Source organism: Chiroxiphia lanceolata, chromosome 8 (genome assembly GCF_009829145.1).
Source record: "Chiroxiphia lanceolata isolate bChiLan1 chromosome 8, bChiLan1.pri, whole genome shotgun sequence".
Taxonomy (NCBI): domain Eukaryota; kingdom Metazoa; phylum Chordata; class Aves; order Passeriformes; family Pipridae; genus Chiroxiphia; species Chiroxiphia lanceolata.
In genome coordinates this window covers 13,684,125-13,820,045 of record NC_045644.1, presented here as the reverse complement: position 1 = coordinate 13,820,045, position 135,921 = coordinate 13,684,125, and the positions used below count along the sequence as shown (strand labels likewise).

The following is a 135,921-nucleotide window of genomic DNA, read 5'->3' as shown; positions in this document are numbered from 1 at the left end:
CCTTCATCCCCAAACTTGACACTGCCTTAGATTTCGTTCTGAGGTGTGAAGGGAGAGGGAGGTGAGGGGGCGGTGGGGGGTGTTGTCTGTTTGGAAATGCCACCCTTTAGTGTTTGGGTGGGGAGGGGGTACGCTTTTTCTTTTTCCTGAGAGGGGTGGGGAAGATCCATATTTGATCTTGTTCACTTCACACAGGGCTCCCAGACGGAGAATAAAGCCCCCTCCTGAATTATCCAACAGGGCTGAAGCAGGTTGAGTCAGTGAAATTCAGTTCCTTATTTTATGAGGTGTCAGGGCTGATGTCGAATATGGCAACGATAACTAATACTACAGTCTGAGGGACCAGAACGTGGTAATTAATCCCAAAGACTTAAGTGTATTTTAGATCAGGAGAAAAAAAATCACTAATTCAATCGTCCGGAAAATTGAAGTTTGATGCATGAGTCTCTGCTGAAAGGAAAGGCTTTTTCTTCCCGATTCTGGGGTTGGGGCAGGAATCGCAGCCTCTCTCCTCCGCTCCCCAGAAAGGCCCCGGTACAGGGCCGCTGCCAGCCCGCCCCCGGCCCGCGGCACACCGGGGACGGGCACGCCGAGGGACGGGGGAGGCAGAGGGCTCTCCCTGCTTTCCTCTGCACCCTACATGGTCCATCCCGCTTGCCCCCCGCAGCAAACATTACACATTCGCTAGCATATCGTCACCGTTCCCTTGTGTCGCGACATGTGGAAAGACTGCCGTGCAGAGCAGCGCGTCCCAGCCACTTCTGGCCTCCCACTGTCCCCGTTTCTCCGGCAGCGGGTCCGGGGGGGCTTCAACATTTTGCCTGCCGCCACGCCCCCCTCCAGCTCCCGGCTCCGGGGCAGGGTCCGTATTTGTTCTCTCGGCTCTCCGGCTGTTCTCTCTCTGGGGAGATCGGGCCCCGTTCTGTGCCCGAGCGAGGGGACGGGCACACTGGGGCAGCCCGGGCAGGGCCGGGGGTACCGGGAAAGGGGAGGGTCCCGGTGCCGAGATATCGGTGGGGTCCCTCTCGCTGCATTCAGCCCCACGGCCCTGAGCATCCGTCTCCGCGCCCCTCGGCCCTGAGCGTCCGTCTCCGCGCCCCTCGGCCCCGGACACCCTTCAGTCTTCTTAAGCTGCGGTCGCTCCTCCGAGCCAAAGCGGGGACGCCCCGTCGGATCGCTCCTGACCTCGCGTCCTGCCGGCCTCGCCGCCGCCCCGGGGGCCTGGAGCGTTCATCCCGCCCCCACAGGCCGGGCTGGCACCTCTAGGGTGGCCCTGGGATCAAGGTATCTCTTCTGCAATGAGGGGTGGCACCTTCTCCGTGAGCACCGACGGCCAGGCCCTGCGCCTTCCCCGTCCAGGTGAGACCACGGTGGGTGGCGAGCAAAGGGCAAAGAGAGCCCGAGATCTTCACCCCGATCTGTTTGTCAGGGTTGAGCCTGTCCCAGTGGGGCCTGTCCCTTCATCTGCCCCCATCCCGGGCCCGGTTTCCCTACGGGAACGTCCCCATTGCTGTGGGAAGGGGCCCAGGCACCCAGGGGAATTGCTCGTAGCCCTGTTGTATGTGTCATACGCAGAGACGGCAGCGGGAGGTATGACGTCATCAGTGCTCACAGTGACTTCATCATCCCTCCCACTAAAGGCAAGTGGCTGTCGAAGCGGAAGCCTCGAGGGGGCTGCCGTCAGCGCCGAGACAAGCGGACCGGGGGGCGTGAGGGGGGGTCCTATCCCTCCCAGCACTGGACGCTCAAGGTGATGCCTTAACTGTGGGGAAGCAAGAGATGCCCGAGGTCTGCCCGCTGCACGGCAGCGCTCCGGTCCCTGCCCTCGGGCCCTTCCTCCGGCCTCTGCCCGCCTTTGCCCATCGCCCCGCGGCCCCTCCGCAACTCTGCTCGCGGCGCGCATCGCTGCGCGGGGCCGGACCTGGGACGGGGCGGGGTGCGCGGGGGTGTAAACACGTGTAGGGGCCATACTGGTAACACGTGTGAGGCTGTATCCGTACTCCCACCCTCACAGCTACAGACTGCACATCTTCCCCTCACTTTTACTCTTTTTCCCCCCATGCTAGCCCAGCGTATCTCGGGGAGGAAGAGCCGGCTGCGCTGCCCGCTCGGCACAGTGAGAGCAGCCGCACCCGAGGCGGAACAGCATCTCTGCACCGCTCGGAGGGGACCTCGAGGAGTCGCACGCCGGCGGGCCCGGCCGGTGTTAAATCAGCCCGTTTGGGCTGAGGAAGGGAGAAGCAAACAGGAAGAGGAGAGAAAAATAATTGCATATTTAATGAGCAGCTCGGCGAAAGGTGGTTTTCCCGGGATGGCACGGGCGGCAGGCTGGGTCGTGGGGCCACCGTGGGGCCGTACATCCACCCGCGTCCGCTGGCTCACACGCAGGAACCACCGTGTGCTGGAGTCGTTATCATTTTTGTTAACTTTTTATCGACTGTTTGCTAGATGGCATGTCACTAAAGTGTATGATTTGAGATGAAAAATTAGACAGATTAACCCGAGGGGAGAGCCTGATTGATTACTAAATAGGATCAATTTGAAAGTTTTAGTCATAACGTTTCTGTAGAGCCCCTTAATACTTCAAACTTCAATTTTACGGGCTATTGAACTAAGCATGTTCCTGACAAAATTGATATATGTATTAATTTGCTTTAACTGTTGATTAATTACTCTCCACTGAAAGAATTATATGGAGCTGTTTGCCTCAGATTTGCATATTAATCAAATTCTAGTTGATAATTCAGTTGGTGCGATGGATTTGGAGATGGGAGGGGGCCGAGGGCAGGGCTTGCAGGAGACAGAGAGAGAGAAAAAAAAATATATATATCGCTAACCTCTGCTTCCTCCCCAGGTTTTCCATCTCGAGTCCCCTCTCTCCCCACCCCTTTGCTCCCCTCACTGCTTAGCTGCCAGTTAGTGCATTAAAATCAAAGATGCAGAACGCGTTACCCTGGCTATTTGGTGAAAACAGAAATTGCCTGTCCGGTTTTTATGATGTTCTCAGCCTGAGAAGGCTGCACTTTAATGTGTCCTGTCAACATGTCTGGGATTTAAAGGGAAAACGGCACAATTTAGCGCTGGGTAATTAATGACAAAGCGCCCCAGCCGTTAGGATGGTACCGACTCCCCCAGCCCCTCCGAGTGATGCCCGGTCCGGAAGGAGCATCCCCGGCTGCGGGCGCCCAGCCTCGGCGGGGTGAGAGGCGCTGTATTTCTTGCTCGGTGTAAGGCAGCGGGCTATAGGACCGCTGTTCTTAAATGGCGAGCAAATTAACAAGAAAATAAAATTAATTGGAGAGGCTCCGGCTCGCTATGCGCTGAGGAAGGATAACGATGTGGGAAGTGGGGAGGTGTCCGGGCGGTTACTTCTCACGGATGGGGCTGCGCCCTGAGCCTGCCCGACCCAGCTCTCCTGCTCCCTCCCTGGGCATCCCGCCCGGTACCGGCCCGGCTCGGGCTGCGACCGGCAGCCGAGAGGGGGCTGCGGACGGACACGGGGACATAAATATTTCCTGGTGTGCGCCCAGCTATACACGCCCGGAGATTCCGCTTCCTCCCACCTCTGCTTCCTCCCCACCCCTGCGTCCATCCGTCCATCCTTCCAGCCGGAGCATCCCTGCAACTCTCGCACTCCCTGTCCGAAACTCTGCCTCTTCAGAAGCCTTAAACATCGACACACCCTCGCTGCGGATCGTGATGGTCTGGCTATAGAAACTTTTCCGCCCCCCCAAATATACGGATTCAAAGGGTAACAGTGTAATTAAAACCAGATAATTAATGACACAATATTCCTACGGCTTACATCTTTAATGAACAAAACCCTTCAGGGCCAACGTGCTCTTCCAGGCTCATTAAAGAGAATAAAGTTGTGGAGCTTATGTACTTCCCAGTGTGTTAATAATAAACCAGCAGTGTACGCTTTTTAAAAGCATAAGAGCTGATGCTTTCCACACCTTCAAAGAGCCTCGCAGAGCCTTCTGCGGCGCTTTAAATATTTTTAATGCAAAGTAAGGTACGACGGATGCTACGAATCTCCTTTCCCGTTGTATTTGACGGTCTACACAGTAAAGCACTCTGCTGATTCCGCGCCTTTAAAACACACCCAAAATACAGAGAAAGAAGGAAAAAAACCAGCAACTGTTCCTTGCAACTGCATCTTGCAAACTTTCTGGAACTCTTATTCGTTTTCTCTCTCTTTCCCTACCTCTCTCCCTCCTCTCCTCGGTGTTGTTTGGCTTCGGGAACACGCAGCCACCCAGGCACGTACGAAACCCCTTTGTTTATTTCCAAATATATTTAAGAAAATAACAGCCCTGGGTTTAATGCTGAGAATATACAGCCTGTATTTGCTGCGCGCTTCTATACATTTAAGCTTCTTGTTTCCTCCCAGATCCTTCCTGTGGAAGCTCCCGAGGTAATATTTCCATTTTAGTACTTTGCAAGCTTCTAACTCAAATTGTTATTGCTTCACATTTTTAAAGTTTACTTAGCAAAAGGCCCGGATAACGTGAGCTGCTTGCAAGCTCGGAGAGAGACGAAAGGGCCTCGCCTTCAGCTACACTCCGCAAATGTGAAGGGATAGGGGCTTTTAGGGATGAGTTATACAGCAATCAGCTTAGTAAATCTGCATGCAGAAAGGATGCTAATTAGTCTTAATAGTCTACCAATATGCCCCAAGACTGGAGACACAACAACGTAAATCTGCTACCGATAAATATTTTTAATTGTTAAATTTACTGGAAAGAAAAGAGTATTTTTCCGTAGCGAAAGCGGAGGACGCGGCGGGGCCGGGCTGCAGCACGACACGCTTCGCTCCTCGGCGAGGCCGAGGCGGAGGCAGAGCCACCCCGCTCCCCCTGGCAGGGGCCCCGGGCCGCCCCGACCCCCAACGCCTCCCCTGCCACCCCCCCGTAGCCTTGCCCCCCGGGAGGGAGGGGGAGCGCCTACTTAGATTGTGCTTGGTGAAATTAGTGATGTATCACGTTAATTACCACTGTGATCTTAAAATGGTTGCAGGCCCAAGGAAAATTAATGGAAATCCAAATTCTAATTATGTGGCTGGTGTTAAAGAGTTGAACTAAATACCCAGGAAGGGAAATTGGATGATAATGTGGAAATATGCTACATTTTCTGGCTGCTTGTGGTTATTGCATCATGAAGCCTAATAAACGCATTATCAGAGATACTGCTGGAGGATGATCTTGGGGATATAAATGGGGAGGGGGGTATGGTGGTGCCTGGGATAACTGCAAAAACCAATGAAGAAATTCAGAGATCCGCTAATTTTGCTCCATCCTTGACCGACGAGTGCGGGCCCAGCCCTGTGTGCCGGGGTTTGCAAGGAGAGAGACGGGAGCCCCGAGAGGGGTGGGTATGGGGGGCGTCCCCGGAGCGGGTTTGCAGCAACATCGCCCGGGCCGGCTCCCCCCGTCACGCCTCACTTGCAGGTGGGGAAACTGAGGGATGGGCGCACATCCCTCCAGGTTGCACCTCCCCGGTCCCTCTGCATCTGCCCCGGAGTCACCCAGCAATCGCATATGGAAAACTAATTAATTAACACAATTAAGCTTTGGGAACCCGGGGCTGAAACCCGGGGGGTTGCAGAGAAAAGCCGGGGGGGACACGACACTGAGTGCGGAAATGTGTGTTGCGTTCGACCCACGCGTGTCCGCGGGGAAGGGGGGAAAAAACACCTTCCCACAGGCTTAACCCTTCCCTCGCCGGCGGTCTCGGGGTCCTGGGTTTCAGCGCTAAGATCTCAGCCTCATCCATCACCGAGTTAAAAAAAAAAAAATCAAGAGGGAAACCAATACAGACAAACACATCAAGACTCAGGAGTGGCGACCCTTGGAAAAGGCAGGGTCCAACCAGATATGAATCATTTTTCTTTGCATAGTTTAAAGGAATTACTAGTGATATGCACGGCTGTCACTGCAAACTACATTTATGGATTTGCAAGTCATTTCCATAAATCAGCTGCATTGGATCCATCAGAAGAGCAGAGCCCGGCGTCGGTGCGAAGATGATGGAGCTCTCTTTGAACGTATAATGAAGTGTTCCAAGGGCTGCAGTTATTTTTCTGCTTGTTAAGGATTTTTTTTTGAAGGGGGAGGGGGCCCTTTTCGAATTTGATTTTAAATTAAAACGTCGCCAAGAGATGTTTTATTGGTGATCACCCTTATGATAAATTTATGCTTCAATAATTACTTTTCACGGGATATCGATTTCCTCTGGCAAAAGCCTTTCTCCCTCTTCCCCAACCCCTGTCTCCCATTTCCCGAACAAGACAGTGCTCCCCCACCGACCGCCCTGGGGACGGCTCCGCAGGCAGAAACACGGATGGGGCAGAGGGAACCGAGTGGCCATGGCAAGGAAGGGGACGATGAGGTGACCAGAGTCATGAGCAGCTTGATGGACAGAGAAGCTCCCGGGGCCCCCCAGGCCCTCCCCAGGTTCAGTGGGCCCATAGACGGTGGGAGAGGTTCCTCCTGACTTGGTGGGGGTCCCTCAGAGGGATGCAGGTAATCTCTGAGGCTGTAGCCAAGCCCCCCACACTCTGAGTTGTTCTGACTGCTGGGGAGATGGGCTGCTGCTCTACAGCACCCCTTGCTTCCACCTCCATCTAAATCCAGGGTAAACCTCGTGGTTAGAGAGTGCAGTCAGTCTGCATACAGCCTGCAAAACAGGTGAGTCCCTGTGCCCCCTTCCTCTGACACAGGAGAGAGTGACTGTCCTGTCCTCCTGTGCCCCACAGGGTTCACACTTGCCTCAGCTGCCTGGGAGCCCCCACGTACCCTCCTGGTACCTGGCCTGGGAAGGAGCACAGAGGGCAGCACATGGCAAAGAGAAGATCTCGCTTCACTGGGGCCATAAAGCCCAGCATTAGAAGTGCTCTGAACGGCGTCCCAACCTGCAAAAACATCCCCTGCCAGGCACCCAGCTGCCCCCTCCACACTATTCACAGCAAGCCCACCCTCAGCAACAGCCCTATTGCTCTTTTCTTGCAGACCCACTAAGCCACTGTTGGGAACATGTTTAGGGTATTCAAGCATGGGCATTCAGGGTGTTCAGTGCATTCAAGGCAGAGGGCCCATGATGGGTTCATAGCCCAAAGTAGTTTCAAGGCCACACCAAGCCATGACAAGTTTATTGCACAAATGCTCCTCACCTTCAAAAACACTAATATTACAACCAAACTGGAGTTTTCCAAGATGTTGAAATTATCACAATATATCACTCCCAATCTGTCCTTTTCTGACAAAGCCAATATTCCTCTCAGCTCTCCCCTACTCCATTTCACTCCATTTATTATGGAAATAACTTTTCCCTTGGAAGGGACTCACACCTTGCTCAGACAACAGAGCAGCAAGAACAGAAGAGCATAGGGCCAGTCACCACAGAAAATCTGAGCCTGTGCCAACTCCCCCCGAGGACCCAATCACAGGTTTTCTTCCCTTTACACTATCAACTGGCTGCTATTCTCCTTTCCATTTCAAAAAACAAAAACAAAATAAAAATCAAAAGATCCTTTCCTTAGGAGCAAGAACATGATATTTGGTGGAAAAGTGATGTGACTGTGAACATGAGACTTGCTGGCTGCAGGGAGGGCATTTGTCCCTAAAAGATGATCTGTACCCAGGAGTTTTTGCATGTTGGCAGCTCATGTCCTATCCCCCACAGCAAAAATTGCAGGTACTGGCATGTGGGTGGATGGATTATCTTGTCTCCTATTTGTTGGGGGGGGTGGTTATTGTAAAGCAGGGGATAAGAAGGCTGTGCAGCACTGTCCCCACCCCCAAACCCCAGACATCAAACCAAAGCACTCCAGCAGCCGCTCAGGGCAGGGTTACCACTGCCCATGCACCGAGGGCAAGGGGAGCATTAACAGAAAAGCTGTGGTGGGGACCCAGGGCAGCCTGCACACCCTTGACTTGGCTGGACTGGCTTTGCAGTGAGGCCAGAGGTTAGCAGCATGTACCCTGCAGGGGTACAGCCTTGGCCAGGCATGGAGGTCCCTTCCAGCTGCTTGTAGTACTACTGCTTTTGCTGCCACTGAGCAAAGGAATGCTTTGTTTCCTCCAGTGTGTCTCCGATAGGTACTACTTTTTCACGCAGCTGGGGCCACTCATTGCTCCCCAAAATCCTATACACTGCCAAAGATGGAGCAGTACTGCTCCAGTACTGACATGGGCACAAACTGGAGAGCTCCAAATCCACCACAGAGCAAAAGCTGGATCCATTAACAGTTGGAGAGGAGAGATGGGCTGCCCGGTCCCACTGCCTCTCTCCTCAGCTCTGCCAAGGGTTGGCCTCTGCTCTCGGTAAGATCCAAAGAGCCGTTGTCCTGCTCCAGGTGCCTCCTCGGCAGGGCAAACCGAACTGCAAGACCCCTAGTTCCGGCTGCCCGCAATTACGGTGTATTAGCCCAGGCTGCTAATTGTCCTGCCTTCCCGGGGTCCCACTTCGAGGCCACCGCTTCTCCGAGCTCACCTCACCCACACACCCGTGGGCATCCCACCCCTTCTTTGCCCTGGACGGCGGATGAGGGAACCAGGACGAAGGGTGCGAGAGGGGTCACTGTCCTGCCGGAGACTCCGGAGCCACCTCCTAGCCCGGCGCTGCCGCCCGGCGCTCAAAGCTTAGGCGAGGGGGACCTCTGCAGGCAGCACCGCCGCCCGGCCCCCCAAACGCAAGTGGGACTCAGCAGGGCGTGCTGCCTCCTGACAAGCATTTTTAGTAAGGGGAAAACTCCTTGCAAAGGTTAAAAGCTGAAAAGAAGAAGGGTTTCATGAGTAAAACCTCCCGTGGCATTCCTTCCCCTGTAATGTGAGCAGCTACTTTGCACCTCGCAGAGAAATCAAGTCATATTTTCCCAGGGCTTGTGAAACTACTAATATCAGACTCCATGTGAAGAAGCTCCGTACCAAGAGCTGAGGAAGCAGGATGCTACCACAGTAGTGCAGTCAGAAAGGTGAAACTCATCCCCTGCTTCAGAGTGATTTCAGAGAGGATTGCCACTAAAAAACAAAGTGATGCTGATGCCACGGATCTCAGGGAGAGGAGGGGAGGTCAAAACCAGGCACAGGATTAGACATGACCTCACCCATCTCAGAAATAGTGGGGTGGCAGGGAAGCAACACGCAGCTCTTCCTAGTTGATCCTATGAGCACATCATGCATGACTCTCACTCTCTGTCCTCCCCAATTTAAATGCCTTGTTGCATTTCAGCCAGTATGTGACAAGAGACACAACAAGTAAATTCAGTCCTTGGATGTTTCAAATCCTGCTGCCCTTAGGAGCTGATCTTTGGAGCACTCCCTGCTGCATTCATACAGCTCCGTTGCAGCCAGGGTCACCTCCATCAGAAACTCTCCTGCCTCCTGCTTCATCCCCAGAACCAGCCACTGAGAGGGTTGCAGAGTCCCTGTGTCACTGCCTGTTAACTGACAGGACTTCACAGCCAGAACGAGCCCTCCCTTGTATATGGCCTGTCCCAAAACCTGCCAGCTGCTTGAGCCAGTGTCATGGGATCCTCTGTGCCCTGTTCTGAGGGTAGTGGAGCTGCCAGCATGAAGTGCTACACCTGTGCTGATGGACAGTCCCCAGGTTATTTTTTGCTCTCACTTCCGTGGGCAACAATCACTCCCTAGGTATGAGCTCTGCCTCTGGATCACACAAATGAGCATTATGGCCTCTTTACTTCCCATGAAGAGCTTCAGAAAAATAATAACTTGAAGGAAAATATCACAATTCACGGCGGGGTTGCTTTGTTTTGTTTTTTTTTCCTGTGGAAGTATTTAACTCTCTACTCTTTTAGAGTAGAGAGTATCACAAGCCACATTCCTTTATGCTCATGCTGACAGCTCCCCCCACTGTCTTGTGCTTGCACATCGTTTTCACAAACACCCTCATCCATGCCAGGGGTGCTTGGTGGGGTGTTAGAGAAGGTGGACCCAGACTCTGCTTGGAGTACAGGGAAAGACTAAGGGGCAATGGACACAAAGAACAACAAACACAAATTGAATCAAGGAAAACTACAACTAGTTATAAGAAAAAAGAAACTTTCCACATGAAGGGTAGTCAAATACTGGACCAAAGATCTGACTTTGGGGTCACCAATTGTAGAAACATTCAAAGGGTTACTGAACTAAGCAACCTGACCTAGCAGCACTGAGCCTTATGCAGAGAGAGGGCTGGATCAGAGACTTCCTGAGGTCACTGCCAACCTGAATTATGCTATGATTCAATGAAGAAGCAAAAAAATCCCCAGCTGCTGCTCCTGTATCCCCTTCATCCATCAGTGCTTTCCAGCACAGCAAAATGAACTAGAGCAGCCAGGCAACTTCCATCAGCACAAACAACAGTATAAAGCTGGTGTCACACAACCTGTAATCAGATGCTATTTCTCATTTCTTAAAAAGATATTATTTTATTATCCACTAATGTTTTTCCCAAATAGTCTCTAATTCAACCATAGCCCTTAATTGTTTGATACTAATAGCTTTCATTTCTCTCACTTCCTTCTCTCTTTTTTTGCCCTGCAGGGGGAATCAGCTATGACACTCATGAGCAAGGTTGCAAAACAGCTTCTACCCTCATTCCTTGTGCTCTGCCCAGCCCAGGCTACAGACACCATGGCCAAGGGCAGAGGGAATCTGCCCTATTTGATCTATGAACTTTTCAAGGGAAAGCAAAAGGATAATTAGCACTGCCAGATGTAAAGACACAGACAGAAACACCACAACGTGAGAAGAAATAATAATCAACTGATAACTTGGGGCTGCCACCAGGACCACTTTTTTTATGTAAATGATGTCTGGAGTGAGACAGTCAGGGCTTGGCTCTGAAGCACCTCACTTTGGATTGGTGACAAGTCTCCTCCTCAAAACTCTTTTGCAATGGGCTTGGTGGTTAGAAAATTGAAGAAGTGGTGACGGACTCCCTGCGGACTTTCCAGCCCTCCTGCCCTCTTTCTGCTGTGCTGCAGCCCTTGATTTTGGTACCTTCTCTAAGCTCACATCTACAGCAGGAAGGATGATAATTATGTTCCAGAGACACATCTGGAAAGAAAGGGGTTGGACAGGAAAACTTTGGGGAGGAAAAGGAAGCAGGTATTCCACTACCTGCAAGCATGATTGGAGCCTGTGTGCACAGTATGGGCTAAGCCTTGCTCCTCTCTTAGCTGGCATCCCCAAAGCAAGGCATGAGAGCTCAGGCAAATGACTACCTAGGGCTTTGGTTTTTTTACAAGTCTTGACCCTTATCCAAGTTAGGAATCTCCCTTCAAAGGAATAATTCCCCCCCAAAATAATTTCTTAGCCAGCAATGCAGAAGGCAAATAGCTCACGGCAGCCCCAGAGATCATGCAGCTCACTCCCTATATCTCATATTTTTCTTCATCTGCAATGCTTTAAAAAAAAGCAAAACTCTGATGATCTGATTTTGATGAAGTACTCCCTATGATTGCTAATTGTTTTCCCATTAATCTTTGTTTTTGAAAGTAGAGCTGGATTTTAGATGAAATAGCTCTGAAAGTCTATCAGGGTCAAGAGGTGTGGCTCACCAGGAGCAGGAAGGTGCAGAGGAATAGATGACAGGTATATGCTAACTTTTTGTGCTATTGGAAAATGTCCCAGCGAAGTTACTTCTCACCTGCCTCTTGTCCCTGCTGCAGACACAGGCTCTGAATATTGTTTGTCCCTGCCTGGCAGCAAGAGAGAGCAGCAGCAGCATCTGTTGGCAGTAGAGGGGATGCAACTGGGAAAGATGTGTGCTTACTGTCTCATGGACCTTCTCATTCAGTTTTGTTAGTATAAGCCTAAAATTATCCAGTTAGAACTGGAAATTGATGGGAAGAGCAGAGAGTTTTGAAAAGCTGTGTCTTAATAAGAAAGTTTATTCTCATTTTCTTAAAGTTGAGGAGCTTCTTGCCCTAGCCAGGGCAGGTGAAGAAAGGTTTCTATGAGAAGAGAAACAAAAGGGTCTGTCAGAAGAGGATTAGCTGGAGCAGAGCCTGCCTCCGAGCAAGACAGAGGGCGAGGCAACCTTGCAAATCCTGTCTGGGCTATTTTCTAGGGCTCTGGAAAGAAGACTGTAAAGCCAGTAGTGACAGAGGAGAGCTGCATTCAGAGAGGAAATTAATTTTGCTGTAATGCCTGCTGTTCCCTCTGCTTATGCAGCGATGAACAAGGGCTGCCTCTAGCCCTAAAATTCCCAGCTGTCCCCATCCCCACGGAGCATGAGCAAGTCAAATGGAGACTTTTCCGTACCAGGAGGGTCCTTACCCTTGCTCTGTGGCCTACTGGGAAGTGTAGTTCAGTGCCTGCATGGCCATTTTGGAACAGCCTCTGCTCCCTCTGCTTTGCAGAGCCTGAGGTTTGAGAGCAAGGAATTCTGTGGGGCAAGGTTGGGATGGCTCCTTGGGTCCCTTTGTTCCTTGCATCAGTTGACCATCCCTCTCTGGAGCGTGGGACCATGATATGTTTGCTCTTTGCTGGGGCATCTGAGGGGAAGAGCTGCAGGATGCCCTTTCTGGGATGCTGGTCTGCATCCTTGGCAGAGAAACACAGTCTTGGTAGTGTTTGCTAAATCCCATCTCCCAAGCAAACAGGAGACATGGATGGAAATTAGGCATGTAGACAAAGGTTGTCCTGAATAGGGATGAGTGTCCAGGGCTGCTATGGTGTAGGGTCACCCTGAGCTTGTGTTTGAATGTCCCACTGAGTCAGGGCCAGTGTCAGGGAGCTAACTCAGCCTTCCCCAGGGAAGGGCTCACATCATCCATGGAAACAAAGTGAGCACAGTACTTCAAACCCTTCATACTGGGCTGGTGAGGGGCAGAGCAAACAGAGGGTATTTGGGGTTCAAACGACACAGAGAAGCTCAAAAAGCTGCAAGAGAATAGATGGGAAGGAAGGGTTTGGCATCCACAGATGCTGGATGTGACCAGGTATGTAATCCTGGCAAACCCAGCAAACCCCGGGCACCTGGCCAAAAAAGAGGTGGTTTTGCACACTCTAGAGTCTGGGGCACATCTTGAAGAATGTGAGACTGGGTGGATTTCAGGGTAATTCACACAAAATGGAAAATCTGAACTGTTTGTATTTTTTCCCATATTTTTTTTATTTCCTAAAACTAAAGTTTTCTTTCTTTCAGTAAGTAGATATGAGTTGCATCCAGACTGTGCCTCTCCATTTTCCTCCTCAAAATAATAACAGCCTCATTTGCTAAAGGCACTGTAAGGGTATTAAGTGAAAATGAATTAAGTTTAATTCAATTGTTATTTTAGGAGCTTTGCCTCGTCAGGGTTTTGCAAAGCTTCATTCTTCCACTCGCTGGAGACCGGCTTTAACACGCCCCTGCTGAGATGTTGCTGCAAGCCACAAAATCATCACACTGCAAGTTTTACTTAATGCTAAGGGTTGGATTTTATTTTGCTTAAATGTCAGAGTCTGTCTGCCACGCTGCTGGGGGAAAGGGGAGAAGCAGAGACTGGTTAGATAAAGTCCATCATACTCAGCTTAGAAATTATGCTGACTGTCTGGCTGATGATTTCTCAGGCAAACTCCCAGTGCTTATTTGTCCAGAAAGCACCACAACACTGCTCCCCTGCTTCAGAGAAACTTTACCTGCTCATTGCATTGGGTCTCATCTGGATCTTCTCCATCTATTGTGGTACACTTTGGACCACCAGCACATGAAGGTGGATGCTGCCAGTGCTGGGAAAAGCTGGTGAAGGATTAGTCTTCACCTGCAGAGCCCTCATCTTACCTGTGCTTTGTTCTTTGGATTGACTTCAAATGCAATAGAATAGCCCCAGTGAACAACAGGGCCTGCCCTGGTCAGAAACCATTCCCCATTCCTAGGGAGGCATCACCTCTACCCAAGCCATGGAGAAACTTCAAAAAGGAGAAAAGAGGAGAGAAGGAGAGAAAGCAGTGAGCGAGGGACCTGGACTGCCTCGAGACTGATGACTGTGCCTTTGCTTTGTGGGCAGGCAGGTTACTGAGTGCCCTTAACCACAAATTTTCTCCAGATGTCCATGTCCCTGCACAGGGCAGGGTGAGGTGGGAGAACGTGACCCAGAGGGGTAAGAAGAGGGGTTCAGAACTGTAAGATCCAGCACACCTCCTTTCCCTTCCCCCTCTGGTTCCTATAGCAGAGGGGGAGAAGGCAGGACAAGACTGCAAAGATAAATGCCCACACACAGTGCTGGGACAGCTGGGTGTCAGCGACAGCAAGCAGGAGGAAGGAGCACTCGGACCAGGGCTCTCCCAGCCCCTAACCTTGCTGAGAGCCAGCTCCCGGGATTTATGGAAGAAAAGCTTGGCAGTGACCTCTGATCCACTCCAGCACCAAGCGCGGACTCGGATGGCGTTACAGCGTGATGTACGGCCAGCGGGTCTGGCGGGCAGTCTCTTGTGAGCGATGGCTTGCGATATTTCTGGAGTTTATACCTAGCTCTCCAGCTCAACGGGCTTTCTGGGTATGATTTGTGCCGTGTGTAGCTCTATAAATATTGAGCTCAGAGAATTATATATGGCGACAGCCCTACAGCACTCCCGGTGATATATCCCTGCATTTGTGGTTGTAGGCGAATAATTTTAGTTTGAGTGGTGTGGCAATGAGAACAAGGAGGAAGTAAAATAAAAGGGTAATTTGAGCCCAAGTGAACAGCAGGGAGCATGCGTGAGGCTTGGCTGATCATTCAAAGCCTCTCCCACCAATCGCTCAGGGAATCGACAACCAGGATAATTTCCCAAATTAGTTACCTTATCCCTGAGTGATGCTGTCTGTAAGATTAAGATAAGTTACCATTTTTCTGAGACAATGTGTTATAGCAGGGCAGGGAAGGAGCAGAGGACAAGGCTGGCACTCCAAGGACAGGGTCAGACCCTCCCTGCCAGGACATTCCTCAGGTTGGAACATGGGGAGAACCTAGGCTTTTATCACCAGCCTCTCGCTACCTGGAAAGCTGCAGCAGAAATGTCCTGGGAAATCATCATGACAAGCAGCTTGCAGGCCAACATGTAGGTGTAGGGAAGGGACCAGGGCTTTTCCCTGATGTAAACATGGATATTGCTTAACCAATTAGGGATTGCTGCAGTCCAAGTGTTGCTTCCTTACCTGTATAGCCCACAGCATTCCCTCCCTCTAGCCAGGAGATGGGCAAAGGGGGCTCAGATCTGGGCAGCCACTTATGCCATTTAGGCAGACATCATCAGGGCCTCAGAACAAACTCCTTAGAGGGATGCAGAAATGACCAGATGCCCAACTCCAGGGGGAAATAGAAGCCAGGTTTCATGTGCCTCGTCCCACTCACTATGATGTGCTTCAAGATGTTCAGGTGCTCATATCCATGTCAGGCTGGTCACACAGGTGAGTTCTCCGAACCAGACTGACAGGTTCAGAAAACCCACTTCAGCCCACTAAAATGAATAATTCTAACCAAAGTCAGTGCCCTCATACAGATAAAAAGACCAGGCTTTCTTGATTGCATCCCTGAACACTTCTTTGCAATGCTGGTGCCTGCTTTGATGGAGCAACTTCATCCTGCTGCAGGGGTAGTGTTCCCTGGACTCCTATTGCAGGCACATGAGGAGTCTCCCATGAGCAACAGCCAGCAGAGCACCAGAGAGCCAGTGGCTTTGCACCAGCATCCCACAGAGGAGATTGTCCTGCTGCTGCTGTTGGAGCCAGCTCAGCTCCATGATCCCATGGCTGATGGGGGACGCAGCCAGACAAAGGCACCCTGTAGCACCATCTCACTCATCCTCCTGGTTCCCTACTTGTTAGTACGCATCTCTTCCCTTCTATCAGCAGGAAGGGTTGGAGACATCATGCTGAGACCGTCTCTTTAGCCCATTAACACAAGTTTTATGCCACAAACAGCCTGATTCTTTAACTACTGAGCCTCTCTCTTGCACCTCTTGTTGTTTGTGCTGATGATATTTCTCTCCAAGAAATACAGATTGGTTACTGCTGAGCTGCCACTGTCCCCCTTGGTCCTCAGACTGCTCTAATAATTCATGTGTGAGACTTCATTTTACCCTCACCTGAAGCAGCCAAGTACACCTGTGAGAAGAAATTAGCTGCTTCAGTGACAGAGCTCAGTTGCTTAGGAGATTCCCAGTGCCTCCAGCACAATGGGTAAATGAAGTAGCTCACTCAGCAAGTGTCTTCCCAGAGGAGCATGGCTCAGTGCTCTGCCTCTCCAGCCTTCCTACCAGAACTGAGGACTGTGTCAAGCGGGGCTCACCAGGGCTTTATCTCACAGTGTTAATGCTTTCTCCTCACTGCAGGGAACGGTGCACTACAGCAGGTTTGCTGTGCATTCCCCTTGCCTCCTTCCTACCAAACTCAAACTGTTTCTGACTCTTCCCAGCTTTTTTTTTCCATTTTGTACATTAGTGAGCAGTCTCAGCATCAGCCCAACATCCGGTGAGACCACTCCTTGCCTGCCCCAGCTATGGTTGGAGTGTGGGGTGGAAATGGAGCCTGGCTCCTGCTGTGCTCCTGTATGCTTACCTAGCCCCCAAAACAGTCCTTTTCTCCACAGCACTGAGAGGTCTTTGTGGGACTAGGAGAGCAGGGTCACCTCTGAGGATCCACTCAGGGTATCTGCCACTCAGGTGTTGTCAGGTGTGAAACTCACCTTTAGATCCCCATCCCAGTCTGGCAGGGACTGCTGTCAGCTCTCTTCTAACCCAGGAAATCCCATGTGGGGCAGGGCCATGAGGAGAACACAGGCAGGGAGGAGAGAGCTCCACCTGACCTTGAGGAGGGCCAAGAGAGTGGCCAAAACTGCACCAGAGAGGACAGAACTTATTAGGCAAAGAAGGGAAAGTTCACAGCTGGCAGACCATCCAGAGGATGTTTATCACAAATTTCAACATATCACTTTAGATCACATTTTGGCCTCTGCCCTCTGGGCACCATTTCACTATTAAATGCTCCACAGAATAAATGCCAAGTGATGGTGGAACACAAATAATCCCTTCTTGAAGAGAATTATTTTTTTGGTAAATACTGGGGAATAAATGCAGCTTTAAAAAGCAGTAACTTAAACCAACACACACAGACACACAGAAGCAGATCCCATTAAAGTCATTTGATGCGAGCCAGGGAGAAGTGCCTCTAAATCACATAATTATTTTAAGAGACAAAGACACATTTGCTTAAACTGGTTCAAATCACCTTTGGGGAGGAAGGAGAGAGGGTTTGTGTCTGCACCATTAAGTGCTTTGATTTCCTGCAGCTCACCCCAGACTCTTGTTTTAATAGCATTAAACATATGAATATGTGATAATAAAATACAGGTGGTTTCCTTGAGCTTTATTGACTTTGTATGCCATGAAGAGAAAAATCATTGCTTCCTTATTTATCTCCTTTAGCATTTCATGGGTTTATATTTTTTCTCTTTTGATTAATGCAAGCAGTCTCTTGGCTGTCCTCGAGAGCTGCTGCAGCTGCATGCTTTGATCAAAGCTCATCCCTCAGTGCTTAAAAATCCCAGCTGCTTGCCCCTACTTACTGCATCCCATGAGCCAGGGGGTAGGGGTGCATAGCCAGGAGAGGGATGGAGCCAGATCCCTTTCTCCATGCCTTGCTGGAGTCATGGAGTCTGGGGCCTCACCTTTGTCTTCTTGGTGTGGCTGCAGCCCCCCAGGCAGTGGCCTGGCACAATTCACACACACCATCCCGACACTGTCCAGTGCACCCAGACATTGTGTAACTTATCCATCACATGAAGCATCAGCAGATGGGATATCCCATGGAAAGTCTTACTTTCTAATCCCAGTGGGAAATACTGAATTCAGGGGAATCCATCCCTTGAATTTCTCAGGGCTGGCTTTAACCAATAAAAAAGCATGTAGATGTGGTTCTTATGGACAAGGTTTAGTGGTGGAGCTGGCAGTGTTATGTTAATGGTTTGACTATATGACCTTTGAGGTCTTTTCCAACCTTAATTATTCTATGAGCCCCTTCATGGACAGGCTGGGTCCCGAAGGACGAGCTCGGGACTGGGCTTCGCTACCTCTCATCCTGAGTGCTCCCGGTCTGAGGCACTCTCCAGTTAGCTTGGAGCTTGGCGGCCCGTGGGCATCCCCACCCGTGGCGGTGGGCGGGAGGACCGGCGTGTGGCCGGTGCCGGTGGGGACATGTGGAGTGGGCGCCAGGCGCTCCCTGGCCCCTAGATGGAGCTCGGTGCCCACCGATCGCTCCCGGTCGGCCCAAGGGCTGTAGCTGCGCGGTGGGCAGGGATGATCCCCTCCAGCGCAGCACACGGGCGAGCAGAAGGGCAGGATGTCCATCTCGGTCCCGCCTATCTAATTCGCCCATGGATACTGATCCCTGGCCGGAGAGGTGGCCACCGGCACAGTGTTTCACATTTGCAGCTCTGGCCAGCTCTATGGGTCACAATGCACCAGGGTCACCCGTGAAGGGGCAGTGCCATGCATTTTGGGGGGAACACCCATAGCTTTGACCTCTGTTTGCCTCAAGGCACTTGTGCTAGGGGTTATCTTGCCCTAGACTCCATCCTGTGGGGGAAACCAGATAGCCAAGAGTTCCTCTCCATCTGCTGCAGAGAGGCCTGAGGTCCCCTAGCTCCCACCCAGAAAACACCCATAGGCCCTTAAAATAATAGCAAATTAGGGGAGGTTGCTGGGGCTGAAAGGGGAGTGAAGCACAAGGAAGGAAAGAAGGACCATGGGGCCAGTGCCACACAAGGCAGCATCTCTAGCAGTGCTAGGCAATATTCACCCAGTTCCCCTCACCCCATCTCTCGTGTGCGGGGCTCTCCATTCCCCGTATCAAACTAGAGTCACTTTGGGTCAAGCTGTCAGCCACAGTCGGGGGCTCCTCCAGGAAGGTGACCGAGGCTGGAGTTAGGACTTGCCTTCTGCAATCCCACTTGTTGGCAGGCATGGAGGAGAAAACAGCTCCTGAGACACAGATGTTCAGCAACAGGACACCACTCCTCACTCCTCACCTCTTTTGGCAGCGTCTGTGGCCACAAGGGCTCTCAGGAAATCCTTTCCGCTGTATAACATTACAGGTGTGTCTCTGCCTGTCTGCTCGGTTTCTCTGCCACAGCCGTGGTGTGTTTCCCCAGGGGCTGGCACACACACATGCACCCTGGGATCCCAGCATAGGATCTGCATTTCCTCACTTGACTGCTACAAGTCTAGCTTCTGCCTGTGGTGTGTGAGTTGAGTCTGCTCAGATCCTCGGATCCTGAAAGACTCTCAGATCCTCAAAGGACCAGGTCTGGAGGGAAACTGCATGGGAGCAGTGGTGGGTCCACCAAAAAATGTCTGATGCCTTGCTCCATGGAGAGCACACTCCACTCTGTGTCCCACCTCCCACCTCTGGATGTGGTGGTATGAGCCATAGCCAAGGTTGGTTTCAGACCTGTCATAACAACTGATAAGGTTTAAATGTTTGTTTTCACTCCATCCCACAATGAAAGCCAGATCTTTTCAAGCATTTCTGTGCGAATGGGGGGGTGGTGGGAAATAACCCCGCCACAGCTCTCTCATTTGCCTCTGCGAATGTCTGTGTCAGTGGGCAGGGTGCCTGGGACACATCCCTCTGCCGTTGCAGGTGTTCCTCCAGTGGCAGGGGAGCACAGCCTGGCAGTGGCAGAAACCCAACAGTGCTGTAAAATGCATAAAAAACTTTCTGGAGCTTAATCCTGGAAAGAGGGAAGTGCCCTGGATACAGCTCAGCAACTACTGTGTGACTGTGCCACTACGGGATGCTGTAGATAGGACCTACATTTCAGCAGCAGTCCCATGATGTGACATCTCCAGATCTGGCATGCCACTGGCACAGGGCCAGGTAGGCTGGGTATAGTCCTGGCTGGGGAACAACCCTCCTCTGCCCAACCCGGGTTTCCACCAGACCAGGACCCCAAGACCCAGGTGCCTCTCACTGCTCACCCTCAAACCCCACTGGCCTGCCGAGAGTTGGTGCCTTTTTTATACAACTCTCAAAAGAGCATCCTACCGGTACTTCATGGTTCCCCAGGACCTGCTAGCCTTTATCCACTTCTCCCCCAGCCTGACTGTGGAGGACATTCCCTTCTCCCCAGGCTCTCAGGGCTCTCCTGCGAAAATAACTGGGAAAGCTCTTACCTCTGAGAGAGGGAGAGCTGTGCAGAGGCCTGGCCACAACTCAGTGCACTTGTGATTGCTTCCTCACCACAACCCTGAGCAAATCTCATTTACACCTATACCTTTTTTTTCCCCTTTGCCACCTTACATAGGTCAAGCCCTGACTCCCAGCACATTTACATCCAACATACCTGGTAGCCAAGGCTCAGTCTAACTCCTGCTGAGCATCACAAACGAGATGCATTCTAGATGAAAACCCAGAGAGGAAGAGCCTGGTAAGCCCTGGCACATGTCTAAAAGCTGAGTATTGACAACAGCAGGTACCAATCACCAAACATTCCAAAAATTTCCGCTTGCTGAGACAGGAAGGACCCTGGGAAACGAAGCTTTTCTTCATGTTTTCATCTATCTCCGCCTTTGTACCGCTTCCCAACTGTAGTTAAAAAAAGTATATATTGATTGATACTTTTTAATCACTGCTTTGTTATTTTTAGGCAGTTGCAGTCTAGGAAAGACAGACACTTAACCGCAGCTCTCAGACCAGCGGGTTCACATTCTTTTCAGGCAATGAGAAAACGGGTTTTCTCAAGCTTTGCTTGTTCCTACTCAAAAATCAGAGCAGAGACTCCCCATTTCTGCTCATTCTATTTTTGCCTCAGAAGTAGAAAGGAAAAGGGCGGCTGAGCTGAGGGCGAGTACTGAACTTCCAGCCCCGAGGAAATGCAGGGCAGGGGTTTGCAGCTCTCTGCAATAGGGGATCACACACCTTCAGTGTGCAGGGTTTTGGCTGCAGGCTGGTGTGTGACCTGGAGTTTGAGAGCTGCCAGACCTGGCCCCACGCTTACCACAACTAGCTGTAACAACAAAAAAAAAAAACAAAACCCAACCCAAACAAACAAACAAAAACCCAAACCAAAAACAAAACAAAACCACAAACAAACAAAACAAACAAACAAACAAACAAAAAACATGCCAGAGGGAAGCCAAAAATTAATTTCTAGACTTGGAAAAATCAAGATTTTTCCAGTGCTTTCAGAAAAGAAACCTAACACAACTCTTTGAATACAGTTTTAGTTTTTACTTGTATAAATTTATAGAATTAATTTAAAACTACCAATAAAAAAGATTTTCTGACTAATGGAAAGGAATAGGGGCAAAAAACCTTTGTCCTAATTGTGGGCAAGCACTGACACATCAAATAAATTTCCTACTGTAATGGAGACAATGATAATAACAATAATTAAAAAAAAAAAATCAAAGTCCCAGCTAGCTGCACAAACAAAAGATCTGAAAAAAACAGACAATCTGGTTTGACTCCAGCAGAGATTTGTTGTGATAATCTAAAGCTTGGTGTGCTTTTTTTCTTCCTTTAATACTTATTTTTTAAAAAAATAAATCTAACCTTTTTCACAAATTAAGACCTTTTCATTTAGAAAATTTCCACCTGGGATAATTTGATAATTCCAAATGTTATTTCACAAATGTTTTTCAAACAAGTGGCCATCAAAGCTGACTGTTGCACAAAAAAATCAGTGTCACTCAGCCAGTCTGCTTCTGGCAGGGGAGAAAAAAAAGATTAATTCAAAAAATTCCAGCTGTCCCAGAACCCCAGAGAGGGATGGGTTTTTACTGTAACCCAAACAGTTTTCAGCAAAGCCATTTTCAGTTTTGTCAGTAAATTGGTTTGGGTTTTCTACCCCATTTAGCCCCCGAGTGTGTGTAAGCTGGCCTTGGCTGCCTCCCACAGGGATGGGCTCCCACTGCTGCCGTGCTGAGGCATCAGCCCCAGTTTTAAGCTTTCTTTTGGTGTGTTGGTTAATCAGGAGCACATTCAAAAATACTGATCAACAGTCCCAGTGAGATAATTAAAATGATCCTATATATGGTGTTTCTGGGGTCAGAGCCTCCTTTCATTACCATTTATAGAAACCATGTTAGAGGACACATAGGCTCGCCTGGGTCTTCCTCCAGCAAATGCCACAAAGAGGTGACTCTCACTGATGCTGCTGCAGGAAAAATAACTTTAAATATATAAAAAATGCCCCATAGATGGGATAATGCAGCCCAAGAAAAGCTATATGTGGTCTTTACAAGTATTCATGTAGAAACTGGGGCAGGGACCAAACACGCTGGCCTCCACCCAGGAAAAAGCACAACTACAGGCTCTGCTCAAGGCACAAGGCTCCAGAAAAGACCCTTCAGCCTTTCCCTGGGCCATCCCTCAGCAGAGATAAACCAACTGATCCTCGTTTGGATGACTCATGTGCTCAACTAATTGACTAAATGGGGGCCATACCTCTGGTTCCCTCCTGCCTACATAGTTTGCTGAGCTGGGACCAAACCCAGACAACCGCAGCCCATACAGCTGGGCTTCGTCTCTTCCAGCTCCACACAGATGTTTAATGCTCTGCTTGTTCTTGCAAAGACTGCTTTTTCTCCCCCTGGATTTTGCCTTCAAAAGCTCGGCACATCCATAGCCAACCCCACATGAATGACAGCTCCTAATCCCTGGCAGTGTTGCGGGTGACAGAGGCGTGGATGACCACAGTGCACTTCCCTACGATGCCCACAGCTCTCAGCTGCAGGCATCACACAGGCTTTTCCCCTCCAGACCAAGGTCACTCTATCTTGATCCATATTTCCTAGATACAGACAAACAGTGGAAAAACATTTCTCCCTGACTGCCATTTCACGTTTGGGATTTGCTTTATTTTGAGAGCAAGAGAAGGGGGAAATGACTTTCAAGGCATCTTAATGCAATTTTATTCCTGTTCCCAAACAAGTATAATACAAAAAATTAAATCAGCCTTCAGTGTGGTATGGATGGCCCCAGGATATGGCTGAGGTGATGTCAGTCTACAAAACATAACATTACGTGTCAGTGTTTCATGTCATTACTTATTGATTTAATTCCATCATATTTCAGGCAACTTTTATTGTCTAGGTACAGATCATCATACTAATAACTGGAAGCACGTATGCAAATATCAAAAACACCTCCTGCCACTAAACCGATTTTAAAAATGAATCCAACAGAAATATTTTAAGAGAAACCTCCTCCAGAAAAAATTGTTCCAGGGACAAGAAAGACCAGGCAACTATTTTTCTGGTTCCAATGTTACATCTAATGTCATTTCATACCAAGATTTCTTTTTTCTTTTGGTCTTGTTTTTTTAATCGGGAAAGATTGATAAGAAAAGGAGGAAGTCAACAGTTTTAAGAACAAGGTGTAGCTAAATAGTCTACCTAAAAACATGCCCTTGAATGTGCATTATCATACATTTGACTTTGCTGGGGAACATTTTGGATTATGAGCTGAATAATGTGGATATTATAAAATGGCTGTCTTGGAATTAAATTTTACAATATTGATGTGTCATAATAATAAAATAGAAAACACTTTTAATATCAACAGTGAGTTTTATCATCCTTTTTTATTATTATTTTGTGGTTAGTATTTTTTCCTCTGCAGAAAGCCTGAAAACAAAAGTGCACACTGCAATGAACAGTAAACCATTAAAATTTGTACACAGTAATGCCTCCTGAAGGAGTAAGCCCTAACCCCAGCATTATCTTTGTAGACGAAGTTAGGCATATGTTAAATAATCAGCTTAATCAGCATCTAAAAATCTGTCTGTAGCATAAAACAAAATTCAAACAAAAGACTTCTCTGGAATTTATGTTGGGAAAAAATACAAATTATTTTACTTTAGTAGTTTTCTGGGGGTAATCAATATCTTTTAAAGATACCTCCAAAAATGCCTGTTCTCTGTAGTTACTTATTTTACTGTGTTTTATCTTTTTTTATAGTTTTTTTCTTTTTTGGCTTCTTGTCTCTCCATTGCTGCAAATGCTTCTCTGTGTTTGCTAGCACATAGGACTGCAGAGTGTGAAAATTGTGCAGCATGATAAATTCTTAGCCCACTACAATAGTAGATTTTGGATAAAGCAGACTATTCATACGCCCCCTTAACGAATTCTGAGAAACGCTGTGCTGCACCTAGAGGACTCAGCTTCCAGGAGCACTATCAACCACCAGGTATCAAAGGCTTGAGGTATTTCGTCACAGATGTCTCACGGGCAGCCTGGACCCCAGGACCACATCAGGGAGTCCCTGCCACTCGTGGCTTGTTGCCCTTTTCAGTCCTATCCGGCAACATCCTTTACTCAGTAATTCCCAGTGCTGGAAGGAAACACCAGGCTGAAGTCAGTCCAGCTTTCCTGGCCATTGGGCTTGCAGTCTCCCCCAAGGAAGCTGATGAGAGTTTTCCCACCAGTTTGATTTTCCTCTGAGAAAGGCTTGCCAAGCTGGGAACGATGTCCTGCAGCAAGGCTGAGCATGAATGGAAAACAGTGTCCCTAGAATAATTCCCTGCAAGATTGTCTCTAAAATGTACTCTTGCACATTTCTTTGTACTGAAATCCCCCTTTCCATATACATATCCATATTTCAGACATGAATATCTCTAGACCCCCCCTCAGCCCAGGTGAGACCTCACTCCAAGGTCTTATTCAAGATATTATTCCACATGAGTTTAAGGCCAAGAACCCTGCGCAGTCTCTGCCACCCCCAGCAAGCCTCCCAGAAGGGCTTCAATTAAAGCACATGCTAAATGCACTGCTGGGTTGAAGCTTGAAAATGTTTACAGGATCAGGGTTTAAAACACAGCATACTACATCTGGAGCCTCCAAAGCCAAGTAGACCTGAGCAAAGTCAAATGGAAACACTAACTCTATTTTCATTAAAAAAAAAAAAAAAACCAACAACTGCACAGGCTTCAGCAGTAGTTGTGATATGCTGTCTCCTCTTGCAGAACTAATAGACAGGGAACAGCAAGGCTTTAAATGATTTATTCAGTACCCTGGAAATTTTTTATTTTCTTTTTCGTTTCCACATAAATTACACAAGCACTTTATAAAGTGAATACACGTAAAACACCTTGTAAGTGCATAACTTAAAAAAAAACTAAAACGAAACAAAACAAAAAAAAACCAACGGAAAAAAACAACGCCCAAACCAAACAAACCAATGCCTTTAAAAATTTCACTGAAAATAGGTTTTCTGGTTGCTTGTTTGTACTAACTGCTTAAACTGGCAGTGCTGTTTTAGATTATAAGTAACTGGAAAATATATACTGTATATATATATACCTATATATTCCTGGCATTTGCTAGAAGTGCTTTGTTTAATTGTGTCTCATTCTCTTGGTACAATTAAAAGAACAACTAAGTTAAACAGCTGAGAGTGAAATCGATTTTTTGCTATCAGAAACTGCCTTCTAAAGGAAAACAGGTAAAATAAAACACTGGACAACATTTTGGAAATTATATGGAAATAATCCATGGAAAGAAACTGCATTACCCCCGCAAAATGCCACCCAGGTCTTCTCATTATTAAAATACACTGATGGGCACAGAGTCCGTGGCAGCCAGCGACAATTTGGGCTCTTCATACAATTGAGATATCACATTTACCATCCTCAGGAGTCTGTCAGATCCTTCTCTTGTTCCCCCCTTGCAAGAAAAAATTAATGAAAACGGGGAGGAGAGACAGCGAGGTGAGATCCGAAGGGTTCCCATCTGGCACAAGCAGAAATTGCTGCTGTTTCCTCCATTTGTTGCATCCCCGAACGTCTCCACTGTAGACAACCCGAGAAGGCTCAGAGCAGAGGAGTGCTTTCCAGGGAGCCTCCTCCTTTTGTTTTAAGCCATCAGCCCAATGTGTGTATATATATGTGTGTGTATATATATATATATATGTACTTTTTTTATATATATACACACACACATACACACACATATAAGGGTGACCCCAGGCTTTGTACTGCCGCCAGTAGAATCCAAAGGAAGTTTTCCTCTCCCCTAGCTGGGTGAATGCCGGCGGCGGCTGTGTCTGTCAGGGCTGGGCTTTTGTCTGGCAGCACGTCAGCAAGTTCAGGGTCGACACTGGAGACTTTCAAGAGAACAAAAGGGTTGCAGGGAGGTGAGATAGTACTGCTGCTCCAGCAACCCCACGACCGGGAAGAGATTTTGTGGTGGCTTCCCTTCCTTTCAGTCCTTCTGGTGGGTTTCCCCAGCTGGAAAAGTGGGTTGCACATGTGGCTGGATGACGGGGGGTGCCAGCCTTCCCCAGGGAGAAACAGAGTGACTACATGTCCCATTAAGGATGCCATGTGTCCCTGTGGAGACAGCCCTGCTAGCAGAAGGTGTATGTGCCACTGGTGGCCGCCAGGCTTATTCACAAGCGGAGGCGACAGTGGTGACACTGGTGATCTTGGTGGAGTCATCAGACCAAGGCTGGAGGTTCTGGAGGGCGAAGAGAGAGGAGTTGTGGACACAGATAGGGTCTGCTTGGATGGGCTGGTTGATGGTTTTTTGGAAGGCCTCCTGCTGCAACTGCATGAGGATGCGGTTTGCTTGCTGCCGCTCAGCCTCCCGCTCCTCCGCTGTCTGCCTCCTAGGAGAGAGGGAGCGTTAGAGGGGCCGGGGAAGAAAAGGAGGGGTATTTTCCAAGAGAATAACTTGTGCTGGGTGCTCAGGACTCGGGGGTGGGGGTAAGGAAAAGAAGATCCCTAGCCATGGCGTGGTCCCACATCCCCTGCACGAACTGCGAGTAAATCCCATAATCTGGGGACTGGGTCTATCTTACTGGCCTCAAAAAAAATTGCTCTGATGAAAGAGAGCTGGGAGCTCTCTCTGGATTATTCTCTGTCCACGGCAAAAAAAAACAAGCAGAGACAAAACATGGAAAGGGTCACACAACAGCATTGCAAAAGGTGCAATCCCCTGCAAACATGCTCTGGGACCAACAGCAAGAGCCAAGCATACAGTGTCCCAGTGAGGAGCACGGAGCAGGATGAGGTAGAAGAGTGATTGGCAGCGCCACACATCTGGGAGATGGGCAGCATCTCCTTGGGCATCTCCTTCCAGCACCCAGGTCTGCCACCTCGTCTGCTGAGCTGTAGTGACCAGCTATTGAAAGTCTGGATGAAGGCAAAAACACGCCCATGGCAGGCACGACAAAAATCAGCAAGATGTCAGCTAAACACTAGAAACACATTTTTTAGCAGTGAGAAAAATCAAAACACAGAATATACTACATGGGCAGGGTGAAGGACAATATTTTTAAGAACAATTTGGACGTGTGTCTGCCTGGAATGACACCAGCAGAGTTGATCCTGCTGAGGAAGGGGGGGTTAGGGGGCCAGCAGGGGTTCTTTCCAGTGTTGATAGGGTCCTGGCTCTGGGCTACCTGGGAGGCGAAAACAGGATAGGTAGAAATGGCCTGAATGCACTTATAGCCACAACAAAAATCCCACTCCCACTTGTTTGGATGGCAGAGCAGTCTGGAGTCTGCAGCCTGCAACCACCTTTGAATGTCACCTGGCACCTCCACTGATGCTGCTGGGAAAACCTGGGAGCAACTCACAGTGCTGGTCTCGGGATGATTCCCAAATCATGCCCTCCCCCCCTCACACCCCCAGGCCCAGCTGACACTCTCCCAGCAGCTTCAGTGGACTTGTGACACAGGAAATGGCAGTTTTTAATTTAGCAACTCAGGGGGGATGTGAGATGTCTCATTCTCTTTGGCTGTGAGAATTGGAAGTGGCAGCTCTGATCTCCACAGTGACATCTCAGAGCACAGGGCAGGGGGCCCCTGGCTCCCAGTGGGGAAGGAGGCCAGGGCTGGATGCCAGCGATGGGCCTCTGGGCACCCAAGCCTCCAGGTGTGTGGCCACTGCTCCCACCTGGGAGCAGGTAGTTCGGGGCTCAGTCTCTATTTTAATCACTGTGTCAACATCTCATGTGAGACATCCCGGGGAGAGGGGGCTCAAAGCAGCACCAGCCATCCCCATGCAACCCCACAGCAGTTCTATCTCTGCCTCAATGAATATTTAATGACTCCCTGCACAATGAAGAGATTCTCAGGGAGGAGGGAGGGAGCCCCACATCCAGGGTGGTCAGGAGAACTGTGGCTGTAAGCACCTGGCTCCCAAGCATCTCCCTGCTGCAAGCAGCTGGCCTAGTCATGCATTCATTTTAGGCTGGGATTTACAGGTTCAAATCTGCCTGGAAGTAACTGTGTATAAAACAAGAGCCCAAATCTGAGGAGGGGATCACACAGCCACCTTGCTCCAGCAGAGACATCCAGGCAAGAGGCAAGGGCAAGACTCTTCCCCCTCAGTCTGCAGTTAAGCAGTTAAATCCATCAGAGGGTTTAAACCAACTCTCTTTTCTCAGTTACTTCCTGCTGTCGAGTTCAGGCTGAGTCCATAGTGGCTCCTTTCAGCACCCAGTGCTCCAGGCACTGCTCAGAGCCCACTACCCAGCACAGGGGCCTGAGGCAGTGAGCTGGGTGTGCTATCACCCAGGGGCACCCACACCTCCATTGAAGCACCCAACACACACAGATGCATACAAACAAAGTTTACGTGCCTGTGTCTCTCTGGCTCAGGCCAGTGGGGACTCTCCCATGTCCAATACTGTAGCTGAGGTCTGGCTACAGCCTTCCCCTTAGGCAGAACCAGGATTTTGTTTTTCTTTACTCAGCTATTTTTCGTAAAACATGTGAACAGGTTTATATCCTCTGCTCCTCTGCCAAAGGAGGCTGAATTTAGCCAACAGATGCAAAGAGTATTGACAGATGGATTTGCCTCACTTCCTTAGGAAACCTGGTTAGAAGACATAGCTGACCCTGTTTTGAAGGCCACGGCAGGACTATTCCTCCTCCAGTGTACTGCTCCTGGCCAACAGAGATCACTCCAGTCAGACTTCCTAACACCTGGGAAACTACTCTTCCATGGCCTCTCTAAGGAAGGACTCACTGGGGTTGGGGATTCACACACATACTTGGTTTCAAATTCCCTGTTCCCCGTTTCTTACCCAATCCCAGAATCCTCACTGTCCTATAAAGTCTCAGGGAGACGCCAAGAAAGCCCTTTTCCCCCATTTTGAAGAAGCTGCTGCCTGTCTGCACTCCAGCACCCCGTGTGCAGTACCCAGCAACACCCCCTTTCTCTGTTCGATCTTGCCCTCGCCCAGTACCCCGCCGTGGGCTGCCTGCGCCCAGGGCAGGGTATGTTCTCAGGGCTGGAGTGCCTCCCCGGGGGACATCCCGAGAAGGTGCAACTTGGGAGGGGCAGGGTTACGGCGACTGAGCCCAGCCTCCTCTTCCTCTCCGGCTTTACCGGCACACCCGGCAGCAGAACAAAAAGAAAGCGTTTGGGCAAAGAGGCGCCACGAAGGATGAAATTTTCATCCCCCGGGGATAAAAATCTCCACGCTACACAGAGCCTGGTACTCCAGCAGCCCCGGGCTGGGGACTCCCACATGCCGCTGCCAGGGAAAGAGGCACGGAACACACTGCACCCACTGGTGAAAACTGGTGCAACTGAGTGCACCCACTGCACGGCACAGTGCAAACACCTCCATGCACGTGTGTGTGCACACACACAATCACGCACGCTGCATACGCGCACACCTCGCTCGCAGATCCGGTGTGCTCATACCCGCACACTGCACACGCACAGCCTGCCATGGAGCGCACTCACACCCCCGTGCACGTTCACACACACACACACACACACACACACACACTGTACATGGGCACACCTGGGCGCACGTGGCCCTCACGCAAAAGCATTTACACTCACTGTGCAGTTACACACACGTGCCCTGCTCGCACACACACCCGCTGGTGTGTGCACACACACTACGCGTACACACCACCCACACGTTCATAGCCACAGACGCTGCACACACCCGGCTGTGCACGCACATGCACGTGTACACGCACTTTCACATCCACACACACAGGGCTTGCAAGCCCATGTGAAGCCACCACTGCCCCTCCAGAGCTGGTGGCAGCCAGGCCTGCTCACCCCGGGCTGCCCCAGCACCCCCGTCCACCAAGACCCCCAGTCCCTCACCTCCACTTGGTGCGCCGGTTCTGGAACCAGGTCTTCACTTGGGCGTCTGTCATCTTGAGGGCCTTGGCAAGGGCAGCGCGCTCGGCCGAGGCCAGGTATTTCTGCCGATGGAAGCGCTTCTCCAGCTCGCAAATCTGCAGGCGGGTGAAGGAGGTGCGCGGCTTCTTCTTCTTGGGGGGTGTGCGGTTCTGGTAGGGGTGACCTATACGGCGTGTTACAGTGAAGGGTGAGAGGGCCACTGGGGGGGACACGGGAGGAGGGGGGATGAGAGGCAAAGAAGCAAGCAGCGACACATCAGCAGAGGGGCTCCGGCTCCCGGGTGCTGGGCTGGGGACACCCACCCCCCGCTGCGAAGCCGCCGCTTCCCCGCCGACAAACACGCACGGGCTGCAAAAATTCGGCGGCGGCCCCGGCGCCTTCCCTGGGTGCTGCGGGCACCCGCCGGGCACCGCTCGGCTCCGGCGGCGAGGAATGCGGCCGCTTGCCCAGCGAAGCGCCTGGCGGAGAGCGGGGGGTCAGCAGCGACAGGCGGTCCTGGCGCCGGGACGGGGCTCCGCGCTCCGTGCCAACCGGGCTCGGGCTAATTTCGTTTGGGTGCGGCGGTAACCCGCCGGCCCCGGCGCCTCGTACGCGGAAAGTAACGTCCCGGGAGTTCCTGTTCGTTGTTTTGTTTGGTTTTTTGTTGTTGTTGTTTTAAATAAATGTATACGGTTTGGGTTTTTTCCCCCTAACCCTATGAAAAATAATTAGTGAAAAGTTGCGTTGTGTCTCAGCCAGGAAGAGGCTGCGTGAAATCCAGCCCGGTGCCTGCCAGGGGAACGGCCCGTTCGTCCGCCCGCGGCCGCGCCTGAACCCAGCGCCATCGGGTCGAAATTAAACGGGAATTTCCAAAAATCGGGCCTCGGTTTCCGCCCTCGGGAAGAGGGGCCGATTGGGGCGCTGATTTTTCCCCGCTGCAATTTCGTTGGGGTTTTTTTTTCTGCGTCTTTATTTATTTTCGTTGTTCGAGTGTTTTGCTTTGTTAGCGCCGAAAGACAAGTCCGACTACACCTGGAAAAGGCGGCGAGTCCGGGAAGCGGCTCTAGCCCGAACCCAGCTTTGCTCGGGACTGCAGAGAGTCCCTTTTGGTAGGGGAAAAGGCTGAGCCGAAACCCGCAGCGGGGGAAAACCAGACGGGTTACGGTACGCACCGGGCCGGCCTTCCCGAGCGGGCGAGGGCCGGGGCCGCCGGCCGCAACGTGCCTCCCAAATAACTCCTGGTTTTAAAGGAAAGTTTCCCTGGCTGTTAGCTCGGTGGCAGGGAGCCGGCAGCCGTGGCCGGGACTCACGGGAGGTGGTGTGCCGAGTTTGCCATCCCTTTTCCTTTGCCCGCCTTTTCCCAGCCGCATCACGAAAGAAACAACAAAAAAACTCAAAACAAAACACAAAAAACTCAATTTAAAAATAATTTAAAAAAATTACACCAAACCAATAGAAAAATACACAAGCCAAAAAACCAAACAAACAAATAAAACAAACGCCCAACCACACACACAAACAATCAAACCAACCAAAAAATCGAGGCAAACAAACAAAAAGAAACACAACGCATTTACTGGGGACTGAATGCGCCTGATTTCCCACACCGTCTTGCTTCTGGCCTCCTCCGGGACCGACTTCCCAGGACCATCCAGGCCGCTTTCTCCACCCGGCCAGAGAGATCCCCGGCCGGATCCTGCGTGCCCCGGTGAGCACCGGCTGCCGCGCCGAGGCCGGGCGGCGGGGAACGGAGCGGAACGGTGGGCGCAGGGAGGGAAGGGGGTGTCCCGGTGGCCCGACTCACCTGTGAACCTGTCTTTTGTGTACCGCCTGTTGCTCTCCATCCAGGGAAAGGTGAGACCCGTGAGACTGTTCATGCCGTTCACCGCCGGCACGGCGGCGGAGAGAGGCTGGTGGACGCCGCCGGCCACAGGGCGATGGGCCGGGACGCGGATCACCCCCCCGGCCGAGCTCAAGGTGTTGCCGTTCATGCTCACCGCCATGTTCACGTTGTAGGAGCCGGGCAGGCCGCCCATGCTGCAGGAGGTGCCGCTGTAGGCGCCGGCCGCGCCGCCGCTCGCCCCGTAGCCACCCGTGACCGTGTTATAGGCGCTGCCCACGATGCAGCCCAGCCCGTAGTCCGCCGAGTCCTGCAGCCGCGGGTGCGACACCATGCAGCTGCCCGGCTCCGACGTGTTGAGAATCTGGTCGATGCCGAAGCTGATGGGCTCGGCTTGGCCTTGGTGCAGGTGGTGAGCGCCGAGGTGCTCCATGCCTCCGCCCCGGGCACGGCAGCACAGCCCCGCAGCGCCCCGAAACCGGCAACGGGGCCGCGCACAGCCGGGACACGCCGGCTACGAGCTCAGTCCCATAGCACGACCGTCGCACACCTCAGGAAACCCCAGCAGAGCCACGCACGGCCGGGACACGGCAGCCACACGCTCAGCACGAAGACCCACCAGCAGAGCCATGCGCAACCCAGGCACAAGAGCGAAACAACCCCGCAGCCCAGGACACGGCAGCCGTGCCCAGCGAGGCACAGGACCCACACACTGGAGACACAACCACGCCACACACACCCACTACCCAACAGCTTCCAGGAGCGGAGACGCGATATCCCCACCCACGCACACTGGTCCCGTTCCGATAAGACCCAGCGCCGCCAGGAACTAAGACACAACCACCTCACTCCAGGAGCCACTCACCCAAGACACACACACACGAGGGTGCCCCGGGGACCCCTCGCCGCGGCGAGCGGTGGGGAGCCGGGAGCCCCGCGGAGCGGAGCAGAGCGCGGCGGAGCGCGAGTGCGATCGTCCACCGCCCCGCTTGCCCATCAATCACCCTACCCAGGGCCTACTGCTGCAGGCCCTCACTCTCCATTGGCTGGATGCTGAAAGCAGCCCAGTGAATGACAGCAGAGAAGAGCACACAAGAAAAGGAGTTTCTTCTTCCCCAGCTTAGCCCCCCCCCCGTACCCCCACCCCCAGCAAAAAAAAAAAAAATCACCGTCCGGCCTGGCCTTATAAAGTGAGCACTGGGTGCGCGCAGGGCACTGGGGGGTGAATGAGTGGCAAATACCGGGTGACAGAGTGGGAGCGTCTGGTCCCAGAGTTTGTGGCTGTAGGCTGCTGGGAAGAGGGGTCTTGGCGGCTAGGCCCCGCCAGGGAATCAGGCGTGGGCCGTGATCCCCGTGGGCTGCAGCTTATCCCGAGCAAGGGCTGAAGCTGGGGGATCTTATCCTGGTGGGGTCCCAGACTCACTGTGCCCCTTTGTTCCGAAAGGTTGTTCTCAATTTCAGAAGTCAGCACCTCTCAAAAAGGCGCGGAGGAGGAGGGGTCTCTCCCATCCCCAGATCCCGGAGCGGAAGCGTTCAGAAGGGCACCCCACGGGTGCCCAGACCCGTGGAAGGGCTATGATGGGAGAAGACGATGGGCTGGTGCACACCTCCCCCCAGAGAGCCGGGGCGGGGCTCATTCCCCCGGGACGATGGCCGGCCCCAGCTGTTCCCCACGGGGCAGCGTCGCACACCGCGGCGGGGCGAGGGCTGATGGGGCACCCGCTGCTGCCGGGCCCACCGTCTGCCACCGCCGTTCTTTCCCGCGCCTGCCCACGGGAGATGAGTGTTTTCGTAAAAAAAATCCCAACCAAAACAAACCAAAATGAAAAAAAAAACCACCAAACCAAACAAAAAAAAAAAGAAGGTCGGTATCGCAATTTGCTGCAAAACTTGTTGTGGCCCTTGTCCGTCAGTGAGTGCTGCGCGCAGCCGGGCAGAGGGCAGAGCCGCCGGTGGGGCAGAGGCACGGCCGCCGCCTTCCTCCCGTCCCCCCGCCGCTGCCGACCGGCGCTGCCCAGCGCAACCCAGCGGCCCCGACCGCGGCGCCGAGGTTTTGCCGCTGGTTTGTGCTCTGCCCACCCCGTCCTCCCCGCTCCTGGATGGGACGGGCCCTCCAGGCCCCCTCCTCTCCGACTGGGCCAAAGGCTGCCCTTTATGTCTTAAACGTGCCTGTGATTTAATGCCCACGGGAGGCCGTGGAGATCCCAGAAGACAGCCAGTTTTGGGCTATCCCCCATGCAAACCCAGTGTGCTGGCATAGAAAGTTGTGCCCATGCACACAGGTACACCTCCTCACCCCCCGCCAGACATATCCCATCCAACTCCTCACACACACCCCCACTCACACAGTCCACACTCTCAAAGATGCACAAGTTCACACACACCCTCATGAGCCCACAGGCACCCATGCTCACAGTCCCATATATTTGCACTTACACACACCTACATTTGTGCACACTTATTCAGACATCCCCCCATACCCACAGTTAAAACCCTCCCTGCACCCACGCAAATTCAGACGTGTTCTCGCCCACACCTTCAGAACTGTGTGTTTTCACACACTCACATTCACTCCCACAACACACAATAATACACCCTGGTACCTGTGCATTCAGATGCCCCCAGACACACACACACACTGACACACCAGTGCCTGTGGTTTCCTACCATCCTTATGCCAGCCACAACCCTGCTGTGACGCCCCAAGTCCCATCACTATCACTGCACCACCACCACAGCCCCATATCAGGAAGACTGTGCAGACAGTAGGCAGTAGCAGCAGCAACCCACAGCCGCCCTCCTGCTCCATGCCAGGCCAGTGCCCAGCCAGCCTGCCCCCCATCCGTCCCCCCCTGCACCGCCTAGCCCTGCCTGCCCACGGGGGTCGGGTTTCCCCCCCTCCCCATACCTGCCTCAGTTCTTGACTTCTGAACTCTTCAGGGAACTCACTGGCGCCAGCTCCATCAACCAAAGTCCTTGTGGTTAGGAGGAGCTGGGAGAGGAGGGAGGGAGCAAGGGCTGGGGCCAGCCAGGGCCAGGAGGCTGCCCTCGGGCAGGAGGCCGCCTCGTCCCCCAGGGCTGCAGCTGCCTTTGCCCTTCTCCAGTACCTGCCTAGGCTTCTTCTCCAACCCCTTCCCAGAGGGGAGATGTGGGGCAGAGCCTGCTCACCAGCCCTATGTCAGGTTGTCTCCACAGGGAAGCAATAAAGCATGCCACACCAGTCCTGCACAGTGCCACAGAGTCCCCTGACAGTGAGCTCTGACATCTAGAGGGATCCAGATCTGCTGCCAAGACTAGAGATCGGGGAGGGGCCCTCTCTCTAGTAAATAACACAGCTCTCCAGTGCTACTTGCACATCCCAAAGGCCCCACTCGGCGCTGGGCAAAGCCTTCGGCCTCCCCTGTGCCAGAGATCCCCCAGGCTGAGCAGATGTGGAGGGTCCCAGAGGGACTGGCCCTGAGAAATTACAAGGTTATCACCAGGGAGCCAGGCTGGATAGTGAGGGTCACAGCCTCCAGCTGCTGAGCCCAAGGTAGGTGCTTTTGGGCAATAAAACCTGCCAGGAGACAGACTACAGGCAAGTCAGAACTTCCTCTGCACAGCACCCAGTGAGGACAAAAGAGAAGGGCAGGCAGGGCTGGGTCCTGACTGGGATTCAAAACTTCTGTAAATCAATAGGAATTATGAATGGGTTTAGAATGATGCACAGTCCCAGGATTTAATCCACACACAAGCCACAGACCTCACCTGCATCCTTGGGAAAGCCACACAGCTCCTGGCATGGGAAGTTTGGGCACTGCATGTCTAAACTCCAGGACAACACCCAGTTCAGATGTTCCAGTTCAAATTGCTCCTGGCCTCGGTTTCCCCTTGGGCTCTCTGGGGCTGTGGCCTGAGCAGTACTGTAAAGCACAAGGCTCTGGAAATGTCCTGCCTCATTAGGGCTGGCAATTAATATATAGCTTTTCACAGAATATTCTGAATTGGAGGGGACCCACAGGGATCATCAATCCCCACTCATAAGTGAATGGCCCATACAGGGAGCAAGCCTACAACCTTGGCTTTATTTGCAACATGCTTTAACTAACTGAGCTAATCTCAGGGTCAACTCCCTAATTCTGGGGCTAAAGAGGCAGTGTTGCAAGCTCACACACTAAAACCCATCAGGGCCAGTCTTGGTGCTTTCAGGTTCGCATCCCAACAGGAGAATTTACGAGGGTCAGCACCCACTGTGAGGTGCACCCAATGATCCTACAAATGGATCTCTCGAGTGGGGGGCAGAGGCATTCCAGCCCAGCTGGCTCTTTCTGGATCCCCAGCCAGTATGCTCCCACCTGCTGAGGGCTGGGTTTGTCTGTCTTTGGTAGGACTTTAAATGTCAGGCCCTGCAAAAAATAATTCAGATATCATACTCTAGGCAGAGCTTGGGGAGATAGACATTCACAAGTGTTTGCCCAAAAAGCTGTTTAGGGCAGTAGAGTTTCTTTGGACAGAGAAATCCTTTTTTTTTACAGGAAACACCAACAAGCTGCATCAGACCTCTTTGGACTTGGACAAAAGCCTCCAGTGCAGGAGCTGACACGTGCACTAAGTTGTTGCAAAATCAGTACACCGAGGACGCCCAGTGCTCTTGGTCTCTACTTCTCCAGAGCATCTCACCTCCTTCAAGTATCCATGGCCACTTATATATTCCAGCCAGACATGAAATTTTTGTCCCCTTTCACCTGCCCTGAGCTGCTGCTGGAACAAGCTCATTTCCGAAACAGTGGTTCAGTCCTGCCCAGCGGAGGGTTGGGGGCCCAGTATATCCATGCTAGGAAGTGGTAATTGAGACAGGGGCTCCTCCTGATGCATAAGGCTCCCCTCTCTCTCCCCAGGAAGGCCCAGGGATCTTTTCTCGGGTTCTCTCATTGATCGGGTGCATCTGCCTCCTGCTAGCAGACAGGAGCAGCCCAGCCAGGGCCTGACCTCCACCCTCCACTCCCCTTTTCTTCTGCCTTACTGGTTTGCCACAGTTCCCCTTGGCCCCTGAGCTCCTTTACAGCTCGGGGCTCCCAGGAGCTCGGCATCGCAAGCTGCCTCCCTGCCTCGCAGCTGCTGGCCGGGACACTGCTGCGAAATACAAGCCCTCCTGAGGGGACCCGGGGACAAAAGTGGTGTGCCTGGGACCTTGGCAAGATCCCAGCAAAGCGCATCGGGCTCGCTCCGAAAACTGCACTTCGAGCGGTGCTTTTCGGAACGTGTAAAATCCTCCCACACTGCTGAGAGTGAACGAGTCTGCCGCGGGCAGGTGCGCGGTGAGAAACACCCCCTCAGCAGATGGGTGCACCCCGACTCCTTCCTTCCCTCTCTTCTTAGTTCGTTGGGCTCGTGGCTCCCCCAGCTCGGGTATTACCCACCCTTCCACACGTCCACCGCCTCCCGCAGCTCTCCCGTCCCGGCTCGGCCCCTGTGAAATCAATTACAGCAAAGGCGCCGGTGCCCACGGGCCTGGGGTGCTCACGGAGCTGGCCGGAGAGCTCCGTGGCCAAGCCCACCCTGTCGGGCGTCCCTCGACTCTCCCTTGACCGGGGGAGGGGGTCGCGGTCTCCGCTGCCGTCGGGGTTCTGCCTCTCAGCGCTGCCGCACCACTAATTTATGCCACAAGTGTCGCGACAGACGCCGACAGCGAAGCAGGGCGACCCCCGCACCAACCAGCCTGGCTCCCGCGGGGGTGCGAGCTTCCCAACGGGAAATCTCGTTTCCCGTAGTTCCCACCGAGCCCGAGCCCGCACGGACAGCGGCGGCTTTTCCCCGGCTCGGGGTCCGCGGGAAAGGTGGCCCGCGCTTCCTGCGCGTTAAAAGCAATTAACACAATTTGGGAATTTTTAATTGCTCTATAAAGCACGCTGTAAATAATTACTCCCAGCTCTGTTGATCCCTCGAATACGCACTGACAGTTGTAATTTATGGCTTTGGAAACGTGGCCCCGTGCATTCAGCATAACTCCTTATTACAGTAATGACTTAGCGCCGCTGCACTTAATGAGTATAAAGTGCCCAGCGCAGCGGGAGCCGCAGCATCGCACGAACTTCGCCCGCAACAATATTTCTCCCCTTTATGGTTACAAACGACCGAAGGGCTATGAGTTAATGCGGCGGGGAAGGAGCGGCGGGGCCGGGGAGCAGGGCCGGCTCCGCGCTCTGTCAACGACATCTCCCGGGGCAGTAGTTATCTACTAAAAATAAGTATTTAGAACAGTCTGCAAACTACCCCCTCGTCTCCCTGTAGCCGCTGGCTTCCTGGAGAAAAGAGCTTCAGGAGAGGGAAGAACACGGTCATCGCACCTGCGGGCGCACGCAACGCGGGTGCCATGGAATCCCAAAGTGATCTGCACCCGCCGATTGCCTCCCACCTCCCGTTGCCCCGGGACTGACCAGCTCCATGCAACAGGCCGGAGGTCTCTCGTCCTTACCGGCCCTCCCCAGCCGGAGGTACCCGCGGGAGGGGAGGGAAGGGGGTTGGTGGTCGATGGGGCCTGCGGTGCCCGGCGGCCCCCCATGAATATTCAATGTCGCCGGTTGCCGGAGGAGCATCTGCCAATAAATTATTGGTCCTGCGGCACCAGCCCCTCTCTCCACCGTGTAGAAATGCGTGTAATCCCATTAGCCCCGTCCTCTTGGCCACCCGCCCCGCACCAGCGCCGCTAATGAACGGCGTCTGGCCGCCACCCCCGAGGGCATCGACGGCAGTGGGGGACACCGGGGGCTCTGCCCCGTTATTAACTCACAGTTTAATTACACTTTCCGTGACAGCAAGGAGCAGACGTGGGCTGGTCACCCGCGTCCCTTCATCATCTACCCCTGGTCTCCCCCGCTCTGATAAACGTTGGCACCTGCGACAGCCAGGCCTGTCGCGACACAGAGGGTGGCAGTCGTGACATAGCCCCGATCCTGCGACTCCCCCGTGCCCATGGGGTCTGCTCGCCGCCCTCGGCCGCGGCTGCCGGCAGCTGCCTTGTTTGTTCGCTCGCCAGGGGAGCGAGGACCGCTTTGTCTCCCGCCCGCCCCGAGCCCTAGGCCTTTTCCGCATCACACAAAGTCCTGCTTTGTCAACAGATTTTGTCTCTCCCTTCCCCGACTCCCCCATTCCTAAAAGCCGCCCTCGGGGGCAGGAGCGCAAGCAGCTTCCAACGCCGGGCGGGCGGAGAGCAGCCCACCCTGCTGTTAGCTCTGCTAACAGAGTAGCTTTCACTAATGAACGCGAAGATCCAATAAGAATGGTCTTAATTATTGCAAACATTGATACGGGCTTATCTGTGGAAACCTCAAAACCCTTCTCTGTAAATCCTCCCGTTTGTTTGTTTATTCCCCCCCCTCCCCTCCCAGAGCTCAATTAGCACGCAAAAAGCAAATACAAATTATGGCAGAACCGATGGGTAAACTTAAGTCTAATTTGCTGCTGTTTGCATTAGCCTTTGGAGAGGAGGGTCGGGCAGGGGGGCAGCCCCCTCCCACCCCAAGGCAGCTGCCGTACAGGTGGGCGGTTGCGTGGACGAGCCTTTGCCGTGCCCACGGGTCCCTTCGGTCCCCGAAGTCAGGGGACTCCGGCGGGTTCAGGCGCTTTTCCTTATTTACACCTGTCTTTTTACAAGTTATTCATATATGGGCTGAAATATCTGTAAATAAATATAAAAGAAAAATATTTTTGTACCTACAAAAGACACTGACAAATTCCAGAGCTATAGATTATGACTTATAGTCATTATTGACGTAAGGATTTTTCCCTGACATGTACATACTGTATATAAGCGAAATTAACTGTTATGAAGTTTTGTACCATTTATTTTATGACATTTTGAAACGTAACTTTTGGACCTAACACTTGGTAGGAGAAAGTTTTCTAGCAAACGACCACCCTGTTCATCATTTAACTAATTTTTCTCCTTAACTCATTGTTAACGTTTAAGAATACATCCAAATTCTGTCAGGGCACTAACAAAACTCGCTACATGTCGTTTGCAGTACAGGAGATGCGGGGGAACAGGATATTTGGTATTAACCGTGACATAAAACTGGGGAAGTGATCTAGAAATAGCAAATCGTCAGGATTTCCAAATCCTCCCCTCGTGGCACAGTTCGGTCCCCACGGACTAAAACACCGAGCGAGCTCCGCCCGGGGACCGATGCGCCGGGGATGGGCACCTCAGGGGATTATCTGGATTTCAATACGATTGGTCATTGTTGCAAAGAGCAGTCTCCACACTTGTAAATTTAGTCAATTTATTGCATTTCCCACTATTGTGTTAATTGTATTTTCCACCCGTAATTCGTTGTAATAGCCAATGCTGCAGCCTCGCGATTCGCCAAGCGAGGACGGGGAGAAGGCAGAGCCAGCTCCATCCCAAAGGTTTTGCGGATGACGTTTCTAACCACCCATGTGGAATCCCGAAAACAGTTTAGGGAAGCACGACAGAAAACAAACAGATTAAACACGTTGTGTAAACATAATCCGGGGAGAAAAGTAGGTGACACCAGTTCCGTGCACATCACCAGCGGCTTTGAATTGCCAGTGCCGACAGGGTCGGGATTTGGCGAAAGGTGCTATTTCCTATCACTGCTCTCTCCACGACTTTCCGGAGCGGGAGCTTGTGGGACCCCAAGAGAGGCCACAGTGCCTCGCCGGAAAGTCAGGAACACGGACACTGGGGGTACGGAGGAACGTGGGTGGTGGTAGGTGGGGAAATGAGCTTTGAATTCTGGGGACAAATATTTCAACGCTCCGAGAGAATGGAGCTATCCGAGGCTTTACAGAATCTTCCAAGACAGCTCTCTCCTTTCCCTACAGCATGCCCTGAGAAACAGGGGCATCTTCCAGCAGCTCATCCCGTGCCGCAAATTTCCCCCAAAACTGGAAGTGTCAGGAGCTGAGGCTTCAGAGGTGGGGGAAAGGTGCACACACAGACCTGATCTCCTAGGGTCGGGATGCTGTACGCAGGGCAAAACTCTGCTCCTCGGCTCCTGATCTCGTGCTGTGAGGTCCGACACAGAAATGCAGGCTGGTTGGGGGGATTTCAGTCCTAGGAGAAATCCTGATCCACCTTCCTGTTTAGCAGGCAGCATGCTTGGAGCCGAGCCCCGAGTACAGCATCACCGGAGAGCCTCGCAGGTGCAACTAAGAGTAAGAGATAACGCAAGGCAGCGAGCGAGCTCGCAGCAGGATTTGCAGAGAGATGCCAGGAGAGCGCTGGGGTCCGACACAGCTCAATGCAAAACCCGGATTCATTCCCCAGCCTCGCTCAGTTCCAGGAGCAGCTCAGTGGCAGAGCTGAAGTTTAGACAGAGCACTGAACCCGTTGGAAAGGAAACAGCAGTTCTGACATCCCCTTCATCCCCCCCAGGGTATTTCCCCCACTTTTTCCCAGGACTTTTACTGCTCGGAGGAGATGAGTCAAGACACTTCCTTCTCCCCTTTCATAAATATTGCATCTCCCAAATGCAATTATCAAGGGTGAAGCGACACAAGTGTTTGCTAAATAAGATTATGTGCTAATGTATTTTATGCCTGTGCTGTGACACCAGACAATCCCCCTATTAATAACAGCTCAATGAGATGTGGAAGTTCTTAACAGGGTGCTTTGGGGGATTGGGTTTGTTTAGTTTTTTCGTTTTGGTTTTTGGGGGATTTTTGGGGTTTTTTTGCACCAAGGGGAAAGCAAGCACAGTACCATGGCATCAGTTGCAGGAGAGAAAGAACAATTTTTGGGATAACTGAAATAGCAAGTGGAGCTGTGAGGAGTCCAGAGGGCTGTGCTTGTGCTGTAGGTAGCACACAGACCAGTTGACTGCTAACAGGGTGTAAATCACTCACAGCCCTTCATAATGCGACAGGCCTAGGGAGGTTTGTGCACATGACCAGGATCCTGTGAATGAATGACTATCAGTATTTGGGGATCCTGTGGGCTCATCAGAAGTGCTCTGCGCCAGCCCACATCTCGAGCTGTTAATAACGGGCAGACCCTCACCTCTCTCCCTGGCCAAGACAAGACCAAAACAAGAAAAGCAACAACAAAACCCATCCCTTGGTTCCACTTCCTTCAGTTGGAATACCTCAGTCAAAATATTCCCATCAAAGCTCTCTGCTGATCTCCAGCTCTCATCTTTATCTGCTTGTCTTTTCCTCTCTCCTGTGGCCATGTCCATCTGCCAGGTCCTATTGACCCATCCATCCGTTGTAGTCTTCTGCCTCTATCATATAACTCTCAGCCATGTGTCCATTTGCATACGGTGAAAAGTAACTGGGAATGTTGGCTGCCCAGCTTCAGACATTTAGATGTGACCCCTTTTTAGGAAGTCCTTTGAAAACTCTGTACTGCACAGCCCAAGCTTTTCCAGCAGTCCCCACTCCCAGCACTCCATGGGTTAACATAAAAGCACCAGTTCCCAGGTGGATCCACCTGCAGGGCACAGCAGCCCCACAATATCTTTGCAGGACACTGGGATACATAGCAAATTGCTTGAGCTGAGCTGCCCACAGGGCATCACGAAAGTGTGAGCAGCCCCAAGCATCAAAGTCAGGGATTTCTCTCTAGGCTTTTCCTGCTTCAGCCCTTGAACCGACACAGCATCCCTCTCAGAGCTACTGGCCAGAGCTTGGTCCTCTGGGTGGCAGGGTCATCATCCCCGTGTTGATACAGACAGGGTGATACAAGAGTCCTCTGCCTTCTTTGATGCTTCCAGGGCAAATTCCTCCAGAGTCTGAAAAGTTTGGTTCTCTATTTCACATTAGCACTAGTTTGCAGCTGCCCTCTGGCCTCTGGGGTTGAAGGTCAATCCTTTATTTACTTAGTCTCTCACTTAGTTCATCTGCAACCCTTTCAGTGCTTTGGATAACAGACACAAAGTGGGCTCCTAACCTGCTCCCTGGGCAGTAGCCTGCACTCCCCGACTCCTATCCCATGGAGAAGTGTGTTGCCTTCTCTGGGCAATACCAGTACTGCAAAGCAGGCTGGGCAGGCAGCAGCTCTTTCCTACACAGGGGCAAGATCCGATTCAGCATGGAATGAAATGAGGGGCATGCACGCTTCCAAGTACTGGCACACCCAGGTTAAAAATCATGAATGGCATGGGAAAATTATACCCCTGACATTATTTCTGGCCTGGCAGTTCCTGCTTGCTGGTGCCTCTAGAGCTGGTCACACAAGTCCTTTGCTGCCCTGTAGAACAGCATTGTCGTTGGACATTTCAGTATATTGGTGCCATTGCCCTCTCGGAGCGACTCAGGTCCTGTCCTGAGCCCATCAGATGCTGCTGCACCTGCGAGAGCTTTGACAGTCAAAGCCAGAGCCCTGTGCTGAGCTGGGGAATGTGCCAGCTCCAGGCTCCATGCCCAGCACAAACAGCCAGCTTCCCCATGCAAGTGCCCTTTCTGCTATTAGAACATGCCCAGGATAAGAGAGCCTGGTAGATCCCAGCCAAGCCCCTGGACCCCCTTAGGTGGCTAATGGGTGGACTCAGAGACAGAAAATTTCCCCAAAGCAGAGAGGTACAACTCTGTAGGTCAGCCACAGCTCCCTAGATGCAGCTGGCCACAAAACCAGCAAGTTTCAAACCTTGTCCATTAGCATGAGTCCAGAGAGTGGCATTTTCCCCATCCTGTCCCACCTGGGGACAGCCATCACTGAGTATCTCTCTCCTCATTCAGAGTGCTGCAGCTCACTGTCAGGCAGCTGAGCCTTCCCTCAGCTCCCTGTTGTCTGCAAGTAACATCAAACCAAACCAGTCAATAGTAGCAAAAAAGCTGTATGAATAACTAAATAGCTATCAATTCATTTCTATTGAATATTATTCGTATTAAAAGGGTAAATTAAAGTGCTTCTCAAGCACACCCACACATGTGCTGAGTTTAGGCTCTGAAGAAGCAGATGAGGGATCTTGACTCTCTCAGAGGAGACCATGCACCAGATGTCTGCACAGGAGCTGGAGTACAGTCCTGTCCCATCCTCTCCAAGAGCAAGGGACTGGTGGTGCGGCTGCAGGCACTGCTGACTGCAAGGAGTGGAGTTAGTTTCCAAGGGTCAGCCAAAAGCAGACACAAAAGGGATTTCCTTGAAGGCTCCAGGCACTGGGAGGGAAATGTGCCCTTTGCCTGGGTGCCCCAGGCTGGGTGTTTATTCAGGTTCTACAGAACAATGCTGCAGCCGGAAAAACAAGTCTCCCACCCGAGGCCCAGCGGGAGGGGCTGTGTATGTCCCCCCCAAGTTTGTCCCCAGGGTAGATGAGCGGTGCCTTGGCTCACAGCCATGCTGCTCCTGTTTGTCACCACAGGGGCTTTTTTCTTTTTTTAAATCTTTAGGTTTCTGTGCTCTCCCAGTCCTTTAGAGGACGGGAAGTAGCAGCTTCTTTGAGAGGAGGCTGGGGATTTGGGGAGTTTCAGGCTGGGAGGGAGCACAGGCTCATCCGTCCTGACCTCCCGCTGCAGTCCTGTCCCACAGCGTCCTCCGGCTGCAGCAGTGCTGGCTGTAACCCGTCACACGCTCCTGGGAGCCCAGCTGCACACAGTGTACCTCTGGACCAGGGAGATCACCCCTGCAGAACACCTAAACCCCCACTCTAGGGACCCTAGCAAGCCCCAAAGTTTGCTGTGGCGAGATGAAGAGAAGGAAGAGTGACCGTAGCCTATGCTGTGGTCTGTGGTCCAGCCCATCTAGACTTCCAGAGGACAGAGGCTTCCCAGGACACCTGCAACCCAGGGATGGTGGGGTTTCAAGAGAGCACTAAGCTAAGCTTTAGCATCCCCTGCACAGCCAGCTTTTGCTGGGCAGCTGCAAGAAATCAGCCAAATGGGAGCAGTGCCCCTGCTGAGGGTTATAGAGCCAAGGCTGAGCCGTGCCCAGCATTTAGCAGGACTAAACTCTCACAGTGCAGTTGGGGATGTTGCAAGGAAGTGCTCTGAGTGCTCCTTGTATTCCCTGAGTGAGATGTGTACCCACTTCAATTGCATTACAGGACGTGACAAGCCAATCCCTGCCAGGAAATTAATGAGCCCCAAACACCTTGCCCATCCATCACCATCCCAATCAGCTACTTAATGCACTACCCATTCTGGCCACACACTCAGCACTGCTGGTCACTGAGAACCTGGAAACTTCACTTTCCAGGGACCTAATGCTGCTGCCAGGCTGGCAAGGGACCCAGACCATCATTGAGCCAGCATATCCACACTGCGGCAATGGCTGTGGGCTGATACCTCTCTCCAGGCTGCTGTGTCTGACCAGTGCCTGTTTTACCTGCCTGTTGCCCATAGGAACCCCTGAGGCCATCATGGTCCTGAGACCTGGGCCCTGGGGAGATGCCCTGACTACCAGCAAACCCAAACCTTGTCTTCAGTGATGATTGGGACAGGTTAACACAGAGCTAAAAATGAGCACTGAGAACCTGGAAGGCTAGAGGACTGTCTCCTCGCTGAATCAGATCAGGGATTTGGTGAAAAAATTTGAAGGAATATGAATAAAAGTGGTTCCTCATATGTCCCAGGGTTGCATTTCCAAGACCAAAGGCACAAAAGGGCACTTGCAAAATGCTGGTGAGTGGTAAGTTTTCAAATTCCATGATAAAAGGAGCTGGAAAGTCAAATGGATGAAGGCATTTCCAGCTCCTGAGGGCTGGATGTGTTCTCCAGGGTCTGGTCCTGGTGTGCTGCTGTACAAAAACTGGTATTTAACATGCTCACAGCCTTGCAGAAGTTTTTATGAGACACCGGTGCACCACAATGCATTTGCTCATGCTTGAAGCTTGTGGGATGGATCCTCTGAAGCTGCTGATGGGTTTTGGGGCAGTGATGCTGAATGCCTGATGCTTAGCAGCACAGCAGTGGTGAGACGACAGCTCCCTGGGCTTGTGCCAGGTGAGCAGCCATCCTGCTTGGCACTGCATAATCCCGCTCACATACCCTGCTACCTGCACCTCTGGTGCTGGAGAGGGGCAGAGGGGTGCTGGAAGAGGGGAGAGATGAGGGTATCCACCTCCCCAGGAGGAGATGCCCTGGAGGAGAGATCTCCACGAGGTACCTGGATGGGGCCCTGGAGAAGAGGATCAGGCTGGTAGCCGTTTCTCTCCTGCAGCAATGGAACTGGGGGAGCAGCACAGCTCTGAGACCCCAAAACTTCCCCAGCAAGGTCTGGTGACAGCAGACACAGGGAATGAAGCAGTTTGCATGGCAGGCAAGGGCAAGCAAAGCCGCTGCATGTCTTCAAAGGATAAGGGCATCCACAATGTCCTTTTGTGCTTCCCCAGCATGTGGAGAGTCCAAGCAGGAGGCAGGGGGTTGGGTCCTGAGGATAGGGATGTCTGTAAATGCTTTCTAACGAGCTGCTTCTGTCCCTGAAAAATAGAATTTCATTAAATTAGCTTTCAAGGAGTGCGCGAAATTCCCACGTTGTGCTTGTGGTTCACTTTGTCTCCATTGGATAATTATGAAAAATACAGCTTTCCAAGAGTTGTCACTTGCTTTTCTTCAGCTTAAAAATTTCTTTTCTGCCTTGCTCTCCAGGCAGTATTTTTTACTTCATCTCAATTGTGGAAAAAAAAAAAAAAGTTAAAATTTCTGGTAAGAAAAGAAAACAGAGATAGGAACTTTCCAACTTCAGACTTCCTCACCAACAAAATAAGGACCAAGTGCAACATTTTTTTCTTGGCTATCTTTGTCCCTCTTGAAAAATTTCAAATGTAAAAGAGCCACCAAAACACAAAAATTCAGTAGTTTCCTCTCTGAGCTGATGGAGATCTCTCTGGAGGAAATGTGTCTGATAAGGCAAAGTGAACCCGCCTCCCCTGCTTTATCTCAAGCAGTGTCAGACGGGTATTTCTAGCAGGATCTCTTCTGGACACTCAGAGCATCAAATTACTCTCTCATCCTGTACTCCTCCACTGAACTGAACTGAACTGAACTCCACTCCTCTGAACTGTTTCAGAGCTCTCAGGCTGGCTCTCACTGGAGACACCAGGCAGCGATAATGCAGCGGGATGTGGTCAGTGGCCAAAGGGATGGGCTCTCGCCACTGGCAGACAAATGTGCATCTCCATCCTTCAACCCTCTTCGCTGGAGAGAGCTGGGGGTGTCCCAGGAGCTGTTGCCTGTGCCACATAGGATGGCTACAACTGTGTTGTTTTATCAGGGGGGTTTCAGTCTTAGGAAAGCCGCTTTTGTGCCTCAGTTTCCCTGCTAAGTGTTGCAAGCAGCCACCTCACTGCAGCCTTTCCTAAAGAAAGCATGGACCAGAAGCATCTGCATTTCCTGGGATTAGAGGCATCTCCATTCACCCTTAAATCCAAAGCCAGCAGCCCTTACTTCTGACCCCACACAGGGCCACGCAGAGAACTGAACCTCTGAAAGTATCCAGGTCCCAAAACATCCCATGGCTCAGACCGGACATGTGCCGCCAGCCTGGTTGGGGCACAGCTGGCAGTGGTGAGAGAAGGGCCAGTCACATCCTCACCCCAGCTGGGTCTGTATTCTGCATGCCAGGGTTTGCTGTTAATGTTCCCACTTGCCCCTTGGCTGCCACCACTGGTGGATCAACCCACACCTCCGTCCACCTTGTCTCTCGGGGCTTTGCGTCCAGGTGCCACAATAGGAATGCCCATCCTTGTTGTGGAGAGAGGGCCAAAAGGAGTCCAGCCTGGAAACCCTGACCTAAAATCAGGCCAATTACCCATTAATTGATGCTGCTCACTCCCCAGTGATTAATTGTCAAGAAAAACCACGTCACGTTTTTCAAGCCCAGACTCCAGCGCAGTGACACCACGGGTCCTTTATCAGCCCTGGGGCAGCCGCGGCACCAGCCTGTCTGAGCCAGCCAGGTACCTCCACATCCCAGGGCTTGTTTGTTTTGGTGTAAGCCTGAGTGTAATTGGGGCTAAAGAAAAATACCCACAGCAAAACAAATGCGGCGCCAATGATGGACACAGCCCTGCAGCCAGCACAAAGACAGATGGGAGGAGAGCCTGTCCCGAGAAGCCCAGGTGGAGAAGCCCAAAGAGTTCAGCACACGGCTGTCAACTGTGCAATTAATTTCCAGTGGCCCCTGTGAGAGTGAAGACCCCAGCCAAGCACCTCCCCAACCTGGATGTGCCCAGGACCAGAGGGAGAACCCCACTGAATCCCGCTCTACCCTCCCAGCTGGGTGAGTGGGGCCACCCACACCAGCCATGGGACTTTCTCATGGCTTTCCTTGACCCAGTTTCTCCCAGCATCATCCTGAATAATTCGTGTACGAGACAGAGAAAAGGATAAATCACAAACAGTGATTAACACGAGTTCTTTTACATGCTGGGAAGATCTATCGGCCTGGCTCCATCAGGTTGCAGTGATTAACGCAGCACTGCTCCTGTGGACAGAAGCCCTCACATTCGATTACAGATGTTGGGGGGCTCCTGGGCAGCAAGAAATCAGAGACAAGACTGACTGGGGAGACCCCAAGCCACTGTAAGACATTTTAAGTGGATCCAACCCATATTAGCCTTTATCAGGTTTAATGGGGTTCAGACAGGTTAAGAAACCAAACACACACAAAAATCAGGCATCATCTGACATCCCCGTGCATTTATGTTTTAGTGCAAAGCCTTCAAAGCTGGTTCTTAGGTCACGTCCATCACACAAATCTGCAGGTTTGTCAGACCAGCCCTCTGATGCCCTGGGAGCAGACTAGCTTGGGCTGCAGAAATCATTTTAAAAATAAATTAAAAAAAATGCAACATCTGGCTTGATTACCATTAGATAACTAACAATTCATTAACATAAATTAATGAACTGAATGTTATTTCACTTCCTTGATAACACCTGACTCTGAATGCCCTTTTTTCACCCTGTCCAGCACTGCTGCTTGTGACACACTTACTTCCAGGCTGGCCTGGGAGCTTTGCCCTTTTGGGGCAGGCTTCCCCCTGTGCTCTGTGAGTACCACCTGGTTTGTTTCCAACAACCAACAACTTAACATTTGCTGGAGGGTCCAAAGAGTAGCCAAGCCCTTACTAAGCTCACAGGTATCAGATGTGACGTGGTTTGAATCCAGTTCCTGGGCTGACTCTGCACAGAGACTATTTTTCACTGTTTGATATTCCTGTTGTAGTCATACTGGACTCCTTCCTCTTGTGTTATGGACCTCAATAACAAAATGCCTGTTTTTTCAGTTCTAGATCTTATTAATCAATGCAACAACAAAATTAGGACCAGGAAAGCCACCACTAAGCCGTATCCACGTGGCTGTAACTACATATTTTAGAGCCTTGATCACATCAGACCCGCAGCACCCATTGAAAAGAAGGGGACAGTCCATAGTCACTGACTGCTTGGCAGCAAAAACCCTGCCCTGTTCACTGGCATGTCCAACTCCAGTTCTCCCTGCAGCCTGGCTGGGCCCTTGTTTCCTACAGCACAGCACACTGATCTTCCAGGGAGGAGTTATATTAGCCCAAACCATTAACACAGAAAGTTATTAGTAGGCTCTTGGGCAGAGTCTATTTCCATATTCATTTGGCTAATTAAATGTAAATCACTGCTCAAGATTACCCTCACAAAGGATCCCAAGCCCCATTAGTTAGCCTGTATTCACAAGGGAGAAAAGGTATCATCTCTGTGCAGAGGTGATTCACAATTGCACAGGACATGCCCAGTCTGCCATGGCAAGGGGTGGCTCTGTCACCCATGGGTGACACAAGGGGCTGATCTGAGTTATTTAAGCTCCAAGGAACAGGTACCACTTCTTCCTACACACGGAGGTGTTTAAAGCAGTGACATCTGGCCATGGCTCTCCCCAGTGGCAGGGCTTGAAAGATGTTCTGTGAACATCCTGGCCATGATCAATATTTGGAGCCTGCTGGCCCTGGCTGCCCTCCCCAGGGCTTGGTAGAGCATATGGGTGTTTCAAAGCCACCGGCTAGTGTTGCAGCAGCTTTTAAGATGTCACTGATCTCCTCATGGGGACTCTCTGCCAGTCACGTAGGCTGAAGTGGCAGGGGCATCCAGGAACCTCTGCAGGGTCACACGACCAGCCTGGACCTCATGTGTTGGTATCCAGCACATCACATGGCAGTGCTTCAAAATCGCAAAAAAAAGGGATTTTCTGCTCCAGACTGAGTGGCTGCAGGTGGGGGTAGGAGGGACAGAGATGGACGCCCTGAGAAGTGGCTTGGAGATGTTTCCCTGTGGCCAAGGCACTCACAGAAGGGACATGGTCTCTCCATGAGCACTGGAATCCTGCCTCTGTTTACCATGTCCTCTGTGTTTGGATCAGAGCATCACCACAAACAGCAGCATGGCTGGATCTGGTTTCACTCCTTTTCTCAAAGCAAACAAACACAGAGTCACCTGCTGTGTCAGCCTGGGGAGCACCAGGGCAGGCAGGCAGGCTTCATCCTCCCATGGACGCTGCATGCAGCCAGTCCTGAGCTGGGTTGGGTGCACCTGCCATGTCCCCATACTCAGCCTGGGCACCAGCTCCTCCTTACACCTCACTGGCAGGAGAATTCAGCCCATTTCTTCCTGTGACCAGGGGTCTCAGGGCTGCCATGCTGCTCACATGAGGATGAAGCCACCCTTTATGTAGTACAGGCAGGACAGAAGTCAATGTCATGCATGGGTTTGGCAGGGCTGCCCAGAAACCCACATGTACAGCACTGCATCCACAGAGTGATCAAGGGATGGGCAGAGAGGGACAGAGCTGAGCTGAAAAGCCAAGAGCAGGGGCAAGCGTAGGCATCTGGGCTGGGGGTCAGTGCTGGGGAGAGCTGCCATGCAGTGGTGGGAGGGGAGCCAGTCCAGCCCCACTACCTGGTATCTGCTTTTCAGCACCTGCAGCAAAATCCACCTGCCACTCAAAATAACCACACATCCGCCTGCCCTGCAGGCCTACTCTGGCTGCATGTTCCAGCTGGTTGCAGATGGATGGACTGGGAGCAGGCCAGGAGCAGACTGAGTTGCTGGGTGCTGGGGGGACTTTGTCCTTCTTTGGGGCAGCTCACAGGCAGAGCAAACCTGGGGTACTGATGTACTGCTGCGGGACAGGGCCACAAAGGAAGGTAGGTCCTTACTTGCTGCCTCCAGCCCCATCTCACATGTGGCAGCAGCTGGGGCCAGCACGGCCGAGGGTCCCCGGATATTCTCACTGCTCAGCACCTGGCGATAGCTGTTTGCTGTAGACAGAGCTGCAGCATCACATTCATCCTCTGAATTTCTTGTTTATTTGGCACATGCTGCCCAGCTCCCTGGAATCCAGCTAAGTGCTGGTAGCTGGCAGCATCAGCCAAGCCAAGCACACACTTACAGGGAGCCCTGCAAGGTGGGGAAAGCAGGGAATGGTGTCTCCAGGAGTTCAGGGAGGGCATGCCATGGGCAGCCTACGCCACACTGCCTGCAGTCACATGAGCAGAGAAGGAACAGGAGGTTTACTCTCCGTTGCCTCCAGGTACCGTACAGCCCCTTACCCCACAGCCAGACTGATCCTGCCTCTGCCAACTCACAGCCCCACCTGTCCCTGCTGCCTTCTCTTATCAGCCACTGAAATCCCACCTGTTTTCCCTGCCGTTTGTAGCAGCAGCCCTGTCTGTATTAACCCCTGACCCCACCGAGCTGCTCTTTTCTTCTTTCGGCAATTGTGTTTACAAAGGGCTTGGAGGCTGTCTTTTTTTCTCTATGCCAGAGCTCAGCCATCCTGTCTCCAGCCCAGGATGCCTCATAGCCTTTCCCAGCTTGGAGAGTCCGTAATGACCATAGCCTGGCACAGGGATGCTGCTCCTGCCAAGCCAGCCTCTGAGCCAGGGCAGTCCTGGCGTCCCTGAAAAGTATGGCAAAAACTGGTGCTTACATTCTTCTGGGAGATCTTTGGAAGAAGTTTACCCTCTTTCTGGTCACCGTCCCCACCAAGTTCATATTGGACCACCACCTTATTTGGTACTGACAGGGAAGGTCCCAACCTCACACCTCCCAGGTCTGAGTGACTTGTGCTCTCAGCTGTCCCAGTTCCAGCTAGAGAAGTCAGACCTGCCTGGGACCTTGGGAGCAGGGACAGAAGAGTGGTTGGGGGTGAAGGCCAAGGGCAAAAAGGTGTGGGGTGGAGGAGCTTCTCTAAATCCTCACCAAGCGAGCCCACCCCAGACTTGGTGGATTTCCCTTCACTCTCCTCCCCTAACTCACCCTTCCTTAATTATTCTTAATGGGTAAGCTCATAAGAGCTTCTATTAACTTTATTACCAGATCAATTAGTGCTTTGTTTCCCCCCCCCCTTCTCCTTTCCCCGTGTTAATAATACCATCAAATATGAAGACAGCATCCGCACTGGTACCCACCAACCTGGAGAAGGTGCTAGGAAACACAGTCTAATCTGAGCTCCAGATGCTTTGTTGGGCACTTCTGAGATCGATGGATCCTCCCCAAGATGTGGCCCAGTGAGGAGAGGAGGGAGCCAGGGAGGAAGAAGATTAATTGGAGAAGACGTTGGCACCGAACAGCTCCAAAATCTGCTGGCATGAGCTGAGCAGGAGCGGTTTGGCACCAGGACGAAGCCCTCTTGCCTGCAGCCCTGTGAGCTGGCAGGGTCAGCACAGCTGGTAGAGGATACAGGTGTTTGCTGGTGGATCTGGTGGAGGGAGCCATGGCATCAATCAGGGTGCCACAGGATGGCAGGAATGGGGCCATGGGGACAGGAAATGGAATGGCTGCAACTACTTGCTCTGAGCAGGGGGAAGAGGACACCTGCCCAGCACCTCTGTTTTGCTTTATGGGGGACATGAAGTAGGATGTGGACACCCCTGGGGCACACAGCATCCACCCCCACATCTCCTTCAGAGAGGGAGAGACACAGAGGATTGAGTGCTGGTGCTGAGCACATCACCCAGCAATCCTTACTCAAACTCTGTCCCCTTTTTGGGACCTACCCCAAGCACCTTGGAGCTGAGTGCCCCCATCAGCCCTTGACACAGCCCTTGCACAAACACATGTGCTGGATGCAGAGATGAAGGAGCTGGCTGCAAACTGCAGCTATGCTGGGTGCCCTGTCTCCCAGCGGGGCCGTCACAGCCTGACTGACAGCCCCTGAAGGGAATATGCAGGAAAACTGTGGGAGTGAAAGGATTTTGAAATGTTTGACCAGGGTATCTTGCATGGAAAGCAACTCCTCTTGCAGAGACACCAGCTCCCACCAAAGAGCATTTCTCAGAGACCCCTCAGCTGCCCACGCAATTTGTTCCAGCCTGAAAGGACCACTTGAACATCCCGGAAAGGCCACAGCGTTCCCAGCAGCTCGAGCCTTGTGTCACACTGACAGCTTGCAGCTTTGGCCCTTGGAAAGTACTGTAGGACCACTGCAAAATTCCAGCCTGTCTGGACGTGGGGCAGTATGGCTCTGAGCCAAAGGGCTACCAACTTGGGGGCTCAGCAAGGGCTCTCTCATCCCTCAGCCAGACGAGACAACCAGAAGGGCTGCAGTATAGGGATGGCTCTTACCTGAGCCCTTTCAGTAAACAAGCACTCACACTCGGTTGGGGTCCGCACGGCCACCAGCCACTAGGAGTAGGGTTCTGCAGAGCCAGCTCCCAGTCCCCATGCATTTGGGCTATGCTGAGCATTCAGCACCAATGCAAACTAGTTCACCTGTCCAGGTCCCCTTCCAGCTCCTGGAGGATGCCAGTTGGGGCACTGTGTGCTTGGCCTGGCAAAGAAATATCAACAGCTTTTGGTAGCTGCCAGCAGTGACTTCTGTGTGGAGACATTACTTGTTGACTACATCCCCTGAGAAGATGTCCCCAGCCTGAGAGGATTTAGCAGGGGATGGCATCCTGCTCTCCTCATATAAGGAGCTCTGTCCCACTGCCTCCTAATGTCGTGGTGGTTTGCTATGAACTGCCAGCAACTGGGTGCCTATAATGATTCCCATGGGACGGGCACTGGTAGTCTCCCAGAGACACTGCAGTGCTGTCTGCTGGCTGAGTCCCCCAAATTCTTGCTTCTTCTGTCATCCTTCCAATTGTCCCAAGTTTAGCTCCCTCTGGAAACAACCCATTCCTGGTTCCCTCGCTAGTCTTGTCCCTGCTCTCACCTGCAAGGCTCCTTCTCTCTGTGAAGCTGATTTAACGCTCTTTAGACTCCCACCTTTGAGCCTGTAGGATCTGCCCAGTCCACCTGTGAGTCTGGACCAGATGAGGTCTCTCCCAGCACCTGGCCAGCACAGGGGTCTCCAACTCATACAGGTAGAACTCTCCTCCGTTGCCAGTGGGGTTGTCACTCCCCAGACTCAGAGCAAGCAGGGAGCTACCCAGCTTCCACCTCTGCTAATCTGCTTGCAACTCATTCCCAAGGAAGACCTCCAAAGAGAGCTCTTGGCATTCATCTGCTATGGCCTCTGTAGACTCAGCTCCAAAAAGCTCCAGTCTGCAGCTGATCCAGGGTGGAACAGTGGCTCTATGAAACTACAGGGACACATGGGGACTGTGCATGCCTGGGGCTGAGCATCACAAGCCTGGGGCCCATCCCAGCCAGGCAGCTGGTGGGGAAGAATAACACCACCACCACTGGAAAGTGGAGGAAACCCAGCCTGAGTCTTCTCAGTATCCAGCAAGAAACCCAGTTGAAAAAGTGGTGGTAAAGCCTTCTAACTTCATGTCCAAGGGCTTCCCCTTTGCATGTCAAGGTGGCGGGTGCACGAGGGGGAGAACGATGCTCCACTTGAATGGGGCTATTGCTGCAGGTGATGGAGGAGGAGAGAGCAAAGAGCCACTACCCCCCACTGTCCCCCCCTCAGCCCTTCCAAAATAAACAGGCCTGGGAAATAACAGTCAATGTGATAGGAATTAAAAAGGCTTCTGCGTGTGTGCGTGTGTATGTGTGTGCGAGTCCTGCCAGGTTAATACTGCTGCCTATTCGCCTGACAGCTCCAAGATTGATTACCCGCCTCAGCACTCTTTATAACTTGATCAGTCGAATTAATCTCTGGCTGCGGGCCCATCTGATGCCAGGCATCACAAATTTAATTTGGAGGTGTACGGGATCTTTTATTCCTCCCTCCCTCCCTCCTTCCCCCACCCTAATCCCTGTCCCTGTCCCTTTTTTCTCGGCTCATCAACACACATGATACTTCTGCTGCTGTAAGGATGACCTGGGCTGTCAAAGCTTCCTCGGGGCTGCAGGGAATAACATCAGCAGGTAAACCCATGTTCCCCACAGGAAAAAAATTTAAAAAAAACCCTAAAACCAAAACCTAAAAACCCAAATCCAACCATCAGACCAGAGGCCAAAGCCGACACTAAGTAAGACATATTAATGTACTAAAGACTTAATGAAGTTGAGGGGGGGGTGGAGGGGAAAGTGCTTACTTTATTAGTTTATGGCCGATTAATGGGAACGGTCATTACAATGATGGAGATGGATTGCTCCCATCAAACACAATCACCAGCCCCTTTCAGAAGGTAGAGGGGTGCTGGTGTTAGTGCCTTGCTGCTCATCTGGGGTTTGGGAAGTGGGGTGCTGCAGAAGGAGGGGAGATGGGCTTAGGTAGGGCAGGGGCCTGCAGGGACAACAGGGAGATTTTGGAAGAAGCCATGAGCTGGAAACTAAATGAATGAGGTGTTCAGGTTTCCTCCTCTTTGGAGGAAAGATCCTTCAGAGGAAAGGAAAGGGCTGAGTGAAGAGGCAAGGAGATCCCGTGCCACCAAGCAGCCTGTAGGTAATTTCAGGGCCCCGAACGTATGTTGACCTTCTATGCTGAGGGGGACACAGCATCTCAGATGCGTTAATACCCAGCTCCCAGCAAAGGAGGGCACAGGATAGACAGATGGACCAGAAGCTTGGGAGCTCAGCTCCATGTGTGGTAAGCAGCTCTCACCTCCTGCCCCTCCTGGGCTCTGTGCAGAGACCCCCATGTGGACTCTGCAGGACCAGACTCTGTCCAGGATGTAAAAACCAGTTTGGTTCACTCCAGAACACAGTTAAATAGTTGCTCAGAGCCCAGGTGCCCTGTGGCGATGACCTGGAGGTCCCCAGACACTTCATGATAATCAGAATTATCCAATATCTCTGCAGCTGCTAATTGGTGGTTACCCTTTAGCTCCCTGGGGCAGGGCAGTAATTCTCATCCCTGTGAGCCATGCTACAAGGGCCATTTACTAGCACCAGGGAATAAATGCAGCAGGAAAACACTCACAACTTGCATCCATTTGAGACAGCCTTTGATTCTTCCTGTACAGTGTTTGCAGACCCTTTCATTCACATCACACCAACCATGGAGGGTGATTTACTTTTTTACCTTTAGTGGCCGGAATATTCAGAGGGATTACAGGAATTGGGAATCAAGAGAGAACATCTTAGACATTTGTGCAAACTTTGCTATTTGTCTGGAAAGCAAAGGTCTGTTGAGCTTCACATATGGGGGAAAGGAACAGAGAGAAACATCTCTTGTCTTTTCCTTGGATGCCAGGGTCCCAGAGCACAGCCATGACATGGTCTGGCAGCCTCCTGACCTGTCTGCCCAGACACCATGTGACAGAGGTTGAAATGCATCCGCCAAACCCTTGGAAGAAGCAAACATGCATGCAAGGCAGTTGCCTTCCCCGTGCAGCCTCAGCAGTGGCTGTTCTAGCTGATGTTATACCTGAGCTCTGACCAGCCTGGAGGGATGTCTGTTCCTTCACCCACTCCCCATAGCTCTACTCTCACTGGATGAGGCTTTTCTCTGTTGGTTGGGACCAGCTTGATGAACACACTGTTTTGTGGGCTCACCAAGATCTTGGAGATGGGCTTTGCCCTGCAAGCTTACTGTTCAATCAACCACCAGGAGCAATGCAAGGGTCTGGTGGAGCACAGCAGGACTACAGGTTTCCATTGCTTCAGATCCTCTTCTAACCCAGCAGCTCCTTGTCTGCATGTGTTACCTGGTGCTTCAGCCAGTTTCCCATATGATTGCTGGACAAAATCTAAGATGGCTTGATCCCCAGAGCTTTGTGCAGCAAGTCTGGCTTGCAGTTTGATGTTGTGAAGGGACTGGGCTCATCCAGCAGCTCACTTGCCATCCCCACTGGCAGTCGGGTGCAGCAGCAAGGGAAGAGTCGCACGCCGGCATTGAGCAGTGCTGCAACTCTCCAGCATCCACGTGGACTCTCAGCCTTTCATCATTCCCAAGTGATGAATAACCACCCTAATGAATGGAGGGAAATTGGATTAGTGCTGAACACCCATGTGCTTAAACTGTGCCTGATTAAACCCCCATCTGTGCAGGCAAAGGCCGAGTCTTCCTGCTTCTCAAAAGGCAGGGAGCTGGCAGCACTTGTGCGTGGTCTCATCTGCAGTCTGTTTGGACATTTCAGGTGCTCAGGAGCATTTTCCCCCTTTACCCCTGGCAAACTACCCCCTGAAGGTTGAGATGGAAAGTTTGGGGCTGGTTTTCTTCAATGCTCCCAGTGGATGCTTTTACAGCTAGAAAGAGGAATATTTATGAGACTTCTGAGTTATCTCTGGGCTTGCTACCAGGTTCCTGCCTCAGCTGGGAAAAATCAGTCTCATCCTCCTTGCCTCAGTTTCCACATTTCCAACTGATATGAACAGCATTTTCTTACATCCAAAGACTTTCTTTAAAGCAGAGACTGTCTTCCACTAGGAATGTGCCCCAAATGGCAGAAGCTACCTCTGTCTTTCTTGATGGCTTTTCATAGACCTCTTAGAAACAGCCTGGGGACACCTATGGGGCTGACAGTTCTTAAAGCATGTGTGCCAGTGCTTGGAGTGAGAAATCTGCCAGGACCAAGGCTGCAAATAGAGAACTCCGGGCTAGGAGAGATGCCAGGATCCTCTGCAGTTGCCTCAGAAATTACTCAGACCAGATCATAGCAACCTGCCTACAAACACTGACAGCTCTAACTTGTCTTCGTTTAAAGAAACCCTATGACAAATGCAGATGGAAAAGGATACCACTTTGCTCTGCAGACCCCAAGAGCAAGCTAAGCCACCTCTGATCTTGGTGGATGGGCTTATTTCAGCCCCTCTCACTGCTAAAAAAACTGAAAAACAGAATGGATCTTAATTTTACATGTTTTTATCTTAGTTGGAACTGGGATACAGATTTGTGTTTTCCCTTACTCAGTTTCATGATCCAGTCCTTCAGCACTTGGTGATTCCCCCTCACAAAGGGACCAAGGGCCCTCACATTCATTTTGACAAATTCAATCCACCAGACCCTACAAGGCTCAGAATCCTGTGGTAGCTCTTCCCTGTACCAGTTCCAGTGACACCTCCATCCTCCCATCTAGGAGATGGCACTGACTCATGGACCCTCCAGTCCAGGAGGCTCACAGCCCTTAGATGGCTGCCCCTTGCTGCAAACCAGGGGGGCATCAGTGGGACCTGATGCCAGGTTCCCACCTGCTCACAGTCCTGGTTGCTTAAGACTGTTTTTGGGGAGGAACAGCTGCTGCAACTCATGTCATGGGCAAACAGGACATGCCAATGCTATCCCAAAGACACATCCCAAGGAGTCCTTTCTGCTCACCTCCCCTCACAGAGGACCTTTCATGTCCAGAACACTGCAAGACACTGCACAACAGCACATCCCATATCAGGATCTGGACCTACACCTGGTCCCCAGCTCTGACTAGTGCTGCCCCATCCTTCCCCAGCCTCTGCGTGCCCACATGGAGGACCAGGAATTTGATACATCACCAGCCTGACCATGTGCCACTTTGGATCAGGACAACCCAGGGTTTGACTGCCAAGTGCTTTTGGCACTGATTTTCTCTAGCTCTCCTATGAGGTGAGGTTGCAACATCTGCTGAACAGGAATCAGCATGTAATGAAACGTGGTCGCTGCTCCGATTGACAGCCCAGCAATCCTGCAGAAGAACCAAGACAGACACCAACTCCTAGCTGGCTTTTCCTGATTTCCATGCAGGGTCAGGCTGTGTTTGTCCCTGGACTCCACTGGGTTTACAAGAATAACTGTTGTCTTTGCATCTCGTGCTTCTTGGCCACTGATGCTGCTTTAATTGCTGGGCTCCTTTGCTACCAGGCCCTAATCAGGCAGGTGCATAGCTGACATTTGTCAGCTGTGCAGTGTCACTGCTGTCCCAGCATTGCTGAGAGGTGGCTGTGGAGCCACCCAACCCCAAGAGTGCCAGCACAGGGACCCACAGGCACCCAGGGCAGGAGGCTGCAGGGACCCAGGGGGATGTTCAGTACTGTCCCTTGCCAAGATGGCATTAAAGCCCAGCACAGCACCACAAGGGAGCCCAAAAGATCCCAGCCCCTATTCTCACTTCATAGCCCCATGAAGGAAACTTTCCAGTCCAGGACAAGGTTGCCACCAAGGATCTGTCACAGGTAGTGGAAGCTCAGGCTCTGTAACACCTGGGATCCTGCCCTAGATCTCAGGCACATCATGGCAGCTCCTCCTGGGACTGGGACTACCTATCCTGGATGACACACTAGCTCTTCTTCTGCACCCACATGAAAAACTTGTATATTCCACCCACACAAAAAACAACTTCAACCCCTAAATCCAACTCACACCTTGTACCCTCCACCCACCCCAAGGACTGCACCATGAAAACCCCAGCTCAGTCTGCCTGCCAACACCCCAAAATGAGTTTTCCCCTCAGCTTCACCGGCAAGGGTGGTGGGGAGACCCCGCTAACGCACCCAGCGGAGAAAGGCTGCGGGTGCCAGCAGCTCTTCAACTGTAATGAAAGTCTCTGGTATCCCAGCCCGGCCAAATCACCTCCTACAGACACAGCACGGTGCTGGAGTAGCAATAAAAGTGTCAGGGATGTCTCCTAGTGCATCAGCAGACCGCAGCATTTCGGGAGCGGCCTGCACAGAGGTTAATTATTGCTTCCCTCTCTTCCCCTCTCGCTCCCAGTTTAAGATAGATCTGACTGTCAGGAGGGGTGACAGATGAAGACAAAGCACAGGTACGGCTCCCATGAACTCTGCGCCTGCCTGTATCATCCTAGAGCAGCTGGGAGCACGTGGAGTGGAGCTAGGGGGAGGCAGAGGAGGGAGCTAGGAGGAGGAGGGAGAGTTAAGAAAGCAGCAACCATACCAGGGCTGGAATGGATCTGCTGCGGGGGACGTGGGGTTGCTGGACTGGGAGAAGAGAAATTACAGCTTCTTTCACTCCAGTCTTATGGAAGAAGGATTTTATTTTTCCCTCCTTGCCTCTTCATACAGCTTCAAAACTCCATTTGAGATTGGCAGAGATCTTTCCCTAAATGTCACGGGGAGCATGAGAAAGAGCACACGGTCAGCTCCCATCACTGCAAGCACAAACACGTATTTGAGCATCTCCCCCTTGAGATTTAATATAAGAAAGTCTGGGATCAGGGTCCCAGCTCTGCCACCATCACAGATCTCTGAAGTCCCATTCCTTAAAGCAGCCTCTGGCTGGAACAACACTCAGGTCTTTTGGGTGGAAGAAGATTTGCAGACAGGGTTAGGAGCAGTCCCCAGCAGATAGACATCTCTGAGCATCCCTTTTCCACGTGCAGCAAGTGATGACTTGTCCTTCCCTTTCCTTCCAGGCCAGTGGCTTTAGTGCTAACAGTCATTGCCATTAAAATCTTGTTTAGGCCACTGGAGGTTACAGAGATGACCATGACCTTTCTGTTTCCCAGGACATGTCCTTCTCCCTCTCTCCAGAGCAGCTGGCCTACTTTGACCACCTTTGTCCTCCCAGTGACCAGAGCCACTGCCCAGGAAGTACCCAGCCTTGCTGCCCCCAGCAGGGACAGGACACAGCTGCCTTCAAAGTATCTCTCTCCATTTTCAAGCCAGATGGGGAAAATCAGTTTCTATGCAGCAGACAGGAGAACATCAGACTCTCCCAGGAAAAGCCAGCTGCTTTGCCTCCCAGGCAGTTTTTTTAATAGTTCAGGGATGCTGTAACAGGGCAGCACATGCCCCGCTGTTGCTGGTTTTCCCCACTGCCCCCCCATACAAATTCCCTAGGCATTGGGAGCAGTGGCCATCCTCTTCTGCTCCAAGAAGATTTGAAGGGATTCCTCAGGACAATGGATTCATGACCCTTCCCCTGATGCCCCCTGCAATCTGGTTTAGCTCTCAGCCATGTGCTGGGGTGAGATGCCAAGACATCTTCAGGGAGGCTGCAGGCTGGAAACCACAAGCCTGGGAGATGCACAGAGCAGCACCGAGGTCTCCATCTCCTGCCTTCCCCTTGCTCCTGAGTGCAGACCCTGCAGCCACTTCAGAGAGGTAGAGCAATCCCCAGCACCCAGGGGTGAGAAAAGGCACCCAGAATGAGAAACTACCCTGTTCCCATTCACAAAAAGGGTTTGGATTTTATCCATGCCATTAACTGATGGATGAGAAACACAAGCACTGGAAATTTTCATCCCTATGGAAAGGTCTTCAAGCCTGACCCTAAGGGGAAGGTCTGCCTTGAGCCGTTCCTGAACAGTACCTTTCCTTTCCAGGCTTTCCGGCTGTTTTAGCCTTGCTTGATACCATTTAGCTGCAGTTACTGAAGGAAACATCACTTCAAATTAAACCAACAGGGAGCACTTCAGCTGGACAGCTTTGAAGTAGGAGGTTTTGATAAAAATCTGTATTTCCTCTCCTCTCCTCTCCTCTCCTCTCCTCTCCTCTCCTCTCCTCTCCTCTCCTCTCCTCTCCTCTCCTCTCCTCTCCTCTCCTCTCCTCTCCTCTCCTCTCCTCTCCTCTCCTCTCCTCTCCGAATGCTGAGCTTTGGTGCAGCTGCTCCCGCACAGCCACTGGAAAGGCTGCAACTCCCCTTCCAGGGACTCATCCCCTCACTCAGCCAAACAGCCTCTCCCACAGGATGATGGGCTCGGGTACCAGCAGCTGAACCCAAGTTCAGTCTCTCCATGCCACCCAGTGGATTTAAAGCAAAACCACCCAGAGGTCCTTTCTCCCTCCAAGTGCGCTCTGAACAGGCCAGCTCCCTGCTGCTGGCATAGTGCAGAGCCCAGAAGATATTTTCAAGCACTTCCGTTCCTAGAGGAAAGGAGCAGCACAACTATCCCAACCCACTGCCAGCCTGCCCTGTGGTTTATACACTAAGGTTGTCACATTGAAACCAGAGTAGGACAGCCTCTTCAGAGACAGTCGTCTTCTGCCTCATTTATACCATGGGAATAAATAAGATACTTTTAAGGTGCCATTTAGTTACCCTGTGTCTTCCAGACAGCTCCCATCTCCCTAGGATGCTCCCATCTCCCCAATTGCTTTCCCAAGCCCTTTTGAGCCCCGGTGCTCAGCCCTGAGCAGGCTGGACCATCAGTGCACCAAGCAAGCCCACAGTGCTGACCTTGGATGAAGTCTCATCTCCCACCTACTCCTTGGCAGCCCTCCTGCAGGGCAGCAGGAGCACCCAGGATGCAGGCAGCATGTGTGCCTGCTGGGGAGGATGTATAGTGAAGGCTGAAGAGCTCAGAGCACATCCCTCCCCATGTGACAGCTAAACGAGCCGAGACAATTAAATGTGCCATTTGATGGCTGCCTGGCGGAGCCAGAGTCTCTCTCTCTTTTAATAAAAGGTCTCTTTTCCAAGTCGCTCAGGCTGCAGCGAGGACTGCAGCTTGTGAAGTGTGAGAGCCCTTCACATTTAATTAAACAGCCCATCCACGCCTGCCTCTTGTTGGCAGAGCTCACGCGCTGCCAGAGATGCCCTGGCACCTTGCTCCCACTGCAGCCCTCACTGGGTGAAACACCTCTGCCCCCTTCCATCTTCACTCCCAGCATGGACAGAGCTGTGTCCCAGCTTGCCTGGCCTGCATGATTCCACCCTAAACTGGGCTAAAATATCAGTGCCCAGAAGTACTTAGCCCTTGTAGAGCTGATAACCTCCTTGATGAGAGCCGGGCTCTCCAGAGGGGCTGAGACTCAGCATCTCACTGCATGCTTACTACAGAAATGAGGTGCCACTGGAGTACTCCAGGGTGTGAGACAGCCAGGGATAGGGAAGCCCTCGGTGGATCCAGCCCCATGGTGGACCATACCACTGCTCCACATCTCTGACCTGCAGCTACAGAGGCCACCCCGCAGCTGGGATGCCACGGCCACGGCCTCCCTGAGCCCCGCACGCAGTTAGCGCAGGCTTCCGCCTGTCACCAGCTCTGGTCCTCATCAGCAGAGGAGGGGAAATGCCCTGCCCTTGCCCAGGGCAGATAAGAGAGATGGATAATGGTGGGGGTAGAGGGGAGGCCAGCATTTGGGTAGTTTGGCTGACTTTTCAGAGAGCACTTGTTTTGCTGAGACCTGTAGTTTAACCCTTCCTTCCCCAAGGCCAGGGCATGCTGGCAGTGGGAGAGAGCTGGAGTTGGGACAACTCCTGAGGACACCATCCTAATGTGCTCAGTGCTTTTGGATCTCTCCCCATGTTTAAAGTGAACCCTGTTGAGCTGGAATCACTTGTCTCTAGCTCCTCCATCCTTGGGCAGGGAAGGCAGCATCCTCCCTCCCAGAATGCTTGCAGAGGAATTGCCTCTCCCATCCTAGAACCACAGCATCCTGGTGGCTGATGGTTTGTTGTCTGCAGACATGAAGGACTTCAATCTACTGGCTGCAGCTGTACTTGCAGGACACGCCAGACCAGGGTTCCCTGGGCCTTCTCGGTCCCACTGACACCACCCAAGGTGCAAAACCAGACTTTTTTTCTGTTTTATCCTCCCTACCTGAGCTCTTCTCCAGCAAATGTCCTGGAGAGATGCAGAACAGCCACTCCAGCCCTTCACCACATATAGCAACATATGGCTGCAAAGTGGGAAAGGTGGATGGGAATGGGAGATGTGAATTGCTTCTTCTCCCTCTCCTCCCAGCCATAGCTGGGAGAGGGAGGTTATTAAAGAGGAGGGTTCAGGCTATGCTTTTGGACATTCAACCAGGTGAGTATTTGGGGTTCTCACTAGTAGCCCAAAGTTGTTCTCCCATGCTCCCCTCCCACGTTCTCAAGTTGGCCGAGCTCAGGCAGCTGGGGAAGCTGCAGATGGGTATGAGCACTCCCCAACCCTCCAGGGCTCAGGGGCTGCTCTGCAGAGACCCCATCACTCACACATTCAGGCCTGCCAAGCCAAAGGCACAGTAATTGCAAACCAGATACCCCCACACTTCCGAAGCAGTGCGCTCCGGCAGGGACCAGGCACAGGGGCTCCCATTTCCGCCTGCCTCTGGCTGTTACAGAGCAGAGAAGTGACAGAGAGCAGCCCCGGGGCAGAAAGGGCTGCGAGGAGAGACAGCAACCAGCGCTCTGATAAGGCAAGTCCCTGCTGAGCACCTCCTTGCCTCTGAGATAACATGCCCCAGGCGCTCTCTGATGGATACCTGTGCTCTCTGCAGGTTGTGCCCTCACACAGTCTATTGCCTGTTCCAGCTCATCCCACTGCCCCTCCAGTGGGGAGCACTGGGGAACTCCAGCCTCATGCAGAGGGGAAAGCCCAGCCCAAGGGGAGCAGGCTCAGATGAGCAGACAGATAACCAGATAACCAGACAGATAACCAGGATCATCTCCACACCATCCCCACAGACCACCAAGGGTGGGTCTTTCCCCCAGCTGACCATAGGTGAAGGTCAAAAAGTAACCTGCAACACAAGGAGATTCCATTGTGAGGGCCCTCCAGCCCTCCTTGAGCTGGTGCCGCTCCTGGTGGATCTGCACAGGGATCATCACCTCAAGGGGACAGGCAAGACACCGTGTCCTTCCACTGGATCCAGGTTCCCACTCACAGTCTCAGACCTTCATCTCTTACAAGGGACAACAAAAAAAAAAAAATCATAATTTCTGATGCTTTTAATGGAAACAAAGTTATGCAAGACTGATACTGTTCACACTGATAGCAGTGGTCATGGATAGAGTCATGTCAGCAAGTCTTGGGCTTTTAAAGCCAGAAGCAATGGAGCTTTCAGCAAACATAGCTGAGAAAAACAAAACAGTCTCAAATTAAAGTCTTTTACAGGCTCCAGCAGGCACCAGGGCTGGCAGAACTGGAGGGTGTTACCCTGCATCAATCCCACCGTAAACTCTCTGCTGTCAACACCAGCTAAAGAGCCCACAAAAGCTGCCCCACGCATAGCCCTGCCAGCACTTCAGCCAAACTGGAGGACACAGGCTGCCTGCATGGCCTTATCTGGCTGGAAAGCCCTCCTTAAGATAGGAGACTGCTTGCTCTGCTGCAAGGAGCTGCAGGTGCCCTGGAGCCCCTGGCTGTCATTTAACTGGAATGGGATAAAGGTCCCCATCTCCCACAGCCTTGGCAGAGAAGGGACTATCTGTTGTCTAATATAACACAAGCAGAGCTTTCATCCAGGAAACTGCTCCTCCTTGAGGTCATTCCCCCAAAACAGAGCATGGGGCAATCATACAAACCCCATTTTCATGCAGAAACAGTACGGGCAGTCCCTGCACCACTTCTCACATCTCTTCCAGCTGCTGTGTTGATCTCTGCAGGAATGGGTACTGGAGTTTGCCAGGATCCTTCCCAAACAGACAGGGCACTGCCAGGTTGCAAGATCAAGGAGAGGAGGTAAAAAAAGCCACATCCCTAGGGGAAGTGTCAACATTCAAGTGTCCAGGGAAGCCTACAGCAGGCTCAGTGAGAAAGCAGCATTCTGCTCCTGCTAGGTGATGAATATGGAATGCTGCAACCTCCTTCACCCCTCACCCATACACAGAGGTGCCTCCAGACGTAGCTGGACCACTTTCATCCCTCAGCAAAGCCACCTCCCTCTTGAGTTCCCACTTTCCACCAGCCCTTGAGCAAATCCATGTCTTGAAAGGCCAGCCATGCAGCCCAGCAGGCAGCACACACACTGCAGGGCCAGCTACCAGCTGCTCCCCATGCCTTGCAGCACCTCACATTACACAGCCTCACTATCCCCAGGAGGGTCAGCTGTCCCCTCTGCCTGCCTTTAAAGGCAGCCCAGGGGTGGTAAGGGCAGAGCAGGATGGGGCTACCCAGGTGGAGCTGAGATAGGAAGGGTTGTGGGTGCGAAAGTTTTGAGGAGAGGGACTAAACCTGAGGCTTTAATCTGCCATTGCAAACACGCTGCGATGCCAGGGCAGAGCTCTTCCCTGGATGGCTGGGAAACTGTATGGGATGCAGCATTTCACACCTTACCCTTGTCCATGTAATGATCCTCATTTCCCCCCAGTGTGGCTCACATCTCCATGCGCTGCCTGGGGTTCCTGCAGTCCCAGCTTGAGGGGCGTGTGGAAAAGCAAACACAGCTCTGCATGCCCCTGCAGCAAGCTTGGCCAACCTCCCCCCACAGCTAGCACCCCGCCACTTACTGTGACTGATACAGGGAACCTGGTGCTTTTATTAAACTCTTTCCTTCCTGTTTTAAGCTTAATAATAAATTGCATGTCACATTATGGCTGTGTTTATTAAAACCCATTGGCGTGGGCTCTGCTCTGCTCTGCAACAGCATTTGAATTATTGAAAGCAACCCCCCATGGAGACCTATTTGCTGCAAATGCAGGAGGATTTATTTCCATTTTGTTTATCAGGTGGCATAAGTGCTGGGTGGAGGCAGGGAAGCTGTCTTGCTGTTTTTATTTTCTCCCTGAGCCACTACAGCAGGGTGAAGAGGTGCTGTGCAGAGAGCACAAAGGAAAATACCACCCTCCCACAGGGATGGGGACAGGCTGGGGACAGGTTGGGGACAGAAGTCCTGTGGGTAGCTGCCGCTCTGCCCTGAAGGTCTCTGGCTCTGGTTGAGCTCCTCACACTTGGTTGCTCCTTTGCAGAGCAAGATTGCAGTGCTGCCAGTTTCCATCCAGGCACGACCAGTGATCAGCTCAGGCTGGACAAGCCTCTACCAGAAGCCACTGATCTCCCATGAGAGATGCCCATGGCACAGAGGGACTGTCAGGGTGGCCACAAGGGGTGTTGACCCTTCTGCAAGCCTAGTTCAAAGCAGACACCCAAGGACTGCAGCTGAACTTCTCCAGGCTCTGCCCCATCCCAGCTGTGCCTGCTGAAGTTACCCAAAGCCAGTGTCAAGAGGATGCTCTGGCTCTGGTGATCATCCCAAGAGAGAGTTTCATACTGCAGTGGCATCACCCCTCCCAGCAATGCAGAGATGCTGCTGGGGCAGGGCAGGGCATGGATCAGGCAGGGCTGGATTTGGGTGGTTGGGGTGCTCCAGGGATGCCCAAGGCCCCACATACCTTTGCTGGCTGCCCAGCACGGTGACAGGGCTCGGTGTGGCCGGTGGCTTTGCCAGGAGATGGCACTGTTTAACGGCTAATCACAGTCGTGGCCCAAATCTGGACTCCGGGATGGAGGCTTGGATGCACCACAGGAAGTGTGACCAGCAGGTCGAGGGAGTTGATTCTACCCCTCTACTCTGCTCTTACGAGATCCCAGCTGGAGTGCTGCGTCCAGCTCTGCAGCTCTCAACACAAGAAGGACGTGGACCTTTTGGAGTGAGTCCAGAGGAGGGCCATGAAGATGCTCAGAGGACTGGAAACATGCTGAGAGAGTTGGGCCTGCCCAGCCTGGAGAAGTCTCCAGGAAGACCTTGGAGCACTTTCCAGTACCTAAAGGGGCTACAAGAAATCTGGAGAGGGACTTTTTGACACAGGCATGTAGTGACAGGACAAGGGGGAATGGTTTTAAGCTGAAAGAGAGTAGGTTTAGATTAGGTATTGAGAAGAATCACAGAATCACACAATATTCTGAGTTGTAAGGTACCCATGAGGAACATCAGGTCCAAGTTTGGCCCTGCACAGCACATGCCCAAAAATCACACCATGTGCCTGGAAATTCTTTCCTGTGAGGGTTGTGAGGCACTAGCAACAGGTTGCCTGGAGAATCTGTGGACTCCCCATTCCTGGAAGTGTTCAAGACCAATCTGGATGGGGCCCTGAGCAACCTGGTCTAGTGGAAGGTGTCCCTGCCCATGGCAGGGGGGTTGGAACTAGATGATAAGGTCCCTTACAACCCAAACCATTCTATTATTCTGTGTGCCTCCTGCCAGGCCCAGACAGGGGCAGGTCTTAGCACCCCCAAGGAAAGGGAAGGACAAGACAGCCTGTGTTTGCTACTGGAGTATATTTACCTGCCAAACTTGGTGGAGTTTCCCTGCAGACCACAAAACCCTGTGACTGCTCAGTTCCTTCTTCCAGGTGAGTGCTGGGCAGCACTGAGGGGGTGTAAAGATGAGGAAGGCACCAGGTGTGTCAGGTCATCCATCTCTGGGTCAGCCACCAACCATCTTCTGGCCCATGGTGGTTTCTGGAGTGATCTGGGGTCCTGGATGGCACCCCTGCACTGAAGGCTGGAGTGGTGGGAAGTGCTGAAGCTCCACCAGCCTGGAGCAGGGGCTGGGTGCAACCCAACTGCAGCTTTGGGGCAGAAAGCAGCTGTTTTGGAGGCTGGGGGGGCTGTTTTACCTGAATTTCCCGCAAGCACCCAGAGCTGTGAATCCACAATGGGGGTGGCCAAAATGCTTGATGGTGGCAGGGCAGTTTTTAACCACACGGATTTGGCTCCATTAATGTGTGTCTTCAGGGTCTTTCAGGTGCTGGCAGGATAAGACCCTCTTTCTTTGTACACAGGCTCACAGTGACCTGTGGTGCCCTGGGAGGTACCCACAACCTGCTTATCCCAGGAGGTGCCTGTGCAGGTGTGTACTCTGATCCTGTGGCCATGGTAGCACTTCCCAGTCCACCTGACCTTGTCCCTGGGCTGAGTGCAGGCACTGGGCTGGCAGGAGCCACTCAGCCCCCTCTGTCCCCAGAAAGCAACCACCCCAAAAATTGGCCTGCAAAGGAATTTGGTGCTGCATCCTGTTGGGGCACACTCTGTCCCCACATGGACACTAGGTTTGGTCAGGTCCACAGGACCTTCCACATTCCTGGAGCGGAGGACAGCATCTGCAGAGCCAGGGCAGACACCCTTGCTGGGGCAGGGGCTGCAGGAAACATTCAAGCAGACAGCAGCAGAGGTGACCAAACATTCTAGAGCCAACAAATAACCTCAATTAAGCTCTGTGGCAGTGACCGATTCCAGCCATGCAGCAATATTGGCTCCTTTAATTTTTAAGTGGCTGGAAATGGCAAGACTGGGAGCTGGGATGAGGGGACACCAGCCCCCTCTCTGCCCCTGGAGCCACTTTGCTGCCCCTCATCCTGGGGGGAGCAGAGCCCAGATACTGGCTGAGCTCCAGCCTGCCAGTCAGACAGCCCTTTCCCAGACTGGGATCTGAGGAAACAGGGAGACACAGCCCCTGTTTTGGTCAATTTTGGCCAAGGGCTCTTGCTCAAGTTTCCCCCTCTCTCAGTCACCACATCCCTCTTGCCCTTCCTGCAGGAGCCAACAGCATTCCCTGCCAGGGTACCACAGGGACAAGGTGTGAAGCTGAGAATGGCAAGGACTGAGAACAAAATGCAGATGCCCATGCATGGAATCATCATGCAGAGCATATGGAGAGCCGGGATGGAGGCACGGCCCATATGACACTCCCCAGCCAGCCCACTGCTGCATCCACACCCTGCTCGACCTGGATTTGTGCCGACACGGACAGGGTGAGCCTGGCCCTGAGGAGGGTTGGCATGGCAGCCTTGGCCAGGGGCCAGCCCCAGGCACCAGCGGGGAGCCCAGTGAGCAGCTCCTGCCTGCTGAAGCTCTGGGACACTCTCAGATTTCCCCATGGCAGCCTCAGCCTGAGCATGGCCCACTTCTACCAGCTGATTTGTGTGCGAAACAGGGAGGAGATCAGGATAGGTAAAACTGGCCCAGCTTCTCCAAAAGCAGATTTTACACCCAAAAAAAGCAAAATAAAAATAAATGGCACATTAGTGTCCCTGGTCCTTCCTAAACACCCTCCAGCTCTGACATAGCAGCCCCAGGAGGATGCTGTTACACTGTTAGAGGGAAGGTGAAACTCGGACATGGGCGGCTTTTGCATTTCCCCAGCTGAAAAAGGATTTGCTACCAGAGAGGGCAGGCACTCCAGCAGGCAGGGCAGCAATGCTGACGGCTGTGCCCTGTCAAGCTGTGGTGCAGGGGCCAGGGCTGGCCCAGCCTCACTATCTGCAGGAATTTTTGCTCTGCTGCCAACTCCAGACAAATCCCTTTTATTTGCTTGTTCAGGTTTCAGTGCTGTAATTGAGTCGTCTGAGCCAGCTCTCAAGAGAAAGAGGAAGAAAAGAAAAGAAAAAACAAGTGAAGGAGAGTAGTGCAGTGCCCTAGCCACCAGCCTCATTGCATCCTGCCTGCTCCTGCCTGGGGACTGGCCAACTCCTTCCTCATGGGATCTGGCTTCCTGCCTCAGCCCACAGCTCTGGACCTCCCTGGAGTGGGGACTGAGTAACTGGGAGTGGTTTGGTCCATATGGAGGTTTTGAGCCCCAGAAGTCCTGTATATGCTGCTGGTTTGGGGGGAAAAGCATCCCTTGAGTGTGAGCTCAGCCCCAGAATGCCCATGGAAGGGGTCCTGACAGCCCTTTCTGGGCACAGAGCAGCACAGTGCAGCTCTGAGCTTCCTTCCCATGCTTCCCACAAATGAAAGTTTGCTCTAAATCACCAGCTCTGGGAGGTAGGTGGGATATTTTTTTTTTAAAGATAGCATTTCCAGTAGAAACTGGTGCCTCCCTGTCCTTCCCCACCTAGGCACAGAGCTGCTCCATACTGACAGGGCTGTGGTCACCTTGATGGAGGCCCCAGTGTCACAGAGCCTAGGACCCCAAGATGAAAGCAGTGGAATAGGATCCAAACTGATGGGGGTACAATTACATGGCTTGATGCATCCCCACTGCACAGGAGATGGCACCCCCATCCCCATGTGGGGTGAGAAGGGCAGGACCCACACCAGGACCAGCTGTGAGCACCAGAATGGGCAGGAGGGCTCCTTGCCTCGAGCACCCCCGCAATGGACAAAGTAGCATCCACAGTGTTTGCACCTTCCCTCACCCCCATAATCATCCCTGTGGATGTAGGACAGCCAACTGGCCTCTTGGCTTTGACCTACATGTATATTTTAAATAACATTAACTGAAACAGCAAAGAAAAGAGCTTCATGGAAGGGAAAGCATGAAGTCAGTCAAAAAAGGCCAAAGTGTTTCTGACCACAAGGCTAGTTGGGCTGGAGAAAAGACAGCACTGAAATCCACAAGTGTCTGGTTTCCTCAAATCACTACTTTTCTGGTTAAAAACAAAACAGAAGAGAAGGATGTTTTGGCAGCAGGTTCCTTAAATCCTGGGGAGAAGCTGGGCTGTCTCTGTGCTCAAGGAATACAGAACAGACGTGGGGGTGACACACTGGAAACCACAGCCAGGTCCTAACCCTCTGCTCCAGCTTCCCCAAAAATGCTTTTTACAGGGCAGTGATGCCCCTGCCTTGTCCTCACTCTCCCAAAGGGAGCTGTCTCCACCCCCGGCACCAAGTCCTCATCACACACGGCACAGCTGTCCCCACAGTGTCCCAACTGCCACCGTGTCTCCACTCAGTGCCAAAGGTCAGACCCACCCTGCTCCAGGCAGAGCTGCCCCTGGTCCCAGCCCTGTGCTACCAACCAGCCAGTATCCCCTCCCCAAGCACCCTGAAACGATGTGTCACCCTATCCCCCACCCTAAAAAACAGGCTGGTGTGCCAGGATTGTTTGAGAAGAAGTTTTGGGCTAGAGGGTGCTTGCTCCAGAGATGTCCCCAATACACAGGAACCGTGATTGTGGGCAAGGTGATCCCTGCAGCCAGACATCCTGTCTCTGGGTTAGTAGTAGTCCTCCTCACTGTCCCCGTAGTCCTCGGGTGTCACATGGGCCTTCGGCAGGGAAAAGCTTGTCAGGTTGAGCTGGTCTGAAACAGCAGCATGGGGACAATGTGACATTGCTGCCCTACAGTACCTGTCCCCTTCCCGACAAGGACCAGAGCCAAACCATGCATAGCAGCTTGCTGGGGCAGCCCCAGCACAGCCCTGTGCTCCAACAGCTCCCGCTGTACTGCTGCACTTGGCCCAGACATCCCTTCCCTCGTCCCCATAAGAGCATGGGGACAAGGACACGGTGCTCACCCGGCGTGAAGACAGTCAGGCTGGCAACTGCCACCACCTCCCCGACGCTGTTCCTGGCGAAGCAGCGGTATGTGCCCTCGTCCGTCACCCGCACACCCTGAATCTGGAGCCAGCCTGTCACTTCATACTTCTGAGGGCCACCTCTGAACTGCAAGAAGGAGGGATTTCGGTGAGCTCTTGTGGCAGAAACAAGGGGGCATCTGTGCCACAGAGTCCCGAGTCCCCTGTTTCGGCAGGCAGTGAGGTCCCAGGATTGCTCTGGCAGCAACCATGCTATTTTCTGTTTATCCACAGGAATAAATAGGCTTTTCCTGACCCAGCTGGGCTGCAGCTGTGTTTGCAGGCTGCTATTATGGTGCAGTGGCCAGGAGTGGAGGATAGTAGAGTCTCCTCCAACCAGACAGGGTAGCCCTGCTTGGGGTGGAGATCCTTGGTCAGACCCTATAACAGGCTGTGGGGAGGCTTGAAGGGCAGAAAGATGGAAGGGGACCAGCACGTCACACCACAATGGTGCCAGCTTCCACCAGCTCTCCTGGCTTCCCGCATCCATCCCACCATAGTTTCCTCCCCATTGGTGCCTGGCTGAGGTGGACAGCCCCTATGTCTCTGCCCACACCCTCTAATAGCTAGGTGTGCCCAGCTGGGCACTATATTTGGGACTGGCCACAGGCAGGATGCTGACCCCTGGCCTGTCAGCTCTGGGAGGGGAGTACTGCTGATGTGGGAAAAAAGGGCAGGGACTGCCTGGATGTGCTTGTAGGACTAGAGGATAACCCAGGCTGGAAGGCACTCAGGAGGGCCTCTCCTCTAGCCCTTCCAGTAGGGTTGCAAATGCAGCCAGCAAGCAGAGCAAACTAAAGGCAGGGAGGTGGGAAACTCCCTGCTGCAGGACTCTGCAGGTCCTAAAAAATATGAACAAGTTCAAAAACTATTAGAGGAAATTGCAGAAGAGAGTTATGCTGATGGCTCTTATCACCAAGACAGCAGCCCTGGCTTAGCCAGTCCTCATTGTATGCAGCCTCCAGTCACCCCTTCCCATTCCCAGGCAGCCAGGCTTGGCCATCCCCTGAGTATGACCAACCACTGTCAGGTCTGGTTGTCCATGAGCTCTGAGAAGCACTGGGTCACCCCTGGCCCGTGTTCAATGCCCTAGGCACACCACTCACCTGGACAGAGATGTGGGGGTCATCTCCAGGCAGCAGCATGTCTGTGCCATCCTTCCTCCACTCAATGGATGCCATGGGGTAGGCGAAGACCTCACAGCCAAAGATGACATCCTGCCCGGTGATGTTCCACGTGTCATAGGGAGGAGAGGTGATCTGGGGCTCTGGGGAGGGGGGTACAGGAGAGCAGGGTGGGCTCAGAAGAGGTTCCACCCTTGGCAGGTTGCATGGGCTCTCCTGGGCTGCTCTCGAGCAGCAGCATTTGGTTCACATAGAGATGCTGGGACCCTTCCCATGCCCCTCCTCTCCCACCCATGGCAGACTCTCACCTTTCCCCAGAACATGGTCGCTCCTCACAGCTGGAACTGGGGACTCCCTTCCCAGCCCATTGGGGTGCTCATCCAGCCCAAGGCTGCTGGGGATGGATGAGGTAGATGAGCTTCCAGCCAAATAAGGCCTCTGCTCTGACACAGGGCTAATGCCAGCAATGAAGGGAGTCAGCAGGTCCCCAGCTGCTGGACAAAGCCAACATCTCCAGGTTCCACATCCCTTCCCTGGAGAGGAAGAGTGAGGACTACCCTTCCAACCCACATCTGTTCCACAGTCTGGCCCATAGCATGAACTAAAGGTCAAGGGAAGTCTTCCCCTCCAAATACACCTGGGAAAAAACTCAAGAATATGATGATCTACAGAAAATAAAGTCAACCTTAACACCCCTCAGGCTGTGGTGACAGCACTGGGTGACTTGTGCCAGACTGGGCAGGCTGGGACACAGCCTCCCTACCAATCTGTCCCCTCTCAGCCCCCAGCTAAGTCTTAAATGGGAGATGGAAATCACACAGCCAAGTCAAACAGACCCAGGTTTCCATTTGCAGGAGACAGGAACATTTCTCGGGAGCAACGGGCCAGTGTGAACCCAGCACTGCCGCCAAGAATTCGCTAACAATTCCCTGGAACTTCCCCATCTGCTCCAGCAGGATTCATTGCTTCCCATAAACCCCACTCCCTCCTGGCAAAGCTGCTCCCAGACCTCTCCAAGAGCTTGATCCACATGGGCTGCCCTGGAGCAGCAGGATGGGAGGACTAGGGGAGCCCTGACACTGTATGGAGCAGCCTCCAGTGCTGCCATATGCCTGTGGACACTGTGGGTTTGCTGTCAGGAGAAACAGTTAAGCCAGACCCCCTGCTCGTCTATTCCCTAGAGGTACAAGCCTCCATCCATCCTGCAGCTCCAGGGGCACTACCTGACTCGCAGGGACCCTCGTGGGCCACGGTGAGGTTGGCATCAGGGTGGGCATGGGCAACCTCCAGGAACCTGCAGATCTGGGCATAGGTTTTTCCGTCGGAGCCGCAGAGGGCCAGGTGGGAGAGGCAGGCACATTGGGGCTCAGGCACCTCTCCATGATGCAAGTCCCCAGCATCCAGCTGGCACTCCATGTGCTCCCCACACTTGCCGTAGAAGTGGTTGGTGTTGTCCAGGTCGCAGATCTGTCCCTCCAGGTTGGCACATTCCCAGCAGCAGTCACAGGCATCCCGCACCGTGCCAGCCAGGCACCCGCGCGGTGTCGGGCACTCCTCCGGCCGGCACTCGGCGCAGCCCTCCCCTTCCTCCAGCAGCCGCTGCCAGCCCCGCTGGAGGTAGTCAGAGGTGCTGGGAAAAGCCTGGCCCAGCTGGAGCAAAGCCCAGTGCAAGGAGAGCAAGGAAAGCACGAGGCAAGAGGAGCTGAGGGGCTTGGCTTCAGACATCCTCATGATAGCTCCGCTATCCCAGTCCCACTGTCACTTGGATGGGTATCTCTGGCACTTTTCTGGCCTCCCTGTCTAGATCTGAGGAGCCATTCTGGCCTGTGAGGAGGGAGGAGGTGTGTTACTGGTGCAGGAAGAGTCTCCCACCCCTTTGGCTCCTGGCTGTCTTGCCCTGAGTGGCAGTGATGCTTGATGTGCAGGGGAGGGTTGGTCCCACCTCTCTCACCCCCAGCACCGCAGCCACATCCTTCACACCCTGGAGCTCCCCAACCAGCTCCTGCCCTGAGATGCTGTACAACTTCTGATCAGATGAGGTTGCTGACCCCAGCCCCACCAGGTTTCATTCTTCTTCCCTGGCAGACCAGCATGCAAAGTCCAGCCTGCTCTGACCCCAGCATGGCCTGAGGAGCCACAGGGCTGGCAGGGCACTGAACAGGCTGTTCTACGTCATTATGGCTCAGCTGGTTTGTATCCTTCTCCTCACCTGCTCACTGCTCTCAGGAAGCTGCTCTCACACCCCTTTTCTTTACCCATCAGTTTTCAAGAGTCACGAGCCCTTTTTCTGTCCCTTGCCATCCATACAAGCACAACGGAGTGGGTGATCCTGCAGACAAGGTGGTCTTTCTGTGCTGGAGGCAGCCAAGCCAGGAGTATCCTCCCAGTCATGCCTGGTTTTTGTTCTCCTTCCCTCCCTGCACTGTAACCCCTCTTTATAGGCATCACCCACTTGAGCAGGGGAAAAAACATCCCCCGAGGAAGGCTTTGTGACCCTGTCAGTCATCACACAGGCAACTGAGGCTGAGCATGGAGGAGCTCAGTGCACAGATAGGCAGCCAGTGGACTGACAGCAGACCCAGTGCCCAGTGTGGTCAGCCTGAACTAGCACAGCGGGGTCCCTGTCCCCAAACCCCAAGCCTGCATTACCCAACCAGGGTAAGCAGGGGCTGATCTACCCCAGGCTTCTCATGTCTGCTGGGGGGGACATGTGGAGTCTCAGAGCCCGTCCCCAGAGAGGGTGACAATGAACCAAACCCCTTTGTGAACATCCTTCCCCTGCTCTCAGTTACACCCTGGCTGCCTTCCCTGAGACGAGGTGAAATTATAGTTCCCCTGCCCCAGGGTGACCCACCATAAGCGAGCGGGGCTGGGGAGGGGACCCAGGAGGACGGGCTAGCCCCTCCCCTCCTGCTAGGAACAGCACCGAGGAGCAGGCTGCAGCCCTCCCAGCTGCACCACCCCCCACTAACGCAGCCCAGAGCAGGGGTGGGGTGGGGAGGATGGCCCGGACAGTGGCTTACATACATGCACCCCCTGGATAACAAACCGTGAAGATCTGACCCGTTTACCTGAGACCACCGAGCCCCCCAGGGGTGGAAAGGGGCAGGGAGTCCCTATGCTGGAGGCCCCCCCGTCCCACTCTACCCCAGCCTGTACGAAGCAAGGCTGCATCCCCCGACGGATGTGGGGGGCCAGAGAAAGGGTGGTGAGTAGCTGCAGAGTTGGTCTCTGGATCCCCACGTTGGGAGTGCAGACACTGGCGGTCCTGGATAAGTACTGGGAAGGGGCACGGCGTCCCCTGGGGTCCCCCGGGAGCCACCCCGCCATCAGCCGCCACTTACCGGAGGCGCCGGTGCCTGTGCCGCGGGTGCGCAGTGGCCGTGGCGGCGGGGCTGCTGGCCCCCGGGGCTGCTGGCCCCCGGCCGCTCCAGCACCGCCGTGATGTCAGCGAAACGTGAATCCCCCCGCCCCTCTCCGGGCCCGCAGCCCGTCCCTGGACCGGGACACGGGCTGGCCGGCACCCCTTCCCTGCCGGGGTCCCGACACGCACCGCACCCTGACCCCGGGGCTCTGCTGCTTCAGCCCCCCCGGCACCTCCCCGCGGACCCCCACGCTGGAATCACCCCTGGCCGTGTGCGGGAGCTGGGCTAATGCTCAGCTCCATCCAAGGGGCAGTAGGGGACTGGGATGTGGGGCAGAAACCAACTTTGCAGGGGTCCTTGAGGACAAGTGAATTGGAGGGGTGAGCATGGCTAAGGAAGTGGTCAAAAGTATCTCTCAACCTGTAATTTGGTTGGGAAAGACAGGCTGAGCAGCTGCTGTAAGTAAATGGGGGGATAATTCCTGGGGGTATCTGCGCTTGCCCCCTTTCAGGAACCAAGTATGAAGGGGCTATAGGGGAGCAAACAATGGCATTACCTTGGCTGGAGCAGAGCTATTGGAAGCAACGGTGGGGATGTTGCACACCACAGCAGTGCAAAACCCTCATGCACAGGGCTGGGGCTCCAGACCTCCCTGGCAAGCTGCTTTGCTGCTCCCTGCCTCAGTTTCCCTGGCTCTGAGGAATGGGGGAGCCAGTGTGTGACTTTACAGCTCAAACAAGCTGTACATTTGCATATTGCCCCGCATGCCATGCCGGGGGGGGGAGGATATCACATAGCCAGCTCTTCTCCAGGCAAGGAATTTGTAGGATTTACTTCCCCAGTGAAGCTCAAGCAAAGAAGGACCCCTCTAAGGATCTGGTTTCCTTCACCATGCTGCAAAAATCTGCTTTTGCTTTCCAACACCCTCCTGCAAATTCATTCCAAGTTCCAGGGCTTTCGCTCAGTCATGTTGTGAATCCAGCCGTGTCTAACGATGGAAAATGCACCAGGCTTCAGCCCCCCTAAATCTGCCTTTGCCAGCCAAACCCCCCCCTCCAGGCCCCTACTGCAGAGGGGGGTTTCCTGGCAGCTCTGCCTTCAGTCTCACATCCCACTCCCCCTCTGTGGCCCCCAGCCCCTTGGCTCAGGGCTGCCTCTCTGTCTGGCTCCCCTTGCCCAGCCTATGGAGTTCGGTCTCCACATGCCACAGGTTTTCAGGTCCGGCATCCATGAGTTGCTGAGCAGCTGGGGCTGCAGCTATTTTGGGAGCAGGAAAGAAGTCAGAAAGAGCTGAGGTTTTCCTACATGCACCCCCAGAGCTGGGTCAGAGCCTGAGCAGAGAGGAGACAGACTGGAGGTGACCCAGACAGGGGTGCTGAGCCTCCAGGGCTATCCCTACCATGCCACCTTTCCCACCTTGGGGTGAAGCACTGCCTGCACATTCAGGCATCCCTGCACCAAACACATACTCACCTGTCCCTGCTCCATCCAGGGGGCAAAGCAGTGGGGCAAGCCTGGCCCCAGATGCCACCTTCTGCCCACAAAGCTCGTGGTTGGCACAGAAATAGAGCCAGTGCTTAAATCCCAGGCACCATTGAAAAGAAGGCCATCAATGGTCCCTGGTTATTTGTGTCTCTTGCCCTTGGCAGGAGGGCAAGGGGAGCAGGCCCTGATGTTGCTGTCCTTCTCCACACATGTGGGGAAGGACCTTCTGCCATGTGCCGTGGCTCGAGCACCTGGTATGTCCCTGTCTTCATGGGGTCACCATGAAGACCTCTGGGTGGCTGGATTTATCTGAGCATCACTGCAGCATCAGCTGCTCACAAGGTGGGGAGAGGCCAAGTCTCCAGATGTAGATTCCCTGGCCAGAGGTGAAATCCAAACACAGATCTGAGCAGGAACATCTCCAGCCATGGAGCAACACAACGCACTGCCTGAAAGCCATGGGCAGCTCAGCTCACCTCAACTCAACAAGATGGAGCTCAAACCTGGCAGGTAATTAAACCTGCTGCTTGATGAGACTATTGAATGTGCTAATGAACAGTAGCAGGTATGAATGAGGGGTGGAAGATCTAAACCTGTACTTCTTCTCAATCACACCTTGAGTCAATCAACGCGACCCCTGGCTGCAAATGGGGTTTGGGGCTTGTGTTGCTTGGCACAGCTTTCTGGGGAAAAGTGTGGTCACAGCCCTGTACGGCCAGGCACCAGGATAAATTGCATTCCTGGCTCCCTACATGTGCTAGCTACCTATTTCTCCTTTCTCCTCTCTTTTCCTGAGCCCAGTGAAGCTCCTGAAACTGGGCTTTGAAGATTAAGCCTCAAGCACCAAAGCCTCCTCCTTCTCCCTGTTGGGTTACTCCATACCACTGTTTTCCCATCTTGTGATGGTTCCATTGAAGCCAGGAGTCTGTGGATGCTCCTGGCAGACCCACATCCATGGCATCCTTTCAGACCTCTGTCATCAGATTGAAACACTGATGACAGAGCCATCACGGCCAATCAGGGGTACCACACTGCTCATGGCTCTCCCCCAGCTTTGGGCTGATCTCCCAGACCACCCCACAGGGATCTGGGGCTTACGGCAGATGAAGGCAAGGAAAAAAAATCCACTGTGGAAAAAAAGCTCTGGGCCAAGTGACTCAATGCACGTCATGTCAGGCAGGGCTGGTGAGCAGCATCAGAGCTGGGCTGGTGGGGATGAGAATGTGGCCTGTGTCATGCCAGAAGCAAATGTCACCAGGGATACTGGGACAGAATGCTGCCAGCACACTGCCTGGGGCCAAGGGGGTCTCCTTCTGATAAGACACCAAATCTCTCTCATTTTGCGTCAAACGCTGCGGCTCCTCTCTGTTTCCTGCCATCTGGAGCAGCCTGACACAGCCGGGTTCTGGCCAGCCCACACCAAGGCTGCGCAGCTCTTGAGGGGTCCCAAGTCACATTCTGGGGCTCCACGGCAGGGACAAGGGATGGGCAGCAGGCAGGTCCCCCCCCCATCTGCACGCCAGGCCAAACCCACGCTGGGAAGCAGCCAGGCTCAGGTTTCTCTAGGCTTTTCCAGAGCGAATTCCTCTGAAGAACTAATCCGTCAGCAAATTCTTGGGGAAGCAGTTGCAGCTGTGTGCAGGGGCCGGGGGCTCTCAGGCGGCCCCGAGGCGCGATGGCGAAGTGGTAAGGGACACTCCGGTCCCCAGTCTGCCCAGCGTCCCCGGCCAGCTCTATCAGCTCTATCCCCGGAGGAATCCCGCCGCTTTCGTGGGGCTTTCCCATAAGCCCCATCCAAGCGCAGGTCATATAACTCGGGGCCTGGAACCGAAGAGGCGGCGGGGGCTGCATTCCCGGGGGATATCTCCGTGCTGGCACGGTGCCACGTAAGAGCGGGTCTCACCGCCCCGTGACCTATCTGGCTCTCCCCGCACTCCGACCCCGCAGCACTCCCCGCAGTCCCTGCCTCCCCCCGGTCCTGCCCGCGGGGCCACCCCGCACAGGGGTGCGGGCAGGCGGTGCGGGCAAGAGGCTGAGGGGTCTCTGCTGCCACCTCCAGGGCACTGCCGGCCTCGGCCTCGTCCCCTTGCGGTGACACTGACCCTGTAGCTGGAGGCTGCAGATCCTGGGGCAATGCATGGACACCTCAGCTCCACCACCCCATCCCCCTGAACGCTAAAAGCCCCGCCAGGAGCAGAGCCTGGAAGCCCCCACCGCAATGTAGTGTCCTGAGGGGTTTGGGTACCCTCCTGGGATGTGGGGATCCTCTGTTCAGGCTGCCCTGTGTGCTCAGGGCTCCATGGACTCCCCAGACAGGGTGCTTCACAGGGTGCTGCCAGCTCAGTGGCACCGTGCCCACTGTTCCCTTTGCCACCTTCCCTTTCCCCAGCCTCCAGCAGTGCCAGCAGGGCTGGGATGCAGCCAGGGAAGGTGACCCACCACCAGTGCCCCAGCACTCCCTGCCACTGGGGATGGGCACCGGGGAGGGGGAGCCTGCCCGCTCCCCCCCTACAAGAGGCTGCCCATTTCCAGGCGTCATTAAAGAGCAATTAGCTGGAAATTAAGCTGAGAACAAGTATTGATTAGCTCATTAAGGCTGGGGGAGCCGGCTGAGGCGGTAGGAATTGCTGCTGCTCGCCCTCATTATGGGCAAGGTTAAAGCTTGTGGTCGGGCAGCTCATTAAAGATGCCAGGGACCAATCGATGTCCCTAGCCCAGCGCCACCCAACACCCCCAGCACCCCTGGTGACATCCAGCTGCTGCCTTTCTGGGACTGGCCCTTGACCTCTGTGATAAGCCATCTTGGGAAAGGACTGAGCATCCTTGCTCCCCTGCATCCACTGCTGCATCCTGGGCTCCCCTGCAGAGGCAGTGCTGTCACCTTTGGGCTTGTCAGCCCCCCAGAACTCACTGGCCAAGTGAGTTTTCTCTGCCCCCAGCCAGGACACCCACGGAAACAGGTCCCTCCTGGCACAGTGAAGTGACTGAGTCTGTGGGCGCTCACTGCAGTGCTGCCAGTTCTAGGAGAAGACAGACACCACGGCTGGTTTGCAGGGCAGCGTGCCAGACCTGCAGCCCACCAGACGTAAATTTGTCATGTCTCAGCCTAGCAACGCCAGCTTATGCAGGTGGGGTACAGACCAAGGGGATCTCAGGGATGGGGTAAAAGCAGCTGGGAGTATGGGGACTGGTGAAAGACATGCAGTGGCTCTGTGTGGCCAAGTACTGCCATGCCACCCTGCCATGTATCCCATCCCCACAGCTCTGGGGGCTCTTGCGCTGAGCCCAGCCCCTGCCTGGCCATTCACTCAGACCCGGCCACCCCAAGCCCATCCACCTCTGGTCCCATGTCCCTCCCATCCCCATCTCTGCCTCTTGTGGCCACAAGCAGCTCAGGGCCAGCTCCCAGCCAGCGCACACATGGAGGGTGTCCCCACGCAGCCTAGTGGTGTGTGTGGGACGAGGCAGGTGTCATCATTATTTTTGTTTTCTTTGCACTGCTCTGGAAATATATTGTGTTCTCAGATAATCCCGTTCAATTACACCACAATAAAACACATAATAAAAACGTAATTCATTTTTCCTGTGCGCTCCATCTCCCTGTGTCTTGGCAAGCTATTAAAAATTTGTCTTCATTTTTCTGGCAAGAGCCTTGTACCTTTTCATTTTTAATTTATGAGAGCAGAATAGCTACTGACAAGCCCTTATTGCACGGCGAGGGGCTGCATTATTTATAAGCCGCCAATGGCTGGCTCAGGGGAGATATTTGCAATATTCTGGAGCTGGGAGAAGGAGGGGGACAGACCCCTGACGTGCCTTTCCCAATCCACTCCTCCACCTTGGGTGGGTGCTTTGTGCAGATGTTCTCCTGGCTGCTCCTTGAGGGGAGCACCCACAGCCTGGCCTCTCCCAGTCCCTGCCCGCTGGGAAAGCTGTGGCACAGGGTGGCTCTGGGCTGCCTGGCCCTTGTCTCTCCACTGCTGCATCTGCCCATCTTGGCCTTAGCAGTGGCTCTCACTCCTCCATCCTTCAGCACAGGGCACTGCAGAGCATGGTTGCCTCCATCCCTCCTCTCCCTGCATGGACATCCATCACTCCTTCTGACTGCCCAGGTCAGACAGAAAGCTGAGGGGGGAGGCAGCTGCTGCCCGCCGCCTTGCCAGGGTCCTGCGACAGCAGCGATGTGCTCTCCAATGTGCTCTCTGATAGCCGTGCATAGGAAGTGGGATAAAAATAGCCCCACAGGAGAGGCAATCACAGGACCAGGGCCAGCATTGAAGGAGAGCGCTCTATGAGTGGGCTGGAAGAGGGGATGTGAGTGTGGGCAGAGCCAGGGTGACGCTCTGGCCTCTTCAAACCAGCGACATCCAGGGCAGCAGCTTAGCAAAGCTCTCTACACAGCACCGAAGTCCAAAGCCGACTGTACTAAAAAAAGCCCTCCTGACAGCTGGATAAGCTTAAACACATGCCGGGCCAGCCATAGCCACTGCAAATGCAGTGGACTAGAAAACAGGGAGCAGAGTACAGCCCTGGGGGGTACAGGGGCACCCAATAAGCCAACCTGCCCCTCCCTCCTGCTCCCATCCTCGCCCCAGTGGCAGTTCCTTTCCACCACATAGAAACTGGCAGCAACATGCTTCTCTTTGCTGTTGGTGTTTTGTATAAACAAACTGCCTTTATTGTTTGGTGTATATATAGGTACATTGTATGTATATCAAAAAACCTAGAGGAAACCACAGTGCATTTAAAGCTATTTGAGAAGGTCCACCTGAAAGCAAGCAGTCCAGGAGAGGGTAGAGTAACCCCTTGGGGGGAGCCCAGCCCTGAACAGAGATGGCATTAAAATGAGAATAAAAATGGAGACTCTGCTGGGATTAAAATGTGCCATTTGCTCCGGGGATGGAAGGAGCAGAAAGCCAGATTAAATCCCCAGAGCAGCTTGGAGGAGAGCAGAAGGTGAGCTGGGAGCGCACGCCAGGGCTGGGAGAGCTGCCCCCGCCCCAAGTTCAAGCCACTATGTGCACTTCATCACTCACCCACAGCTATTTTGGGTGTGGGGAGTTTTCCTCTCTGAAAGCTGCTCTGCCATGCCCAAGCACCAGCTGCTAAACCACTGGGGACCACGGGGTGCTTACATAGGGGTTCTACCCTCAATTGCTGTGATTGTCTACTGCATCCTAAAGCTGGGGAGCACCATTTTCTTCCTTACTCCACAATTTTTCCTCTACCACAGCTCACAAGGTCCCTGGTGCTGCTGCCCACGTTCCCCTGTGCACTGCACACAGCTACAGGCACACGCGGGGTAAGCACAGGAGGAATGCACAGGGGTGCCAGCCGGGAGGTCCCCAGAGCAGGGCTGACCCAGGCATGGGGACAGGGTTTGGTGTGGTGCTGCATGGCTGCCGGCACCCTGGGAAGCAGGGCTGAGCACCTGGAACCTATGGAAACGCAACAGCCAAGGGAAAGCGGCGGCAACCCCAAAGGGATCCGAAGGGCGAAGCTCGGCAATTCGCTGGCCCGGCAGCTCCGTGGTACACATCTCGGCCGCCCCAGGAACCCCATTCAGAGCCCTTTGTTGAAGTAGACCGTCTCCAACCATGGGTCTTTCTTCCGTATCTGATCTTGGACATCAGGCTCCAACCTGCTCACGGCCATGGAGCTGCCAAGGGGACACAGATACAGAGGATGGAGGGGATACTGGTGGCCTCAGCTTGGAAAACCACCTGCTGTACCTCTTGGGGATGCTGTTCCCACGGCACAGCACAGACCCTTGGGTCTGCACTGCTGTGTGTGCGCAGAGACACGTGTGCACGGGTTCAAGCCTCTGACCACTCAGAGAAGCAAAACAATCTCTTGGGACTCAGAAAGCACAAGGAGCTCACACACCCCCTGCCTACACCCCAGCCCTGCCCCATGGGAGCCACACGTGCAGGCGAGGTGTTCGTCTGTACCTTTTCTGCGGGAAGAGTGCGCAGCACAGCGGGGTGGCGAACACCAAACTGGAAGGGAAAGACAATAAAAGGAGAAGCTGGGCTGCATAAATCTCCCACACCTACCCATGTCCTGGCCCCAAAGCAGCAGGAAGGCAGCCCAGAACTGTGCCAGGTGCTCAGCCAGGAAATGGATACGGAGATGCCCTCTCCAAGCTCCAGACCCTGCATTTGGCTCCCAAAGTGGGACAAGTCTGTCTCACCAGTGTGGGAGAACAGCAATGCTGAGCCTGAGCCCATGGCAAGCTTGAGAGACATTAAGATGGAGCAAAACAGCTCCCGGCCCCCAGGACCTCATATCCCATCGCATCTGCTGGGGAGCTACCAGCCTGACCGAGCTCTGGCATTCCCCCAAGAAACTCTGGGGCTGTTCTCACCCAGCCTGCCAAGCAGAGACCTCAGCAGTACTGTCCACTATACCTGGGCTCAGTCTGTGCCCATGCAGTGCCACCCATGGGTGGAGAGTGACTTACCATAATCCCACCAGGCTGACCTGCAGGGGAGCGTTCAGGTACGGGTACCGCTGCCAGGGAGAGGCTTTGTGTCAGTGAGGCCAACAGGGCAGGAAGGTGCCTATTTTCTGATGGTGTGCCAGCTCCAAGGGGTGCCAGCGATGTGACAAGCTTGAGGGGTGCTCCTATGCTCACCCTCCCATCCCAGGACCCCTAGTACCTTCAGGAAAGCTCTCTTCTCCAGCATGTTCATGATCACTGGCGGGATGGCTGAGGCAAAGGGGAAATAGATGAGCCCTCAGTGTTCACAGGCCCCCAGCAGCAGTGGGACCCCATCCCATGCTGCCAGGGACCAGCTGTTGTCCCCCAGCACAGATGGAGGAGGGGACACTCACCCATGGCTGGGGCTGCCATGCCAATTCGGGACACCACCACCTGGAAAATGGCCTTCTGGGCTGCAGCTGTGGATTCTCCTAGGCGGTTCCCATTCTCATCTGTGACTGGGATCCCCAGCTTGAGCTCTCTGCAGGGAGAGAGGCAGTGAAGGGGCCCCAGGGCACAAGGGTGGGGGGATCAGGAGACAGGGCAGGTGCATGTCTCCAAGGGAAGCTGGCATCCTCCTGTATCCCCACCCACTGCCTGCGTAATAAACCGCGGGGGATCTCAGCTGGACCCACATTCACACTTGGGAGTGGTCCTCAAGAGGGCTGTATGGGGATGCAACCAGGTGCTTGTACCCTCAAGCCAACCCCCCAGGCTAAGGGATGAGAGCAGGGCCAACAAGGGAAGTCCCTGAGTTCCCTGCCAGTGCCTGGTGACCCCTGACATGACCCCAAGCACCCCAGCCCAGCCCAGGGGCTCACCTCTGCCTCATTAGTGGGATGTTGATGCAGTTGGCAGCTGCCACAGCCGCAAAAGGCACGTACCGGCCGATGATGGCTGGCAAGTGCTGGGGGGAAAAGCAGGAGGACGTAATGCAGAGGGTCTGGGGGCAGAGCTGACTGTTCCCAGGTCTGCAACCATCCTCCTGCAAGACCCTGTGGTGTCCCAGCCCCACTGGAGAAAAACAGTCCCTCCTCCCCTGGAACTCCCAGCCAGTAAAAGCTGCACAGCCCAAAGGGTCTGGGGAGGTCCCACATCCCACTCCAGGCCTGGACAGAGGCTGACTGGTGAAATAAGCCTGGAGAGATGCAACTGGAACAAGGCTAGAGGGACAGGCCATCTCCACAACCTTCACTCAGGAGAGCAGTTGTCTTGTGTGGGTGACCCCATCAAGGCCCTTTTCTCCATCTTCTTCCCCGCCCCAGGTGATGGGGTGAACCTGCTGATCAGCTCAGACCTCAGGGAGATCCCATGGGAAGGGTCCAGGTGCCCCACCCATAATGGCCAAGGGTCACCTTACCTTGGTGAGAGATTTGAGCCCCAGTGCTGTGACAACTGCCCCCGTGGTTGCACTCACATAGGCTGTCCCCAGCTGGCTGCAAGAGCAGGAAGTGACACCCATAAGCCAGGATCCCCTCATCCCAGTTCCCCCTCCAAAGGGGACACCATGCCCTTCAAGAGCACCAGGAAACCTGAGTTCCTTTCCCAGCTCTACCACGAACTCTGACAGCCCCACTGGTGTCCAACTCTGGCTGTGCCAGGTCCCCATCATCCTCTCTCACAGCTCCCTACTACTCAAAGAACTGCTCAAGGCACATTCCTGGCATTTTGGGGTATCCCAAGAACCTGGTCAGAGGGATGCTTACCTGGGGGTAATGGGCGCATCCCCACTGCGGTTGGTGTAGTTGACAACGGCATTGAAGGACTGGTTGATCCACTGCCAGAACAGCACAGCCGGTGTGGTCCTGCCAGAGAGAGGAGGGTGCTGGTGGCATTGGGGGATGCCACCTGTGCTCCTACAGCACTAGTGCACCGTGGGGTATGGGACATGTGTCCCCTCCTCACCCCAGGGCCTGGGAGGGGCATCCTCCTGGCCCTGGGGTGAGGAAGGGACAGGTACCTGTAGAAGGTCAACATGCAACCGGTGATGGTCATGTTCATGGGGACCTGAGCAGACATGCGTCCCACAAGGAGCATCTTCTCACCCGTGTCAGGGTGGAAAGCTGAATCATAGATGTACTTCGCCCGCCACAGCTGATCCTCTGTCAGCCCTGGGGGTACTGTGCCCGCCCTGCCAGGTAAGGGTAGTACCTGTTGAAAGACCCTCTGCCAGCATACGTGCCCTACTTGGTCCCCCACAACCTTAGGGACCAGCCAGGCAGTTTGGGGGGCTGGCTTTGGCTGGGGGGGCGGTCATTATAGCTTTCATTCCCACCTCTGGGGATGGCCCCAAGGTTGTATCCCGCCCAGGAGCAGTGCTGAGGGTACACCCACCCCCTCCCCGGGTACCTGTAGTCCTCCACCACCTGTCGGGCTTCCTCCAGCGTGGCCCCCGAGAGCAGCAGGTTTCGGGGGTCTGTCACCATGAAAAAGTGCTTGGCCCGGCCCTGAAAGGTGCTCTGGTCCCATCGGGGCTCACGGATGTTGATGGTGGCAGGCAAGGATGGTGGCATCTTCTGGCAGGGTGGGGCTGAAAGGATTATGTGGGATGTGGTGCCTGTGAATCCCCCAAAAGCCCTGTTGGGGCAGCTCTGGAGCTCCCCCAGCCTGGGGGGACAAAGGGGTGAACAGGGAGCCTCTTTGTAATGGAGCTCAGCAGGGACCCCCGAGGCCACCCACCAGATGGGGCAGCTGGTGGGTGGTGTGACCCCACCACTGCACACTGCGATCTGTCAGTGGGAACCCCCCGAACAGCCACCAGAAGTCACGGACACCGCCCCACCCAGGCAGGGCACCCCGGTCACAGGTGGGGGACGGGGACCCACCACTTCGGGGCTAGAGCTGCTGCCAGCAGCGGGAGAGCACGGAAGGGCACGGGACGGAGGAATATCCCCCGGGGAATGCACCGCCACACCCCGCACGGCGCTATTTCCGCGGCCGCCCCTCCCCGCGCGAAGCGCCGCTCAGCAACCTCCCACCTCACGCCGAGCATCCCTCCCGCCACGCGTGACATCCCCCGCGTAAGGACCCGGGGCACCCCCCGCACTCACGGCTCCCGGGGCAGCGCTCGCCGTGCCCGCGCTGCCGCCACCGCCCTGCTCCCGCCCGGCGCGCGGTGACGTTCGGTCTCGTCACGGGGGGGCGGCCCCGCGGCGGGCGAGGCGGGGCGGGGCGGGCGCGGGGGGCGGCGGGGACCACGCGTGACCGGGGCCGGCGGCGGGGGGAGCGGTACGTGCCGAGCCGCACGCGGCGCCCACGCGCGGGAGCGCTCGCGCGTGGGCGTGTCCGTGGGCGCTCACGTGCATGCCCGTGGCCGCGCGCGCGTGTGCGCGCTCACGTCGGCGCCTCCGCGCTCGCTCGGGTGCTCGCGTGTGCGCGTCTTCGCACGTGGGTGTTCACGTGCGGTCTCCGCGCGTCCTCGTTTCAGCAGCCGCGCGCGCGCGTGTCCGCGGGCTCGCGCGGGTTTCGATGCCCGCGCCCCGCGCGTGCCCGTAGCGCCGCGCTCGCACCCGCCGCGTTGGCGTCCACGCGTGGCGCGGCGGCTGCGCGGAAGCGCGCGCGGGGCCGCGCCTCCGCAGGAGTGGGCGCCGGCCCGAGCGCTGGGCGGTGCGTGCGGGCACACGCGTGTGTGTGAGCGGGGCCGTGTCCACGCGCGGGCGGCGCTCCGCGGGGTCTGTGAGTGCGCGGCAGGGCACGAACACGCATGCCGTGGAGGTGCGAGTGCATGGGGTGCGTGTGCCTGTGGGTGCGTGTCCCCACGCCGGCCGTGCCCCCCCAGCCCCTCACCCCGGCGTTGTCGGGGGGCGCTGCCCCGGGGCGGCCCCCCCGCGCCGGCCCCCGCACCCGCCGCCCCCCCGCCGCCCTCCCGCAGCCCCCCCGGCCGCCGCGTATCACCTGAAACCGCCGCGGTGTCGGGTTCGCGCTGGAGGGGCCGGGCCCCTCCGGGAGGTCCGGGGGGTCACGGCCGACCGGGGGTGGAAGCGTTCCCCCCCGGGGAGGGGGACACGGGGGGACACCGGCTCGCATCACCGGAGTTAGCGGAGCGGGGGGACACTACACCTCTCCTCCCCTGGCCGTGCCTCAGTTTCCCCTGTGTGGCCCTGGCATGCTCCGCGCAAAGGGAGGAGGTGAGGGGGAACACCACATTCCTTGCCCCACGCAGCCTCGTGGGGGGACGCGCCCCCGGGGCACCCCCACGCCCTGCCCGTGGCGGGGGATACGCACGGGGCTGCCCCACCCCGCCAGCTGCAAGGCCAGCCCCGGCCGCTCTCGATTGACAGCTCCCGCACCCGATGGCCGCGCCGGTCCCGCTGGGAAAGCCAATCCCCGCGGGCGGGGGGGCCGGAGGCGGTGCTGCCCCCCGGCCTCGCCATCCCCCCCGCGCTGCTGCCAGGTGTCTCTTTCGCAGGTGGCACCATGGGGACAGGTGAGGAGGGCACGGGGCGAGGGGGAGGGAGCGACGGCGGTAGGGGGGTCCCCTGCACCCCTTCGAGGAGGGGGGACCGGCGGCTGATGCTCGAGAGGGGCAGCGGGTGGGTGCCGTGGGGGGCTGTCAGCAGTGGGGACACCGGAGTGTCCCCTGAGCCGGGGCTATCACTTATTTATTGAGGTCAGGCTGGGGCGAGCGGGGGACGAAGCGGGGGGGGGCACCACGATGGCGTTTCACCCACGCCTGGAAAATCCCCGCGGGAACTGCCATAGGGAGCGGTGCACCCATCTCCTGCCCTACGGCACTGGGAATCTAGAGGAGCCCTAGGGAGGGTGGGGAGTGGCCGGAGGGGTCAGGTCCCACTTTCTGGTGTAAAGCTGATGTCCCCGTGTCCCCTCTCCAGAGCCTTTCCGGATTTATACTGCCACATAAAGCCCCTTTGCACCCCCTATTCTGGATTTGCATTGCTAGGTAGAGACCCTTTGCACCCCAGCATCCTTGCTCCAGGGCAGGGCAGCCTGTTCCCACACCCCCATGTTGGTATCCAGGAGTCATGCAACAGTTTGACCCCGAGGACACTATAGGACGGGAGGGGATTGGGCTGGGGAGGAGGTCACGAAGTTCCTTCTCCTTCCAGGCTGTGCTGCTGGACCTGGGACCTGTCCTGCCAGCACCAAGCACCCACGCCAGCTGTCCCCAGCATCACGCTGCTAAAAGAAAGTGGTGCCCAAGCCTGGGCATGTGCTGCTGGACTATGCCATGTCCCCCGCTGGCTGACGGGCAGCCCTGGCCCCGTGAGGACCCCGCCAGCCCTGAGCCAGACGCCGAGACGCCGGAGTGCCCAGCACCACCATGGCCCAGGACTGGGAGGCGGTGCTGTCGGGGATGACGGCGGGCAGCCGGTCGCGGAGCTCCAGCAGCGAGGCCAGCCTGGCTCCCCGCTTTCTCCTCAGCAAGCAGAGCCGCCTGCTCAATGGGACCACCCGGAGCACCCGCGCCACCTCCCCCATGGGCCGTGTCATCCTCATCAATGCCCCCATCGAAGGTGCGTGGCGTGTCCCAGCCCTCTGCCCACCCCTATGGCCAGGAGGGCTGGGACGGCAGGGTTCCATGGGTCTGGGGGCAGGGAGGGCTGTCCAGGGACTGGGGATATCCCCAGTAAGAAAGACACCCCCTACCATTGCTCACACTGAGCCTGGGTGACTCATCCATTCCCCTGTCCCCACAGCCAGCAGCAACGAGAGTGACATCATCAATGCCATCACGGTGGAGAAGAGTGCGGATGGCAAACTGGGCTTCAGTGTCCGTGGTGGCTCCGAGCATGGGTTGGGCATCTTTGTCAGCAAAGTGGAGGAGGGCAGTGCTGCCGGTAAGAGGGACAGGGCGAGAGGCACCAGTGGGGATAGGTATGTGCCAGCAAGACCCTCTCAGGAAGGTCACATTGACATGGTGTTGCAGCGACAATGCCACCCTTCACGGTGGAAAGCCACCATCTGCTCCCTGCTGCCTTTTGGCCATGGGGTTTTCAGGCTGCCCACTGAGAAGAGCAGGAAACAGGAGCAGGCAGCTGTGTGCCAATTGCTCTGAGCTCCATCCCCAAGCCACAGTGAGGTGGCAAGCCACCCACGCCTGCCATTGTCTCAGTGTGATTGTCAGGCATCCTCACCTCTGTTCCCACGGGGTTCAAATGAGGTCGAGGACGCATTTAGGGAGGGGTTGCCAAACAAGGACATCAGTGCCAGTCAGGTGCCCACCTGAGCTGTGTGCCCCTCGCAGAGCAGGCTGGGCTGTGTGTTGGTGACAAGATCACAGAGGTGAACAGCGTGAGCCTGGAGAACATCACCATGAGCAGTGCTGTCAAGGTCCTCACCGGCAACAACCGCCTCCGCATGGTGGTCCGGCGGATGGGCCGTGTGCCAGGAATCAAGTTCTCCAAGGAGAAGACAGCATGGTGAGCGAGGCCAGCACCCCAAAACCCAACCCTCTGGAGGGCATGGCAGAGAGGCCTGGTGGGGGATGCTGCATGACAGAAGGATCCAGAGCTGGGGGAACCCCAGGATGGGGGGCATCAGAACTCTCTAGCAAAGGTGGGGAGAGACCAGGGTAAGGTGCAGGATGAGATAGGAAGGTCTGGAGCAGGCAGGGTGGGTGCAAGCCCCATCGTAAACATCCCCCATCCCCATCACTCTCTTCCACTGGGTAACACCAATGGCCCCATCCTGCTAGAAGCTGAGAGCCAGATCCCCAAGCCCCCCTACGCTGTGCCCGTTCTCCAGGGTGGATGTGGTGAACAGACGCCTGGTGGTGGAGAAAAGCGGCTCAACACCATCGGAGAGTGGCTCCGAGGATGGGCTGCGGCGCATTGTCCACCTCTACACCACCTCTGATGACTACTGCCTGGGCTTCAACATCCGTGGTGGCAGGGAGTTTGGCCTCGGCATCTATGTCTCCAAGTACGGCTGAGCCAGGGGGCATGAGGGGGACACAGCGCCCCAATCTGTGCTGTGCAGCACCGCCTCCCTGGCTGAGCTCCCCACCCTCAAAAGACTGTGGGCACCACCACCAAGGGTGCTGGGGCATGGGGCCTCCCACGTGGAGGTGTGGGGCAGGAGCAGAACTCCGACAAGGGTTTGATCCCATGCTGTTCCCTCTGTGCCATAGGGTGGACCCTGGGGGGCTGGCGGAGCAGAACGGCATTCGGGTGGGAGACCAAGTCCTTGCAGCCAATGGAGTCAAGTTTGAAGACATAAGCCATAGCAAGGCAGTGGAGGTGCTCAAGGGGCAGACCCACATCATGCTCACCATCAAGGTACCTGCACCCAGGCCTATGGGATCCTCGGGTGAGGCAAGGGTTGGTGTGTCCCCATACTGGCGCTGCCCCAGCTCGGCCCGGTGCCCGTGGGGCTGGTGCAGCTGCCGGCTGGTTGGGTTTCAGGTGGGTGGGAAGGGGCGATGCATTATTCATGGCTGGCACCAGATCGGGTTCGCTGGGACAGCCGGCATTCACTGACCCCCTTGTCCTCTTCCCCTGTGCGCAGGAGACAGGCCGGTTCCCTGCCTACAAGGAGTTGGTGGCCGAGTACTGCTGGCTCAGTCGCTGTAAGGGCAGTGCCTTGCGGGTACTGGCAGGGACGCGGGGCTGGAGCGTGGGGCTGTGGTTGGGATCCCCATGCAACTGGTGTCTTGCCGCTCTGAGGAGGGAGAATATCTACATGCCATGGGATCCCATGGCCTTGGAGAGGGCATAAGGCCCCCTATGCCACAGCCAGCAGCCCTGCAATCCCACAGGGTCCTACATGTCCCCATCTTTGGAGAGGACATGATGATCCCTACGCAGTGGCCAGCAGCCCACTGGTCCCCATTACTCTGTGGGACTCCACATGTCCCTTTTCAAGAACCCAGAACCCCCATGTGCCTGCTAGCAGCCCTGCAATCCCCACGGCCTTATGAGTCCCCACGCGTCCCCTGTTTTGGGGGGGATGTGGAACCCTTGGTGGCCCACAGTGTGTCACACTGTGTTCACGCTGTGCCTTTGCAGTGACCAATGGGCAGCTGCAGCAGTTGTCTCAAACCTCAGAAACCAGCTCCTCCATCTCCTCCTACTCCTCGGGGCCAGCACCAGGGACAGTAAACGGGCTGGGGATGGCTGCCCCAGGGCCCCCAGCCCGCACCGTGGATGTGGCCATCTCCACGGAGGATGGGCCGCGGCGGAGCTGGGTGCGGGAGCGCGCCGAGCGGGCCATGCAGACTGAGCCAGCCACTGAGGGGCTGCCGGAGACGCGGCGCACGGTGCGGCCCCCTGAGCTGCTGCGGGACACGGCCATCCGGGGCCAGGGCACCCGCGAGACCCCCAGCACTCACCCACGCCGGACCTTCACCCACTCACCCAAGACAGCGCTGCTGCTGGCGCTCAGCCGGCCACGGCAGCCCATTACACGCTCCCAGAGTGACCTCACCGTCGCCGGTAGGCACTGGGGCATGGCCCCACACAATGGGACTCACCCCTGGCTGGTGTCCCACTCCAACCCTTCACCCCCAGCCCTGCGAGTCTCACAGCTCAACCCCTGCCCCACTTGGAGTGAGTCTCCTGCTTGAGCATCCCGTAGTCCCTGACCCCCATGGATACCCGGACCCTACTCCTGGACTTCCTACAGTCAAACTCTCTGGTCCCTACTCTAGCACCCTATAGCCCATATGGACCCCTGATTGCTAACCCTGGGTATTCTATAGCCCCACATAGCTGCAACCCTGTCCATGGGGCTTGCCAGGCACCCCAAAGCCCAGCCCCAAGTCCCCTGGAGACCCACTGCACCCGACAGCAGGACTCTTTCCCAGTCAGTGTCTCCCAGTAGCCCCCCCAATCCCCCAAAGTTCCCTGCCTCCAAACAAGGTTTGGGGTGGCTTCCCCTGGCCTCTCCAAAGACCCCCTCTCTCTGTCCACAGAGGAGAAGCGGAAGAAGGAGAAGCCAGATGGACAAGGGGTACGGGGGGCCCCCCCAGGGCTGCACCGGTCCAAGACCCTTGTCAACCTCTTTTTCAAGGGGGGCCGTGCCACCAGCCAGAGCTGGGCCCTCCCGAGCCAGGAGGCCCCTGCCTCTGACCGCCGGGCACGCACTAAGTCCCCAGGGCGCTCCGATGGGGACAGAGGTACTGGACTGGGTGACAGGGCAGAGAGGGACTCAACCTGGGACTGGTCCCCCCTTGTATGGGCCTGTTGTGGCATCCCTGGCATGGAGGGTGCATAGGGAGGGGTTCCTCAGGCATGCAGTTTTGACAGTGGGCAGCGATGTTGCCGACTCCCCTGGGTGCTCACCCCTCTCCATCTCCCTTGCAGTAGGTGCTGTGCAGAAGTTTGTCATCCGGAGCCTGAAGCGGGGTAACGGGGGTGCCCGTGTGCCCAGGGGGGTGTGGGGCAGGCTCTGCATGTGCCTGGCCCTGTGCTGTGTGTGTCTGTCCCACTCTGGTGTGGAGCGAGCTGTTGGGGTGGGGGGCATGGGGAGCTTTCTGGGCTGCCTGGGGCAGTCCTTGCCCCGCTGGCCACCCCTCCTTGATGTGCCTCCCCAGAGAAAAGCCAGCGTGCCAGCATCCTGGGCCCCACGGGCATCACCACCCTGCAGCCCAATGGCAGCGATCCTGAGGCCCGGCTCCCGCACATCCAGGAAACCGCCACACGCCTCCTCAGCCCCGACGAGGTGACAGCCGTGCTCCGCCACTGCTCCCGGGTACGCACCAAAGGCAGAACACAGGCAGGGAAGTGCTGCCACCCTGGGCTCATCCCTGGGAAGCTCCTGCATCCCAGGGGCATGGCGAGCACTATGTGCCCACATTGAGCTCTGGGAGGTAAACTGAGGCACGGGGGGCAGGGCATCCATCCACTGACATCCCTCCTGTGCCCGCAGTACCTGCACGAGGGCAGTGTGGAGGATTTGGTGCGGCCACTGCTGGCCATCCTGGACCGGCCTGAGAAGGTCCTGCTGCTGCGGGATGTGAGGTGAGTGCTGCTGGGGGGTATTTCAGTGTACCCCAATACTGCCCAGCCTGATGTGTGATCAACTCAGACTCTCAGACACACTCCTCAGCCCTGATCACGCTCCATCCCAGAGGCTGCCACAACCTGTCCTCCCTCTTTGCCTTGGCAGGAGTGTGGTGGCCCCCACAGACCTGGGCCGGTTTGACAGCATGGTGATGCCCTTGGAGTTGGAAGCCTTCGACGCCCTAAAGAGCCGCTCAGGTGGAGCCCAGCCCCCCCAGGGACCTTGAGTGGAGGGAGGCAGTAGGCAGGGGTGAGTGCGGCTTGGGGGGTGACTGGGAGCTCTTCCTGACCACAGTGCGCTCACCTGCCCTCCGGCCAGCCCACCATGATGTCCCCCCCAAGAGACACCTCATCACACCAGTGCCTGGTGAGTGCCACCCACAGACAGCCAGGACACCAGGCTGCCTGTGGAGCCCCTACTGGATGGAAAGGATATAGGGGCAGTTTAAGGGAGGAGAAAGGGAGTTGGGATGCCTGGGTGCAGGGGGTCCCAGGGAAGAGGGCACCTAGTGTCCCTGGGTGTTGGGAAGACCTGGAGCAGCATTATCTGTAGATCCTAGGTGCCAAGGGGTCTTGGGGAGGAGGATTTGGAGTACCTGGAGAGAGCTGGGGTCTGGGGATCCCTGGATGTCAGATGCCCTAGGGAGGGGAGCTGGGGTGTCTGACTATCTGAGGAAGATTTGGGGTACCCAGGGGATGCCTGTGTGGCAGGGGTCATGGGGAGTAGGGCTGCAGGGGTCCAGGGGGATCCTTGGGTGACAGGGGTCCCAGGGAGCAAGGCTGTGCGGTCCTGGAGAGATCCCTGAGCCCCTCTCGTTTCAGACTATCGGGGCGGATTCCTGCTGAAGCCGGCAGGGACCCCAGAGCTAGAGGAAGCTGGGGAGCAGCAGTCAAGCCCAGCCCGTCCAAGAGCATCCCCCAGCCCCCGCCGGCTTCACACCCGCACCTACACCCCGCTCCCTGATGTGCCAGTGGATGCCTATGCCTGCACCAGCCATCCCCTGCCCACCCTTGGCCCCGGGTCCCCCAACTGGCTGCTGGCTGAGCCTCCCCCAGGCAAGAGGCACGGGCGCTCACGCAGCCCCCAGGCCACCTGGCGCAAGGAGTCCCCCGGGACGGCACCTGACAGAGGGGCCGAGGTGCTGGGGAAGCCCCGGCGGGCACGGGCTTCTCTTTCCCCTCTCTTTGGGAGGACAGGGGGTGAGGCAGAGGCTGGAGCAGCCATCAATGGCCCCGAGGATGCCAGCAGGGAAGAAGAGGAGGAGGAGGAGTATCGTCTGCTCACTGTCACCCTCTCCAAGCTGAAGCACTCACTGGGTGGGTGGCACACCAGGGGACCCCAGGGGTGGGACAAGGACCCTTTTTCTGGCACCAGCATCACTGGTATGGGTGGCACCCTCTTGACAAGGGTCAAAACCCCGAGCACTCCTCCAAAACTAGAAGGGGGGGAAAAGCTGCCCCTGCCCCAGCCCCTCATCCATGTAGGACCTACCAAAACAGGGTAGGATGGAGGTGCAGCTGCCCAGGGGAAGGCAGTGCCATGCCTGTGAGTGGGTGGGGGTCCCAGCCTACCCAGGTGCGAGGATCTCGCGGCTCCCTTGCAGGGATCAGCATCTCCGGTGGCATCGAGTCAAGGGCACAGCCAGTGGTGAAGATTGAGAAGATCTTCCCTGGTGGAGCCGCCTTCCTCAGTGGCATCCTCAAGGTACGGGGGAACCTTGGGGGACCCAGCACATGCCATGGGGTGGAAAGACATCCAGACACCCCCATCCCTTGGTACCGCTGGGTTGGTGGCAGTCCCCAGGCACCCCAAAAGGAGCTGCACTTCACCCTGCTGTCTTCCCTTGCGGGAACCAGGCCGGACAGGAGCTGGTGTCGGTGGACGGGGAGAGCCTGCAGAACGTCACGCACCAGAAGGCTGTGGACATCATCCGCCAGGCCTACCGCAACAAAGCCAAGGAGCCCATGGAGCTGGTGGTGCGGGTGCCTGGAGCATCCTCAGACTGATGCTGTATCTTCCCTTCAAGGAGCCATCCCATGTTCCAGAGGAGCCAGATGGCTTATTTCTACACTGAGCTGCGGCTGGTCTCAGCACAGCCAGAGGATGGGAGAGCCAGACCCGCCTCAAGGGCACAGAGCAGCTGCCCACTGCAGGACCCAAAGGAAAGCACCACTGGCAACACAGGAGATGGACAGGTGGCCCCTGACCCCTCTCTGGACACACAGACACAGTCCTGAAAAAAACACAGCCAGGGGCTTCTTTTTTAATTGCCGTTTCTGGGTGGTACATGGGTGAGCCAGCGAGACACGACTGGAATAAAGTACAAAAATCCCCCCCTGGAGCCAGGGGTGACCAAGCCACAGCGGGGCACAGACAGACTTTTCCTTTGGTTTGATCCCCGCTCGGTGCCCAGCTGGGCTCCCCCCCTCTGCCCACTCCGGGGGTGTCCCCAGAGTGTCCCCAGCTGGCACACGCAGCACTGCACCCCTCTCCCCTGGCAGGCTGGGCATCACAGGGGCATGGGCTCTTTTGGGGGGGCAGGAAACAGAGGGCTTCTGGGGGCAAGGGCATGGGAAAGGCACTGAGGGCAAACTGCCCTGTGGCAGGGGTGAGGGGGCACAGACTGGTGGAGTGTGAGCTGGGAGAGGGTGATATGTTTTGGTAGGTCCTATAAAAATAGAGTTATTTAAAATGGCACAGAAACGAATTCCCTGACAAACACACAGAGGGGCATGAAGGAGGCTGGCATGGGCAGGGACAGGGCACATGCCAAGTGACTGGGTGACAGTGCCAGCAGGGACGAGAGGGAGGGGACAAGCCAGCCCTCCCCCCCTACCCAAGGTGACCCTGGCTGAAGCCAGCGCCACTAATCCCCAGGCACTAAGAGGATCAGCAGGAACCAGTTCCGGGCGGCCCCAAGGCCGGGACTCAGCACCCACCTGACCTCACATCTCATGGGCACCCCTCACTGCAGTGAGCACTGATGCACCCTCACCCCAAAACCTCCATGCTGGGGAGGGGACAGCACCTGCAGTCCCCTCTGCCTCTTCACAGTGCCAGCAGTCTACAGAGCTGAGGGGAGAGCAGGGGCCCTCCACAGCCCAACAGCTCCCAAAATCACAGGGGCTGGAGGCCCCTCTTGCCCTCCAAACATGGGGTGAAGGCAGGCAGCATCTCAGATCTCAGTGGCCGTGATCTCCTCAAAGGGTGGGTCAGGGGGATCACAGGGTTCGGGCAGAGGGTCCTCGCCCTGAAGCCGGAGATGCTGGAGCCGCTGCTCCAGCCGCCGGTTGCGCCGGTACATCTGGATGTAGCTGTATTGCAGCTGCTTCTGGTAGCGGATGACCCGCTCCTTCTCACCCTGCCACGTGCCACGTTCCTGCTCGAAGGCATCCCGCTGCTCCTGTCCACGCCGCCGCTCCAGGGCCACCTCCGCACGCAGCCGCTCCAGCTGCCGCCGCAGCCCCGCACTGCCCCGAGGCTCCTCGCCGGGTGGGGGGCATCCCTCGCCAGGTGGGGGACACCCTTCGCCAGGTGGTGGGCATCGCCCACGGGCGGCTTCCCGCAGCCCCACCACCTCCTGCTCCAGCCGGCCGGCTTTGGCACGGAAGAGGTCGGCCTCGCTCTTGCGGCGTTGCAGTTCGTTGGCGCAGACCTCCAGCTCCAGCGCCTTGAGGCGGGCGGCCTCCTGCAGCCCCTGTGCCCGCCGCTCGCCTGCCTGCAGCTGCGCCCGTGCCTCCCGCAGCTGAGCCCGCAGCCCCAGCAGCTCCGCGCCCCGCTGTGCCAGCTCTGCCTGCGCCTCCTTCAGCTGCTGCTTCAGCAGAGAGATCTCCCCCGACTTCTGGCACACCTGTGGGGACAATGGGCCTCAGACGCTGGCCAGGAACCCCTGACCACAGCCTGCACCCCCTGACGTGTCTGGTGCTGCCAGATGACTCACCTCCCACTTGGTCTCCTCCAGACGGGGTGCCAGCTCAGTGCGCTCCCGCTGGAAGGAGGCGCAGCGCCGCTCCAGCAGCTCCCGCTCCTGCAGAAGCTGGGCCAAGTCCTCCTGCAGCTGCTTCTTCTCCTGCTGCAGCTGCAGCACCTGGAGCTGCAGGACCTGTTGCCCCCGCTGCGCCGCGTGGGCCGCCTGCCGTGCCTGGGCCACACAGCGCTGCCGCAGCCCTTCCAGCTCCTGCTCACACCGACGCTGCTTCTCCTCATACACCTGGGCCATAGGATGCACAGGTGCTGGAGAGGCAGCACAGCATGCCCCCACTTCTGTTGTCCTCTCCAAGATCGGCATCACATAGAGGGGGCAGTGCATCTCCCCCAGATGGAGGAAGGGTCCAGGAAGTGTGGTACACACCTCCTTGTGCCCCTCTATCCCTCTGCATGATGGGCCCCCCGTGTCAGCACTCCCAGAGCCTACAGGGCTCCCTCAGCCCCATCACCAGCAGGGAGAGAAGCCACAAGTCTCAGGCTCATTCAAAAAAGGGCACCCCAAGATAAAGCACCCCAGTCTATACAACTGGCCCCATGGGCCATACAAGACCCTCCCAGGGACTATATAGGACCACTCAGCTGGTGAGAAAAACCCACATACCCAGACCCACAGGAAAAAGCACCCCCTACAAGTGTCTGTAAAGGGTCCCTATTCCCAGCCAAGGGAACTCCCATGCCCCAGTGAAGGAGACAGGAACAGGACAGGGGGACATCAGAGACATACCTGGCAAATGGCCACCTCATTCTCGTCCAGGCTGTCACGCAGGAGCCGCAGCTCAGCCTCCCTCTCCCGCAGCTTTTCCTCCAGCTCCCGCACCAGCATGACCTCCTCACCAGGCAGAGGCGAGCGCCCACAGGAGCCACTCTCTGAGGAGGGCCGGCCCCGGCCGCTCAGCGAGCCCGTGCTCTTGCTGGAGGACGAGCGCCCGCTGTCCGAGTTGGAGGGGCGGCAGCCCACCGGAGGATCAAGGGGGCCATGGGGGGTGGTCGGCAGGGCACCCACCTCTGGGTGCTGGCTGCAGCCCGTGCTGTAGGTGGGCAGGCTGGAGAGGGAGTTGCGCCCAGAGTCGGAGAGGGTGCTGGCACGGCAGCTCAGAGAGCCAGGCTTCTCGACACCCAGCAAGTGGGTGAGGCTCACCTGGCTCTCTGAGAGCCCCAGGCGTGTGCCTGGCTGGGCACTCCGAAGCTTGGATACCACTGGCTTGAAGGCCATGGGGCGGATCAGGGTTTTCTCCACATTCTGTTGGGAAAACAGGGGAGATTGAGGGATTGGGGAGGACCCACCACCCTCAAGAAAGGCTGCCTTGGACTGTGATGAGGGGTGCCCCCAGCCCAGATGCCTTCACACTCCAAAGAAGACAAAGGCCAGTCACCACTCACTCCATCCCTTTTCCATGGGGTGCCCGAGTGGGCTCCCCAAACCCCCTGGCACAGAGAGGACATTAAGAGCATGGGGATCACCACTTCCCAAAGGACACCATAAGTGTGGCCATGTGACCCCAGTTCATACATCTGAGCCAACAGTCCCAGCATGGCATGGGGAGTAAAGTCAAGACCCCAGCACCCACCCACTCTGCTGCTGCCCCCCCCCACCTCTTCCAGCTTGCCAGAGACAGGGATGAGCTTGGGGGGTGGCCCTCGAAGGTGATCACTTGGTGCTTGGTCATCACGGAGCTCATCTGAGTCACTGCACGGGCTGGCAGGAGAGGAGGCATCAAGCCAGTCACCACAGAAGCCACCGTTGGCATAGGAGTGGGTGACGATGGGCCCAGACACACGGGGCTCCTCAGAAGTGGCCTGGAGCAGCCCCTCCTGCTTGCAGAAGGTGGTGGAGGGGTCCCCATCACAGGGCTGGCTGGTGTGGTCATGGCGAGGTCGGACAGGCAGGAGGCTGCCCACACTGCCCATGGTGGCAGGGGGCGAGCAGGCAGCAGCACGGAGCTGTGTGGCTCCCTCGGCAGCGGCCTCAAGGGGCACTGGCAGCGTCTGCACGATGGCCATGGCGGGGGGGCCCCCGGCAGGCAGGGGCACACGGGCAGCCTGCAGGCAAGGGAGACAGGGTATTAGAGCCATGGGCACCACTGGCCGTGCCCCACCAGATGCCAGCATCCCCAGCTGGGCACAAGGGCACTCCCAGGTTCCCAACCACCATCCCCTAACTTGTGGGCATGGGCTGGCCCAAGGGGAAGCAGTCAGAAGGAGATGCCAAATGAGCCAGAACAAAATCAGGATTAGTTGGAGGAGCGGCACCAGTACACCCCAAGTTGTGTTCAGCACCCCACTGGAGCAGCGTGGGGCTGCCAGGGGCTGTGGGGTGCTGCTAGCACTGTAGGGCAGCAGTGATGCGGTCCTGCCTCCTGCCATGCCCTGGCGTGACCCTGCCATGGGAAGCGTGCCAAGACTGGAGGCGAATCCCGAGAGGCCTGCAGAGAGCCGGCTCATGTGCAGCCTGCCGCCTGCCTGCCCCATGGCACCCACCAGTGCAGCCCTGCAGAGAGTGAGGGACAGACTCACACTCCAGTGTCAGCCACCTCCTCGGCCCCACAACCCTCACCTCTCTGCAGTGACCCCATAGAGGGTGCCCCCCACCCCCAACCATCCAGAGTGGGGCACAGGGTCCCCTGGAGAGGGCAACCAAGGGGGAAGTTGTCTGGTGGGCACCAGGCTCTTTCCCAGACCTAACACATGGGGGCTTGTTCCCACCTCCTCCAGCTGGGGGGCTCTGCCAGTGCTCTGCTGTGACCTCCGTGCCCCCCCTGCTCCAACCCATGCCATACGCCCGCGTGACGGGAGCCGGCCGACGGGCCAGATCCATCCCCCGCTGCCTCATTGCGTCTCGCACAGGGCTGCGGCTGGCACAGGGCGCGGGCGGGGGGGGCCGCTGCCCGCACGGTCTCTCCCGCCGAGCTGTCACCTGAAATCAATCTGCCTGCCAGCGCCCGGGGAGGGGCGAGCAGCAGAGAGATGCCAGCAAGCCAGCCCCCCCCCGCCACCGTCACCCCCACCGGCACGTGCCATCCCCAGGCACCGTGACCTCACACCATGCTCCTGACACCCTTGGGTGGGAAGGTGGGTGACCCCCACCACTGGCTCCACTCACCTCGCCAGCCGCTGCCCATCCGTACGGTCCACTCAGGCCTCCACACCGTAAACACAGCTCCGCCGGCCCCTGAAGCAGGAAGGAGGAAGAGGAGGGGGTCAGGGCACAGAACGGCAGCAGGGGTTCCTGTGTCCCCGCTGCCTCCCCATCCAAGCCCCCCCGGCTGGCGGGACCAGGGCAGATGGTGCCAGCGTGTCACTGAGGGTGGCAGGGGAGCCCAGCGTCGGGTGCGCTGTTCCAGGGTGGAACCCCGGGTGGGCTGCGGTTACCCTGGGAGGGGGGTGGGGACAATAGCCCGCCATGGGGACCTGCTGCTGCCGGAAGAGCAGGAATAAGGGATCAGGACCCTCAAAGGGACATCTCATGGCCCGCCAGCGGCAGCCAGCCAAGGCTTAGTACCCCACCCCAGCGAAACGCCCCTGGGACATGCGGGTCAGGGGGACGGACGCCCCCGGGGACAGTGGGGCCCCACACAGCCCGGAGGGGGCACTGCCTCTGACGGGGCCCTGCCAAGCAGGTGGTGGGAACAGACTCCATCTTCTCCCTCCCGCCAGCCCCCCGGTCCGCCGAGAGGGTCCCACCACTGTCCGGGGAGGGAGGGGCTGCCCAGCCGCCCAGTAAAACCAGTCAGCAACTGGGGTGGTGTCACCACCAGCCACTCCGGCTGGAGCACAGCGTTGCCGGATCCCACCGTTCCAACCCCGAAATGTCAAGGGAAGGCTCGGCCCCTGCTCAGCCAGATCCCCACTCTGAGCAGCTGGGGGTTCCGGGCCCCCAGGGACCCCCATGACTCGATGGCTCCAAAGGACCACTCCAGAGCAGGGGGAATCAGCCCCTCGTCACTCCCCACACACCTGGCACATGTGGGATGGACACCCTCCATGCCCAGCTGTGCCCCTCTCTGGTTCCCCCAGCATCCTGAGGTTCCCTCGATGGTACTGCTCCCCTTGTCCGCTCGGAGCCATCCCGCCCCAATGAGCCCCACAGCACCCAGCCTGCCCCACGGTGCTTCCATCCACCCCAACCCCACAAGCATCCTGAACCGCCCCATGGCGCCCGTGAGCCCCGCTGCCCCACAGCTCCCCCAGAGTGCCCTAAACCGTCCCCAAAGTTTCACGACACCCCTAAAACGCTCCACCGCACTCCCGGGCCTCTGCTGCCCCACACCTCCCCGAAGTGCTCCTAAACCACCCCGAAAGTGCTGCAAAAGACCCCCAAAGTGCCCCACAGCGCACCTGGGCCTTCACTGCCCCACAGCTCGCCCCTAAAGCACCCCCAAAGTGCCCCGGGAATCCCTCAACTGCCCCAAAAAGCCTCTGGGCCTCTGTACTCGCAGGGCCTCCCCACGTGCCCCTGAAACAGCCCCAAAGCACCTCACGGCGCCTCAGGGCCGCCGCCGCCCCCGCAGCCCCCCAGAGCGCCCCGGACCCCTCCAAATCGGCCCCGGGGGGCCTGGCCCTACAAGACCCCAAGTCCCGGCAGCTCTCCCCGAAGCGCCCTCCAACCCAACTCTCCGAAGCGCCGCCGCGGCCGCCGCGCCCCCCCGGCCCCGCGGGACCCCCGGGCGGCCCCGGCCCGGCCCCCGCACTCACCGCGGCCCCGCCGCCGCCTCCCGCGCCGCGCCGCGCCCCGGCCCCGCCCCGCACAAGCCCCGCCCCGCCGAGGCCCCGCCCCTCTCCAGGCCCCGCCCCCCTGCGAGGCCCCGCCCTCCGCGGGGAGGGCCCGAGGGGACAGTGGGGTATGTGGGGCACCCCCCGCGCGGGCCACCCTCGCCCGGTACATTCCCAGTCACCTCCGTTCCGGGGTATTCCCAGAGCTCATCTGCTTCTTTGCCCCAGCCAAGCCCCCCAGGTCGGGGCTCTTCACCTCCAAAGCACCCCCAGGCCCGTGGGATGAAGGTTGCCCTCGAGCTTATGCCCCTCTCACTCTTCCCCAATTATTCGGTGAGTTCAGCACTCTGTTAAGGGGGCTGGGGGGCTCTGCTCCACTTGACATCGCACCCCCTCTTTCCATGAGACGTTAAAGGTAATGCCACCCCCCAAACTTTCGGAGAGAACCAAACTGGGAAAAAAATGAGAATAAAATAAACCCTCACCAACTCACCCACCCCAGGGAGTCATGGGTGCCCACCTGTCCTCCAAAGCCTGGGGTCACCCAGGGTCCCCCCACAGGCTCAGCTCCTCCATCCCCTCCCAGCCCCAAGGAGAGATGGGTGAGGGTCCTGGGGTACCCCACTGCTTCACTTCCACTCCAGAGCCCCATGACAACATCTGACCTGAGTAAGTCTGGAGAAAGGGGACCAGTGAGCTGGAGGGGGCCCTTGGGTTGAGGAGGTACACCCCCACCCCCACACACCCCGCACTCCACACTGCCATGCAAATCCTGACCCAGCTCTGCTCTCCCGTCTTACCTCCGCTTCCCCAGGACCATCCTCCACCATTGCCCCCAGCCTGCCCTGCAGGTGCTCACACCTGCACTGACAGCACCCAGGGGTGCTCTCTGGGAGAGCAGGTGCACCCCGGAAACCCGGGGCTGGGTGTGTACTGCCTGCCTGCTCCGGCCCCTCATTATGGCTCAGGTTAAAACTATGCCCAGCACGGAGGCTACTAATAACCCGTGTGCCAGGGCCGGGGCAGGATGGTGGGTGCAGCATGGATGTCCTCAGGGGGGCACCCCCTGGCCAGGGTACCCCCCCCCAGCCCCAGGGTCCTCCAGCCACAGAGACAGAAAAGGCACTCACATTTATTCTTTAATAAAAATAGGGAGGGAAAAAAATTGAAGGGATTAGACCAAGATCCAGCTGTGGACTCATCCTACCAAGGCAAGGACTGGTCAGGTCACAGTATTTGCTGCCTGTGGCCCAGAGGGCAGGGGGGTGGCAGCTCCCCCAACGCAGCAGAGCAAGGCAGGGCTGCTCCCCGCAAGGTTTTATTGCTGGTGATGCCCGGAGAATGGGGCTTGGGAGACCCTGAGCAAAGGGAGCCAGGTCAGGTGCCAGCCGAGGGGGCAGAGCTGGATAGTGCCACATCGCACCCACTCCCACCATGTCCCACCAAGAGCACACAATTCCAGGGCATGAGCCATCCACATCTCTCACACTTCACCATCTTTCCCTCACTGACTCCATCCCAGCCAGGGCTGAGCCCTCAGACCCCACTCATGATGGGGGTTTTTCCACTATGTGTCCCTCTACACAGTTGCCCCCCTCATCCCTCCCACTTAGCAACAACTCATGATTTCAGCTCCGTTTTATCCACAATGTAACAACCTGTCACAGGTTCAGAGATACCCAAGTCCCTGGGCCACAGGTGATCCCCACCATCATCCAGCCTAGGCTGACTCCATTCCCACCGTGCTCCCAGCACTTAGCACCAGTATGGAGCAGCCAGTATTTGTCAAAGCACCTTCCCCAGGTCACTCTTTTCTAGGATTAGCCCACTCCTCCTCTCACAGTGGTACTCAGAGACACTGTGCTGGTGGCCAAGAGGTTGGTTCATGCAGGAAGAGGGGCCACAGTGGCACGTGGCTGCTGCTCCCAGGGAGAGGAGCTGGCATACTCCAGCCCTGTGCTGCCAGCACTAGTCCCCATCCCTCCAGACGAACAGAGGAAGAGATCTGATGGGTTCATGGCTTCTTGGAGGCTCCTACGCCTCCCTCCAGAGCTTTCTTGGCTAAAAGCTCCTTCTCCTCCTTCACCTTCTTCAGCCTGGACTTGCTTTTGGAGGATGAGAAAGTGAGCGAGGTCTTGCTGAACTCCAGAGGGAAGATGCCCACGTCCCCATCAAAGCGATTCTTGGACACCTGCAGGAAGCGCTTCCCGGGCCCTGACGTCAGCTTACGCTCCTGCAGGATGAGGACGTTGTCGGCCTCCTGGCTGGCCTGGGGAGAAGAAAACGTTTCCAGGAGAATGCCAGGGATACAGCCAGAATCACAGGGCTCAGAGTTGCTCACAGACAGCCTGCCCAGCTCTTTCGAGCCCTGTTACGGGGCACCCCAGGCCACAGCAACTCCAGCACTTCCCCAAAACCAACCCCTTGTGTTCCTCCAGGACATCCCAGTGACCCATGAGGCAGATAGGCTTGAGCTGAAGCCACAGGACATCTTGGGGAAATGGGAACCCACAAGGGCCGTGCACAGACAGCACCTCCTGCCCACCACTGCAGGTTGTTCAGCATCACGGAAGAGACCAGAGTACTCAGAGAGCCCATCCCTGCACCCTCCCTGCCTCCTTCTTTAATTATCTTCTAGTACATCCTACTCACAGTCAATGACTATTAATTAACTCCACCTAAAGCCCCAACAGAGCTTTAGCTGGCAATGGGTTTGCTCCCTGCCTGCATGAGGACTCCTGGGGACATTCCATCCCTTTCAGCTCTTTTTAAGTCCCCAGTGATGACTCAGGGTGCTGATGGAAGCCGGGAACAACTGCTCAAAGTATCCCAGCCCCTCCTGGGAACACGCTGGCCCAGCTCACCTTGGCAGAGCCAAAGATGGAGGCTGTCTGCAGCTCCTTCTCATCATCCTCCTTGCGGGGATGGATGACCAGAGTGATGTGGCAGTTGTTGTCCGTGGCAAACTTGCGGAAGGCACCAACAACGTAGTCCTGGGCAATGAGCCTGCCACAGCAGCAAGAACAGGGTTAGGGAGTGGCACTGCTTGGTGGCGGGGTGCAGCAAGGTCCCCACAGCAGGAAGCACCCAGGAATGTGGGATCACTCTCCATGACACAGCCGAGCCCACATAGGCAAAGGGATGTGGCACAGCAGGGACGGCTGGTAACCTGCTCACCCTTTCCCATCTCTTCCTCCCTAGGGCAGTGATCACCCTTTAAAGAAACAGGGTGGCCAGACAGTAGTAAAGGAAACACCCTGAGTGGGTCCCCAGCCCCTGTCATGACACCTGACAGGGACAGCTCCAGAGGTGAGGGTGGCAGAGGAATGAGAGGTCAGACTGGAGAAGGGCTACCTGTCCACAGAGAGATGGTCCTGTCCCATCATGAACTGGAGGTTGTCAATGATCACGTGGGTGATGTCGTACATGTAGACAGCGTGCTGCATGGTGCCAATCACCGTCCTGGACAGGGGAGACCAGGATCAGCCCCAGGGATTAGCGGAGGTGGGGATGGGGATGCTGAGCCAGGCACAGAGACACAGAGAAACAGAGCTGGGAGGTACCAGGCTGGGTCCTGATGAGCGCTGAGCCCATCCCACCTCTGCATCTTCCCCATTGCAGGACAGGCACAGCCCCGTCCACACAAGTAAAGGCAGATGGAATCAGGAGCTGCTGCCCACACAGCCCCTGCCCACTGCCCTGCAATCCCCCCAGCCCACAGGGACCCTAAGAGCACATGGGGATGTGTGCAGGTGCCGCAGCACCTGATGAACAGAAGGAGCTGGAGGTGCCTGTCCTACCTCTTCAGCAAAGGACAGTGCTGCCAGGTGAGCAGGGTGTGGAGTGTCACGTCCAAGCACAGGGACACATGCCCTCCCTTCACCCCCACCCCAGAGGGAGGCTGTGACAGTTTCCACAACAGGAGGAATGCAGCTGATTGAGCCATAAGGTACCCACATGCCAACTCTAGGACTTGAACAGTCCCAACATGCCTCCTGCCAGCCCCAAATCTGTGACTCACTGAAGGGGAAGAGCCCCAGTTCCCAAAGGCCCTGCAGCACATGCTGTGAGGGGTAAATGCCACTGAGGATGGAGGTGCAGGACCATACTTGATGTTCTGCTGGCCATGGAAGGTCATGAAGTAGAGTGGGAGGTCCTCAAAGCGATCGGCCCACTCATCATACAGCTCCAGCTGGTCCTCCAGGCGCCGACCCGCAAACTGCGTCAACATGATCTTGGCCAGGCGGACGTTGTTGATCTCAAAGCTGCCCCACAGCGTGCACACTCCCTGCATGCACAGGTCCAGCGCGTACTCACTGATAAAGGTGGTCTTCCCGCTGCCCGTCGGGCCTGGTGCAAGAACAGAAACAGAAGGAATCAGCTGGGGAGATGATCCTACCCATCCTGAACGTGCTGGCAGGCTGTTGAGAGGTAGAAGCACCAGGGAGTGGGGTAAGAGAGGCCCATCCACAGTACTCACACCATAAATAAACAACATCTCATGCCACACTGCACGCCTGGGTGCATAGGCATTGCCTCCCACAGCCTGTGGGTGCCTGGGAAGGGCTGGGCAGCCGGTGGGGTGGGCACAGGGAGGGCTGAGACAGGAGTTGGCAGGCGGGAGCAGGTGTAAGGGACAGTCCAGGACTTCCTGTGCTGCCCCAGGCAGGGAGCCCATCACCATGCCCAGTCCCACGGAACTGAGGAATGCACCCCAGCCTCTCACACTCCTGCGAGACAGGCTCAGCCAAACCCAAGAGCAGAGAGACTTGGAAGATGCATGAGGCATCAACCCCAGAAGGGTGAAGCCACCAAAGAGCCTTCTGCTCCCCTTGTCCACCAGCCACTGTGCCCCCTACCTGTGAAGACGGTAAGCTCCCCTCTGCGGTGCCCTTTGAGGAGCTTGTTGAGCTCGGGGAAGCGCACCCACTTGATGCCAGCCACCTGCTCGGTGTTGGCTAGCTCCCCAAACACTTCCTCACGCAGCTGCCGGAAGGAGATGATGGATTTGTGGCTGGCAGGCAGGGCAGCACGCAGGATCTTGGTGAAGTTCAGGCCCTGGTTCAGAGCCTCCAAGGGCCGGGGCTGCAGGTTCCCAGGGCGCACCAGGGAGCAGCGCTTGAGGCTCAGCTTGCGGGCAAAGAGCTTGGCAGCTTCCCAGGAGCGCAGGTCCTCACCGAGCCACAGGGTGATGCGCTTGAACTGCTCCAGGTAGGGGAGGAGGGTGGGAGGAAGGCAGGTGGTCCCCCGCGGCAGGGCCAGGCTGGCCACCCCTGCTTGGTGCAAGGCCAGGGCATCCAGCTCCCACCCAGTTAAGACCAGCTCTGTGTCTCGGCAGCCGATCAGGGGCAGCCCAAAAAGATTGTGATAGGAATCGATGCGGGGTAAAGTCTCTTCCAGGTAAGCTATTGCGTTCCCCTTTTTCTCCACCCTCACAAGCTTCAGGCCTTTCAGGGTTGCATTGCGGGGGCTGAACCAGGGGAAGACCAGGGACTTGGCAGTCCTCAGATAACGCACCCCAAAGCGTTTCAGGGTGGCATTTGACACCAGGGAGATACCAAACATGGCCTTGGTCTTGTTGGTCTCCTCCTCATCCAGCAGCTCCCAGAGCGGCAGAGCCCGGTCCCAGATGCAGCGCGCATCTTCGCTAGCCTGTCGCATGTCCTCCTCCATCTCCTCCGAGCTGGCGGGGGGAATACCACGGTGCTGCAACTCCACGTTGGCCTGGAAGTCCTGCCAGGTGCCCTCGGCCAGGGTAGCCGTGCACAGGAAGCTGCCCGTGGTCTTGTCAATGAAAAGCGTGTACGGGGCACTGCCGGCTGTCTGCGGCGGCTGGTCCGCGTGGCCGGCGGTGAAGAAGCTGGGGGTGTGCAGGCAGCTGTACCCGTCGTGGAAGGGGATGTCGTGGGCCCGCAGGTACTGACGGATCTCGGTGATGGAGACGGAGGGCACGGGCCCCTCGGGGGAGGGCAGTACGTCCTTCTTGTAGCGCCGCTGGCCGAGGCGGCCCGGCACCCCAGGGCTCAGCGAGGCTCCCTTGCTCCTGGTCCCCCCGCAGAACACCGGCAGGAGGCGGCCGGCGGCTCTGCCGGGCCGCAGGGGCACCAGCGCCATCCTGACCGCCCCCGCACCCTCCCGCGCCGCTGCCGCTCCGCATGGGCGGCTACCCCGCGGCCCCCGGCCCCGCAGAGCCGCTCAGGCCGCCACCCCCACGTGGGGCCACACGGACACCGCCATTACCTGGTCCCGCTCCCCGAGCGTCACTTCCCGGCGGGGCGGGGGCGGCTGTTCCCTGTCCCGCCCCTCCGGCGGTTCCGGCTCCGGGTGAGCGCGGCACCATGACGGGCCGCGGGTCGCCCAGCCGGTTCCTCACCGCCGTCCTGCACAACGGCGTGGGTCGGTACGTGCGGCAGCTCCAGCGCCTGCAGTTCCTCTTCAGCCCCACCGCAGCCGACGCCCGCGGCGCCAGGTACCGCCGGAGGCGCCCATCCGCCTTCCTGGGTTGGGAGTGGGGAGCCGGGGAGCCCCTTGACTGCGGAAGGGGGGTCTTCCCCCTGCCCTGTCAGCGTAGGGAGGGGACGGGGCTGCAGCCCCATGACCACAGTGGAGCGGCGGAGTGGGACGCCGAACCTCCTGCGAGACGGGACTGGGGCTGGAAGGCGGCACCGGTGACCCCTGAGCTCCGCCCTGTCACAGGGGGCATCACCCCAACTTCTGCACTGTGACCCCTCCCGTGGGCAGGGCATGGGAGGGGTGGCCCCACTTGTGACCTTCGTCCTGGGGTGGGGGCTACAACCCTCCCCCATCTCTTGCCTGGCTGGGGCTCACAGTCCCCCTGTTCCCCAGGCAATTCGTAGAGGAGGCAGCACAGGACTTCGCTCGGCAGCACCCCGATGTTGTTCTCTACGTGAGCCCCGGCTCGGGCACGGCCCCGCTGGTGCGGGCTGAGTACTGTGAGTGCTTGGGGACACGGGGAGAGAATGGGGATGGGGCTGTCCCTGCCGTGCCCTGGCTCTGCACGACCTCTGCCTGGTGCAGATGGTGCTGAGGCAGCTGCTGTGGGATGAGGGATGAGCAGCTGCCCCCCCGGAGACCTGTGGAGTGAGGGGATCCTGGCCTGACCCCCTCACTCTGCTGCAGTGAACGGGACAGTGCGGGAGGAGCTCATCGCCAGCAAGACAAGCGAGGAGATCGTGCAGCTGGTCACGAAGCTGGCCAACCAGTCCGGCCTGGACATCATCCGCATCCGCAAGCCCTTCCACACTGACAATCCCAGTGTCCAGGGCCAGTGGCACCCCCTCACCAACAAACCCTCCATCCTCACTGTCCAGGGCCCACGCCTGCAGCCCCAATAAAGCCTCTTCCACCCGCACCCCCATGCGTCTGCATCCATCTCTCTTGCCTGCAGATAGACACCACCACACCATGTCCAGACAGAGCCATGTTTATTGCCAAGGGGACGTGGAGCTGTGCACGAGGGGTGTCAGACACAGGGTGATACCCCTCCTTGGAGGGTGGGGGTGGTCCTTGGCAGTGGCTCATGTCCCCTTCTTGCAGCAAAAACGGTGAGGGCAGGATGGGAGAAGCCAGGTGTGCAACTCTTGCCTTTTCCCACTAAGCATCGCTCTCCTGAAATAGGAGGCCTGGGCTGTAGCCCATGAAGGACCCCAGGCCTGCCACCCCCCTCTTGTCTCCCCTGTAGGGCTGAACTGGCAATGTCCTGATCATAGAGATGCCAGCAAGGAACACATGGGAGGACACACACCCCATCAAGTCTATCCTTCCACAGCTTCTCCTGTGTCACCATATGAAATGTTTTTGTCACCAGTCTCTCAGGTTCCCCCAGGAGGTGGCAGGAGCAGAAATAGCTGGGGGAATTTAGGGACCATGGCTGTTCCTGGAAATTGCCATGAAGAGGAGCATGCTCCAGAGGGAGGCAGACCAGCAGACCCTTGTCCAGGGCTCTTCTTCCTCACTGTATGAGGACATTTCCCCACCCATGGATTGTCTCAGAGGTGACAGGGCTGTGCTTGAACCCCAGTTCTCCAACGGCACCACACAGGAGGGCAGAAACACGTGCTTGGGGCCACAGGGGCACTGCGGACATCAAGGGGACGTGGGTGCTGCGCTGGTCCCTTGTCATGCTGTAGGGCACTGTGGTGGCTGCCAGTCCTGCTGCTAGTGCATCTTGCTGCCTGCTGCTGCATCCAGCGCCCTGGGGAGAGGGGGCAGAGCCCTGTCAGAATCAGAGGGCCTGGGAATGCCACCTCCCGAGGGCATCCAGCCAGATATTTCACCTGTAGCCTCTTTGCAGGGGGTACACACCCCTTCACCAGCTGCTCCAATGCAATCGGGTAGTGAGCCCCTCGACATGTTTCTGTTCCTTGCCAAACCATCCTCTCCCAGAGAGGAAACCCTGGGGGGCAGACGTGGGAGAGTGGGCAGAGGCTGGCAGCCACCGAGGCCAGCCCCCAGAATGTGAGATGTGTCCACTGCCCCTCTCCTGCCTGAGAGCGGGCAGCAGGAGAAACCCGCCAGTCCCATGCCGGAAAGGGATCCTGCACCCTGCAAGAGGCACAGGCACAGTGCTTCAGCCCCCAGCCCCCCTCCCTGTTCCTCACCCACCTCTCAGCAGCTGTCCAGCTCCCATGTGCCGAGGGACACCCAGCAGGGCCAGCCAAGTCCACACGTCCATGACAGTGTCTCTGTCACGCCTGGATGAAGAGACAGAAACTCGCCCTCCCTCCCGGTGTCCACTTTCAGCCAGGTGCCAGCTCCTATCTCCAGTTTGTGGCCACCATCAGTGGGTTTTTATACATAAATAGAGCTTCTAAATTTAAATAGATGCTTTTTTTTTTTTCTGTACAGCAAGTCTCAAAAGTGAGTACAAGCCAAAGGAACGGCTGAGCCCGGGCCCGGCCCGGCTCTGCCATCCAGGAGGTAGTTTCGCCTGAGTCTTGTAACACTGCTGGCAAAGGGGTGGGAGAAGGGGCTGAAGGGGAGGAGGGTCCCGCTGGCAGAACCCCCCTCCCCGGCCCCTACACGGAGCTCTCGTCCAGCTTCTCCACCAGCTGCGTGTGTTTCCGCTTCTCCAGAATCTTGCTGAGCTCCTCAGTGAAGGATGCGCTGTAGAGTGGGGAGACCAGAGGCTCCTCCTGCTGCTGTAGCAGCATGTAGCTGTTGCCGTTCATCTTGCGGAGGACGTTGGGCAGAGCCCCCATGCCGTTGGTGAGCTCAGCCGGCAGCGGGGGCGGCAGCGGGGGCACAGCAACCGGCAGCTCCTTGACGGGGGAAGTAGCAGCCGTGGGCGCCTCACCAGGGATGATCCGCAGGCAGCCATCAGGGTAGGTGAGCTCTTCCTCCTCCTCCTCCTCCTCCCGGTGGCCCTTGCGCAGGCAGTTGGCTGAGACGGTCTGCAGCTCCACACTGGATGGCCGTGGCTCCCCCAGCACGTACTTGCCCTTGCGCTTCTCCAGGCAGGACATGTAGAGGAGGACGGTGCTGAGCACGGCGCAGAGCACCACCAAGGTGACAATGGCAGAGATGTAAGCCACCTTCATGTCGTTGGCTGCCTGGCTGGCAGCGTGGGGTGGGGTGGCAGCCGTGGGGCTGCGGGGTATCTCGGGCAGCACAGTGAGGCTGTAGGCAGCCAGCAGTGTCTGGAGACCCCGCTCCTCCCCATAGCAGCGGTACTCGCCACTGTGCTGGGGCAGCGTGTCTGTCACCAGCAGCCCATCCACCCCCACGCGCAGCCGGTCCTGCCCCATGCCCAGCACCTCACTGCCATTCAGCAGCCACACAGCTCGGGCCAGGTTGGAGCGCTGGTCGCAGGGCAGCAGCACATCGTCTCCCTGCAGCACTGTCCGGTTCTTCCATGGCAGGGAGCCTGTGGGGACATACACCGCCTCACACCTGTCCTGGCCACCCTAAGGGACGCTGGACACCAGCATCCTCATGGTCCCAAGGGGTGGCAGACTCACCTCGCCCGGAGATGCTCCGGCATCCCTTGTTGCCGCTCTGAATGTCCTGCACCAGCCCTGTGCTGCAAGGCAAGGGGAGCTTCAGCCATACAGCCTCGGTGCATACAGCCCACCCTTTACAAGGTCATGGCCACTGGCAGACCTACCACCAGATACTGGCCAGACCTTTGGGGGTGGCTCTGGGGTGACTGTGCCATGGGGTGATGCACAGCAGCATAGGATGGGGCAGGTGGAAGGCTTGTGGGGACCCGGCTGGGGACAGGCACCCATCCCTACCTGTCCGTGGTGGCGGTGGCACGGCAGGCCCTGCCATCCCAGGCACAGTAGGGGTCCCGGGCGAGGATGCAGTCATAGCAGGAGGTGTACCTGGCACAGGTGGCCAGGGGCACCTGCACGATCCCACTGGCTGCCCCCACATACAGGCTTCTCTGATGGGGAAAAGACTGGCTCAGCATTGATCTGGCTATGGGGTGCCCCATGGTGCCCAGAGATCCCCCCAGCAGAGCTCTCCCTTGATGGGGATGCACGAGAGGGCCCCCAGGTCGCAGTCAGTGCCAATGGGCGCAGCTGGCAAGGAGGCCAGGCTGCCCTGCTGCACTGCAGCACATATCCCAAGCTGGGCTGACCCAGGAGTCACATCCCCCCACTCCCTTAAAGAGCCCAATGGCAGCTTCACAGCACAAGCATGATCCATGTGTGATGACCCCCTACTTCTTCTCTCTCACCTGGGCGTGAGAGATCACCAGGCTCTCCACGGGCTGCAGGTCCCTAAACACCTGCACCTCCTCCACGATGTGGATGCCGGAGCCCACCACCACAGCCTTGTGAAGCCAGCCGTCTCCTGGAGAGCAGAGTGGGGGGGTTCAGGAGGGAATATGTGGTGTGCCCCCTGTCCAGCACAGACCTGGCAAACTTACCCCACACTCACCTGTCCCCATGAAGAGCACATCATAGGAGCGGCCGTCCAGGGCCTGCACTCTGTCCACGGCCAGCCGGCTGTATGCCACGCTCTTCTTCACCAGGAGCGGCTCCCCACCAGCCGGCTTCACCTCCTCAAACATGAGTGGGTGCAGCTTGACAAAGTCCAGGACGCTGTTGGGCAAGTCCTGCGAGGAGTTGTAGCCCTTCCTGCGGGAGTGGTCCGTGATGCACTGCTCAGGGGAGATGGGGGTCAGAGGGGAATGTGGCTGCCCCGTGCCCCCCCTGCTCTGCACCCCCAGGCACTCACAGAGCCGGGCCGGGGCTCGGGCACTGCACCATCATAGCGGGCCCACTTGCGAGTCGAGTCCTGGTACTCCATGTAGGGGCCCTCAAAGGCGCGCTGCACTGCCGAGATGCTGTAGCGGCACACAGCCGAGGCCTCCATGGTCCTCCTGAGGGGCAGAACCTCACCTGAGTCTGGACAAACACATGACTGCTCCCAACTAATGCACTCACAGGTGTGCAGCACATGCCTGTGTATGCCCTCAAGCATCTCTGGTTCCCTCCCCCCCGTGCTGTAGATTTGTAGCGCCAGTTGTTTCGGCTGCTGCCCCACTCACCACTGTGCTGAGAGCGTGAAGGCAGCATAGAAGACAGTGCTGGCCCAGCCACCTCCGTCCAGGCTGCAGACGCTGTGCAGCACCTCGTAGTAGGGGATGTAGCAGACCAGGCGCGCCTTCATGAAGGACGTCCACTTGCGCTGAAGGATCTTCTTCCCCCCCACATCACTCTGGGAGGGTGCGGGGAGCATTTTTGCACAGGCTGGTGGGGGCGTGCATTCCCCTCTACCCACGCCTCAGTTTCCCCCCAAATGGAGGCATGCTGCCCCTGCACCAAGAGGAGCAGTGCTTGGCTCCCTGTGGCTGGGAACATGCCTACCTTGCAGACACGGGCAACCCGAGCCACTCGGGCCACATGACTCTTGTCAAAGAAGGATGTGGTCTCCTCTCCCGCCCTCTCCGTGAAGAAGTAGTAGATTTTGTCATCATCACCTACAGGGCTGTCCCTGCTCTCCCGGACCAGCACAGATGCCACGAACTCGGCATCTGGGGACACGGAACAAGAAGTGGAGATTGGGGACCAACCACAGGATGGGGAATCCCTCCCTGCCTCGATTTCCTCTCATTGCAAACCACACAGGACTCCAGGACTACTCCCCACCCCTGCTCCACACGCTCCAAAGCATCCCACAGCCCATGATGCTGGTCACAGGACTGGGGGGGACATGGACATCTCACCATTTAGCCAGTGCAGTGGGGACTCCTCTGTCTTCAGCGGTCGCTGGTGCAGGTTCCTCCGAATGTCAGGGAGGCTCCGAAACTCGTAGCGTGTGGCCGTGTACAAGCCGCCATCTGAGCAGGGCAGGTACCCATCAGCATGGCCCTGCACCCTGAGGACAGCCCCACAGGCCACCAGCATCCCCATGCCCCAGGCAGAGGAGGATCAAGTCCTGGCTTGGTAAGGCCGCTGCACACAGGGCCTACCTGGCTGGCACCGCCTGCAGGGATGCTGAGGATGGGGCCAGGATTTGTTGGCATCCCACATGTCCCCGCCAGCCCTGGAAAGGTGCCACTTACCCACAATGAGGCCGGTGTAGCCACGGGCAGGGTCATATGGGCACTTCTCCTTGCCTTCCTCAAAGTGGGACGGCAACATGAACCTGTTGGCATCCTTGGGGGGGAAAGGGAACCTGGTTAAACAGGAGGGGACAGATACGCCTTACCTGCCAGCCTCACGCTCTTTGCAGGGGCTGCTAGCAGGGACAAAGCAATGCCCACAGCCGTGCCCTTGTCCAGGCAAGACAAATGCCCCCTGCACCCTCCAGCTGGTCAGAAACCACATGAAACCACTCCCAGCCAACAGCAGGGAGAGGGCTCTGCAGGGGAGGGGAGCCCTGGCACCCCACTTAGGCATCACGTGGGCACTGGGCACGAGCCAGTCAACGCAGCCAATGTTCCCAGGCTATGCCTGGCTGGCAGACGCTGCTCAGATGGGCTGGGCTCCCCCAGGTGCTGTCCCTGTCACGGCAGGAGTTATTTTCTTTGGGTTTTGCAGTTCAAAGCATGTCAAATAATGATGGGGCCCTTCCAGCTTGGCAGCTCCTCCACCTGATTTCCAGTACGCACGATGGCCAAACCGGACCAGCAGCACAGCCATGGGAACAAGCATGGCCTCTTCAGGGCTCCCTGAACACGCTGGGGACATGGCCCCAGGACCCTTACTCCCCCAACCTAGGGAGGGAGGTGGACAAAGGGCAATTAAGTCTCCACTGCCTCAAGGAGCTAATGAAAGGGGGTCAAAGTCTCACTGCCAGTGAACAAAGCTGCTCTTGGACACTCTGCCCTGAGTCACAGCCATGTGGGAATTCCCAGCCTGGCCCTGAAAATCCCTGGGGAGGGGCTTCTGAGTCAGCCCCACCACTGTCACCCTTCCTAGGCACGCTTATGACTGGCTATCGGCCATTCTGCAGCCCCTGCTTTGAGGAGAGACCCTGTAATAGCAGGTGCTGGGGACCAGCCAGCTCCAGGGCTGGCATAGCCCATCCCGCTGAGCCCACGTGCATCCTCCATGGTACCAATCCACCCCCAGCTCTCTCATTTTGGGGTCAGAGTCCAACCTCAGTGCCGAGGTGGGGACTTTGGGCATCTGCATTGTGGTGGACGCGTCCTCAAACCTACTCAGGCTAGCCTGGGGATCACTTGCCTCCCCCACGAGCCAGGGAGGGGCTGGGACAGGGGCAGAAAGGGAGTGGGGCTGTGGGATGAGATAGTAGGAGAGGACAGGGGGCTGCACCTCCCCAGGGTGACATCGTGGCAGGGGACAGGTGACAGCTGTGGGGCTGAGCAGTACTCACGATGGCAGCACAGAGCGGGTGGAAGGCGTAGGTCCCACAGGCGTAGAGGTGGGTGCTGTTCAGACGCTGCAGAAACCGCACGTGGTTGAAGCACTCGGTCTGTGGACAGGGAGCACAGGCATTACAAGCCAGGGAAAGCAACAGCAGCCCCCCCAGCACCCACTCACTGGCTCTACCTTGTTGTTTTTGCCCTTCTGCTGGCAGTCCATCTGCTTCTCCGGGGAGGCTTCCCAGTGGATCTACAAGGGGAAGAGAGTTTGCTATTGTGTGATCCCCATTGCTGTGTGGTGCCCTGTCTCTGCAGGCTCCAGCCTCTATCAGAGCCATCAGAAATGATAAAATCCTCCTTTATTTAGAGAGGGTACGGTTCCTCAGAGCACAAGATGACACTCTGCACACATCCAACCAGCCCAGGTTGAGAGTGGTCCCATCCCCCAACCGGTGGGCAGACACCCCAGAGCACCTGTAGGAGCCTGGAGGATTTTGGGGTGTCCCTCCCTGGGGGAGCAAAGGGGTGCAGTTTTCCCCCGCCCCTTGTTCTGCTGGGGTATCCCTGAAGCAGGCAGTTCTGAGCTTGGGGATGTCTCCCACTGCTGTTCCCCCACTGCCTGGCTGGGGAGAAGCACCAGGAGTCCACAGGAGATCTGGGGACAGACCTGGAGACATCCCCTTCAGGCAAGACCTGAGATGGAGAGCGGGAGGATGAGCAGGGATAGAGTGGCCATGATTCAGACAGGGATCGGGCAGCGTGGGACAGGAGAGGACAACCAGCCAGCAGCAGGCAGAGGCCGGGCTCACCGTGCGGTGGGAGCCGTCGGCCACGTCACTGGAGTTGAGGGCGAAGATGGCTCCCCTGGCGCCCACATAGAGGATGCCCCGGTCGTCCTCCAGCAGCAGGGTGCTGTAGTTGAGGGTGTGTGCGTTGAAGCGCCGGACGCCCGACAGCTCTGCAAAGGGAACAGGGGTCTGAGGGGGGACCCCGGGGCAGGCACGGCGCAAGCCACTGGGAAAAGACAAGAGGACGGAGCTGGGAGTGGGCGGGAAGGTACCCGCTGAAGTTATCAGGAAGAGAGTGCTTGGTGCCAGCAGTTACAGCAGTAGGAAAGGAAGAGAGGAGGCTTGGTAGGAGGCAAAAGGCACTAATTGGGCTCAGGCTTACTGCAGAAATTTCTCCCCACTAATTAAAACACAGCTCAGAGGTGGGAGCTGCGATATCCATGCCCAGCATGAACCTGCCATGGTGTTCAGGGAATTGCTGAAGGAAGCAAAAACATCCCGGCAATGACCCCGGCTCTGAACTGAGCCCAGCCAGCCCAAAGGGAAGGATAAAAAAACCTGAACCAAAACTGCCATGCAAGAGGAGGGCTTCTGCAGTGAGGCTGGGCACTCCTGCCCACCAAACCAAAGAAACTACCCAATTTGAGGTGCTGAGAATTGTGAGGTGGGACTCAGCCCTGGCCACGGAGACCCCAAATAAGACTTGGACCCTCCCACAGCAGGAAGAGAAAATCCCATGAGACTTGGGACTCTGGAGGCAGCTGCAAAGGTAATTACTACCCCCCCACCAAAAAAGGAGGCATTGCCTGGAGAGAAAAGGCCACCCCAACTACTAATGAAACTCTCTCCCACCACTGATTGTTGAGCTGAGCTTCACTAACGAGGTCAATGAAGTTGTGTGGATGCCCAAGGGAAAATGACACTTCTGAGCTCACTGACAACACACAGGCTGGATGTCAAAAGCCCAACAGCAATTAGAGAAAATCAGGAAGAAAGCTCCAACTATTTGAGCCATAAGAGCCCAGCCCAGGTGTGATGCCCAGCTAAGGACACCCTCCAAGGGCTGCTGGGCAGGGCCAGGGGCTGGCCAAGGCTGGCTTCCTGCATGTCCTTGTCCCCCTCTGGCTTTTGGGGAAATGACTTGAGGCACCCAGTGCCAGACAGCCATGTGGTCTCCGATTTCTGGAGCACAGGGGATCAGAGGACCTCTTGTAGCCACCACTCCATGCTGAGCCCCCCACTCGAGCAAGGTGGCAAAGATTGGATGCAGTCATGGTGCACCAAGGCCAGTGCCAGCAAGATCCCAAACCTCACTGCTGCCACCAGGACCCACACCCCCTTACCATCAAAGGTGACTGTTGTCCTGGGAGTGGCATCCAGGTCGGTGGCAGACCGCCGTGATGGGTATCCCATCGCTGCCACCACCGCCATGACAAGAGTCGTCACGACATGTGCCGTATCTCCATTCATCTTCCTGCTCTTGTGGCAAGGGCAGCTGCCCCAGCCACTGCCAGCAGGTTGGCACAGCTGATCCTTGGGACAGGCTCTCCAGCTCCCTGGGACAGGGTTGGCCACCAAACCCTCCTGAAACACAGAACACCAAGTCAGACACTCTTGCTGTCCCAGCACCTCACAAGCAAGCTGGCTTGAGAAGCAGCCAGCTGCATAGACGCATGGATGCTTGACCAGGCACAGCCTCATACCAGGGACAGCTTCAGGGAAAAACAAACCCTCATTAGCCAAAGGGGAAACAAAGGCATGGCACAAGGTGTCGAGCCTGTAGCCAGCACAGGCCATGGAAGGGAGTTGGAGTGGAGGGACCTCCTGCAGCATCCCCCTGAGGATGACCTCCCTCCCCTCTGTCACAGTGGGGGCAGTCGCTTACTGACTGCTTGGGTCAGCTGCTCAGAGACTCATTTTCCTCCAGGCTACTCCATCCTTTGCTCCCAAATTTCTGCTCTTACAGCTCCCCCTGACAGAAGGATATGCTTTGGCACAGCCAGCTGATCCCCCATTGCATTTCACACCCAAACAGCAGGCACATTTGCCCTCCAAAAGCAAAGAATGGGGCTCGGGGCCAAACCCCTCTGTGAGTCATTGGTACACTTGGGTACCCCAAGTCCTGCTCCCCAGAGTGGCTGCAGCAGGATGGGCAGCACTGGGGGTCTTGGGAAGCCCAAGGTCTCCATTCCTTTCCAAAAGCCCAGCTGGCCATCTCCTGCCATGCAAGATACTTGTCCCCAGTTTTGCCCCTCCTGAAATGATGAGACTCCCAAGGACAGAGGCATGGGAAGGACGCTTCAGGCATGCAGAGACGCAAGGTGAAGAAAAACCCATACAGGAACTATCTGGCATCTCCATCAAGTCTTTTCAAGTGGAAACAGTTTTTCCCCCCAGTGTTTTTCAATGATATTTCAGTTTCTCTTTCATCCCAAGCTCAGCATCTACTTTGGTTCTCACTTTCATGCATTTTCAATTCCTCACAAATAAGCCCCCACCTCTCCTAGCTGCACTGAGCAAAGCCATCAGTTCATCTTGCAGGCATTAAAAGACAACTGTGTATCTCTGAGACAGAGAGCTCCCCAGAAGCAACAAGCACCTCTATGTTTGCTTAGGGCTTATAAATACATATATACATATATATATATATATACACACATATATATATATATAAAAACCAAATATCTGGCTCTGTAGAGAAGCTGCTCAAACATGCTCAGTGCAGACGATTTCCCTGAAGCAAATACTTTGCTGTGTCTAGGGTAAAGGGGAGGTAAAACTAATGCGAAACCAAAGTGAAAAGAGCTTTGGGGCCTAAAAGGAGAAGCAAAGGGCTGCGTGTGGATTCAGTCATAGTTCTGCAGCTTGCATCAAAGCGGGTTCAGACCCAGACCTCACACCTGCACTGGCCACTGCTCCAGAGCATTTCAGGAATGGGGCAGACAGGAAATGCATCCCCCTGCTCCCTGCTACCTCACTGCCCCTCAGGAACCAGACAAGCACAGAGTGCCCAAAGAGCACCCCACCCTGGGTGCAGGTAGGGTGCTGCCTGTGGGACTGAGCTCCATGGAGAGCAGATCCCAGAGCATCCTCCCTCTAAGTAACTCCTGTTTCTGGGACAAGCCCTGTCCAGACCGAGGGTCTGCCCATGAACAATGGGCCTGGCAGGACAATGCAAGGCAGGTGGGTGCAGATGGAGGTCAACGAGAAAGCAGTTGCTTTGGTGATATCACGTCTAGCATGAGCCAAACCCACCAGGCTTTGTGGGCAAAACAAGTGGTGGGGTCACACCTGAAGTACCAAAGCCACTGGCCAGCCCTATGCTGACACCTCTCCATTCCACCAGTGGGAGCAAGACCACTCTGGCAGCTGCAGGGACCCTTCCTCAGGACTCCACACAGGGACAGGAGCCTGGAATCACGCATAAGCCACAACAGCTGCTGGACCTGGGATGGGAAGGTAGAGGGGAGTATGAAACTTTTTATGACAAAGCAAACAATGATCTCTAATAAACAAGTAACAACCCTACATGCTGCCAGGCGTCCTCACCCTATCTGCCCTTGACAAACAATCCCTGAACTTTGCCTGCTGCTTGGCTCCTGATGCGGTGGGGATTGGAGCTGGGAGCAGGGCTGGGCAGGGAGGCAGGGATGGTGCTTATCGCAGGGTAAGCACTGAGCTTCGAGCCAGCCCCGGCTAACATTTAACCATTGAGAGTACTGAGCCAGCACAGGGGGAGGAAAACAAAAATAATAAATTAAGCTGGGAGGCTGTGCAGGATTCCTAGCCAGGCAGGGGGCAGCAGCCTCCCATGCTGCCAGGGCTGAATCCTCTGCTTTTTCAGAGAAGCAGCTACACCCATTTCCAAAGACTCCTTTGCCCGAGATCAGACGTAACTTTGTCCTAAAGAACATTTAATCAGTTACGTTGTAAGAGCTAGTTAATATTTTACTCAAAGGGAAGGGCTGTTCCAAGCTTCCCTATTTTTTTATTTTCAAGTTTTTATTTTTCATACCTAGAGTGGGGGAGAAAGCGCAAGAAGGAACTGAAACCATCCTTGGCTCCCCTCAGGTCATCACCCTGGGCTGCACCCACACCAAACACCCCCAAACTCATCATTTCCCTCTTGTCAGTATGCAAGTTCTAAGCTCAGGGTAAAGCCAAGGGCCCAGGCAGGAAGCAAAGGAGGTCATGGTCCATGGGACACACTGGTAGGGCTGGGGGCAGCTGAGTTGCTCAAGTACAGCACTTCAATGTGAAATCAAGAAAAGCTGGAAATGGAAAAGCCACAGAGTTTTTTCTAGCGGAGAGAAACAAAAAGCGGAGAGGGAGAGGTTGAAAAGCAGCAGCAGCTCAAACGAAACCAGGGGTTTCAGAGAAAAACTGCCCAGAAAAGCCCAGCTCCCCCCACCCCTGCCCCCCAGGAGCGAGCTCCCAAGCCCCTTGGCACCTCACCTACTTCCCAGAACAGTGGGGGCCGACATAGGACCTCAAATCCGACCTCAGCTCTCACCCCGGCTGGCGACACTGAAGGAGGATGGTGGAAGCAGGACACAGCCTGGAGAGGGCTGAAGCCTGGAACCAGCCACTCTAGTTGCAGCGTGTAACATCCATGGAGGCAAAAGGCCACCCTCCTACAGCCGGCTATCGGTATTTCTACAGGATTCAGCAGCAGCTCCCAGCATGGAGCCAGACCCAGGCACCATCTCTCACCAGTGGGGTGGGTTTGCTGGTCCCTTGGGAACACCAGGAAAGCAGCGGGGCGGCGGAGGCGTGCCGGCGTGGGTGAGCGCGCAGGGGAGCGAGCGAGCCCCGGTCAGGTCTGACTGGGTTTACTGGGTCACGACGGAAGCTGTGTGAGCATGACTGTGCCGGCATCAGCCTCCCACCGGCAGCCAGCCGGCACAGCACACCCAAACGGGCTGGCCCAGCCGGCACCTCCTTAAAAACCCCATGACCAGTGTCTCCGGAGGAGTAAAAAGCTTTTGATGAGTGAATTTCACGGTGGCAGGTCTCGCCAACCTGGATCTGACCAAAGAAACTGGCCAGGGAAACCAGCCAGAGCTGCCACACGCCTCGACAGCAACTGCACCAGGAGCTTCTGCAGCACATGGTGGCCCCTTCCCACTGCCCCGTAGCCCCCAAAGTCAAAGGGCAGCAAAACCTAGGAGCAAAAGCAGTCTGCAAGCTGCAGTGCAGAGAAGCTGCACTGTCTGTGGGGCTGGCAAACATGGAGAAACCTCAGACGGGGTCTTATGGACCCCCATGGCCGTTTCCTTGGCAGAACAGCTAAATATTATGTCAGTTTTTTAATTCCAAAGGAACTCAGGAGAAGGAGTGGAAATGCTGGGTGGGAGCAGCACTTCTCTGGCTTACCCTCAGCATCCACTCTGGATGGCAGGACAGAGATTTGCAGAGTGAGATCAGTCTTTCCCATCCCACCGCTCCCTAAACAACTCGTGGTTGCTCCACAAAGATCTAGTAAAGCCCAAGTAAGCTCCCAGAATGGCTGCTGAACATTTCTCCCCCCTCATGGGCTGCTCCCCTTAGCATCACAGTCCACCACAAGCAAGCACTGCTGGCTTCTCAGTGGGAGCCAGACATTTCCAGTAGGTCTCCTACAGGTTATGGGGTTGCAAAGCAGCCTTAACAAAATACCCATCAGGGACTGCACCAGAAGATACCACTTACACTTGGCTTTTTCATGGCAGCCCAGCCCAGTCACTTCAAACCCCGTGTAGCTGACTCAACTTTACTCACTGGGGCCAACCATGGCATGTGCCCCCTCGGCTCCCCCACCACTCACTCCCCCTGCCACATTCCCACTGGCCCTGCACTGTTTTACCTCCCCCCAGGGACCTGCACGAATTGCCCTCAGGTTCAGCCAAAACAGCCCAACTCGTTCCGGGTGCGGGTGGGGGGAAAGGCACCAGCCCCAGGGGATGAGATGGGGAGAGCTCCCAGGCGTGGGAAGAGCCACTGAGTTATGGGAAAGGAGCCATCCGGGGATGGGAGACAAGCCTGGCACTGGCCTGGCTGCAAGCGCAATGCGTTTTGGGCCCCTCTTTCCCGGAGGCGGCAGACCTTGGGTGGGAAATCCTGCGAGATGCGGGAAGAGGAGACGGGATGGAGGTTGCCAGGCAACTTTAATTCAGTCCTTGACGAACTTCCAGCACTTTGCTTCTGCTGCAGAGCCCAACCAGCAAATGATAAAACATCAGATCCACCTCGAGCCAGTGGTGTCCATCTGTCCATCCATCCATCTACTCAAGAGGCTTGCTCATGGCCTCGTGCCTGGGTTGCTCTGCAAGGACATTGGTCCCCCCGGCAGCATTCCCGAAGCCTGAGATGAGCCACTGTTCCCGGCACAGATTTGCAGGGGCAGGATTTGACCCGTGGGACTGGACTGGCGCTGCTGCACAGATATTTCTCAACCAGCCAGGATTTTTGTCAACAACAGCGAGAAAAAAATGTGAACTTGCTGAAAGCCCTCCAGGAAGAGGGGATCTATGCTGGGTCGGGGAGGGAAGGAGCACAGTGACCTCCTGGGAGCCCCTCACTGGGTTTATTTTAGTTGCTTTCTTTAAACAAAACCATGCTTGACCCTGAGGTGCTTCAGCAGACACACACTAGAGCTTCCGCTATTTAGGAAGCGTATATATCTCTCCTTTACCCAAATTTGGGATTTTGGGCACAGAGGAAGGGAAGAAGAGCTGCAACATCGGCTCTTCTCACGGAGCATCCTGCCGCGCTCCCTGCGCAAAGCCCCCACACACAGCACAGCCATCATGGAGCCAGGGAGGCGGGTGGTGCGCTCCAGGCCATGGGAACGGGCTCTGAATTTCCACAGCACAGCCCCCATCTGCCATCAGCAGAGCCCAGCACATCCGGCAGAGGAGAGCACCCAGCTCTGATCCCAGCCACGTCACTGTAGGGAGGAGACACATGAAGGAGAAAAGTGATGGATGGGAGAGTGAGCAGGGACAGTCAGGGATGTGGGCCAGTTTAAGGGGCACCAGTGCCGATGGGAGCCAGACATCTAAACAACCCTGAAAAGACAAACTGATCCTTCTGCAGTAAAACCAACAACAGCCCAATTTCCGACAAATTCACCCTCCTGGCCCCTAGCATCACATCCCCCTGCAGCATTCCTCTGGGGAATGCTGCCCACCCAACAAGGCGCAGGGACCAGTGATTGTGTCTCCTCTGCATGGCTGCAGGGATCAGGGTGTGTTAGCTTCTCCCAGGCTCCCTGTTTTCACTAATCTCACAAGAACTTGTTCCTCTCCTCCATCAGGTCGAGTCTGATGTGGAGCAGGAGGTTCAAAGAGGCTGCCAGGCAGCAACGGAGCTCACAGCCAGGTCTCCATGACAGTTCTCCAGCCATTCCCACCCAAACCCATCCCAAAAAATCCAACTGAGAAAATAAAGAAAGCTGCTCCAGCCTGTGCCATGGGCAGGCATCACCTGCCTAAAGCTGTCCCTGCCAGGCACGGGGACAGCTCCACTTCAGCTGCTCCTGACATGCCACAAGCAGACGGCAAGAGCACAGTGCCCAGGATGGCAGAACAGAGCACTCCTCCACTGCTCACCCTAATGGAAAACCCACTGACACCAGCTGTTAGTTGAAACAGTTCCTTGACTAGCTCTAGAACCCTTGCTCAGAGCTGGCCTCGGAGGGAAGGGTAGGAGAGGAGGCTGAAGGCCAAACCCTTGCAGCTCAGCGGTGGAACCAAGAGCACTAAAGGATGTCACAGCTAGATTAGATACAGAACCCCCAGACAGAGCAGCAAATCTCCCCTCACCTGAGCAATTCCCCACATGCTGGAGCCATTTGGTTCTTGCAAGACAGCAATGAGGACACAGCCCCCATGGTTTTTCCCTCCCTTAAAGCCCATATCCCCCCTGTGGAAACCCCACAGCAGAGCCCTGGGGTGACCCTGCAGCACGGGAGCACCTGAGAGCCCAGCAGGGAGTTGTGCAGGAAATGGGAAGTGTAACTAGATGCTGCCGAGACTCAGCGGCCTGGCTCTGACTTCATCTACCACCAGCACACCTCCACACCAGGCCATGGGGGAGGCAGAATGTAGCTATCAAGCCCCGGTATGTGGGGTGCACATCCCTGGGGGTCCCACCTCCTCCACTGTGAGGAAGAGGCAGGCTCAATGCTAACAACATCACCCCAAACCCCAACATCTTCTATCCTTTCCTGCCTGATTTGCAGCATGACCACTTGCCAGCAGCCTGGACAGACAGACAGACAGCCCTCCACATCACAGCAAATTCTCCCAGCGAGGGGGCGTCTGCATCCAAGTGGCTCAGTGCTGTATGCAATCTGCAATTCAGCCTTCAAAGGCTTTGTGGCTGAAGCACATTGTCTCCTCGGCAGAAGCAGCAAAATAATTGTAGAATTAAATTCCCAGGAACAATTAGAAAGAAAATGAGAGAAAAATCCCAACCTTAAATGTAAAAGGACAACTCAAAGCCAGCAGATTTCAGGGCTTTTTGAGGCATCTGAATCCATTTGCTCGTCCCTATGGCTGCACTGTGTTTCATTTCACTGGGCTCGTACAATGCAAGACACGGAATTAACTCGGGTGTTTGTTTAGAGCCGGTTTGTCTTCCAGTTTTTTTTCCAAAGCCAGGTTTGAGTTTCAAAGACACTTCTTGGCAATGCCTGGGGTTCCCACCGCTGGTGTGGTGTGGGGCTTTCCCAAGGGGAAACGGAGGCTCAGAAATCACACACAACCTAGGTTCCCCTTGGAAGTGGGGGCAAGAGGTGGAGCACAACCCAGTTTGTCTAGCGTGAAAGTGGGGCTTTCTGCTGCAAGTTTGTCCCTCTGCCTTTTATTTATTCCAAAGATAAACTGTTTTCTTTTCCAACATCCAGCAAAACCAGACGATGGGAGCAGTTTTAGGGCTTCTAGCTTCATCAACCTCTTCTTGTTTCTTTCACTTTTCCTCCAACAAAGCTTCAATATGGGGTCAAACCCAATTTTGATATTCAAGTTTGCGTTCAAAACTGCACAGCACAAAGCAGCAGTATCTGGCCTTTCCCACAGTCGTTTGCATACCACCAGCTTTGCTGCCCCAAAACCAAATCCCCACATTATTTACATGGGCTGGGCTTTGCAACAGGCAAACAAGAGCCCTCCATCAGGTAACGGAGGAGGGATTGTACCTTGAGGGAGCTTTTAAGCAACAAGAAAAGCAGAACCCAGAGCACACCCTGAATCGACAAGCTGCATCTTGGCCCCCGCACCAGTCGGTAACATGGTACCTGAAATCCTCATCCTCCTTCATCTCCAAACAGCAGAGCTCGGGCCCTGGGAAGAAGGAGGGGTGGATTTGGTGATGACCTTGTTATTGCAAAGCCCTCATGCTTGTAAATCACCAGGAGCTGGTGGCACAGCCAGGTGGGGAGGGATGACGGCAGCAGCATTTCCTCCTGAAGCACCAGCCCGGCAGGGAGCTCTCACCTTTGAACAGGAACAGGCGCCGCACCGCTGCCAGGGGGGGAGGGAAGGGGGCTTTCGCAGCAGGGATACATAAAAAGCTCTGAGGGCATCATCCCCACCCCTCCAAGAGGCAGCAGGTCCCCCGGGACAGGCTCCCCCCGCCACAAAACCGCCCTTCACATGAACCACTTCCCAACAGGTCTCGTCAAGATGCCAAGCAGAGCTGGCGGGCAAGCACAGGGAGGGAAATTCCCCACACGCAGCCAGGCGAGGCTGGCACCACGTCTCCAATGCACCCACTGCTGCCCTCCTGCACAGGTTGCCGGAGGAGCCCCCCTTGCCAGCCCTGCTGAGCACACCTGGATGCTTTTTCCCGGCACATGACCTGCCAGATTTGCTAAATAAACCTCCCAGCTCCGGCAAACCCTCTGCATTCCTGGTGGGTAAAGTGGTGAAAGGTTCAAATGGATGTCGGAAAAGGCAGGGGGGGAGAACAAAACTGCAACACAAAGCCTCATCTGCAGGAACCGAAAGGGTGTTGGGGTTTGGGGTTTTCGGTTCCCCTCAGGTTGCAACACAAAAACAAAGACACGATAGGGATCTTTCCTGCTGGGGGCAGCTCCCTGCCCCTCATCCCTCTGGGCAGAGCAAGCCTGGCCAAACCGAGATGAAGGAGAGACCTGTCCTGCGGGGCAGCATCCCCGCAGCTGTGATGGTCATCCTGCTCCAGGTTTGGGGCTCAGGTTGGGGGGGCCCCAGCCTGTGCCCGCTGCAGGGGGAGGCAGAGCAGCCAGAGCCCACAGTAGCAGGACAACTAGCACCAAAAACACCGCTGTTGTTATTAATAATTTCCCTGCATCTGAGTGAATCTGCACTCATCCATTTTGGGAAGCTTCTTTGTCTTTGGAGATCGTTTTTCTTGGCACCTGAAGAGCCTTATCATGGTTCCCCCTCCCACTTCATGCTCTCGGTTTTAAAGGCCAGGGGCAAGTCACTGGCCCACGTGGGTACGGATGGAAAGGGAAACAAGAGCCCCAAATCCCAGAGCTGCTTGGCTGCACAGCAGGTACCTTCTACCCTCGGACTGGCACAGAGATGCAGCTCAACCCCAATGCAGACAAGCCCCCAGCACAAGCTGGTCTGCTTCACCCAGGGGCATCTGCAGCCCCCACAGCAGTGCAACCCAAGGAGATGAATCCCAGAGTCAAGGCTCAGACAAGCCACATTCTATGGTCACCCCCTGATTCCCAAAAGGAAGCAGAGGGGGACAGGGATCGCACTGCACCACCTGCACCGGTTTTGTATCTTGTCCCAGCCATCTGAAACACCAGCTGCCCCCAGGTAACACTCAGCCTTCCCCAGCAGTCCCCTTCCCTGCAGACCCATGATCCCCCTAGCTGGCTGGGGAAGGGCTGTATCCAGCCCTCTCCTCCTGGAGCTGGTGCCCTGTCTGTCTGCAATTCTCATCATTGTGTTCCCTCACACCCTCAGCATGTCCCCCCGTCACTCCCACTCAGGTCCCCCGGCCCCATCTCACCCCACACCCCAAACTGTCCTCAGAGAAAACTCCCCGCGCTGCCACCAGATCCAGCATATCCCACCTCCCCTCCCGCTCATAACCCCCAAATCCTCACTCTGCATCAGACCTACCCTGAACCCCTCTCCATTCTGTCTCCAAGGCTCTGCCCTCTTGTTTTCCCCAAGGCATAAACTTCAACCTCTGCAGGTCAGAACCCTGCTCTCCTTCTCCGGACCCTACCTGTGCGTGCAGCACTCACACCCAGCACCCTACATCCTACCTGTGGACTCAGAACCCAGACCCAGCACCCAAGCATGCAGACTCAGCACCCCCAATCCTGTCTGTGGAACCAGACCAAGACTCAGCACCCCAAACCCACCACCCTGAACTGAGACCTTGCCTGCAGACTCAGCACCCAGATACAGCACTGCAAACCCTACCTGCAGACCCAGACACAGCACCTCAGGTCCTACCAAGGGACCCTGACCCAGCACCCCAAATCCAGCACCCCAGATTCTGCCTGTGGACTCGGCACCCCAACCCAGCACCCGAGCATGCAGACCCAGCACCTCCAATCCTGCCTGTGGACCCGGACTGAGACCCAGCACTCCAGGTCCAACACCCCCAACCCTGCCTGTGGACTCAGCACCTGGACCCAGCACCCCTAATGCTCCTGTGGACCCAAACCAAGACTCAGCGCCCATGATCCTGCTTGTGTGCACAGCACCCGTACCCAGCACCCCAGATCCTGCCTGCAGACTCAGCACTCGGATCTAGCATCCCAAACCCTGCCTGCAGACCCAGACCAGCACCTCCGGCCTTACTAAGGGACTCAACACCCGCACCCAGCACTCCAGATCTCGCCTGTGGACTCAGCAACGAGCCCCAGCCCCCTTCTCTGTGCACGCAGCACCCGCACCCAGCAGTACGATCCAGCTTTCCGGATCCTGCCGGCGGACGCGGCGCCCAAACCCAGCACTGCCGGCCTGCGGACCCGCACCCCGCACCCGCACCAGCCGGGCTGGCCCCGCTCGCGTCTCCCCGGCACTTGCCTTGTGCGGTGCGGTGGCGCAGCAGGTGCGGGCGGCACGGCGCGGCAGGGTGCGATGCGGCCCGGCCCGGCTCGGTACGGCGGCACGACACGGCACGACAGGGCTCCACAGGGCTCGGCTCGGCAGCGCAGCCCGGCTGTGCGCGACCCCGCCGAGCCGGACCGAGCCGCGCCGGGGCCCCCGCACCGCCCTCTGCCGGCCGTGCCCGGCCCGCAGCCGCCGACGCGGGGCTGCGCCGAGGAGGAGGAGGAGGAGGAAAAGAAGGGGAGCGGGACAGGGCTGTTCCTGCCTGCGCTGGGTGGAACCAGGTGGCGGCATGTCCCTCGGCAGACAGGGAGGGGATACTGCCGTGCAGCCTCTGGTCAGCACCCAACACGTGGGGTGGGCTGGGGACTCGCTCAGCACGGGTGGTTTGGGTGATGCAGCCCCAAAAAGGCCTGTGTGCAAACCCTTTGCGAGACCAGGGAGGCAGAGGGCCGGTATTGTGGGCTGATGACTATGAAAAAGCGTGACCAAACAAGGATAAGCATCGTCCTGCCCTGGCAACACAGCACATGCCACCAGTTCCATCACACTGCAACCCCCAGTCAGTGTCACCAGTGTCAGCCCAGTGCAGCCCTCACTTGGTGCCACGGTGCTTGCCAAGGTTCCTTGCTCCCCAAAGCCACCCTGGCATCCTGCACCACACACCTGACTCAGGCACCATGCCCCATCTTCTCTCTGTTCTCAGTATGCGTCTCCCCATTTATCAATGGTGGAAGCTTGTTTGGAAACACAGGCAGGTAATGGTTTCTCTGGGGGCCTGTGTGGAGCCTTTTTATCCTGGGTGGCTTCTGTAGCTCCTCCCCACAAGCAGGAGCTGCCAGGTTCAGGCCTGTGTTTGCTTACCTTTCGCAAGCTTCCAGCACCTGGCCAACCCTCCCTCCTCACCCCTCACAGCTTCAGCAGGCCTCCTGAAAGCTGTGTGTAATCAGCAGGTTGGATCTAGGGCAGTTGGAAATCAGCTGGAGCGGGAGGTGGGGAGATGCTGTACCTGTACACGCTGGTGGCGTGGTGGGGTGCTGCCAACCCATGGTTACAAAGCCATGTGGTGCCCAGTCCCAGCACCATCCTGGCTCAACCCCTCCACTCCACACCAACCCCTCCAAGGGGTGAGGTCTCCAGGAAGGGCCACTCTGGCCCCACACCCTGCAGACCTGGAGCCAGACCTACAACAGGGCTTAGAGTTGAGTAGGCTGTGCTGAAGTTGCTGAACAGGGAGTCTGGGAATAAGGGTCAGCCCCAGTTGTGTTCCCACCACTTCTGGACCCTTTAGCATCACTAAGGGTGGCAGGGCCAGGGTGTTCCCAGGGGGAATCTGACTCATATGCTGTTTTCAAAGCCTCTAACTGTCAGGATCCTGCCTCGTACAAACACTGTAGGTGGGAAGGAGGGTAGCAGAGGTTTGAATCCCCCAGTCCTCAGCTGAGGAGGGACCCATCTAGGTGCTCCTGCTGACCGGTGGCTCTGTCACCCTTGCACACGCTCACCAAGCAGCCACTATTCCCTTGCCCAGCACGATATGCCAAGACCTATTCCCACTCCCAGGGACCCCAGAAGAACAAAGCAGAGACACTACCAAACTCCTCTAGTGCTCTCTGCCTTCCCACCCTCACCTTCCGTATGCTCCAGAGAATAATTACCGTTTCCTCCTGTCCTTGGGCAAAACTCCAGCATCTCCTCCACGCCTCACCTCGCCTCGCCTCTCTGCCCACCCTGCGGAAGTGCGATGCCCACACATTGGGAGCCAGGCAGGGATGGTGAGGCAGGGATGTTCTTGACTAGCCTGTCTTACCCAGGGATTGGGGGGTTCAGGTGCTGCAACGCAGCCAGTCCCTCACACCCTCTCTGAACCCCATTCCCTACCTTAGCAGAGGTGCAGCTGAAGGCTGCGGGGCCAATTATGGGGAGAACTGGTCCGTGAGGGCTGGAGAAGGGGGTGCCAGGGCTGAGACGGGGCTCCCTAAGGCTCCCCCCTTTTCCAGGGTTCTGTGTCTGTCCTGTCCTGCAACAGCACTCCCTGCCTCCCACATGGCTGGAAGCCGAACCCAGCACAAATTGAAGCTTCGTTAGCTGCTGGCCTGGCAGAGGGATAATTAGTGCATGAGTGCAGAGCAAGCTGAGCCTGGCGCGACCAGCAGTGTGCTTTTACAGGCCCAAGCTTGCGAAGCTTTAATTAATTAACACGAGTCATCAGCAGCTGGAAACAGATCTATTTTCAGAGCTTTGCCTGCTCTGCTGCCCCCATGAGATTAACTGAAGGAATTTAGGGCTCCACGAGGCTGAAGGCCAGGGCCTTCCTCTTATTTGTACAGCTTTCCCAAGAGTCAGAGTGGATTCCAGGCAGCAGAGTGGGTTCCAGACCCAACCATCTCTCGCACCTGCATCCCTCTGCCCCACGGAGGCGATCATGCTGTCGATTGTGGAGGTCTGGCTTCTGCTTTAGCCTCACCTCAGAGCCAGCAGGGGGCTGGAAGAGAAATATCCTATTGGAGCAGCCTAGAATCATAGAATCACTAAGGTTGGAAAAGACCTTCAAGATCATTGAACTTTGACCAAACAACACCTGGTCAACTAAATCGTAGCACTAAGCGTCCAGTCGTTTCTTGAACACTTACAGGGATGGTGCCTCCACCACTTCCCTGGGCAGTCAGTTCCAATATTTAACTACCCTTACAAAGAATAAATTCTTCCCGGTGTCCAGCCTGAACCTCCCCTGGTGCAGCTTGAGGCCATTTCCTCTTGTCCTGACTGGTTGCCTGGGAGAAGAGCCTGACCCTCACCTTGCTACAGCCTCCTTTCAGGTAGTTGTAAAGAGCAATAGGGTCTCCTTGGAACCTCCTTTTCTCCAGATTAAACAACACCAGGTCCCTCAGCCACTCCTCATACGACTTACAGCCCTATAACCCCTGTCCTAGCCCAGACAATAGCCCAGAGCAGGGGACCCCATGGGTCATGACATGGCATCTTGGGAAACCACCCTCCCTAAAACCACGCAAGATTTTATCTGTAATGCTCTCTCCCTGTTACTCCAAACAGCCTTAAGGAAAAGGAAATGTTTTTGTGCTCTGATCACCAGCCCAGAGACTGGTTACTGTTTAATTTCTTCTTAAACACCCTGTTCCACAGAGAGAGGGCCAGGCAGAGCAGGCTCTTCCCATGTCACAGCCTCATCTGTGTCAGGACCAGCTGCCCGTCAGAGCACAGCCCCATCACTCCAACACACGGCAAAACCAGGCGGATGCCCATGCTCAGCCAGCACGTTTCGGTTCACTTGTCTCTATCACACAACTCTACCCACAGCAGCAGGTAGAAATGACCACAGACAGCCCCTTTCACCCCTCTGATGCCCAGGGAGCCAGGGCAAAGCAATGGCAGCTCTCATGTTTCACTTGGCACCGCACCCACGTCCCAGCCAGCATCCCAAATGATGCGAGGAATTATAACAGGGCCACAACACCGTGAAATATTGATGGGATTAGCACGGATCAGCTCTCCCAGCGCACATGCTGCACTTCCCTTGAGCCTGGGAGACAGCAACCTGCGTGCACTCAGGTTGCAGCTTAGTGCCCGGGGCTGCAGCGCTGCCAGGTGCTCCCTGCCAGAGACACTTCCCAGCCACCACCAGCATGCAGCCTTCCTGGAGGGACAGGGGGACCCAGTCAGAGCACACAACAGGATTTTAGGTGCTTAATGCACAACACCACTGTGCCTCAGGCTCTGCTGGGGATGAAGCACCGTCTGGTTTGGTTGTAACTCAGCACCCATTGTCACTCTAGACCCCAAGGGACCCCCACACTGCCTGCAGCCCCAAAACATGCCAGCTCCCAGGCTCCAGCCCCCCTGCCCCCTCTCAAGTTTGTGCTGCACAGTCAAGACCTTAGGGGATATCCCATACACAGGGGTGTCCTGGGTGACTGGCAGGAGACCCCTGCCCTCCCCATTGCTGTATGTCCCCTCCCCCACTACTGGGAACCAGGTTTGGTCAGACAGAGGATTTCATTGTGGATCACAGAGGTGTAAATACAAACAACTTAGCAGGATCAAATAGCAGCCAGAATTAAATTAGAAATACACTGGCAGGGGTGCACAACACAGGAGCAGTATGTCACAAAGGGCCCAGTTTGGGGGTTGCAGCACCAACGGGGTGTCAGCACCTATCAAACCCATGGGGTTGACTAGCATCTCCAGCCTTTGGTAGGAAACTGCTTCCCAAGGCAGGCCTGGCTTCTGCTCAGCAGTGCCTGCAGCCTGCCTTTCCCTTGCACCAAGCAAGAAAAGTGAGATAAAGCCCCAGATCTGGGATTTGGTTTGCCGGCCTCTGTGGTCCAAGAGGCAGCAGGCATCTGACCGTTTCAAGCTGCTCTCCAGACTGGTCTAAAAGCCAGTTGGGAGTTACAATCATAGCACTCCAGCAGCTGGAGATTTATGAAACCCACAAAAGAGTTGTGAAACTCATGCTAAAACCGTGCCAGCTCGCACCATGATGAGAGGCGTGTTCTAAAGTCAAAACCACCAGCGGAAAAATGGGTACTTTTCCCTTTTGACATGAGAAAGCAACAGGCAAACCTGCCTTTCTCCAGGCTCCTCCATCCATCAACTATGCTGTGAGACCTACATCACTGCTTTACCTGCCTCCATGGAAAAAAAAGCCCAGCAGGGAGCACACGAGCCCCACACCATGGGGTCAGTCTCACTGCTCCAGCACTCGCTGTCTCGTCAGTCCCCTTTGCCTGCCCCAGGATCAGCCTGCACAGACTCTGGGCCAGCAGTGTTGTGTGGAGTGGAGGAGCAGAAAAGATCTGATGGTGGTGACTGGAGTCTAACAGCACTTGGGGCTTTGCAGCAGCTGAGTACACGCTCATCAAGCTTGGCTTTGTTCCTTGAGAGCGTCATGGACTCGTCAAGCCAAGCGTGATGCTCCACAGATTAGCCCTGGAGAAAAAAATATTCCAGTGGGCACAGAGCATGAAAGGCTTGGGAGCCTCTTCCCTTCAAGTCATTGAGCAAACTTTCCAAACCACTGTTTCTTCAGGCTGAGAGCCAGCAGGGAAAATTACAATTGCAGAAGAATTTGTCTGAGAAAGTTATAAGGAGATGGAAAAAGACAGGGGCAGACCAGAACAGCCAGACCATGCTACAGCCCATCCAGCCCAGGGCTCAGCCTCAAGTAGGGATGGGACTTTTCCCCCCAGCTGAGTACAGCATCAGAGTTGCTGCCTCGACTTCCTGCAAGATCAGATGCTGCATTTCCCCTCAGTAAATGTTTGGCAGTGGAAACTGGGATGTTTTGCCCAAGGCCATTTGTTGATGAAGGCTGCCAGGTGTCGGCAGCCCCAGCCGCAGAGCCAAGCACGGTGCCAGGGCAGATTTTCTCAAGGGAGAAGCAGCTGAGTCACAGCAGCCTCCGATCCGTTCCCACAAGCCCGGCTGCAAGAGATGCACGGGAGTTCACAGAGGACAGGCGCTCACACAGGGAGCTGGCAGGATTTGGTTTGCTTGTCTGCAAAACTCTCTGAGCCAGTGGAAAGCATCTTCCTGGCTCAGGATCTGTCGGCAGCATGCCCGAAGGGAAGGGCTGGTGAGACTGTGGTAGGGAAGGGTCCTGACCTGCCTTTCAACTGGCAGAGCTGCTTTGGGATGCTCCTGGAAGAATGGGGGTCAAATGCCAGCAGCCACTGGAAATCCTATAGGAGAGTAGAGTTTTGGGGCTCAACATGGGGTCTTGTCCCAGCTGTGGGGCAGGAGCAGGACTAAGGCAGCTGCAGGGAGGGAGGAGGCACAGACACAGCTCCAGCTCCAGGTCCAGGTGAAGTGACTGGCTCAGCTAGACATCGGCAACCCCTCTGCCCATCATCCCAGCTGCTCCCAGTAAAAGCAGATGGGCTCCAGCCTGGTCAGGGAGCACAGGGGTGTCTCTCTGTTTCTGCAGTGGGGCACAGTGCCCTATGTTTTCCCCTGCACGGCAGGTCAGGTCCCTGCCACAAACTGCCTAGAATAGCAACACACATCCCTGGGATTGCGTGAGGGCTGGGATAAGATTTGTGGCTTTTAAAAGCTGCTCTTTTGGGTGAGGTAACCTGCACCACCCAGAGCTAAAGCCAGTAAGGTGTTATGGCCCCCAGCATCCACCCTCTGGACCAAGTCACCAGCCAGGATCCATGTCCCC

The 135,921-nt window shown here is 55.9% G+C and overlaps 8 protein-coding genes across 16 annotated transcripts; 2 read left to right on the top strand and 6 right to left on the bottom strand.

The window, feature by feature from the left end:
- Positions 1-26,357: 26,357 nt before the first annotated feature.
- TLX1 (T cell leukemia homeobox 1) lies at positions 26,358-32,343 on the bottom strand. The gene is made up of 3 exons (XM_032695119.1): positions 31,875-32,343; positions 30,053-30,254; positions 26,358-26,580 (listed from the first exon to the last, which is right to left on the bottom strand). Exons 1-3 carry the CDS (start codon positions 32,341-32,343, stop codon positions 26,358-26,360), a joined length of 894 nt encoding a protein of 297 aa, XP_032551010.1.
- A 38,016-nt stretch (positions 32,344-70,359) lies between these two features.
- KAZALD1 (Kazal type serine peptidase inhibitor domain 1) lies at positions 70,360-76,547 on the bottom strand. 2 transcript variants are annotated; one of them, XM_032694933.1, is made up of 5 exons: positions 76,443-76,547; positions 74,322-74,922; positions 73,081-73,241; positions 71,915-72,062; positions 70,360-71,700 (listed from the first exon to the last, which is right to left on the bottom strand). In XM_032694933.1, exons 2-5 carry the CDS (start codon positions 74,827-74,829, stop codon positions 71,615-71,617), a joined length of 903 nt encoding a protein of 300 aa, XP_032550824.1. In that variant the 5' UTR covers positions 74,830-74,922; positions 76,443-76,547; the 3' UTR covers positions 70,360-71,614. The 2 variants fall into 2 exon arrangements, with proteins under 2 accessions (XP_032550824.1, XP_032550825.1); XM_032694934.1 differs by lacking the exon at positions 76,443-76,547 and having other exon boundaries at positions 74,322-74,938.
- A 6,048-nt stretch (positions 76,548-82,595) lies between these two features.
- On the bottom strand, positions 82,596-88,646 carry SFXN3 (sideroflexin 3). Of its 3 annotated transcripts, none has more exons than XM_032695146.1 (11): positions 87,483-87,576; positions 86,782-86,962; positions 86,393-86,563; positions 86,139-86,237; positions 85,793-85,868; positions 85,254-85,339; positions 84,786-84,913; positions 84,611-84,660; positions 84,412-84,461; positions 83,900-83,947; positions 82,596-83,607 (listed from the first exon to the last, which is right to left on the bottom strand). In XM_032695146.1, exons 2-11 carry the CDS (start codon positions 86,943-86,945, stop codon positions 83,511-83,513), a joined length of 969 nt encoding a protein of 322 aa, XP_032551037.1. In that variant the 5' UTR covers positions 86,946-86,962; positions 87,483-87,576; the 3' UTR covers positions 82,596-83,510. The 3 variants fall into 3 exon arrangements, with proteins under 3 accessions (XP_032551037.1, XP_032551038.1, XP_032551039.1); XM_032695147.1 differs by lacking the exon at positions 87,483-87,576 and adding an exon at positions 88,327-88,646 and having other exon boundaries at positions 83,511-83,607; XM_032695148.1 differs by lacking the exon at positions 87,483-87,576 and adding an exon at positions 87,732-87,761 and having other exon boundaries at positions 83,511-83,607.
- PDZD7 (PDZ domain containing 7) lies at positions 87,630-96,771 on the top strand. Of its 3 annotated transcripts, XM_032695142.1 has the most exons (18): positions 87,630-87,660; positions 88,841-88,858; positions 89,499-89,906; positions 90,090-90,230; positions 90,638-90,812; positions 91,138-91,314; positions 91,523-91,670; positions 91,900-91,960; positions 92,400-92,825; positions 93,305-93,508; positions 93,696-93,737; positions 93,926-94,083; positions 94,261-94,352; positions 94,501-94,592; positions 94,690-94,761; positions 95,217-95,711; positions 95,999-96,099; positions 96,252-96,771. In XM_032695142.1, the coding sequence occupies exons 3-18, from the start codon at positions 89,714-89,716 to the stop codon at positions 96,399-96,401; spliced, it is 2,727 nt and encodes a 908-aa protein (XP_032551033.1). In that variant the 5' UTR covers positions 87,630-87,660; positions 88,841-88,858; positions 89,499-89,713; the 3' UTR covers positions 96,402-96,771. The 3 variants fall into 3 exon arrangements, with proteins under 3 accessions (XP_032551033.1, XP_032551034.1, XP_032551035.1); XM_032695143.1 differs by lacking the exons at positions 87,630-87,660; positions 93,696-93,737 and having other exon boundaries at positions 87,943-88,858; XM_032695144.1 differs by lacking the exons at positions 87,630-87,660; positions 88,841-88,858; positions 89,499-89,906 and having other exon boundaries at positions 90,094-90,230; positions 90,643-90,812.
- On the bottom strand, positions 96,630-101,655 carry LZTS2 (leucine zipper tumor suppressor 2). Its single transcript, XM_032695145.1, has 5 exons — positions 101,483-101,655; positions 99,976-100,422; positions 99,107-99,622; positions 98,336-98,605; positions 96,630-98,245 (listed from the first exon to the last, which is right to left on the bottom strand). Exons 2-5 carry the CDS (start codon positions 100,381-100,383, stop codon positions 97,571-97,573), a joined length of 1,869 nt encoding a protein of 622 aa, XP_032551036.1. The 5' UTR covers positions 100,384-100,422; positions 101,483-101,655; the 3' UTR covers positions 96,630-97,570.
- Positions 101,656-104,204: 2,549 nt separating this feature from the next.
- TWNK (twinkle mtDNA helicase) lies at positions 104,205-109,773 on the bottom strand. 2 transcript variants are annotated; one of them, XM_032694738.1, is made up of 5 exons: positions 107,952-109,770; positions 107,202-107,442; positions 106,447-106,554; positions 105,957-106,098; positions 104,205-105,361 (listed from the first exon to the last, which is right to left on the bottom strand). In XM_032694738.1, the coding sequence occupies exons 1-5, from the start codon at positions 109,204-109,206 to the stop codon at positions 105,107-105,109; spliced, it is 2,001 nt and encodes a 666-aa protein (XP_032550629.1). In that variant the 5' UTR covers positions 109,207-109,770; the 3' UTR covers positions 104,205-105,106. The 2 variants fall into 2 exon arrangements, with proteins under 2 accessions (XP_032550629.1, XP_032550630.1); XM_032694739.1 differs by having other exon boundaries at positions 104,223-105,325; positions 107,952-109,773.
- Positions 109,375-110,464, top strand: MRPL43 (mitochondrial ribosomal protein L43). The gene is made up of 3 exons (XM_032694740.1): positions 109,375-109,561; positions 109,939-110,045; positions 110,233-110,464. Exons 1-3 carry the CDS (start codon positions 109,431-109,433, stop codon positions 110,445-110,447), a joined length of 453 nt encoding a protein of 150 aa, XP_032550631.1. The 5' UTR covers positions 109,375-109,430; the 3' UTR covers positions 110,448-110,464.
- Positions 110,465-110,520: 56 nt separating this feature from the next.
- On the bottom strand, positions 110,521-122,711 carry SEMA4G (semaphorin 4G). Of its 3 annotated transcripts, none has more exons than XM_032694736.1 (16): positions 122,140-122,711; positions 119,028-119,268; positions 117,084-117,146; positions 116,908-117,006; positions 115,631-115,724; positions 115,292-115,405; positions 114,933-115,099; positions 114,614-114,783; positions 114,301-114,445; positions 114,001-114,223; positions 113,798-113,913; positions 113,349-113,500; positions 113,073-113,134; positions 111,718-112,978; positions 111,390-111,508; positions 110,521-111,307 (listed from the first exon to the last, which is right to left on the bottom strand). In XM_032694736.1, the coding sequence occupies exons 2-14, from the start codon at positions 119,058-119,060 to the stop codon at positions 112,131-112,133; spliced, it is 2,286 nt and encodes a 761-aa protein (XP_032550627.1). In that variant the 5' UTR covers positions 119,061-119,268; positions 122,140-122,711; the 3' UTR covers positions 110,521-111,307; positions 111,390-111,508; positions 111,718-112,130. The 3 variants fall into 3 exon arrangements, with proteins under 3 accessions (XP_032550627.1, XP_032550626.1, XP_032550628.1); XM_032694735.1 differs by lacking the exon at positions 122,140-122,711 and adding an exon at positions 117,706-117,854 and having other exon boundaries at positions 119,028-119,297; XM_032694737.1 differs by lacking the exon at positions 122,140-122,711 and adding an exon at positions 117,706-117,910 and having other exon boundaries at positions 119,028-119,141.
- Between the last annotated feature and the right edge of the window lie 13,210 nt (positions 122,712-135,921).

What these genes read in the sequence shown, in the direction of transcription:
- SEMA4G (XM_032694735.1), bottom strand. Translation starts at nt 119,154, where the DNA reads ATGAATGGAGATACGGCACATGTCGTGACGACTCTTGTCATGGCGGTG. An exon ending in CTACACCGGCCTCATTGTGG is followed by an intron (nt 115,406 to 115,630) that starts GTAAGTGGCACC and finishes TGCCCTGCTCAG; the next exon opens with ATGGCGGCTTGTACACGGCC. An exon ending in CCCACTGCACTGGCTAAATG is followed by an intron (nt 115,100 to 115,291) that starts GTGAGATGTCCA and finishes CCGTGTCCCCAG; the next exon opens with ATGCCGAGTTCGTGGCATCT.
- TWNK (XM_032694738.1), bottom strand. Translation starts at nt 109,206, where the DNA reads ATGGCGCTGGTGCCCCTGCGGCCCGGCAGAGCCGCCGGCCGCCTCCTG. An exon ending in GGAGCTTACCGTCTTCACAG is followed by an intron (nt 107,443 to 107,951) that starts GTAGGGGGCACA and finishes TTCTTGCACCAG; the next exon opens with GCCCGACGGGCAGCGGGAAG. An exon ending in GACCATCTCTCTGTGGACAG is followed by an intron (nt 106,099 to 106,446) that starts GTAGCCCTTCTC and finishes CTGCTGTGGCAG; the next exon opens with GCTCATTGCCCAGGACTACG.
- MRPL43 (XM_032694740.1), top strand. Translation starts at nt 109,431, where the DNA reads ATGACGGGCCGCGGGTCGCCCAGCCGGTTCCTCACCGCCGTCCTGCAC. An exon ending in GCCGACGCCCGCGGCGCCAG is followed by an intron (nt 109,562 to 109,938) that starts GTACCGCCGGAG and finishes CCTGTTCCCCAG; the next exon opens with GCAATTCGTAGAGGAGGCAG. An exon ending in GCTGGTGCGGGCTGAGTACT is followed by an intron (nt 110,046 to 110,232) that starts GTGAGTGCTTGG and finishes ACTCTGCTGCAG; the next exon opens with TGAACGGGACAGTGCGGGAG.
- TLX1 (XM_032695119.1), bottom strand. Translation starts at nt 32,343, where the DNA reads ATGGAGCACCTCGGCGCTCACCACCTGCACCAAGGCCAAGCCGAGCCC. An exon ending in CACAAAAGACAGGTTCACAG is followed by an intron (nt 30,255 to 31,874) that starts GTGAGTCGGGCC and finishes CACGCCGTATAG; the next exon opens with GTCACCCCTACCAGAACCGC. An exon ending in AACCGGCGCACCAAGTGGAG is followed by an intron (nt 26,581 to 30,052) that starts GTGAGGGACTGG and finishes CCTCTCTCCTAG; the next exon opens with GAGGCAGACAGCGGAGGAGC.
- PDZD7 (XM_032695142.1), top strand. Translation starts at nt 89,714, where the DNA reads ATGGCCCAGGACTGGGAGGCGGTGCTGTCGGGGATGACGGCGGGCAGC. An exon ending in TGCTCCGCCACTGCTCCCGG is followed by an intron (nt 94,084 to 94,260) that starts GTACGCACCAAA and finishes CTGTGCCCGCAG; the next exon opens with TACCTGCACGAGGGCAGTGT. An exon ending in TCCTCAGTGGCATCCTCAAG is followed by an intron (nt 96,100 to 96,251) that starts GTACGGGGGAAC and finishes TGCGGGAACCAG; the next exon opens with GCCGGACAGGAGCTGGTGTC.
- SFXN3 (XM_032695147.1), bottom strand. Translation starts at nt 86,945, where the DNA reads ATGCCACCATCCTTGCCTGCCACCATCAACATCCGTGAGCCCCGATGG. An exon ending in GATGCGCCCATTACCCCCAG is followed by an intron (nt 85,869 to 86,138) that starts GTAAGCATCCCT and finishes CTGCTCTTGCAG; the next exon opens with CCAGCTGGGGACAGCCTATG. An exon ending in GGCTCAAATCTCTCACCAAG is followed by an intron (nt 85,340 to 85,792) that starts GTAAGGTGACCC and finishes TTTTCCCCCCAG; the next exon opens with CACTTGCCAGCCATCATCGG.
- LZTS2 (XM_032695145.1), bottom strand. Translation starts at nt 100,383, where the DNA reads ATGGCCATCGTGCAGACGCTGCCAGTGCCCCTTGAGGCCGCTGCCGAG. An exon ending in TCTCTGGCAAGCTGGAAGAG is followed by an intron (nt 99,623 to 99,975) that starts GTGGGGGGGGGC and finishes TTTTCCCAACAG; the next exon opens with AATGTGGAGAAAACCCTGAT. An exon ending in TGGAGGAGACCAAGTGGGAG is followed by an intron (nt 98,246 to 98,335) that starts GTGAGTCATCTG and finishes TTGTCCCCACAG; the next exon opens with GTGTGCCAGAAGTCGGGGGA.
- KAZALD1 (XM_032694933.1), bottom strand. Translation starts at nt 74,829, where the DNA reads ATGAGGATGTCTGAAGCCAAGCCCCTCAGCTCCTCTTGCCTCGTGCTT. An exon ending in CGAGGGTCCCTGCGAGTCAG is followed by an intron (nt 73,242 to 74,321) that starts GTAGTGCCCCTG and finishes CCCCCTCCCCAG; the next exon opens with AGCCCCAGATCACCTCTCCT. An exon ending in CCTGACTGTCTTCACGCCGG is followed by an intron (nt 71,701 to 71,914) that starts GTGAGCACCGTG and finishes CTGCTGTTTCAG; the next exon opens with ACCAGCTCAACCTGACAAGC.